Source organism: Trachurus japonicus, chromosome 18 (assembly GCF_045865225.1).
Source record: "Trachurus japonicus isolate A0001 chromosome 18, Traja_1.0".
Lineage (NCBI taxonomy): Eukaryota > Metazoa > Chordata > Actinopteri > Carangiformes > Carangidae > Trachurus > Trachurus japonicus.
In genome coordinates this window covers 27,397,341-27,519,236 of record NC_140924.1, presented here as the reverse complement: position 1 = coordinate 27,519,236, position 121,896 = coordinate 27,397,341, and the positions used below count along the sequence as shown (strand labels likewise).

At 41.2% G+C, this 121,896-nt stretch overlaps 1 protein-coding gene across 1 annotated transcript; it reads right to left on the bottom strand.

The window, feature by feature from the left end:
• Nucleotides 1–233: 233 nt before the first annotated feature.
• Nucleotides 234–85,193, bottom strand: dnah2 (dynein, axonemal, heavy chain 2). The gene is made up of 88 exons (XM_085806196.1): nt 85,129–85,193; nt 84,233–84,302; nt 83,944–84,108; nt 83,434–83,668; nt 82,681–82,791; nt 80,686–80,924; nt 80,264–80,455; nt 77,456–77,613; nt 77,011–77,098; nt 76,716–76,921; nt 76,439–76,568; nt 76,137–76,319; nt 75,616–75,830; nt 75,370–75,516; nt 74,789–74,945; nt 74,400–74,509; nt 74,099–74,228; nt 73,532–73,720; nt 71,899–72,043; nt 71,473–71,665; nt 71,030–71,230; nt 70,445–70,601; nt 69,093–69,267; nt 68,432–68,595; nt 67,902–68,063; nt 67,405–67,508; nt 65,419–65,575; nt 64,688–64,770; nt 64,157–64,337; nt 63,633–63,771; nt 62,352–62,569; nt 62,030–62,122; nt 61,776–61,901; nt 61,345–61,455; nt 60,840–61,028; nt 60,435–60,538; nt 60,089–60,278; nt 59,815–59,995; nt 37,517–37,644; nt 35,611–35,763; nt 34,984–35,109; nt 33,560–33,778; nt 32,278–32,395; nt 31,492–31,628; nt 31,033–31,170; nt 30,699–30,857; nt 30,363–30,515; nt 29,823–29,914; nt 29,496–29,691; nt 28,154–28,378; nt 27,769–27,873; nt 26,581–26,769; nt 26,295–26,380; nt 25,953–26,083; nt 25,638–25,787; nt 24,902–25,069; nt 24,549–24,709; nt 23,800–23,939; nt 22,440–22,572; nt 21,327–21,466; nt 20,756–20,966; nt 20,431–20,547; nt 20,107–20,248; nt 19,010–19,179; nt 18,666–18,782; nt 18,328–18,492; nt 18,070–18,192; nt 17,831–17,979; nt 15,001–15,067; nt 14,307–14,457; nt 14,067–14,215; nt 13,790–13,923; nt 13,363–13,507; nt 12,987–13,186; nt 12,781–12,907; nt 12,304–12,490; nt 11,743–11,891; nt 11,362–11,545; nt 11,046–11,236; nt 10,664–10,855; nt 10,011–10,195; nt 8,656–8,890; nt 6,395–6,546; nt 5,754–5,868; nt 2,556–2,732; nt 1,995–2,069; nt 1,051–1,201; nt 234–825 (listed from the first exon to the last, which is right to left on the bottom strand). The coding sequence occupies exons 2-88, from the start codon at nt 84,263–84,265 to the stop codon at nt 671–673; spliced, it is 13,323 nt and encodes a 4,440-aa protein (XP_085662322.1). The 5' UTR covers nt 84,266–84,302; nt 85,129–85,193; the 3' UTR covers nt 234–670.
• Between the last annotated feature and the right edge of the window lie 36,703 nt (nt 85,194–121,896).

Sequence of the window (121,896 nt, the reverse complement as noted above, 5' to 3'; positions counted from 1 at the left end):
TTTTAAAGATTTTTTTTTATTTTTTAATTAGGGTTACAGGCCTGTATCTGTTCATTTAAACTGATCTGGGTTTCCTTGACTGTCTGGTCAACAAGTGCACAAAGCCTGGAGGTGATATATTATGGGCTTCATTCAAATAAAGGTAATATATCTTGAAATTCATTGTATTACAAAAGTGAAGCACTAATTTCTGATGATTGTATCTGGCCGACATTTTGCAGATATTTTATTTCTTATAGCATCAGAATGTCTGCACACAGGTACTTTGGTGAAGCTGTTATGTTAATACAAGATAGACAGATTACATCAGGAATTCTATGAGCACAACACACACTTCCATGTCCAGACAGTCACTGATCCAGATGTTACAAAGGCACAAGTTTCCAGTACAGCACAACACTTCACAGTAGGAAACTATTTCCAGTCTGTGTGAGCAGGATAAACGGGGGTCAACATGGAAAGACTGATGCAGGTCTGAGGAGAGGAGTGAATAATCGGTCAGCTGACGGCAGAGAGGAAGAAGACGACAAAAAGAACTTACTAGGAATTGTAAATGAATGAATTATTATTTATGGCTACATTAGATTGAACAAGCTGCATACTATAAAAGTTTAAAACAATAAATAATACAATTTAAAGTGTCAGTGTGAGTGTTTGTATGTTAAGGCCTTCAGCTGTCCAGGCTCATGAGAAGAGCAGTCCCTCTCTTGATCCAGTGGTCTGGGGTCACAGCTCCAGATTTCACCTCTACACCGACCACAAAAGATGCCCGGCCTGCTCCACCGGAACGCACTGGGAAGTAGTAACATGGGCACAGGTACACACCTACACACACACACACACACACACACACAAGAGAGACAGAGTAACAGAGTTGAGACCGTTGAACCACAGGGTATGAGATCACAAACTACGTGCAAGAGAGAGCAAACAAGAAACCAAAAATGAATCATTCAAAATAAATGTAAAAATACTAGGAGATGAAGATGGAAAGTATGTTGGTGAAATGCAATGAGGACATTCCCCGACAAAAAGTATTCAGCCACTCACTCTTTCCCATTTTCTTGCGGTTCTCCACAGGCTTGAAGTGGATGGTGGGGACGGGACAGACCATCTGCATGGGCTCAGCTTCCACCAGACAGGAGTTACTCTTGTCCCAACCTGCCCCCTCCAGGTACAGACCTCTGATATATACCCCGTCCTGGAGGGGAGGAGAGGAGAGGAGAGGAGAGGAGAGGAGAGGGGGGAGAGGGCATAAACACAGACACAAGTTAAAGGAGGGAAGGGGCGTGAGATGTAAACACTTGGAGATGACATGCATACAGCTTTGAAAAAATGTTTATGACAAACAGCCATGCCAATTAGCTAATGTAACGGGTAGAGGGGAGAGAAGGGAGGGGTGAGAACATGGGGAAGGGGAGGGCTGAGTGGCAGAAAAAAAGAGAGGAGGATGGAAAGCAGTCTGCCATGAGAGATAGAGTGAGGAGGGACCAGAAAAAAGACATGTTAGGACAGATGGAAATATAGAGAGACATGAGGGGAAATGAACATAAATAAAATGAAAAGTTTGAAGTGTGTCCTGGTTTTGGAGCAGCACAGGGAGGTAAAATGTAGAAACAGGTGGGAGAAACACAGAGGAATTGAGAGAAGAATAAAATGAGATGAAGTGAGTGACAAATAGAGAGTTACAATGACACAGTGGGAGAAGTGAAAAACATTTTACCCCTCTGTCAAAATTGGGATTGTGAAAACTGCTCCATAGGACAAGAAAAAAATATGAGAGTGGATTTGTTGGATTGGGAGAGAGAGGCACAAAGCGGTGTGCCGCTGTGAATAAAAATACGTTTTTCAGGAAATCTGTCAAAGTTTGAGTAGAAATGAAATTGTGCTGGAAAGTGGCAACGGCTGCTGAAAGCTGAAGGCCTCACAAAAGTGCTCTGATGGCCGGCTTATGTAAATCTTCATGGAACAGAAATGTGCGTGGAGGGAGTCACCTTAGGGGGGTCAAGGAGGTTGCTGTCATCCACAGTGGATACTATGAACTCCCAGGACAGCGTGTCCACTGATATCTGCAACAACAGTTTCACACAGTGTTATCTGCTGGTGGACACCATGTTGCTGCTACTATGACTGGTCCAAAAGTCCATTTCACTGCAGCAGAGCCTTGCAACTGAGAGGTATAAATACACATTTGTTAGATGAATTGCTCAAGTCGACTAATGCACAATAGCGTGTGTGGTGGTTGTTGGCTGTGAGAGGCTGAGATTAATGTATGGACTCCAAAGAGGAAAGGGAAACGAGTGTTCAGCAACTTGTGTTTGCCAAGCCGGTGCAGGGAGCAACTGTGTCAGCATCAGCAAGCATTTCCCAGGGTGTGTTTAATTGTGTATTGTATGTGCTGCAAAGATTTAACAGGGCATACATTAAACTGACAAGTCCTACTAGATACATTCAGAAATGCATGACCTTCAGTCACAAGAAAGATAATATAAACTGTGGTTTCTGGCGCTGTGCTTCACGAATAACTGTCTTTTTCTGTCCATGTGAAATCTTACATTATGCTGGCGAGCATAAGACTGCAGCACAGCAGTGAGGAAACCGTTGGGAAAGGTGAAGCCGGAGAGCCAGAACAAGACGGGGGGCTGGGCCGTCTCTGCCCAGCGCGCAAACTGATCGACTCGCTGGCAAAGATCCCTGGTCCAGGCTGCCAGGGGCTTCAGTGAGGGGTATGCCTAGAGACAGAGAGAGAGAGGGAGAGAGACATGGCAAATCTACAGTCATTTCATGCTTCCAGCTGTTGGCAGCTACATACAGTACAATGGGAAAAAGCCCAGTGGAGTGCAGTAGCACCCAGCTCTGACCAACAATACACACTGAAGTCTGACCAACACACAGGAAGAGATGCAGAAAGGGTTTGGAGGAACTGTAAAATTTTGCAAATAAGGTGATATTAATTCTGACATGACAACTTTAACTTCCATAAGTTGATTTGATTTGCTATCACATCAAAGTCGCTGAGGGAAGATGTGTGACAGTTAGTATCATTTAATTATCTGATATAAACTAGATCCTCACAGATTATGATTTTGGGCAGGACTGTAAATTGGCTAAATTACTTTTTGCTTTTTCAAGTCATCAATAATCCCATTTACCAAAGTGAAAAGACCAAAGTTTTGTTTGGCATTTGGTCTGGTCGCTGTCAAGTGTTTAAAAGTAACTCTTTGTTTAACTTTTTATATCATTTATTTGACTAAATAAATCATAATAACACTGCTACACTTGTTGATCGGTGCAAGGTTTATCATCATCATTCGGTTAAATGTTCTTTGCTTTCATCTAATTTGAACTGTGGATAAATTTAAATATAACTTAAAGCTGCAAAATGATGCTACTAGACCATCTTCAAAAACTGTTTATGTTGCTATGGTGAATGCATCTTTGCACTAGCACCTGCTCCCATTGAACTAATTGAAGACTTTCCTCAACTTTTTACAGTCTTTATGTTTGAACCTTTGAACTCCTCTGCAGAACATGAGTCAGAGTCATGTAGGCTGAAGTGAGTGGACCTAACCTTTTTAGATTGAATTAATATTGTTGAAGGTTATCATACAATCTGTATATTTTATGCTACTAAACTGTCAGACCTGCCAGAATAAAATATACAAATACATGCATAGCGGAGTGAGTGTGTGTGGACTTTTTGCATGTTTGCCTCCCAGGAGTGAATGTTCTGTATGAATACACATCACATATGCACAACGCTCGTACAGACGGCAGAGCCTTGTGAAGAAATAAGAGACAAAATGGCCGGAGACAGAGAGGCAGGCAGGCCAAAATTAAAGCCATGAGTCTGTGAGCTCAGAACTAATGACAGGCTGCCATGCCAAGGAGGGGCGGAGAGGGATGGAGGGATGGAGGGATAAATAAGGAGGACAGAGAGTCTATGAGGGGCTGTTATTGCTGTGTCGACCAGATGAGGCATGAAGAGATAGAGGGAGAGAAGAGCACAGAATGGAGGGAACACTGGAAGGGGGGTGTACAAGGAATGAGAATGATGAGTATGAGGAGCTGAAGAACACAAAAAAACAGCAAGACGCAGTGAATGAGGAAAGACAGAAAAATGGACGAGGGCCAAAAATAGATGGAAAAGAAAAGTGAAAGACAAAGTTGTCTGGTTCACAAGTGGTCAGTAGAAGAGAGAAGCTCAGCTGGAGGCAGCAGCCCTAATAGCTGCCCAATACTCCTATAAAAGGAAATAGATACACACTCACACACAGATACACACACACACAGACACACACATACAGTACACCCAGCAGGAATAAGCCTCTGGCTGGAGCACAATGAGCTCAGGGTCTTTTTAGGAAAGTGGAGCAGGCCTTGGAAGGTTTACTTTGCTTATTACACTATGATTAGTCCACAGACGTAGGTAGGCTTTGTTCAGACACTGGGGGCCAAGACATGCTCCACCTGATCAACAGCTACACACAAACACATGCATGCGCACATACACATAAACACATATACATGCTTTTATGCACAGTCTATAATGATACCAGAATGAGACGTTTGAAGATGAACATAAAGTGCCCTACATGACTCCTGCTCAGTGGACACACACACATGCGCATGCACACACTTGAACAGTAGCCAGAATCTTTTCTAGCCCCTTGACCCAGGCTGACAGCGCCCTGTGTTCTCTACCCACTGCAAAGAGAGGTCCAGTGATAATGAAGCCAGAATGGAGAGTTCAGACAGAATTACAGCTGGAACGCTGCCAGAGCCACATCACTGTGAGTATGAGTGTGTGTGCGAGGGTCTGTGTGTGTGTGTGGTTGGACAGAGGAGAACAATAAGAGTGTGTCTGTGCAGCCAGGCAGAGTGATGGATAAATACACCTTTAATAACAGACCAGTGAGTCAGTACAGAAATGCCTGCAGCTGTGTTGGACTGGCTGAGGAGAGCAGAAGTGATTGGTGTTGATCAGATCACAAGGATCAATACTCAAGACTCCTGAGTGGAAATCTGAATGGTCAATGTTAGATGGCAGCGCACCATAGAAACCTGTCATACTTGTTGTAGGGAGAAACCCTTGGATGCACATGAAGTCAGAGTAAGTCATGGAAAAATAAGCATCGCTGTCTGTCTGTATGGAAACATCATCTGTTACCTGCACAAGGAAAATAACTTGGTCAATACTTGATTATAGAGCGCAGCGCAGCCAGGCCAATAAAAGCTGCTATTGTTTCACTGTTTACCTTGGATACTGTCATGCTTTGCTACCTTTTTCAAAGCACCTTCAAAAAATGTAATTCTCACTCAGCCTGAGTGAGAGAGTCTTTTTTGTCCTAAGTTATTTAAGTGCTCTCGTTTCTCCAAAGGGAGGACAGCCTCAATATTATTGATCAGCAAGACTCCTTCATTCCTGTCTGTGCCTTCTTTTTGACAAAGGAAGAATATAAAAATGAAGGTAACAGGTGCAGTCTCACTTCTTACATCAGGATGTCTCACCTCTCATACTGCATGTGCATGGCACATACGGTGTTTGTGTTATGCACATGCATACAGTATGTGTAAGTGTTACATTTATACATTTTAACAAGAGAGAAGTTGAGAATGCTTCAGTGGAAGGAAAGATCAGCAAAGAATAAACAGACACCTGATGAAGAACTTGTTCTGTAGAAGAATGAAATACAATAGTCTGGACTATTGTGGGTGAAATCTGTGTGTTTGTGTGTGTGTGTGTCTGGCACCTTCTCCCACAGAGGTGGTACACGGGCGTCATAAATACAGTGGAAGGTCTCCTCCAAGCTGGATGACATCACCACTAAGCCTTTGATCCCCCTCTCCAGCTCCACCAGGGACAAACTAAGACACAAACATACACAGTTACAGCAACACATCTGTTATTTTTACCCTTTGTTATCTTTACCCTTTGTTTGAGGCCTTTAGTCATCACTGCTTTCTAGTCTGGTTCTACTGGAATTACTCACTCACACATAGAAACACAAACTATCAGGCTGGGTAACTGGGCAACTGCTCTCTTGCATATTCATTTCATGAGGGATGTAACTCTAGAGCAATCAATTTGCCCAAGTTTCAAGTTTCTTTCTGTAAGAGCTTATATAAGCCAATATTTGACTAATTTTGTATTTGTGTTTACTCCCTGATGATGAAATGCAAATAATATTTGGATTTATGTTTTTGGAATGGTTAATGACCACTCTACTAAATTAGCCTACTAAGTCTCCATGTCTCATGTTATTCCTTATTTTCTCATTTCATACTCATTTATCTATGTAAATGATCCATCATTCATATAATCATTCACATTTCTACTCAATAGCATATGACACACACACCCACACACACATGTCCCTATCTCAGTTCATACATGATGGTGCCCAGCAGGGAGTTGTATCTCTGGATCTCTTGCAGCAGGACCACATTAAGAGGGGAGGGGTTGTCCTGGAGGAGTGTCCTAGTGCCCTCATAGTCAATCAACGCTGGAATCTTCTCACGAACGTCTCCCAGCAGCTCTAACACCTAGATACACCAATGACACATTGTACAAAAGCAGGTGGGAAATGTTATATTACAAAGGTAGCCCACAGATCTACTTTAAGTGAAGAAACTCTCAGTCAGATCACAGAGCTGTACAGTATACAAAAACATCCTTCCAAATCAGCCACATAAACTCCACCACACTCTGAAAACCACAGGAAAAGCTACAGAGGAACTGAATGATACTGACAGTGATTATTGACACCATTATAAAACTCCAATCACTTTCACAATAACAGACATTTATTTATTTATTTATTTATTTATTTATTTGGTTCATTTCGGGCATGTCAATTAGTCATCATCATCACACATCATCTCAATCCAATTAATACAATACACATGACCGAAAGGGAAAGCGGGAGAAGCAAAAGCTTATCTAGTCCCGCCCCCAAGGCTTGACCTCAGAGTTACAAGCTCAAAGACACATCTAAACCTGAATGCAAAACATATGAATAACAAATGGTCAGAGTGGGATCAGAATGTGGTCGTTCTGTCCGATGCAACTTGAGTATTGTGGCATATCAACAAATAGTAAATATACCGGTAAGTCTTCTTTGCCATGGATTAAGAGAACACATATCAAATCAATTTAATAAGGATAAAATCTTAGAAGCAATAAAAGATTAAGATTTCCTGATAGACTTTATATTGCAGTTTTCTCCACAAAGTTTCGGATCGGCATCTTATTACACCAGTGACCATCTGCTAGTGCTGTGTAACCATTAGATATGTGAGAAATTCTTGGAGAAATAATAAAAAAAACACATTGGCTTCATGTAGAGGGCCGTTCATTGCTCCAACTGTTAATTGTTTGGAGTAGCTATCGCTCTACGGATACATCAGGCCATTTTGTGGCCTGTGTTTGGAATAGATTTGGTTGTTTTATACATAAACACTTTTAAATGATTTTCCAGAAAATGTTCTGCATCACAATATTTATTCTGTAACATAGAATTATACCAAGATAGAGAATTTTATTCATACACCCAGCTCTAATCTGGGACTTTGGCCAGAGAAAACATTCATCTATGTGCCAGGACAAACACTCCTCTGCTATGCAGCAGCTGATACTGAACATGAGAGTACTCTTACTACACCAGTGAAACTGATGAAAATAACCACAAATGTCACTGGAACTAATATAACAGATGAAAACAAAGGCAGCGTGATACTGGAGGTAAAAACAAGCCGTCTTGTAGCAGTGGAGTAATCAGGGTGCATTAAACCTGACTAGAATTAGCATTTGGCTCAACTCAGTGAACAATAGTGAGGTCTGTCATATGACAGAAAGGTATTAAGAACTGATCGCATCATTTCCAAACATGTAAAATATGCTGTCTGAAACTAAAGGTTCTCCCTGTGGCTTGTTTTTACTGGCTCTCTGCTCCGTGGCATTCACCGTGACCATAATCACATGTTGTTACTTCTGTGTTGTGATGACTTAAGACCTGTAGCACTTTCCAAAGGCCTGACAGGATGGATTTTATTCAATTTTATTAGATTAAGTCTTTTAAATCAAATCAACCATGAAAAACTCTCTTCAAAAATGAATGTTGGAGGATTATCAGTATATATCCTTAATGTACTCGTATGCCTTCTAGGCCAGACAGACAGATGAGCTGAGATAGAGGCAGGAATATCACATATCCTTTCTGTCTAATGTCCATTCTTGTTAAAACTCTCCACACTATATGACTTGGGTTGTTTAATGCTTGTAAAATAGTGAGCTTTTTGATTCTCTCATAAAAATTTGAATTTCTGTGCAGGTGATTTAAGACTTTCTTCATGAGGGGCAACTTTTCAACATTTGTGCTCATATGCGCCCAATAACCTTCAGTTTGACTATGAGCTCAAACTGAATGGCAGAAAGAGTGAGGATGATTAGTTTTAAAGAGCAGAGAAAGTTAAAAAGACTGTACTTACATGGAGAGTTTTAAATTAATCTCTGTTACATACAGTACTTTATAATAGAGATGAACAGGCCAGGATACTGCTGAACTATGGTGCAGATATAAAATGTGTATAGCTCATCTTATGAAAGTTTAATTTACTTAACTAGTCATCTCTGCCCTTCCACCCTCTCCTTACCTTGTCTTCTCTACTTGGTCTAGCCCCTCCAGCAGTGGGGCTGGTGACCTGGGGCTGCAGGGAGAGCAGGGTGTCGAACAGCGTCCTGGTCTCAGCAATCTGACTGGCAATATCAGCATTAGGGTGCTGGCCAAACACCTCGGGGTGCTCTGTGGGCGGCAGCATATTGATATAATCCCTGTATGTGGCCTGGGGACCATCACGGGGGATGTAATAGGAGGTTAAGGGGGATAACCTGACAGAGAAAGAGGAGTGAAAGGGTATAAAGTCAGTGATATGAAATTATATCTAGAAACAGTGGTACAGGGAAAAGAAGATCATCTATGTGTATTGAACTTGCATATTTGTATGTGAATACTTAGCAACACATAAGCACTTGAACTTATTTCTGAACATACTGTTCATTCTACTTTATGAGCCTCTCTCTATCAATAGAAACAACTAGACCCAAACAGAGATATTGAATTTTACTTTCATTTGCACCATTACCATTAATACACTGTTTCAATGGCAAACAGCTTCAAGAGTTTCAGAGCACAGTGTTAGAGCTATTGTTCTCTCAACTGTATTTCCTGTCAATGCAATGACCCGTGACCTAGTTTCCCAGTACAGATTATTTTCATCTCATCTAATGTTTTTCAGCATAATAACTCCAGAAAAGCAGCACACTAACCCTAAGCATAAAATCATAAATATATATAGTGTTAGATATATACAGTATATTGTTAGTGTATTGAAAATATCTGAATGAATGTTCTACCAGAGGCAGCTGCAGGTTTTGTGTTTTCATTGCAGTGCATGACACTCACTGCCATACCTGCAAACAGTCCTTTGACTCACATTCTCTGATGCAGTTCAAGAGGACTTATTCTTCATATACACTGTATATTTCTAGTTGTATGTACAGTATTTTTCATATAGCCCATGTTACTTGGTGCATTAAATGTTTTCCAGGTGGTTGATTATAATAAAAGGGATTGACACAACATTTGTGCAAGAAATAAAACAAATAAAACAAATAAAAAGAAGGTGAGGAAAGCCCATGTCAGTGTTCATGCTTTTAGGCTGCAATAATCTGATTGACCACTTGGTAGCGCTGGCACTCTGTGACCTGCAAGGTGCTATAACAGGGCGTTGACATGGACTCTGCTGCTGTAGTGCAGCTTCTACTCAGGAAAATGATTTTAAAGTAGAATTGCAGTAACAATTTTAGAGGTGTGTTAATTAAGCCTAATAAGTCAACACTGGCACGCATTTATATTTTAAAGTACTGTACTTATACTGTCATGTGTTCCCATACAAAAATAGGTTTTAAAATGACTGTATGTGAGTTTGTGTGTGTTCCAGCGTCTCACTTGAAGAAGGTCTGGCTGACAGCAGCATCACAGAAGTAGTCATTGATGTACGTGGTTAGAAGTCGTCTGTCCCAGTCGTCTGTGACATGACCTCCATAGTTGACCCCAGCAATCAGGTACTTGAGAGCGTCCCAGGGAATCTCCTCATACTCATCCAGGTACAGACTCAGCAGACTCTCACTCACCTGGTGGAGCACCAAGAACACTGTTTAACCCAGTGACTTTGAAATGCAGAACATCACACTGAGGGCAAGTGAAATGATCTGAATGATGATTCTGTGGAGATTAGATGGAGTGGAGAGACAGACATTTTAACAAAAGGCCATAAGTACTGATCAGACTCATGCACTTGAAGTAGACTGTCATTATCCATCAGTCTGATCAGCCTCTACTCTGACAGCCTATAAAACGGCCTCTCTGCTTGACTTAAGCCTACATTTGTGGTTTAGGACAGATTACTGGCTCGAAAACATCAGCCAAGCAGAAACTCCCCTCAAGTCACCACCACTCTATGATCATCTTCACTGTACCATTCATTACCACCATCTACATCTTCCATAGACTAAAAAACAGACTAATCTCTTAGTTTCACTTTTGGCCTTTTCTTTCTGATAGCTGTCACTCTCTCCTTCAGTATCAGATGAGGTCCAGACCTCAAAGTCAGAATCATTGAAGCCGTAGACAATGTTCCAGCCCAGCTGTAGAAACTTCTTCCTTTCCAGCAGGATGCTGTGGAAGAAGCAGAGGGAGAAGAGCAGCTTCCGGTAGAAGACAGGTCTGGAGCAGCGGTTGAACTGTGTCTCAGTCACCAGCTGGTACAGACGTTTCATGTTGGCCTTCACACCCTGAGGACAGAAAGCAGTGTTAACACTAGGGAGACAGTTACAAGTAGGATGCATATTTTACTGTAAAACACATGTGGGAGATACAACTTCACAGCCTATGCATAGGTTTGTTGTAATGTACATTATGTTTGCCTACACAGTATGCCTGTCCAGTACATATATGGGAAACCATGTGTGCGAGGACATGCACCTTTGGTGGTTCGGTGGTCATCTTGATGCCGGCCTGCAGGATGGTAATAGGAAATTCAGGGTGTGGTGAAGAGCTGAGCCAGAGTCTGAAGTCTGGGTGGGGCTTCTGCACTTGTAGCTGCTCCACCAGCTTGTCCAGGTCAGGCATCCATGAGAGAGAGAGGTGGCAGTTGGCAAGGAACACCCAGTGACCTGTGATGGCAAAAGGAGGGCTTGAGAAGCTGATGAAACAGATAAAAACATGTTTTCAAATATTATGAGAAAATGAAAAATGCTAAACAAAATAAAACAGAGGCTGAACAGAGAAACTGGTGTACCACTTTTGACGCCCTCTTCTATCATGCTCTTGGCAATCGGGGCCTGTCCCTGGCCCAGAGAGAGAGCATGGAAGTTCTTGCTCATGCCAGAGGCCTCAGCCAGCTGCAGCAGGGCCCCCGTGGGGTCTACCCCAGGAGACAGAACAAAAATCAAAGGACTGTTGCTGGTAGATTCCTCCACAATCTGGGGAGAGAGCAGAGAGAAAAGAATCAGCAAAAAAGGACACATAAAGTGAGACAGTGTAAACACGTGATTTTTTCCCCCCCCAGTGAGCTACAACCAGCATACAACATAAATCAGATCAAGCACACTATGCATACATCAAAAAAAAAAAAAAACTAAATTCAGCTTCGGTGAAAAGGACAAGAGCTGACACTCACAGCCTTCATGTCGAGAACAGGCGGCTCCACAAAGCAATAGCCAAGGTTGCTAACAATGAAGGAGGTGACACAGAAGGAGACACGGTCCTGACGCAGAGAGCGCACTATCAACATCTTCTGGAGCTCATTACATTTATTCTCCCAGTCACCTAGAAAAAAAAACAGACAGGAAGGGACAAGAGAGAAAGAAGGTACTACTCAGTCAAACTTTGTCAAATCTAATTCCTCCTGATATATAAAAAAGACATCACATGCAAACCCAGACACTCTCTCCCTCTCCATCTTCTATTTTTTCAACCATTATTAATACTGAGTTGTCAGAAATAGCAGCATAGACATTTTCATGTTTATCATCACTGGTGTATAACATACTACAAACTCATACAGTATAACTTTAGCACAAAGGTGAAACCTGTCGAAGCACAGATGTATAGCATGTGTTGGTGGCTCTCTCACAAATCAACTCCAATTGAATTGTTCCAAGTGAGAGGAATTTCAATTAGTACCTAAAAAAGAAAAAAACAAAAACAAAAGAGAAACCCTCCCACAATATACACAGACCTGGTAACACAGTATCCTCTGGCTCAGCACTGGTGAACCAGCGGTTCCATTCTTGTGGGTACTGTTCAAAGGAGGATGTGATGCCGTGGAAGTTGGGCAGTTCACTCAGCTCTGTGATGTTGTCCCAGCTGGAGTCCACCAGCCAACTGGTACACGGGTTGTCCATCTGAGCTGCCTTATCAAGTACCTAAAAACACACCAACCAGCTTACCAGCAGTCAAACATCAGTATATCAATACATACACCCACACACACTACTCATACAGTATCATGCATACAGTATTAAAAATGGCACTGGTGAACAAAGACAGTTCAAACTTGGGAAACACATTGTGAATGAAGGGGCTATGAAGGGAAGCACAACCTTTACATTGTTTTACAAAATATCTATTGAAAGTAAAACATTTGTCCAGTTGGATTATTCTACAGCAGATTAGGCAGACATGAAATGTTTGTGTATATTCAGTGTTTTCTTACAATTCCTCCTCGGAGGAAGAAACTGTACTCATCCATGTTGAGTTTGCCAGCCACCTCCAGGATTTTGGCACACATGTGGAAGCTGAAGAGAAGCTTATGGACCTCAAAGAGACCTTGACATGTGTACCTGCAGAGGACAACACACTGGGTTAGCTAGAGTCACTCCACAGTGGACAGAATGCCTCTCTCGGTGCGTCCTTGCTCACCTGTACACTGCATATGTGTGGTACTCATTGAGGTTGATGATCCTTTCCTCCAGCTTGTGGCTGCGCTTGCTCTTTTCTATGCTTAGGTTGAAGAGGTTTATGTAGGCATCCAGTGAGAACTGGTACATGGGGTCGATGCGGCCCATGTCATTTAGGATGAAGAAGAGAATGGAGGCTCGCTGGGCACATGGGCGATAGGCCTGTTAAGAGCCGGCACTTAGGGTTATATACATATATTCTATGCAAATGCACATGCACTACAGATACGGCTTCTTTGAGTTTAAAGAATGACAAGATTGTATTTGCAATTTGTTTAAGAACCAGTAAAAAGCATCAATCCCGCTCTGCCCCGATCCCTTCATCCCTCCAACCTGACCTCTCTAGCAGAGTCAATCATGATCTCAGTCTGTTCACTGCTCTCCAGCTGCTCTGAGACCTCAGTGGCAGTCACTTTGGAAGTCTGAAGGGTGTTCACCAGCTGCACATCCTCCAGCAATGACCCAGTCGCCTCATTCAGCAGCCTGGTAAAGAAGATAAAGATAGACCAAGAATAACATTTGCTCTTTATCTTCACTACTGCTGCTGATTTTTTTTTTTTTTTTTTACCACAAATGCTATGACTCACTGCTAGTATCAATTCCTAATCTCCACTAATAATTCCACCATTACCATTAATAATCACGTTGGATATTTCAACTTAATTTGATACAAAATATGTATAAAATATGACAGAAATTATATGTTTCTAAATTTTCCTGGGGAAGCTTTAAGTATCTGTCAATTTATAAAAAATGTTGAACAACCTTAGGATCTCATCCTCCAGTTCCTGTAAGCTTCTCTTGCCAGAAGCAATGCTGATCACTAATGAGTCCTTCTGTTCTTCCAGATCTGGACGCTCCTTACGAACCACTATTCCCAACAGTTGGGCCTCCAGTCCCTACACACACACACACACACACACACACACACACACATGTGGATACACAGAGAAATGCATAGCAATGAACTAGAGCACATTAGAGTGCAATACACAAGAAAAAAATCCAAGATGCACACACATGCACACCCACGCCCACACACCTGCTCCTTGACGGCAAAGTTGACTATAGTGGTCTTTGTGGAGATTTCTGGTGTGTAGTGCGGGTTGGACAGTTTGGTGGTGATGTAGAAACGAAACTCTGGACTGTACTCCACCTCCTTATCACCCAGCTTCAACAGCAGCCTGCCACCTGGTGAAAGCAAATCCCCACAATACCCACAGACTCAGGCACCCACTCATATCTAGCTGGAGATATATTCATTTGTGTATGTATGTCTGACCTATCCGTGTCAAGGACTTGTTGAGAATTGGATTCAGAGATGGGTCCAACTCCTCCTGGACATTCTGCAGCAAAACAGGGTTCCCGAACTGGATGGCATTTTCTAGCACCCGCAGGTAGTCTGGCATTTGAAAGTCAATTACTTTCAGACCCTGCACATGTGCACACACATAGGAGGAGAGAAAGAGCATTGATTATCTATAATACATTCTAATAAGCAGGTGGTCAATATATCAAGATATCTTTTCCAAGAGAGACCTGAGTACAGCTGGAGATAACAGAGATAAAACACAAGAAACATCCTGTCTATAATAACTGTAATGTTCAAATGAAAAGTTCTATTCCAGTACAGCTACTGGAAGGAGGATTTCATTTCAGTTCAGTATATACTCGGTGAATATCTAAAGTGTGTTTTAATTTGAGAACAGAAGTATAACATACAACACATTTATTAATTAAAGGTGTGGAGTTTTCTCAAATGCCAAGAGCCCTCTTTAAATGTATCTTAAAGGTATGTATCAGTAACACTGTCAAACAACCTAGCATCAGTTTTTATATTGTGTTGGCATATGTGCTATATGCAGGTACTTAAATACTGTATTCATCATTGATCCAGATACTGAGCTGCCAAACCCTACAGACCCCACTGGATTAACACAAACAATCAGAATATGTTTGGCTGAGTCAAGGCTTACTCTATTCATCTCCATGTTCTTGATCCACTTCAGAGCTTGGCCCTGAGGGTCCACCATCAGTGGCCATCTTCAGAGAAGGGTAAGAAATACATTAAAGCTTCAGTTGGTAACAATTATTCAGTCATATTTGCTGGAACTGTCACTATATTCTGATGGTCAGACATTAAATGAGTAATTTAGGACAAAATCTAACTCCTCTGGCTCCACCTACAGCCTGTAATCGTATTTGCCAAAATCCACCGCGACCGACGATTCTCCACCAGTCAGGTAGAGGGAGCAGGAGGAGCAGCCAATCGCCGCTCCTACACGTCGTGCTATGGATACGGTACATCTTCTGTGGGTGCGTTTATGGCTACTTTGTGTGTGTCTGTGTGTGTGTGGGGCGCTTGGCAGAGGTTCATAAAGGGACCTGACGGAGTATTGTCTTGAAATTTCTGACCAAGTCGCGGAGTTTACTTTCACTTTCGTCAACTTACCAACTGGAGCTTTAAGTACAATTGTTTTTACAGTCAGAAACACACATTTCACGTTCACACATGTTAATGTTTCAAATAATATGTTGTGTGTCATTGTTTTATTGCAAATCTTTTAACATTCTGGGCCCTATTTTGCTGGCGCAACTCAGGGGGGCGCAGCGAAGCGAGCCCTGACGCAGCTGGCGCAGTGGCATTTTCCTCCAGTGCAACAAGGTGCGCAGCGGATTCGGTAAATTGGCAGACTGCTGTGCGCTGAGATGGGAGTGGTCGCGCAGCAGGGGGAGGTGTCGACAGATTCGCCGTGGCGCAGTGACAATTTGTTGCCAATAGACCGCGCGGAGAGTGCGCCGAAAGCTCGCCAGCTCCAACCTGGTCTAATGTCAGCGCAAGGCGAAGCGCAGCCAGCGCAGTGGTAATTTGACTGCCCAGCGCAGTGCGCCCACGTCACCAAGACCTCACAGGCAGATTTCCACACTTCCAGGCACATTTAAATGCAATTAACAATAATAATAATAATAATAATAATAATCATCATCACAATAACCCCTATTTATTGTATCTGAATCAGCACATACACCTATATCTATATAGATTGTCCCGTCACACTGATGGCAGACCAAAGGCTTGCGTAATGGAAACTCAGCCTGACTGAATTAACACAGATGAAACCAGGGAGGGACTGAGACAGCCGTGGATGTCCCAAGAGCAGGTGTTGACACTACACACTGTGCCGTTGCAGATTATCAGCTATTTATTTATTTATTTACTTATTGATTTATTAGGGGCCAGCGCCGCATCGTCACGCGACCATAACAAATAAAACTGAAATGCCTCCGTTACGCACAGTTTGTTTATGCTGTGATCTGTGCACACGTGTTTAAATATAGGTTAGATAGAAAGATAGACCTGCTCCCTCCTCCTCCCTCCTCCCTCCCAGACTACTTTTGCATCATCAGCCCGTGAGGTCTGTTCGCGCGACCGGACACTGCCAGCTTGGACCGGACCAGAACATCAGTTTCCTCCCGTCTCACTTGCTCTGACAGATTGAGAGCTGTTGCCCAGTAAAAAAAAAACAAAAAACAAAACACACACACCCCTTTTCCATTAATAAAGACACTCATATTTAGTAACCTATATTTAAACACGTGTGCACAGATCACAACATAAACACAGCTGTGCGTAACGGAAGCATCGCGGAGCGTCTCTCTTTTTCTTTTTTCTTTAGAATTTACCTGAGATGGATATGTTAATATCTGCTCACTATGATGCCAGGCTGATTGTGGTTTGCTGTGAGAGATGATAGTTTATTTGTTTTCAGTTTTATTTGTTATGGTCGCGTGACGATGCGGCTCAATAAATCAATAAGTAAATACATAAATATAGCAGATAATCCTGTAGTGTCAACACAGCAGTAATCCATCCTCATCTTTCATCTGTGCAGCCTTTGATCTGTCATCAGTGTGACGGGACAATCGATATAGATGTGCTGAATGTCTATGCTGTAATCTGTAGGTGCTGATTCAAATCTTCTCTTCCACGGTGAAATCAAACGTCCGCCTTGCGCGCGCGGCGGATTTAAAGGCGAGGAGAGGAGCTCATTTGATTGGTGAAGATCTGACTCGGCTGTGTCAAACCAACTCCACGCTTTCTCTCCTCCCTCTATGCCATTTGCGCCGGTGGGAGGGAAGTAGGCGGGATGCGCTCCGCTGCGTCTCGAAGGAAAATCACAATCTGCTCCTGACCACTCCCCGTTGGCGAAGCGAAGGCGAGGCGCAGGCCTGATCCGTTCCGCCTGCACCTAGTTCACGAAAATAGAGCCCTCTGTTTCATGTTGGTTAAATGGGTTGATTCAAAAATAATACAACAGTTTGCACATGATTGTGGAGGTTTCCTCCAAGGTTATGGTATTCCAGTGAAGTGACTTGGCTTCGGTGTGGAAGAAGCAGGTTGTCAGGAAAGCAAAAAGTATTACTGGACATCCTGACCACATCATTTCGGGACATTGTGTGTTGATGCACACACGCGTTCGAGATGGTGATATTATGCCTACCTAAGGAAGACAAACTGCTACTTTAACTCCTTTTTTGCTATTAGACTGCTGAATAGCAAATACCAAATGATTAGCTGATGTGAAGCCAATACCACTGACAGCTTTGAATGTAATGTATCCCCTTGCGGGATAAATAAATGTTAAAGTTTTCTGACTGACTGACTGATTTCATTAAGTGAACACAACCAAAAACAAAATGAACAAAAGCAAAGGCTGTAACATCAAACTGAGCAGTCTTACCAGACTACAATTGTAACAAGTCATTTAACCATTTATTAACAAATGAGGTCTTAGTGTTACTGACCGGTTTCCGCGGGTGACAACAACTCCGTTCTCAGTAGAGAATGCATCAGAGGGCAGGCCCTGAATATTCCACTCCCTCACCGCTGTAGGTTTGGACAGAAAAACTGCAAAACTGAACCCTGGTGTGCAGGCAATCTGCAGGTCCCGGACCTGAGCAGAGTGCAGGAGGGAGGAAAGAAAGAAACATGGGTTTTGTTGGACACACAGTTTTTACATGATGTGTTCAGGTGTGTGTCTCACCTCCTTCATCCAGATGGCAAGCAGCTCGTCTCTGTAGTTGGAGAGGAAGGGTCCCATGTAGGACAGGAAAGACGCAGCGAGCAAACAGTCTCCCACAAGGTATCCCATGTTCTCTTCAAGACCCTGAAGCATACACACAAACAGATTAAACAGGTCGTGTATTATCCGTTTTCAACCAACCCCTAGAAGGATGTTGACTTCAAAGTCATCAAGGTGTGTGTGTGTTTGTGTTCATCACGTTGTGTGTGCATAACCTACAGCAACTCTCTCTTCCCAGCGGACCCTCTCTCCAGCAAGTCCAGTCACCAGTTTGTCAGCTCGGTCCAGCTTCACCTCCATATCATCTGACTTCCTCTTCAAATTCTCCTTCATGGCCAGTTTCTCACCGTGCTGCTTTTTCAGCTTATCTAACTCTTCTGCCAACTGCTCTCACACACACACAAACAAAATGAATTAATTACTGGTCTTGTCATGTGGAAACTGGACTTTCCACAATTCTACTGCTGCATTTTCATATATAATATTGACTTGACACGCTCTAGAGTCTAAAGTCAAGACATCTATCAGGCGGCTGCTGGATGCACTGGGTTCCACACCTCTCGTAGTTTGTTCTGGGACTCAGCGAGTGCCGCCTGTTTTTCTGCCAGCTGGGACATGGCAGCGTTCAGCAGGGCTCTCTTTGGCTCCACCACTCTGAAGATAGTCCCGTAAACCTGAGGGAACAGTGTACATATACATATATTTAGTTTTGCTTCCTATTTGTTCATATATCCATTTTATCATTGTTTTGTAATTGCTTCTTCTCACAGCTTGCACTGTGCCAAAATTAGCACAGCGCATTTAACACCTAACTATACAAAAAATAATTCATTACGAAATTTTGTGTACCCCTTTGAGTTGAATGAATGAGATGGTGTGTGTGTCGGTGACAGGCTCTTACCTCCATGGCTCTGACCCACATGCAGAGAGACTTTGCAGCCAGTGACACTTTGCCGATGATGTCTGGCTGGAAGTCCACTTGTCTGCAGAACTGACCAATCTTCTTCAGCACACGGTCCGATATATTGTCCTTGTCAAAGTTAACCAGTGTTTTGATGAAATTGGACTCACCTACCGGAAACATCACAATGCTATGTCAATAAAGAAAACATTTACATTTAGTCATTTGGCACTTGACACCTTTATCCAAACTGACTTACAAGCCAGTGAGCTTCAGTGCAGTAGGAAAGCTTCAGATAATTAAGTACTACAGCTATTTACTAAGTGCAATCAGACTGTATTAAAGAGGTGCACCAGGAGTACATAATAAGTGATAGTTAGAGATGATGGGTTTTTAGAGAAAGAGTTTTCAAGAGTCTCTTAGAGTCTCTTGAAGATGGAGAGGAACACCTCTGCTCTGATAGTATTCAGTAGCTTGTTCCACCATTAGAGAAGCACAGACCAGAACAGTTTGGATTGACATTCCCTTGTGTGCTGGGATGGCATCACCAGATTCCTTGGAGGAACGCAGTGGCCGAGAAGGAGCATAAGGCTGAATGATTAAATTCAAGTAGATGGGTGCAGACCCAGAGGTCACTCTGAAGGCAGCCTTAGTGACGCAACTTTGATTTGGGTCACACAGTTGTTTAGCCTGGATCTTCTCATATGTACAGTAGCTCTCTGTTTTAATAATCTCCTACAAATCATCACTTTGACAGGTTCAGAGCTGCTTCCTTATTTTAGACTTTGCTGTGCTCTCCCCGCATCAGAGTACCTTTTTAGTGTTATCCTAATTATTTTATTATTTTATTGTGTAAAAATATTGTGTGTAATTTGTCGCTGTTTGGGAGTCTTTCTGTTTGACTCAGTGCACTGGTATGATGATTTGCTCCTTATAAACTGACAGCTGTACAGCACTATAAAGATAATAACAATTAAACAGTGAGTTTCTAATATAATGTATGTAATCCCTGTCTTCCCAGCTACAGCTTTCCATATAAATATCTATAACAGTTCTACCCTGAGTTTTCTAAACTCTGCACCACTGCTGTCTCTCACCCAGCTGTCTTTTGGCCTCTGCCCATGTAGGCTCTTTGCCCAGAAGAGTCATGACAGCCTGCATCACTGTCTCCACCAGTGTTGGGGGACGGCCGTATGACTTGATCTCTGTCATGTCCTTCTTATTCAGAGACTCCAGAGCCTACATGCAAAATGGGGTAGAAGAAGAAAATATTGATGTAAGAAGGCAAAGTATACCACTGGCCAGACAAAATCACTCACTCAAATGAATGAAGTCCTTACACTGGAGCAGAGGGGAAGTAGATGAAAGACAAACAAAGAGGGAGGAACTGGGTTAAAACATTTAACAGGACATGGATCTACCTTCATAGCCTCCTCCAGGGCAGGCAGGGCCTCATCCAGGTCTCTTTGTGCATTGTCAGCCATAGCTTTACACTGTAACTCTTCAGCTCCGATTTTCTCACTGTTAGCACTCACAGCCTAAAGACATGAAAAGCTTTATAAATCCCACATACAAACCACCACAAACCCTTCAACACAAATATTACATTACATTATTACATCAAAAATAATCCAATATCATGTCTGGGTTAGTTGGGTAGAAAATAAGGTTGTAAATACTTTAACCAAACTATTTCTTTGATGTGTTTTGTAATTTGTGCATGTCAACATATTTTGTGATACTCACCTTCTGCTGCTTGTCAGCCTCTCTCTTCTGCTGCACGATGACCGACAGGTACTCCTCACACTGTATCTGAAACTCAGCCACCTGCTTCTTGGCCTCCTCCAGCTCCACAGACATGGCCTCCACCTTTTCCCGTGTGTCGCTGATCTTGAAAAGGCCGTTACGCAGCTTGTTTATCTGATCCCCCACTTCACTGCGTTTCTCTGCCAACAGCCTAGATGCATATGCACACACAGACGCAGAAACACAGACACAAACAATATCAAACTAACAAGGTGACTGATCTAGACAGGTGTCTAGTGAACTCAATAGAGAGAAAGAGCCTATTATCTCCACAGAATGTGGCAAATATAGAGTGAATAACTTTACATTGTAATTAACCAGGTTATTGATGTGCTCCAGTTATCTGACTCTAATGCATACAAAACAATTATAGTGTTAGAACTACAGTATTTAGATCTCATGTGTGCATTCTCAAAATTAGAGCCTACAACAGGACAACACAGCATCCGTGTGGCCACAAAAACACAAACAAAGCATTAGGATGTGTTAGAAAAAGAGTGAGGGCGCCTACTTCTTGTATCCAGACACCAGCTCCAGGTAGTTTGTGGGGGTCACGTAATTATGTCTTCTCAGCTCCAGTTTCATCCTTTGGGAGATCTCTGCAACCGACTGGTGTGTGGTCACAAAGATACTAGCAACCTTTGTCTGGATCTGCAACAACAAGGGGTACATGTGAACACGCTGATCTGACATTCAAATAATAAGAATGCAAATGATTTAGCATTTATTCATTCATGTTGGGATTGACACACCAAGCACAGTGTAGTGTAGTTCACTGTAAGTTATAGATTCATGCTTTACATTTGTTGAAAAGCTCTACAATGACGTAGAGGTTTAGAGAAAAAACAGTCAGAGTAAAGCACCATGTCCCTTATCTCTATTTCCAGTTAAAAGGGATACTTCACCCAAAATCAATAATTCACCAATCATCTACTCACTGTCATGCCAAGGAAGGGTTCGGAGAACTTTCGGAGTTCTCAAAATGCATTTGGAGTTCCAGGCTGGCAACTGATTTTCATATAATGCCTTGTTGTAGCAGTAGCTCCTAGTGGCTGCACAAGATGCGCGAGATTTGCTGCGAAATGTACTTCCGTGTTTATATCATACATCCAGTGGTTTACAATGACGAACGAACATCTCGCAGCAAACCTCGCGCATCTCGTGCAGCCACTGGAAGCTACTACTACAACAAGGCTAAAAACAGAGATCAAATTAATTTTTTCCAAACAACTTTTTCATGTCGCAGCTTCAGGACACTTGGGTCAGTACTGACGAGCAGTATTTGGATGTTTCATAGTGTGTGTTTTGGATGATTCAAAAGTGAGCACAATCCGTTGCCATTATATGAAAATCCGTTGCCAGCCGGACACCCCCGGGACTCCAAAAGCGTTTTGATGACTCCGAAAGTTCTCCAAACCCTTCCTTAACATGACGGTGAGTAGAAAATTGGTGAATTGTTGATTTTGGGTGAAGTATCCCTTTAAATGCTGATACCACAGACACAGATGCAGATGTATGACCAGATTTGTGCTAGAACGCATCACAGCATGAATGGGAACCAGTTCAACCATGTGAAATCAAGTGCCTACATGTATGAATGTGTGTTTGTGTGTGCATGCCTCACCCCCTCCAAAGACCCCAGCTCCAGTCCATCCAAGTACCTCTCGGCCACCTCCAGCAGAGCATCTTTGGGCCACTCACAGAACCAGTCAATTGTAGTGCAGTTTACAAGTGCTGGGTACTGGAGGATGCGATTCCTGTTGGAAATGGTCATTTATGAGTTTCATTCAAATATAATTAGTTGTTATAATGATCCTCATAATAGCCCTGTGGATGCAGGGTCAGTAAAAATTTGACAGACCACCGGAGAGAATAATGGAGCTATTATGCATTAAAATAGTTTTTTGTTTTTTTTTGCCTCAAAGGTTGTCTTTTCAGAAGGGTACTCAAAAATACACATAAATATGACTGGCTAGTTTTAGCAGTATGACACAAACGCTCTTAACGGACCAATTTGAAAGAACCCTCTAAAGTAAAGTGTGGCAGAGTTCCTCCAGAGCTATAGTGTGAGTCTGTGAGTTTAGCAAGTTAATTGGTGTAGTGCTCCCTGAATTCTGGCAATGTGATATAAATCCTGCTCGCAGCGCGTGGTGAGAGGGCCAGGATGCCTCATCACACAGAGAATGGTGATTAGCTCTGGGTGAAGGTGCCTGCCAGCCCAATTAGCACCATCATGTGTGACCACTACCCTGTGCCACAAATTACAACCAGGCCATCAGCGCTTGAGGGGGAAGACATATTTTTGTGAACAAAAATGTGTGTGTGGGTGTGTGACAAGAGAAATAGGAGAATGAATTAGAGAAAATGTGTAACCACCAGACAGCTGACCCTCACTGTCACAGCATCCACACTGTAATTGCAAAGTCTCAGGTCTTTGCTACAGAATCCAAGTTAGTAAGCCTCAGTTGTCAGCAATTAACTCAGTTTTATACGAAGGCACAACTCACTATACCCAGAGTAATTGTGAGGAGCTGCTCCATGACTAAAATCTTGTAGCAGAGAGATGGTGAGAATGTTTCCATTATTAAACTAGGAAGTCGTAGGTGGTCAACAGTAAAAAAAAACACAATAAAACAAATATTAATTTTAAATAGTGGCAGAAATCTGTCTAGTTATAGAAATAGACACTACTGTTAAGTCCTCCCTGTAATCCTGTGTTGTTAGGGCAACAATGCATGCACAACCTACTAAAGAGGAGCTGCTGAAGCACAGGGGGTCTTCGTCCTATAAAAGCTGTGTGATTATTCAATGTGATACTATGTGATTTATACAATGCCAATTTACATAAACTCGTGTGTGTGGAAAACCAGAGGAAAGAGGATTCTCCAAAAAAAGTGGAGGAGAAAAAAGAGGAGGAGAACATACAGCTGAGAAAGCATTTATTATAGGACACAGTCTGCTTCAGGAAAAGTATCAGTACGTACCTGAAGGGCTCTCCCACTGGGCTCATACAGAGGACGATGTGCAGGTTGTTTCTGACTCGCTCTATCAGGTAGCTGAACAAGGAGTGAGGAGTCTCCAACACGTTGTCTTTCCTAGCAGACTCTGACAGAGCGTTGCATACCTGCAGAGACACATGATATGAGAAATGGAACAAGGGTTTAACCGACTTGAGACATGTTCCAAAATAAATCATCATGTCCTACAGTATATGATCTCACAGCATGTCAGTTACACACACTGGAGGCAGTATGTTACAGTAGTGTGCATGACAAAATCATTGTTTAAACGGAACTTTCAGTCTTTACAAAGATCTAATTTGCAAAATGCTGAATTATCAATAAAACAAAACAAGATTCCTGTATTCAGAATTCCATGCAAAAAGCTGTGTTGCCATCTTACATTTACACATACTTCATATTTAAGGCTTCAATACTGATACAGAGAAAAATTTAGAAAATCATACACCATAAAACTGCAGTGCTTTGACCATAAAACACGACAGACCCTCTTTCCAGCAAAAGTTCCCCTTATCAACAGTTTATTGGTGGTTTTGATGGAGCCAACTTATATAGCTAGTGGGTAAAACCTCCCCATAACTTCCTTTCTTCAGTACTTTATGGTTAAACCAAGGTCATTTAAACCACAGATATGTTCCTTGATTACTTAGTGAAACGTAAAATAAGTCATAAGCAAACAGACATGAAACAAACACAAAGGTATAGATACAGACCTCAACAAACTCATCCTGTTTGTATAGATTAGGCACCTCTCCAGAGCTCAGAATGTTATTGATGTCTTCTAGGAATGATTCATCTACAATCTGGGTGTCATTGAACAGGAAGACAGTGGGCTTGTTGTCAACACCAGTCTGACGGTAGAGCTTCTTGATGTCTGACAACAAAGAGAGAGGAGACACACATATTGAAGAGCAGCTGAGTTGACAGGGGACGAAGAAGAATCGGCTGTGAAGAGGCGATTCATCAAAGATCAAATTCAGGTAAAACATCACATTGAAAATAAAGATATAAGACCTTGAAGCCTCTCAAACGTCTGTCAATGGATTAGAAGTGCACTTCAGCTCACCTTCTCGAAACTCCTGTTTGCGGTACTGCTTGGTGACTTCTACCTGGAAAACCTGGAATTCACAGATGAAGGCGGCCATCTTAGAGAGGCTCTGTCTACCAGAGCCCCCAACACCAACCAGCAGCATGTTTCCCCTGAGCTGACTGATCACACGCACTACACGTGTTACTGTGGAGAAAACACAAAAATATAAGTATAAATATACCAACTTACATCTGAAACCCTTTATCAACAGTGTTTTCATTAGAACTGATGTGAGATTGTTAAAATGTCTCGTCTTCATCTCAGTATTCTAACATTGCCAAAACATTATTAAAATGCATGTAACAATATCTACAGTTATACATTTTCCCCACTACCGCAGTGTGCGAAGCGATAACACATACTACATGCATACATACAAGTGTCATCCCATTCTGTTTCTTTACTAATGCACAGTGATTGGTTCAGAGTGGTGTGTGGAACAACGGCAGCCCTGTACAGAGCTGAGTCTGGCACTGCTCCTCCAGCTGCCTCGCTCCCCTCACCTGCACCTCACACTGTTTTAAATTGGCCCTGAATCATAACACCGTGAACCCACCAGCACATGAGAGCCTATTATACTGATGGTTTTTAAGTGCTGATTTGACTGGACAGAATGCCATGTGGACACAGTGGGTCGAGTCATTAGAGGGGAAATTTATGCACAGTGTATTTTCTATTTAATCATTTGTGTGTGTTGTGTTATGGGACACACCGTGTTCTATGGCGTCTCGGAAGAGCACCAGGCTCATGGACACCACACCAGGTATCATGTTGTAGTCTTCCAGCTGGGTTTCCATGAACTTTTTGAGAGCCTTCATATCCAGTAGGTCCTCATACACACGAGGCTCACTCAGCATATCACCTGACACACACAGATAAACCAACATATACACATTCATGTCTATATCAGTTTCATGATGGGTAAAACACAGGCCCCAACCAGTCCACTTCTATTCACACAGCAATGACATGTCAGTGTGACATGTCATGTGCATGTGTGCCATGTATGTGTGTAATGTATATGTACCAAATATTGGCGACCGTTTATTAGGGCAGATGTTGTGGAATGTAAGGTCAAGGAGTGAGCCCAGTTTTTCCTCCATCAAAGCAACAAAAGCCTCCATGTCACTCTGATCTACAAGTCGGTCTGAGAAAACCCTGTAAATAGAAAAAGAGCAGAGACGACAAATGATATCACAGTTGTAACTAACAGAAAAAAACATTCAGCAACTGAACATATAGTTCTGGGTTTCAGATCAGGGATAATGATGCAGTAAATGTTGCATTATACTGTGACTATGGGAGTAGAATATAGTAAATATGCTACTTGACTGAGAGAAGGATTAAGATTTGGTGAAAAACATGTTACCTGAAGCACTCATGGATCCAAAGTCTGGTAATGTTGTTTTTGGTATCATGGAATTCTGGGTGAGCTCTTAGCAGACCTTGAAACACCTAGCAAGAGAAGAATGGAAAAAAGACTGTCCTTTAATGTTTTAATTAAATACTGTGAAGACAAGTGTAGAGAGTTGAACGAAACAGGTTCCTGTTGTATTTTCGTGACATTTCAAGTGGTGGATGTGTTTTTGTATTGATATACATACATACTGTACATCTATCAATCTAACCCATCTACAGTATTATGTTCTGTGTACCTTGGAGATATCCCTGAGGTTGAAGAGATAGTGTATCTTGGCTGGAGTGGGAAGAAAACGAGCTGAAACACCATAATACAGTTCTAACGTGGCCCGAGTCAGAACCTCTCCAATGGGCTTCAGATCCTCCTTAAACTCCTGTAGTTTCTGGTTGATCATGGTGCTGTAGATCCGTCTGATCTGGGACTCCTGCATGCAGAGAGGATGGGCTTGTTCAAATTTGGTACATCTTATAAACAGCACTGCCATGTTAATAAAAAAAATCTGAGTAGTAGTGGTTGAGAGAAAGAAAAGCAGAATGAGTATTTTCTGAAGTGTGTAACAACCACATTTAATGTTTTCTACTTCACACATTGAAGCGGTAAGGCAATTTAAATAACAAGGGCAAAAAACAAATTCATTTTGCTCTTCTGTTGAGAAAAAGCAGATTAAAACGGAGAGAGGGACAACAAATACATGTTGAAAATCAAAAGTCAACAGGACAGTGCTGTGGACAAGTGGCAGATGGAGATGGGAGCAGGAAAGGTTGAAAGAAGCACAACAAGAGAAACATGAATATATCTGAAAAACTGCCACTTAATTGAAAAAGACACTAAAGGAAAGATACAAAAGGTGATCTGGAGAGGGAGTTAACAATTAAGAGGGAGTACAAAAATGCCAAATAAAACAAAACAAGGCAACCAAACAAAAGAGGTAACAAAGAGAAAGGAGACAGATGGAGGGGGGGACGTTAGCGGGTGGAGGCAGCCTTTCAGTCAATCATATCTCCTGGGTGCTGGTATGGGAGAGTGCAATTTTGCAGTGGTTATCATTTTCATCACAACTATAATCATAATCTGGGTAATTCCAGTGTGGCGAGACAAAAAAAGCATTTGTCAAACAGTGACAGAAGATGAAAAAATATCTGTCATGTGGGAGAATACCCAAATCAACTTGGCTGAAATGTCAAAAACAGTCAGATGACAGAAAAGAGAAAGATAAAGAGAGAGTGAACAACAGATGGTGTCGAGTGTTTTCTTTTACTCAGATGAGAAAACAGTCGAAACAATTCATAAATCCTGCCTATTTTTATTTCATTGTTCAGTGATCAATGCACATGCAGCTGTTTTAATAGAAAACAGTTCATTAATATGAGTTTATGGAAAAGGAGAAATGGCAGACAGAACTAGAGAAGAGGTAGGGACTCACATTTGGAAAGGTCATATTGATGAGGTTGAATCGACTATGTAAGCGGCCAGAGATGTGAGTCCTCCCTCCACCAGGGGGCCCCATAGATGCCAGTAAAAACATGTCCTAGGAGAGCACACACACACACACACACACACACACACACACAGAAAAAGTAGTCTCACAGTATCACACAGCTACGTAACGAAATATATTTCAAATGTCCAGATGTTGTATTTAAAATCAATTCTTGACCCACACATTAAAAACAGTAAATCCTGAGATAATAATGGATGGGGCAAAAAATGATAATATCCTAATATTCTAGAATACTGTATGTAATACATAAAATAATATCGTACAAGTACAGAGCTCATTCCCACCCCGAAGCCTAACGCCATCTTACCTTAACAAACTTCAGGGTCTGTTTCTGGAGATCATACCAAAAGCCATAGTCAATCCAAAGACGCAGCAGTTCCAATGGTGGCTGAGAGCCAAAAAGGTCATGGGCGGGCATGTTGAGGTCATCCATGAAGCATACCAGGTGTTTCCCCCCTGTTGGCACATACACACCTTTGGTTCTCTTCTCTATTCGGCTCTCCATGATGGCCTGGATGTTATTAGAGGTGGTCTGGACGGTGGTAGGAACAAAGAAACCAAGAGACACAGAAAAACAAGAATGAAATAGTAGAGTTAGGGTCACTGTATCTAATGCTGTGAGCAAGTGTCAATCTGTGTTAGCCTGAGCCTGTACTTGTTTCTAAAGATCACACCCTAAAGCCTTATTCGCACGGGATTAGTATTACCTGGGGAACTCTGCGGAGGATGTCTGTGATCTTGATCCCGTGCGAATGCGCCATGTCTATAATTTGTAAAGTAAAATTTCCACTGCAAATTACCTACAATATTTCCCCACACACACGTCCCGTGATAACACTAGTCCCTTGCGAATCTGCATCTCAGTGATTGGGGGGTATTTGTTGTTTTTATTGCACGCCTTTTTCCACTTCTTTCCCGGTTGAAACATGCGGTGGAAATTATGAGTGGGAATTTTGACGTGATTGTAGGTGCAGATACAGTCCCGTCTTGGTACTGGAGACCCATTCAAAGAAACATCAAGCTCGGATCCATAAAAAGCGTTTTGGAGGATATTGAGATGGATGACATGCGTTGCAGCATGCGTAAGGAACATTTTTCTATCTTTCAAAAGGCTTCATTTCATACGAACGCCATTACGGCCCGTTATCTCGACAACAACTGCACTCTGTTCCAAAGTCACGTTGCTTTGACATTGTATTTACAGTTGCCATGACGACGACATACCAATGTATTCGTGAGACGTGCACACCTTTGATGTCATATCCAGGCCTTAATGTCAGTAAAACTGAATAAAATACAGACTTCCCTTTCGAATGCACCACAAGAAACACAGACGTGGGGGGTAATTTACAAATTACCAGACATCCCGTGCGAATAGGCCAGGGCATAAGACAGCACCTTCCATTACATTTAATTAATCAACATGGTATACCATCTTTCTCATGAATGAGACAAAGCCGATGGATAGCATTGTCTACCACAGCAAGAGAAGACGGGCAAACCCGTTCAAAAAAGAGAGACAAGCTAAAATTAAAGACCTAATTAAATAAGTTACACTGCTGATATTGTTGTTGATAATGTTGGTTTCTATGAGGTCAGAGGAACAATAACACACATGTGGTACACACAGGCCATGCAAAAGCACCAACCTGTGAAGACATGTTGATAGTGAGGGAAGCCCACTTGTTATCCAGGCCCTGCAGTACATTTTGGGCCACTGAGGTTTTACCAGTGCCCACTGGCCCAGTGAGCAGCACAGGATACCGAGCCATCACCAGAGCCTTAACCAGGAAATTGTAGCGAACTGTGTCCACTGTTGGAACCATAATCTTGTAGAATGGAGCACTGCAGAGAGAAAGATATAAATTGGTGGATGTTATGTGTAGGTTACATCATCTACTACTTACTCAGTAGTGATAAAGATAAAAAAATCCAGCATCTAATGTCCAGGTCCATGAGACTGCCTGGCTTCCTACCTGGCATTGTAGCGCCAGCCTTTTGGCAGCTTATCTTCAAAGGAAGCCCAGCATTTGTTCTTGGTGTCCACAAAGTATTCATAAACGGTGTCCTGTGAAAGTTAATATAAAAGGCTCAGTGGTGGTTGCCTGCCAGACACAGATTAATTCAGTCTGCTGATGAAAGGTGAGGTAACAGAATTACCCTGAATCAGTATGATGCCTGTGGTGGATACACCACTAATCAACTAATCCAAGGCTTGTCAGTCTCAATCTATGCACACATTCATGGTGTAATGATCACAGAAAAAACTGTGCTTGTCTTGAGAAATGATTTGGCATAAAACAGGACATTTTAAACACTTAAAATACCAAGTATGTTTAAGGTCAACTGTGTTGTGCATAATTCAAATAAGAAAAGACATCTTTCAACTATCTCTCAGTGCCATAGTAACCTGTTAGTCTGTCAAAACTATTTAAAGATAAAATTTCTTTTGAAGCCCTAGAGAGAAAGTAATTTGAATGGCTATGCGGGTAATTAATATGTGACAAACAGAAGACCTTGTTGGGGAAGGTGTCATCCATCTCTCGGAGGAAGTTGTCCATCTTCTTGCGCCCATCTTCGTCAACAGAGGCACAGATGGACCAGATAAGACTGAATATGAACCAGAGCTCCACCATTCTACCCAGGTTTTCTGTGTCTGAAGTGTTCACCTGAAGAAAAAGAGAGAAACATCATGATATTGTTTTTCCACACAGCTTAAAAAGATATGTCAGCCTTTGTTGTTTTTAGATTTGATTCCTAATGTGGGTCAGAACATTTACTTGGCTGGAAAATGATTCTCCATAGGACTGGTTACAGAGTGAAGGTTACACATTGTGTTTTATTTGTCCTACCCCGTTGCTGCGTGTAGCCAAGGAGTCATACAGGCGACAGAGTGATGTTACTCCATTAAGTTCAGTGATGGGGATCAACTCTTTACAATTACGCTTCTTGAAGTTCAGTGTGCTGTCCACAAACTTCTCAAACAAATGCTTTAAATGTTCCACTTCAGCCTGTGAATAGATGCAACAGATAGACCAATGGCAGAAAACATTTTTTTCTGGAAACCTGGCTCATAAATAAATGCAATTGCCAAAGAATTGCACAACAGTCAAAAAAATTAGCATAAACTGCTAATATGCTGTCAAAGCCTGACAAATATATGTATTGTATTGTATTGTATTGTACCTTGTGTCGCTTGTCCAGCCAGGATTGAACAAAAGGCGTCCATCCCAGATCAGTGTAATCATTGTAAACCATCCCACAGCGGGACACTGTAGCTGGAGAGGCCATTGCCAGATTCTCCACTTCAAACAACAGAGACACCTATGACAGTATGACAGAAAGTTATATACAGTATGGTAACGTGATGTAAACCTTCATTAAAAAGCCTTTTTAACAGACAACATCTCGATATGAAGCCAGGAAAAGCACATGTGTAAATAATGACTCTGACGTTGGTTCCACTGTCCTGGGACTATATGCACTCAACAGTGACACTGTCAGAACTTACTGGAACACTGGCGTCAAACTCAGCCATTGTTCATTTTAACCGACCCATGCTTTTCCTTCCATCTACGTTATTTATTAATGATGTCTTGAATGAGAAGGTCCCAGCAGCAGTCATGTTTCCAGCTCTGTCCTCACCTGTTCAGGCATGGAGATTCTCTCTCCATTGATGAGTGTGAGCACCTTGTTATCATCCATTACAGAGTTCATACTTTCTATCCACAGTGTGTCAACAGGCCCATCAAACACAATCCACTTCTCATCTGGTTTCTCATCTAAAGGATGGAGTGGAGGTGCAACATTAGATAGAAACAATGAAGTGACTGATGTACAGTAGATGTAATGAGAACATTGTTCATACCGTTACTGTACATACATGTTGCGAACAATTCTAAGAAAGCAGGATTAAGATGTCTATGTGATGTTTTACCTTTTCATTAGGGCAACATAACATCAAAAATTATAAAACAAATCATTCTCAAACGTTTGGTGTGAAAACTAATTACATGTTAATCACAAAAAGACCAGAGTTGAAGAGAATTGGTCATGATAAGCGAAATAACTCAAGTGTTTGAAATTCAGTGTACCGTAAAATGTCTAAGAAGAACACTTACAGCACAGAAACAAACAGGCACTGCTCTTCACCAGCTCTCCAGAGCAGCATAAAACATATTATTAACACAAGGAGCATTTGTTAAAATGCCAATTTTACATGTGCTATTCAAAGCAACAGGTCACAGGCTGTCTGTGCACAAGTTGCCAAATGTTAAAATCCGAAACATGCTCTGTTTAGACCAGATTTTAGAGTTACTTTTAGCATTGCTCCCTCAAGATTAACTATTAAAACCGGGACTGTGCATGAATGAATGTGAATGAATGCTCTCTGAACTTGAGATGTTAACAACAGTGTGTTAGTGTCAGCACCTGCGCAGGCTGTCCTCATGAGAGAAGACAGCACTCCATCAGTCCACTCATTGGTGGACAGGTCGTTTTCTCCATATAGTTCTCCCAGACTCATTGCCTTGGGGTTCAGAGGATACTCCTATTGTGCCACAACGACCAGAGCATGAAAGAGAAGAAAGACAACATAAAGGGGATTATAATTCTTAAAACTGATGATAGTATATGGTTTTTGCTGTATATATACACTTAGACTAACTGGTTTTGATACAACAAGGCGAAGAATTCAAAGACACACCATTCAATTTGCGCCCCAGTTTTAATATATTAAAGCCAGAAACACAATATGTGAGATGATGATACGTCAATGTCAGATTATTTTTTGAAATGTGAAATATGAGTCGTTAGCATGTGTTCTCCCACTTTTGGTAAGAAGGGATAATTTCCTTAATCATCCAATATATAAGTTACACAACTGTATTGGTATTTAATGTATAATTTCATTGGTATATTCTGCCTCCATCTCTGTGCAGTGAAAGAGGAAGGAAGTCAATCTTTGACAAGGCTTATCTTTATACTGCAGTAAGCTTTCCTTTTCAAGTAGCTTCAGCATGTTTCTCATGTTTATGGTTGTTTGTTTTTCAGTACAGTACATGCATTTGCATGAACAAGTGGACAGGATAAAATGAGCAACAGAATTCCTTGTATCTCAGTGGAGACAAACAGAGAGAGGGATAATGAGAACCAGCAGCAGTGGAGGCTGACACTAGGAGAGACACCAGAGAAAATATATGCAAAGAGCACAGAGGAATAAAAAACAGCATGAAGTTTAAAATGGAGATAAATAAATAGGAAGACAGCAAGATGAAAAAAGGAAGGACAGAGAGACAAGGAAGCAGAACAGATGACTGTATCTGCTTTAGTAGAAGAGACAAACTAGTGTCCCTATAAAAAAAAAAAACATAAGTTATGCCGGTGAACTGTACAGTCACTTAATATTGTTTGTTGGATCTGGCTATAAATAGAAGGAGGCAAACGAAATGCAAGATGGTAAGTGTACCTGCACAATAGTCCTCTGAACAAGGAATCAGTCATAATGGGGCCTTTATGTGCCTCATTTGCTTATGATTTAGCAAATAAATTAGAACTTTTAAAACAATACATTTGAATACAAATCTTGTGTTGGAGGCTGATGCTTTCAGGAATATACCCCTCACAGTGGGACCTCAGCAATATTAAGCAATACATTTAATTCAATTCAGCTTTATTTATAAATTTAAGAGAATTCTTTGCCCTCCATACTCACCTGAACGTGCAGGAAGCCAGGCGCCTTCTTGAGGTGCATGGCAGTGAGGGCATTCTGCAGAATCCGCCAGGTGACACTCTTGGCGCTGCCGGTCTTGCCAACCAGCATGGAGGAGTGCCGCGAGTTTTTGGTTTCATAAAGTTGGATCACTTTGGTCAAGATAAAAGGAGTCACCTGCAAACCGCTCCGACGCAACTCCATCTCTATGACCTCCCTCAACTGTGACAAAATGACAGAAAAGACTCTCAGGACTCACTATGAAATATACAAATTCATGATATATTGACTATGATGTAGCAGGGCCTTTGAAGGTATTTCAACAGGTAAAGGGACAGGGTGAGCTATAATCTGTCAAATATAATCCTCCTGAATGAAACCCAGTCTTTTTTGTCAAGTGGAAATGTACTTTTATGGGTTGTGTTAACAGGCTCATTCATTCATGTGGACGGAAATCAGTTTTTGGCAGACAATCTCTTTTGGGCACGACACCGGCTTTGGGGGCACAACCACACATGCCCGTATCTCTCAGAATAAAATCCCAATAGTCTAGCAAAATGACAAAATATCATAATTTTTCCTCAATTATATAAGGTTAGTGCTCGCTTGAATTTGATAAATTGTGCAGCTCTAACCACAATGGATATGACTGACTGATTCATGCTACAGCAGCACAGTAGTACCCCACTAACATATCACTACTGTATCATAAAGATAGTCGACTAAATAATAAACAACTAGCTTCAGGAACAAGAAGAAAAAGATTGGTCTGATCCTAACAAGGCTCTCACCAAACTACCCCGGGATTACATGATAAGACAGAAGAATGAAAGATGGCCTACATCCACACAAGAACTGTGGCAAGTTCTCCAAGACGCTTGGAACAACCTATCTGCCAAGTGTGGTGAGAAACTGTTTGCAAATATGGAGACATGGAACAAAGTAGAGATATAAAAAAAAATGCAACATCAAAGCTGCATCAAATATTCAGCCTCTGACAATGCATTATCCGTATATTTATATTATCTATACCTGCTTATGAGAAATATTTATTAATACACTGATATACAGACTCATGAACACTCAGACAGATGTGTCTGCAAACACGACCCTCTATCAGTTAAAGAGACAGACAGAGGCTGATAAGTGGCTGCAGTGACAGCAGTGGTGTCTGAATGTTGTCTTACTCTCCTGAGTTAAAGTTTCAATATTGGTACAACCTGTTTCTTCATGTATTATTGGTGCTATAACGAATATCGAGAGGAGGTGACAGCTCTCAGAATCACCTCTGGGGGCAAATGAACTGCAGCTGAACTCTACTTTGTTTTGCATCTAGTCACTCAGATAAGGAATAACCTTATTATTTTGCTTTATTATTTTGACAAAGAAAAAGGGAACACTGTCATGATTTCAGCTACCAAACTTACCTTGCCATAATCTATAACGGGTGTGTCCACAGCCGGGAACAAGTCCTGGGTGATCCCATTGAACAGTGGCACATCAGTGGAGGTCAACTTAGCAATGTTCATGTCCTTCATGGCCATTAACAGGATCTGAGGACAAAAGATGAGGACATACTGTAATAGTTTGACACAGTTGGTAAGCTAAAAAACTAAACAAAAGAAAAACTGGTTCCCCAATTATTTAACTTAACTAGACAGACAGCACGCAAAAACATTACAGCACAGCTTGGATTTGCATTTAAGCTCCAGCAGCCTGTCTGCTATTCCCATACAATAAATTAGTCTTTTTAGTCCTAAATTCCTATTTTGCCTGACAACAGACAGCATTCCTTGACGAGCTGCAGTGGAGGAATAATAAAAAAAGAAAAGGAAATTTAAAACAAAAAGATGGTGACTGAGGGAGGGAGATACTTACTTGATTTGACTAACTCAGAAAGCTGAAGGCTTACAACAGCCTTACATGAACTAGAATCCCATATGAAATTTCTTAACGGTTTAATAGTTACACCAAGCAAGACACACACACACACACACACGTATACAAAAGCTCTTTGCAAGTCCACAGCAACTCCTCGAACTCTTTTGACCTACTTCTTCATCAGGAACCTTGGGGCAGACCCGGCGCTTCCTTCCAGCATATCGAAGCAAGGAGGTGAGAGCACGCAGGCCAAAATCATAGTGGTCCTGTTTAGACAGCTGCTGCACGGCCAGGGAGTACAGGGTGAACACCTTCTTAGCCAGACCCTACGACAACAGACGTGTAAACAGAGGTGAAGTAACGAAGCATGAAACAAATGAGGAGAGAGTAAGAGAGAGAGAGATGTCACTTTACATCAGACTAAAATTTGCAGGATAAATCAGAAATCATCCAGAATGACACCAGTCGGTGTGACAGTAAAATCAGTTGTCTAGATCCATCACTTCCCATCCCCTGCAGTGGACTTTACAAACATGTCCGATCATCACACATCCACACAGTCAGCATGCATTGGATTTGTGGGTTTGTCCTTCAAACCTACAGGGAGTGTTGTCCCAGCCTGCTGTGTATTATTGGCAGATTTAGTGATTAGATATTTGTATACTGTACTGCACTGAAATATTTAATAAAGTAATGTTCACAGAAAAATCAATGTGATTGACTGTATTTTAAAAAATATGTCCATAGTGTTTTTGCAATTTCAGTTAATTCAAACACAGACATAATTATGAAATAAGATGAATATGTCGTTACATATCAAATTTGTAACCTCAGTGAGAATCACACACTCACAGAACTCTTATCTGTGTTGTGGTATATTTTACTACAACTAATTATAGAACTGATACAAATTCAGTTTCTAACTGCTGTTAAACTGTATACAGGATTAAAAAGTCTACTCATTTTATGTTTGGCATATCGCCATCTATGAAATAGATGCAGTACAGCTTGGAACCAAATTTCAGTGATAAGACTCTTTCTGCTTGATGCATTTGCTTTCTTGCTCTCTTTTTTTATTTTGCTATCCATTCTTAAGGCATTTGAATTACAGACCACAGTATCAGCTACAGTATTATCATCAGGTGTTGTTTCTGTCTGAATCTGTTGATGTCTACACTGCTGCTTGGTTAACACTATCTGGCACTTAACTGTGGATCCTGAGGGGATCCAGCATGGCAAGAAAGCCAATTAAGCCATTCAGCCTTGTGTGAGTGTGTGTGTAAAGAGCAAAACAGGTGTCCATAGTGTTCAGTCTACATTAATTTAGATCTTCTTAAACATACTCAACACCAGCACCTCTTCTCATCTGATGCACACAAATCCTGTCATCCCACTAGCAATAAACACTTATAAACTATATATAGTGTAGTGGAATTAAGCTGCAAGAGCTCCCAGAGAATCATGTGATTGCAGTGCTCATCACACTTAAACACACACTATATACACATTCATGCTCTGACACCTTAAAGCAGAAGTAAGCTGAATGTTTGTGTTAATATAAGCCTCAAATAGTTCTATCTTCCGACAACCATCACTTATATAGAGTGTTTGGTCCGAAACACGGGTCTGTTCCGTTTTCTGCTCTGCTGTAAGCCGAGGAGAAAACTTTCTTTGTATCCTACAACCTTTATCCAATGAGGAGAGAGAACGGCATAAAGGGGCGGTCCTCTCTGTGTGTGCAGCCAAGGGGGCAGTTGCATAGACTCAGGACGATGCGCGTGCATGTGGTGATGTAAGGACGAGGGTGGGGACTGCTAACTCCATCCGCTGACAAGAAGTTAGCCAAAATGACCGGATCGCTTACTTCTGCTTTAACCCTGCCTAAACTTCACATAGAAGAAGTGCTGGGTGATTTATTTAGACTGTGATAGTTCAACAGGAAATTCTTTAGACCAATTCAGCTACTATGCTGACACATCGGCCTTGTTACTGAGAAGTAAGGTTTTCTTTTAGTTACAAAAGGGTTAGATCATGATACAGTAACAGAGAAACAGAGAACCTCTGTTTAACTGGTATTACCTTACAGTTGTTGAAGCCCTCTCCAAACAGTGTGATTTCAGCGATCAGAGTAGAGTCTGGCACCACCATTGAGATTGGTCTGAACATGGACTTGAGGTTGTCTGGAAGCTCAGTGCGTCCAGCGTAACCTAGGTGGGAAGTTATTTGAGAAACAGGCAGCAATATGTGAAGATGGGAGACTGCTCGTCAGAATGTCTGGATATTGCATGTGGTGTCCCCCAGGGGTCAGTGTTGGGACCAAAACTCTTTGGCCTATATATTAATGACATCTGTAATGTGTCTAGTCTAGTTAAATGTATTTTATTTGCAGATGACACAAACATTTTTTGTTCTGGAGAAAATTTGCAGCAACTTTTGGATGTCATCACTTCAGAGTTAAGTAAAATTAAAAAATGGTTTGACAAGAATAAATTATCACTAAATCTGAACAAAACAAAAATCATGTTATTAAGAAACTGTAAAATACACAATCAAATACAGGTACAAATAGATGGTGTAAATATTGAAAGAGTAAATGAAAATAAATTCCTGGGAGTGATAATAGATGACAAAATTTGGTGGAAACCTCACATTAAACATATCAAATCTAAACTGCAAAGCATGTCCTAGATCATAAATCACTCTATATTCTGTACAATTCACTGATTCTTCCTTATTTAGAGTACTGTACAGAGACATGGGGAAACACACACAAAACTGCACTTCAGCCACTTTTCATACTGCAAAAAAGAGCAATGAGAATTATTCACAGGGTTGATTATGGGGCACACACCAATGACTTATTTTGGAAATCTAAAACTCTACAATTGTTTGATTTGGTGGAGCATAAAACAGCCCAAGTATTATATAAAGCAAGGAACTATCTGCTACCAAGAAATATTCAGAGAATGTTTCATGAAAGAGAGCAAGGTTATGATTTAAGAGAGAAATCAAATCTAAAGGTTGGCAGAGCTCGCACAACAAAGAAAAGTTTGCTTACTTATTATTTGGATTAAAATGTGTAATGTGTAAAATGTTTAATTAGTGTGACTGCTGAAGCAGTCACACTATTGTTCTTCTGTTTGGCCATTTTCTTCCGCCTTTTTACGGTCTTCTTCTAGTCCTTCATACTTTGTGCTATTTCAACAATTCATATATCAAAACGTGCAGCTTTTTTTTAACTTTATCGGCATTACTTTTCTCTTTTTAACTCTTTATACTTTTTAAAATATTTAACTTTTTCTGATTTTTTTCAGCTTTATAATGGGTGTGTATTGCGTCTAACGAGCAGACCTAGAGTGGTGTCAGAGTGGAGAGAGGCAAAAAAACATTCTAGAGTTTTTCTGGCTAAACTGTCAGCATGGCCACAAATTAAACTCTAGACAAATTATTTTCTCCAGTTTTGTAGCCACACTTGTCTTCTGGCTAAAATTCTGGTCAAAAATGCAAAGAGACTTAGATAATAATTTAAAATATTTTTTAAATGCAGCCAGGGAGCTCTCTGCTCTCATACAGCTCAATGCATTTTTTTCACAGCAGCAGGAGAAGGAGCTCAACTTTGTAACTTGCTGTTAAGTGCTTTTTAAATCATTTTAATTCACCAAAAAATAGTCACAGGTCACAAAAAAGTCCTCTCCTTGCTTGGTGTGGCTAATATATACTCATTTCTCCTTATTTTAAGCATCATTGAAAAATCTCACATTCATGAAAGTCTCAACCTCTCTTATTCACAACTCTGTTTGTAGTCCAGTTGGTAAGGTGTCCGCTTGCCAACCCCAAGGTCACTAGTTCGAATCCAGGCTGAGCAATCTTGTTATGTTATGTTGAATTCTGCTCCCCTCCATCACCCTCAATTGGTTACAGGTGGTCGTTAAGAGACGCATTAATTGCTAGTGCCACCATTTGCAGCACATCATCAAATTACAATGGCAACATGCTTAAGTCTGTGCTCTCTGTGGCGAAGTGGCAGAGTTAAGGTTTCCTGATCATGAGGTCATGGGTTCGATTCCTGCCTCATTCATGTTGTACTTTCTGCTAGAGACTTCATTCAAATTCTGATTTGTAGACAAACTTCTAATGGCTCTTTTATGATGCTTTTATAAAGACCCACTCCCGTGAAAATCGTGTTTTTTGAGCTTTTCACATGTTCCTGTGGCATTTTTCTTGTGTTCGAGCACATATCAGCAGAAAAGGAAGTGCAAAATTGCATTTCTGAGTTTTTCTGCCTTCAAACTGCTGTGAACCAATGGCAGACTCAAACTGGCAGTTTCAGGGAGACTGGAGCTGATGTGTCACAGCTCCAGGGGAGGGCACTAGTGCTACAAGCTGCCGCCCCGTTCTTCATCTGGCTCAGAGGTGAAAGGCTTGGCAGCTCAGTGTAGCTGTCAAGGTATAATAGGTATAGCTCACCTGATAGAGCAGCTATCACAGTGAGCAAGGACTATGCTCTAGTCTGTGATCGAATCCCAGTGTAGAGTTTTACACTAAATGCGCTGAATCTGTAATTATACAATGTCCAGCTGTCAGCAACCGGGGGGCAAAGTCAAAGTCTTCTGACCATGAGATTGTGGGTTCAATTCCTACCTTGGTCAACCATTTGTATGGTCATCACTGCTTGCACTATTTTTACAAAAGTGTCCTCTACTTACTTGTGGTTAATTTCTGCACTTTCCTTACTTTTTTTTTTAAGCAGAAGCCAGTGATCCTCTTATAAAAGGTTTTCTTTGCCCCTCATATACTGTCCCTGTCTGTAGCCTAGTGGTTAGCTTGCTGGTCTGAAAACCTGAGGGTTGCTGGTTCAAATCTTGCCTCAACAACAATTATAGTGAATTGTTTTCCCAGTCGTCCTCTGTTGACTTCTGATAACTTGCTTCATGTTGAAACTGCTGCTCTCAGCCTGAAATTCACAGAAATTTTCATTCTAAGTCATTCAAGCTTGACTCTCAAGCTTTCTTGATGTTGACAGTGCAGATCATTAACAGACAACAGTCTCTGCAACTGTGTGCAGTGTGGCCTAGAGGCAGAGTGGAAGTCTACTGACCATGAGATTGTGGGTTCGATTCCGACCTTGGTCAAACATTTGTATGGTGGTCACTGCTTGCACTATTTGCTAATTCTGCAACAGAAAACAAAAATCTCATATTCATCAAACCTCTACTTCACTATTAGTGTTGGAATAGCCCAGTGGATAAGGTTCCTGCCATCTAACCACAAGGTCACTGGTTCAAATCCCACCTGAGCAGTCTTGTTAGTGTGTCAGCAACTTTGAACTTTAAAGACCCGCTCCCATGAAAATCATGTTTTTCGTGCTTTTCACAAGTTCCTGTGGCATTTTTCTTGTGTTAGAGCACATATCAGCAGAAAAGGAAGTGCAAAATTGCATTTCTGAGTTTTTCTGCCTTCAAATTGCTGTGAACCAATGGCAGACGCAAACTGGCAGTTTCAGGGAGACTGGAGCTGACGTGTCACAGCTCCAGGGGAGGGCACTAATGCTACAAGCTCCTAGCCTCGTAAACCAGCCTCTCGCAGAAATGCATTTCATTTCATTTCATTTCATTTGGGGTGGGCGGCAGCAGGGCGGGAGTAGTAGCAAAGACGGTTTAATATCTTTGGTAGTAGCGTTGACAGACAACCCCATTCAGCCAATCAACAAGTTGGTGTAGCGACGGGGCTTTGCACCAGTCGGTCCCTGATTGGCCAACGTGCTGTGTCAATCACAGCGGCGACGCTGATTGGCTCGGCCTTCTGAGGGTTTCAGTCGAAACGCTTAGAATGGGGATGAGGCCAGACTCTCCCTCGGAATGAAATGAAATGCACTTCCGCGAGAGGCTGGTTTACGAGGCTAACAAGCTCCCACCCCGTTCTTCATCTGGCTCAGAGGTGAAAGCCTTGGCAGCTCGGTGTAGCTGTCAAGGTATAACAGGTATAGCTCACCTGGCACCCTGATGGGGTACGAGGAGGTGGCTGGGCGGGTGCAAAACAGCGCAGTCTCCGCCCACCCCCCAGAGGTGAATTGCTAATGTGCATGGCTAATGAGCTGGTTTTAAAATGGCCGAAAAGGGTTGCGGTAAAGGTTTATTGATCATGAGGTCATGGGTTCGATTCCTTACTTTTTTTTTTAAGCAGAAGCCAGTGATCCTCTTATCAAAGGTTTTCTTTACCCCTCACATACTGTCTCTGTCTGTAGCCTAGTGGTTAGCTTGCTGGTCTGGAGACCTGAAGGTTGCTGGTTCAAATCTTGCCTCAACAACAATTATAGTGAATTATTTTCCCAGTTGTCCTCTGTTGACTTCTGATAACTTGCTTCATGTTGAAACTGCTGCTCTCAGCCTGAAATTCACAGAAATTTTCATTCTAAGTCATTCAAGCTTGACTCTCAAGCTTTCTTGATGTTGACAGTGTGCAGATCATTAACAGACAACAGTCTCTGCAACTGTGTGTGAACTGTGGCCTAGAGGCAGAGTGGAAGTCTAATGACCATGAGGTTGTGGGTTCGATTCCGACCATGGTCAAACATTTGTATGGTGATCACTGCTTGCACTATTTGCTAATTCTGCAACAGCGTTCAGTTGCTGTCAGCAGTCACACCATTTCCATTCTTGGAAATGCTTTTTCTAGTTAGAACATATAGTTAAAATTATAGGGGTAGGATTAGATAAGTTTATACTTCTTCCTACTCCTTTTCGCTCATGTAAACTGCGTTGCTTATGAGATGTTACTTTTTTTGTGTATACATTTTTGCTGTTCACTTATTTCCTTATTATATTATTAGGGCCACGGGCAATCGCACCGGGCACTGGTCCCAACAGCTATGAAATAGCTGCAGGGACCATGTTATTGTGTGGATTTTTTCTTATTAGTGTGACTGCTGAAGCAGTCACACTATTGTTCTTCTGTTTGGCCATTTTCTTCCGCCTTTTTACGGTCTTCTTCTAGTCCTTCATACTTTGTGCTATTTCAACAATTTATATATCAAAACGTGCAGCTTTTTTTGAACTTTATCGGCATTACTTTTCTCTTTTTAACTATTTATACTTTTTCAAATATTTAACTTTTTCACAAAAAATCTCACATTCATCAAAGTCTCAACCTCTCTTCTTCACGACCCCACTGTAGTGTAGGGGTTAGGGTGGATGCTTGCCAACCCTAAGGTCACTGGTTCGAATCCAAGGGAAGAACTCTTGTTATGTTATGTTGAATTCTGCTCTCCTCCCCCGCCTTCAATTGGTTACAGGTGTTTGTTATCTCCTTGATTACTCATACCAGTTTGCAGCACATCATCACATTACAATGAATGACAACAGTTTTGAAAGCAGTGTGCTCTCTGTAGCCGAGTGGCAGAGTAAAGGTTTAGTGATCATATGGTCATGGATTCGATTCCTGCCTCAGTCTCTTCACTTCATTGCTTGACTTTTGATTCCAATTATTCAGCTGTCATTGGACAGTCTTTGATTCCTCATAGTATAAAGCTCATTGTAACTCAGGTTCTCTGTGGCCATATGGTTAGTGCTCAGCCTGAAATTCACAGACATTTTCATTCTAAGTCATTCAAGCTTGACTCTCAAGCTTTCTTGATGTTGACAGTGTGAAGATCATTAACAGACAACAGTCTCTGCAACTGTGTGTGCACTGTGGCCTAGAGGCAGAGTGGAAGTCTAATGACCATGAGGATGTGGGTTTGATTCTGACCTTGGTCAAACATTTGTATGGTGATCACAGCTTGCACTATTTGCTAATTCTGCAACAGCGTTCAGTTGCTGTCAGCAGTCACACCATTTCCATTCTTGGAAATGCTTTTTCTAGTTAGTGTGAATGCTGGAAGCATTCACACTATTGTTATTCGGTTCGGCCATTTTCTGCCTTTCTTTGTCATGTAACTAGTCCTTCATACTTTGTGCTATTTCAACAATTCAAATATCAAAATGTTCAGCCTTTTCGGGACAGGTGTGCTATGTCTTTTCTCTTTTCAACTATTCATACTTTTTGCAATATTCAACTATTTCTGATTTTTTTTTCCCCATAGAGAATGCATTGGAACAGTCTTGAAACTCTTCAAATCTTCTTACTTCTTTCAGCCTTTAAAGCGTCCACATACTTTCAGCTAGAGACTTCATTCAAATTCTGAGCTGTAGACAAACTTCTAATGTATTCATCCTGTATTTACAACTTTTTCATAGCTTGCACCGTTTTTGAGATAAATCCTTTAAAAGCACATGAGGATTTCTGACAAATTTCACACTTTTCAATGAGTGTGTATGGGGTTGGATCAGAGTGAGTGACATCATCGTTAGAGTGAGAGGGATCGAAAAAACATTCAGGATTTTTTCTGGATAAATTGCCAGCACGGCCACAAATTAAACTCTAGACACATGATTTCCTCACCGGTTTGTAGCCACACTTGTCGTGTCTCATTTAATGTGCTCAAAACAGCAGACAGACTTACAGAATTGTCTCAGTGAGCCTAATTGTCCAGCTAGACCCGCTCCAGTGGCTCATCCACTTCAATATAAAAGTAGGAGCTGATTTTTTTAGAAAAGCAGAAATGCCCCCCTTTTCTACCTTGCGACGGCAAGAAAAGTTTTTGCCCTACAAACATTTAATGCACATGAATGTGCTCAGGAAGGTCTCCTTGCCCAGATGGTCAGGACCACATTCTGATAAGAGTTACGGTTCTCTTTTTTGGGAAGCTGCTCAGAGCTCAAATCTCTCTGCTCTGCTCTGCTCTGTGTGCAGTTGGTCCAGCTGTAGTGGCCAGCTCGTTATCAAAGTCTATAAATAGAACAGGTCAGGTGCAGCCTGGCTGCTCGTTAAGATGTTTTTAAACACAGCCCCACACACACACATGATAAACCAGACTGACAGAGGATGTCCACGCACAAACACAGGCATCACACTCACACACAGACACACACAGACACTCACACACAGTCACACATGCACACATACACAAACAGACAATTCCATTCCATTCTTCATTCTTCCATTCTTAGATAATAATTTAAAATATTTTTTAAATGCAGCCAGGGAGCTCTCTGCTCTCATGGGCTGAATGAGAGCAGGAGAAGGAGCTCAACTTTGTAACTTGCTGTTAAAGGGATAGTTCACCCTAGAATGATATTTCGCTCATTACTGTATCTACTCACCCTCATGTGGACTAAGGGCTGGAAGAAGTTTCAGAGTCCTCCGTCCCTTCTCTGAGTTACAGGGGGTCTCAGCGTAGCAGTGCATGTCCATATAACGGTTGTAAAGGGACACCAGAGCTCTTCGTAAAAAAACACACACAAAAAAACATCCAAATACCTCCATGATGCTCGTATGTAATGTCCGTCTTGTGCTGAAGCCCCAAATTGCGTAATTGTCCCGAAAAAAATTAAATAAGTCTATATTTTAAGCTTGTTTGTAGCGGAAGCTTCTCAAAGCTCCTCTTCCTGGTCCGTCCAAATCTCGCGTGATTCGCAGTAACCGCACTGACGCCGGCGCAAATCACGCGAGATTTGGACGGACCAGGAAGAGGAGCTTTGAGAAGCTTCCGCTACAAACAAGCTTAAAATATAGATTTATTTAATTTTTTTCGGGACAATTACGCAATTTGGGGCTTCAGCACAAGACGGACATTACATACGAGCAGCATGGAGGTATTTGGATGTTTTTTTGTGTGTGTTTTTTTACGAAGAGCTCTGGTGTCCCTTTACAACCGTTATATGGACATGCACTGCTACACTAAGACCCCCTGTAACTCAGAGAAGGGACGGAGGACTCTGAAACTTCTTCCAGCCCTTAGTCCACATGAGGGTGAGTAGATAATGAGCGAAATATCATTCTAGGGTGAACTATCCCTTTAAGTGCTTTTTAATTCATTTTAATTCACCAAAAAATAGTCACAGGTCACAAAAAAGTCCTCTTCTTGCTTGGTGTGGCTAATTTCTGCACTTTCCTTACTTTTTTTTTAAGCATCATTGAAAAATCTCACATTCATGAAAGTCTCAACCTCTTTTGCACAATTCCACGGTAGTGTAGGGGTTAGGGTGGCTGCTTGTCAACCCCAAGGTCACTGGTTCGAATCCAAGGGAAGAACTCTTGTTATGTTATGTTGAATTCTGCTCTCCTCCACCGCCTTCAATTGGTTACAGGTGTTTGTTATCTCCTTGATTACTCATACCAGTTTGCAGCACATCATCACATTACAATGAATGACAACAGTCTTGAAAGCAGTGTGCTCTCTGTAGCTGAGTGGCAGAGTGAAGGCTTTATGATCATAAGGTCATAGGTTCGATTCCTGCCTCAGTCATTTCACATCATTGCTTGACTTTTGATTCCAATTATTCAGCTGTCATTGGACAGTCTTTGATTCCTCATAGTATAAAGCTCATTGTAACTCAGGTTCTCTGTGGCCGTATGGTTAGTGTGTTAGGTTACCACTCATGGAGTTGTGGGTTCAATTCCTTCCATGGACATGTTTCTTGTATGCCATTCCGCATGTCTTTGTCAATTTATTCTGCTAATTCAGCATGGTTCAGCATTGGGTTTCAGCATTCACACGCATGTTCCGTTAGGAAATGCTGTTTCTAGTTAGTGTGAATGCTGGAAGCATTCACACTATTGTTATTCAAATCTTTATACTTATTATTCTTACTTCTTCCGCTCTTTTTCTGCATCTAACTAGTGCTTCATACTTTGTGCTATTTCAACAATTCATATATCAAAACGTGCAGCTTTTTCAGGACATTTATGCTATGACTTTTCTCTTTCATACTATTTATACTTTTTAAAATATTTAACTTTTTCTGCAAATTTTTTTCCCATAGGAATACATTGAAACAGTCTTCAAACTCTTCAAATCTTCTGCTTCATTCAGCCTCTAATAGCTTCAGCATACTTTCAGCTACAGACTTCATTCAACTTTTAAACTGTTCACAAACCTTTCAACTATTCAGCTATATCTCAGCTTATTGATATCTTCAACAGTTTCAGATATATGTATAGTTTTAAAATCATTAAAATTTCTGACAAAATTCAGATTTAACATGAAAGTCAATGGGACGGAATGTTCGGACGTTGGCAGTTGGCAGAGTGACAGAGGGTCTAAAAATCCTCTCACATTTTTCTCTCTATCCTGTCAGCACGGCCACAGATTACACTCTACACACATAATTTCGGCCACGTTTGTAGACAAGCTCATCCTTGATCTCTTCATGTGCTCAAAAAACCAGAGAGACTTACACAATTTAAACTGGGAGCCTCCGAGTGCAGCCATTTCCCTCTCTCCTCTCATTGACTCCCATTCAAAAGTAGGCGCTGATTTTCTAAACGTCCCAAAGTTTCCAACCTGCGACACAATCAACAATTTTTACTCTAGAAATACCAAAGTGACATGGACGCGTTCAGCAAGGTCTTATGGTTCGGAAAATGTAAACCTTTTGCTCGTACTAAGTACAGATTTGTCGTACATTAGATCTGTTTGAGGGTGTCACAGAGCAGTTAAAGCCTATGGTTAAAGCTGCCACCATGCCTTAAAGCCACCAGCCAACAGTTACATGGTAACCTCAACATGGCAACCTCAACATGGCAACCTCACCATGGCAACCTCAACATGGCAACTCACACACATTCTCTGTATTTGACTGTCTGTCGGTCACACACACAAATGGACACACACTGACCATACACACATATCCAACACACACACACACACACATGGACACACACTGACCATACACACATATCCAACACACACACACACACAAATGGACACACACTGACCATACACACATATCCAACACACACACACATGGACACACACTGACCATACACACATATCCAACACACACACACACACACACACACACACACACACACACACACACACACACACACACACACACACACACACACACACACACAAATGGACACACACTGACCATACACACATATCCAACACACACACACATACACATGGACACACAGTGACCATACACACATATCCAACACACACACACACATGGACACACACTGACCATACACACATCCAACACACACACACACACACACATGGACACACACTGACCATACACACATTTCCAACACACACACACACACACACACACACACATGGACACACACTGACCATACACACATATCCAACACACACACACACACACACACACATGGACACACACTGACCATACACACATATCCAACACACACACACAAATGGACACACACTGACCATACACACATATCCAACACACACACACACACACACACACACACACACACACACACATGGGGACACACTGACCATACACACATATCCAACACACACACACACACACACACACAAATGGACACACACTGACCATACACACATATCCAACACACACACACACACACACACACACACACACACACACACACGGACACACACTGACCATACAGACATATCCAACACACACACACACACACACACACACACTTTTCCTACAGTTGTCTGACTGTTTTGTATGTACCTCTCTATCTTCCTGTTGTAGTTAATGGACTCGTTGCTGTTAATTTTGTTCTTTAGCTATTTAAACTGAAAATACACATTTCTCCATTTTGGTCATGTTGAACACATTGTTTTACACGTATCCTAAACTACTGAGGCTCTTCTCAACCATTTCACACCATTAAACCCGCTGTTTACATGTTCTACTCCTCAGCTAATGCTCGATCTATATTCTTCAACAATGTTCTTCTGCTGTCAGTTTACAATGTATTTCAGTAGACATTAACTTTTTTCCTAATTCAGGAATTTTTCAAACTCTTCTTTGACAATTCAAGTAATTTCCAGCCATTTCATACAAAGTCTCACATCTTCTACTTTTAAATATATTCTCAGCCATTGCTTCAGCTATGTTAGTGCTGGTTCATCAGTTGTCCTTCCTGTCAGGTTAGCTACAGATTTCAACTATTTAACCATTACATTTAAACATGCAGAATTTCAATGTTTTCTTCTCCCTTTAGCATTTCTACTGCTTTTTGCCTTTAAAAAGGCATTCATCTCACACTACAAGTTATATGTTTCAGCTTTTTCCCTCCTAGGGATGAATAAACTATTCATCTACTCTCTACTCTACTCTAGCATTAGTCTTTTTAACATTGCTTTAGCAGTTTCGTCAACTAATTTAGCATTGATTCAACAATTTCTTCAGCTCATTCAGCATTGCTTCAGCAACAGCGTTCAGCTGCTTTCAGCATTCACACGCATTTTCTGCAGGAAATGCTATCTTTTTCTAGTTAGTGTGACTGCTGAAGCAGTCACACTATTGTTCTTCTGTTTGGCCATTTTCTTCCGCCTTTTTACGGTCTTCTTCTAGTCCTTCATACTTTGTGCTATTTCAACAATTCATATATCAAAACGTGCAGCTTTTTTTGAACTTTATCGGCATTACTTTTCTCTTTTTAACTATTTATACTTTTTAAAATATTTAACTTTTTCACAAAAAATCTCACATTCATCAAAGTCTCAACCTCTCTTCTTCACAACTCCACTGTAGTGTAGGGGTTAGGGTAACTGCCTGCCAACCCTAAGGTCACTGGTTCGAATCCAAGGGAAGAACTCTTGTTATGTTATGTTGAATTCTGCTCTCCTCCCCCGCCTTCAATTGGTTACAGGTGTTTGTTATCTCCTTGATTACTCATACCAGTTTGCAGCACATCATCACATTACAATGAATGACAACAGTTTTGAAAGCAGTGTGCTCTCTGTAGCCGAGTGGCAGAGTAAAGGTTTAGTGATCATATGGTCATGGGTTCGATTCCTGCCTCAGTCTTTTCACTTCATTGCTTGACTTTTGATTCCAATTATTCAGCTGTCATTGGACAGTCTTTGATTCCTCATAGTATAAAGCTCATTGTAACTCAGGTTCTCTGTGGCCATATGGTTAGTGCTCAGCCTGAAATTCACAGACATTTTCATTCTAAGTCATTCAAGCTTGACTCTCAAGCTTTCTTGATGTTGACAGTGTGCAGATCATTAACAGACAACAGTCTCTGCAACTGTGTGTGCACTGTGGCCTAGAGGCAGAGTGGAAGTCTAATGACCATGAGGATGTGGGTTCGATTCTGACCTTGGTCAAACATTTGTATGGTGATCACAGCTTGCACTATTTGCTAATTCTGCAACAGCGTTCAGTTGCTGTCAGCAGTCACACCATTTCCATTCTTGGAAATGCTTTTTCTAGTTAGTGTGACTGCTGAAGCAGTCACACTATTGTTCTTCTGTTTGGCCATTTTCTTCCGCCTTTTTACGGTCTTCTTCTAGTCCTTCATACTTTGTGCTATTTCAACAATTCATATATCAAAACGTGCAGCTTTTTTTGAACTTTATCGGCATTACTTTTCTCTTTTTAACTCTTTATACTTTTTAAAATATTTAACTTTTTCTGATTTTTTTCAGCTTTATAATGTGTGTGTATTGCGTCTAACGAGCAGAGCCAGAGTGGTGCCAGAGTGGAGAGAGGCAAAAAAACATTCTAGAGTTTTTCTGGCTAAACTGTCAGCACGGCCACAAATTAAACTCTAGACAAATTATTTTCTCCAGTTTTGTAGCCACACTTGTCTTCTGGCTAAAATTCTGGTCAAAAATGCAAAGAGACTTAGATAATAATTTTAAATATTTTTTAAATGCAGCCAGGGAGCTCTCTGCTCTCATTCAGCTCAATGTATTTTTTTCACAGCAGCAGGGGAAGGAGCTCAACTTTGTAACTTGCTGTTAGGTGCTTTTTAATTCATTTTAATTCACCAAAAAATAGTCACAGGTCACAAAAAAGTCCTCTTCTTACTTGGTGTGGCTAATTTATACTAATTTCTCTTTATTTTAAGAATCATTGAAAAATCTCACATTCATCAAAGTCTCAACCTCTCTTCACCACAACTTCACTGTAGTATAGGGGTTAGGGTGGCCGTTTGCCAACCCTAAGGTCACTGGTTCGAATCCAAGGGAAGAACTCTTGTTATGTTATGTTGAATTCTGCTCTCCTCCACCGCCTTCAATTGGTTACAGGTGTTTGTTATCTCCTTGATTACTCATACCAGTTTGCAGCACATCATCACATTACAATGAATGACAACAGTCTTGAAAGCAGTGTGCTCTCTGTAGCTGAGTGGCAGAGTAAAGGCTTAATGATCATAAGGTCATGGGTTCGATTCCTACCTCAGTCATTTCACATCATTGCTTGACTTTTGATTCCGATTATTCAGCTGTCATTGGACAGTCTTTGATTCCTGATAGTATAAAGCTCATTGTAACTCAGGTTCTCTGCACATTTACAAGCCTAATGTAACTTGAGTTCAGTGAGCTGGAGCCCAGCCCGAACTCACAAGACGGGCAGGCTTGCAGGCCTAGATGTGGTGTTGCACAGATGTGACAGTGACAGTTTCCTCATCATTAATCCTCATTATTATAGTAAATGAGGTTGCTCTTCAATATATTTCCAAATTTAAATAAAGGTTATAATAATAATTAAACCTGGGCTATCATCCTATCCTTCCTCGTTCATGTTGTGAGGACAGGACAAAGTCTCTTGGACATGAGAGGTGGGCAGGTGCTTCTCTTGCACTCCTTCACTCACCCACTCTTGATTGGCATATAAATGAATGTTAAATGAAAATAAAAACTAGTTTGGAAATAATACATACCGTACATGCAAAAATGCGAAATTTAAATAATATAGGTTAATATAAAGTATTTTCTATTCTATAGTGACTACAGCTGGCCAAAATTGGCCCCCAGCTTATCATGCCACACCTGTCATGTCTTAGATGTTATGAGTATTTCATGATACAATGTAGCCTAATAGTCTATATTGTTGTGTCTAGGGGTGTCCTCAACTCAGAATTGTGTTTATGCTGAATAGAAACTTCAAGTATTCATTGTGTGACCATGATATGATTACTTGTTTTGCAAAACATCAACAAGACATTATAACATCTGAACTGTTTATGATAGAGACGAGCTGTAAACATCATCTGAATTGTGAGATTATCTACTTTCCCAGGCTCCTTGAGTGGTGCCTCTATGACAAGGGACCGGGTGCGTGTAATCATGTGGTGCAGGAACAGATGCAGAAATTTTTCTGGTCTTCCATTTTTTTTAACAGATTGGCTATTTTACAATATACAGTCGGTCACAAAAGTTCTTCATATGGCTCAGAGTTGAAAGGCTTGGCAGCTCGGTGTAGCTGTCAAGGTATAATAGGTATAGCTCACCTGGTAGAGCAGCTTGCACTGTGAGCAAGGACTATGCTCCAGTCTGGGATCAAATCCCAGTGGAGAGTTTTACACTAAATGCGCTGAATCTGTAATTATACAATGTCCAGCTGTCAGCAACCGGGGGGTGGGGTGCGAGGAGGTGGCTGGGCGGGTGCAAAACAGTGCAGTCTCCGCCCACCCCCCCAGAGGTGAATTGCTAATGTGCATGGCTAATGAGCTGGTTTTAAAATGGCCGAAAAGGGTCGGGGGAGTGAGACTTTAAGCATCATTGAAAAATCTCACATTCATCAAAGTCTCAACCTCTACTTCATTGGAAGTGTTGGAATGGCCTAGTGGATAAGGTTCCTGCCATCCAATCACAAGGTCACAGGTTCAAATCCCACCTGAGCAGTCTTGTTAGTGTCAGCCACTTTGACCTTTAACCAATACCACTTGGTCTGGTCACAAGATCAAACTTGATAATGCATATGCGCCCCCACCTATTCTCTTTACCTCTTTCAATCTTGGTTTATGTTAACATGTTTCTTGTTTATACCACTGCACTAAGATTGATTTGCACTGGAACTACAGCTTTGGGCTAGTTAACTTCAGAGTGAGACAGAGTGCAGTTCATCAACAGACAACAGTCTCTGCAACTGTGTATACACTGGCCTAGAGGCAGAGTGAAAGTCTGCTGATCATGAAGTTGTGGGTTCGATACCTACCTTGGGCAACCATTTGTATGGTGATCACTGCTTGCACTATTTGCTAATTCTGCAACAGCGTTCAGCTGCTTTCAGCAGTCACACGCATTTCCATCAGGAAATGATACTTTATTGTTCTTCTGTTTGGCCATTTTCTTCCGCCTTTTTACGGTCTTCTTCTAGTCCTTCATACTTTGTGCTATTTCAACAATTCATATATCAAAACGTGCAGCTTTTTTTGAACTTTATCGGCATTACTTTTCTCTTTTTAACTATTTATACTTTTTCAAATATTTAACTTTTTCACAAAAAATCTCACATTCATCAAAGTCTCAACCTCTCTTCTTCACAACTCCACTGTAGTGTAGGGGTTAGGGTGTATGCTTGCCAACCCTAAGGTCACTGGTTCGAATCCAAGGGAAGAACTCTTGTTATGTTATGTTGAATTCTGCTCTCCTCCCCCGCCTTCAATTGGTTACAGGTGTTTGTTATCTCCTTGATTACTCATACCAGTTTGCAGCACATCATCACATTACGATGAATGACAACAGTCTTGAAAGCAGTGTGCTCTCTGTAGCCGAGTGGCAGAGTAAAGGTTTAGTGATCATATGGTCATGGGTTCGATTCCTGCCTCAGTCTTTTCACTTCATTGCTTGACTTTTGATTCCAATTATTCAGCTGTCATTGGACAGTCTTTGATTCCTCATAGTATAAAGCTCATTGTAACTCAGGTTCTCTGTGGCCATATGGTTAGTGCTCAGCCTGAAATTCACAGACATTTTCATTCTAAGTCATTCAAGCTTGACTCTCAAGCTTTCTTGATGTTGACAGTGTGCAGATCATTAACAGACAACAGTCTCTGCAACTGTGTGTGCACTGTGGCCTAGAGGCAGAGTGGAAGTCTAATGACCATGAGGATGTGGGTTCGATTCTGACCTTGGTCAAACATTTGTATGGTGATCACAGCTTGCACTATTTGCTAATTCTGCAACAGCGTTCAGTTGCTGTCAGCAGTCACACCATTTCCATTCTTGGAAATGCTTTTTCTAGTTATTTTTCCACTTCCGGCCAACTTTCGGTTCGCTACAAAATTATATATCAAAATGTGCGTCCTGATCGGGATCGGTGTGCTATTACTTTTCTCAACAGTGTACGAATTATTCGCGACGTAAGTCGCGATTTACTGCGCAAAATTTTTGCATGTAAGTCAATGGGACGGGCGGGAAAAAAAGAGCGAAAAAGACCAATCATTGGAGTTTAACAAAAGTCTACTGCTCAGGCATACTTTCATCTAGAGACTCCATTTAAACTTTAAACAGTAGACACAAGTCTTGTGTATTGTCGTATTACTCCACGTTTTGATAGGTCATATAGTTTTTGATCAATCCATGATCAATGACCATGATCATTTTTGGAGAAATTATGAGATTATAATGGGTGTGTATTGGACAGAATGTTCGTGTCAGAGTGCGTGACATCATCGGTTAGAGTGGGAGAGAGTGAAGAAACATTCTGTATTTTATCTGGATAAACTGTCAGCACGGCCACAATTTACACTCTACAGACATAATTTTTTCAGAATTTGTAAGACAAACTTGTTATCTCTCATGTCATGTGCTCAAAATATCAGAGAGACTTACAGAATTGACAGAATCAGCCTCTGAGTGCGGCCACGTCTGTCTCTGCTCCTCATTGAGTCCAATACAAATATTTTCTGAGAGAAGCAGAACGGCCTGATGTTTTAAAACTGCCAGCGTCGCCAAAATATTTACTGTAGAAACACCAAATCGTACCGAAATTTTCAGTAAGTCCTTAGAGCAACGTTGATCTGTGTTTTGTTCTGATAGGAGTTACCGTTTTGTCATGCTAGGCCTAATTGTGAGACCGGTGCAGAGGCAGAAAATGGCTCTTTTTCTCCACGTTTCTGTCTGTCTCAGCCTGCGGGGGCCCCTATCGCCGTGGTAACCTCTTTGATCCTCATAGTACAGCGGCTAAGCATGAAAATTGTGCACTTTTTGAAAGAAACATGAAACTTCTACCATAGTTAGTTTATGCCATGAGGTTTATTTTAAGATCGGGAGGGAAGTCAGATTTGACCTCTGAGGCCCGGGAGAGGTCAAATCCAAGATGGCCGCCAATAATATTCAAAAATGCCTATCGCTGGAACCAAACACAGTAGAAAAACACTTAAGGTGTCATTTCCCACTAATTTTTGGGTGCCCATTCTGTTGGTGATACCTTTGAGACCAATAGAATTCAAAAAAATGCATTTAGATCAATGTGGAGGTCAAATTATGCATACATAGGGAGGTGAACAGTGCAAAAAGGTAGTTTATTTCCAAAATAATAGCCTAACAGTGATGATGATGTTAATAATGATGATAATAGTGCCAATAATAATAATCATTATCATAATAAGTTCTTTTTTTTAACTGATTTATTATTAACTCATTGGCTGCCAGCCATTTTCAGAGCAGAGAGCTGCATACTGCCAGCCGTTTTAGAGCATTTTTTACAGACCCTTTCAAGACCCACAGAATATTGTGTTCATGTAAACATGTAAACACCAAAACTACCAAGAGTAAGAGTAGACTCTCTTCTTTCATTAGGAAAAAAAAGTTTGTTTCTACCTTTTTCCATTCTTTAGTAAACGGCAGTAGAACATTGGCTGGTTTTGCCAAAAACACCTGTTTTTGACCAGAACACATTCAAGAAAATGCATTTATGTAAAGGTGCAAATCTGCAATTTAATAATACTGTCGCCCTCCTCTTTCCGCGGAGAGAGGGGTGGTGTCCGACGCTGTGTGGAAGCATTGCGAAGGCCCATGGAGGGGAGTTGACACAATGTGCTTTCGCCCAGTACTCTGAATTAGAGTTCTCAATTTCAACCCAAACCCGTGTAAGGCCGATGGGTCGGGTTGGTTTGGCACGAGATGCTGTGTGTATCTCCAAAAAACCACAATCTTTTTGTGGCCGAAATTGAATCAGTTTCACCCACTGATGAGGTGCTGCTGCGTCACTGGCACCATCTGCTCTCGCTGCAAAGAAAGCATGTCACTTTTTTAGTTTAGTTTTCTTTTTTTTTGTTGGGCTGGGCTGGGTTTGGCCAGACAACTAATGCTGGTGTATCGAGCTCTGTCGGGTCCGGGCTTAAAACCCACGGGCCGGGTCAGGTCGGGTTGTAATTTTCAGGCCCGTTGAGAACTCTACTTTGAATGTCAAAGTGAAGAAATTTTATGAAGTGCAGGTAAACGGAGTAACTATTGGCACTTTTCCACAACACAGTCACGGCACGGCTCAGTAAAGGTGCTTTTCCATTACAGCTGAGTTCTCTAGTTCCTCCTCAGCAGGGGTGGGGGGATCGCAAGGCCACACTGTTTCTCTCTCTATTTTCGATCTTCTCGTCAGCTCCAAACTCACTTGTCTGTTCCTCGATTACGGACCACAGCGTGGTTTTCCACACAGCATCATTTAACTCGGGTGAAGGAATAACAACGGTCTCGGTACAGATGAATTCTCATGTCGGACATCGCGCTCACGACTCTTCCAGTGACAACGCTCTGCCCAATCAGTGGAAGGCAGTCGGCTGACGTCACATATTAGGTATGGCCGTTCCAGGATTGAGGACTACGGCCCTCTCCAGGAGCCGAGCTGGTCCTCAAAGGGATGAGGGACGGCCGCAAGGGTGGCTGGTGCCCTGAGGGGACCTCTACACGACGCTGGCTGGCCCTCTATAACGGGAACCCCGCCTGGCTGCATCCCACCGGCTGGCGGTCAGCTGGGGGCAGTTTGGGCTCGTAATGATTATAGAAGGTGGCGGACCAGCTGCTGATGCAGAAATGGGTCCGTATGGGCTGTATCATGTCGTAGTACTCACGATGGCGCCTGACGTGCAGGTAAACACGGAAAGCCGTATGACCCAGTAGCCAAATGCCTCGTCATCTAATTAGTGACACACATGAATGGATGAACGAGATTCCCACTGTCCCTACCTACTATCTAGCGAAACCCCCTGACAACCGGGTTTTGATTACAGCGAGTAGAGCCGTTGGTGACAGGGTTGGCGTGTGGCCGGATGGTGGTCCGCCGGTCCTCTCCAATCTCGCACCGCATGTTTGTGGAGAACCTGGTGCTAAATCACTTGCAGACGACCTGATTCTGGGTCAGGGTTTTGTACGTAGCAGAGCAGCTCCCTCGCTGCGATCTCTTGAAAGTCAGCCCATGATCCAAGCTTTTGTCGGTCTGAGGGCGTGGGCCCCCAGTTGGCAGTCCCCCTCATCCCTCACCGGTGGACTAGGGGCACGGTGGCAGCCCTCAGTCAGGCAAGGATAGAGGAGGAGGAGCACCAATTGGACCGGAGCCTGAGAGCCAGGGAGAGAGTAACAAGCGGCTGTGGTGTACTAGTGCCACGAACAGAACCGAGAGACAGTGTCTCTTTAACTCATTGGCTGCCATTGATGTCTATAGACATGTTGTTTCTGTTGTATATTAACTTCAAAGTCACTGTTCTGCTTGACATGTTTCTTTCCACAAAAAGCTTGTTTTCTCAGTGTTCTGAAAAACAGGTGTTTTTGGCGAAACCAGCCAATGTTCTACTGCCGTTTACTAAAGAATGGAAAAAGGTAGAAACAAACTTTTTTTTCCTAATGAAAGAAGAGAGTCTATTCTTTCTCTTGGTAGTTTTGGTGTTTACATGTTTACATGAACACAATATTCTGTGGGTCTTGAAAGATCTGTAAAAAATGCTCTAAAACGGCAGGCAGTATGCAGCTCTCTGCTCTGAAAATAGATGGCAGCCAGGGGCGGAGTGGCCATCGGGAGGACCGGGAGATTTCCCGGTCAGCCGGCAGCCAATAAACTCAAGTGAGCCGGCCCGCAAGCTGCCCTGCGTGGCCGTGTGTTGCTCACGAGTTAAAAGTAACATTTACTGCAAGCCCCGACGATAATCTCCAAGCTCTACCTCGACATTCATTTAGTAAGTCCAACCATTATTTGTACCCCTTCATGTCTCTCTACATTTCACTCATGGTTTGCGATAGTGAATCAGACTCTCATCAATCCAGCCTACTAAATGATTTTTGTTTAGCCTCCTGTCTTTATCTAATTATTTTTCTTCAATGTTACAGAACTTTCATGACCACAAAATATAAAATAACCAGCAATTTAATTTGTTTGTTTGTTCTTAAACTAATGTAGAATGGTGCAAAGCCTCATGGGAAATGCGTCAGCCTGTCACTGTGAAAGTTATCATTAAACTAGCGGCTACGGCTAAAAACAGATCGACTCACGGAAGCCAACCAGCAAACCTTATCAGTCCTGCCCGTGTGTTACGTTATCTACAAGTTATATTAATTTAACAAGACAACACAGTCCGTGCTTTACTGTGAGTGGGCCAGTGCGCGTCGGTACGCGGACCGCGGTACCGTTACGAGCCAGAACCTCTCACATCACAGCAGCAGCTACTCTGTCTTCTCCTTGGGCACCGAAGCATGTTGGTGAGTAGGACAAGACCCGAAACCGTGGCGTTTACAGCGCGCTGTCAGTAAAATCAATTTGCAGAGTAGAGTAGCCTAGTTGAGAGTGGGAAATAAAGGAGTAAACATGACTGGATGTAATGTTATGGTCAGCAGTGTTAAGTAGGCAAAATCTGCTTGGGAGGCACTAATTGCAGCTCTTTCACATTCTATATTTCTGTAATTTCTTTCTTTCTTTTTTTTTTAGCTAGATAAAAGTAATGTGTTAAAATGCACCAGAATATGGGAAATGGTGTAGCCTTTATAAAAAAAATTCGGGGGGAGGACCCCCAGACCCCCAATTAAGTTGTTTCACCCACATTTCCTTTTTGCTTCTGGCACTCATATATTTTGCCATATGGAATGACACATAGCGGGGGGGGGGGGTTGGTCCGATGGTGGGCCGGTGCGCCCCTGCTGGCAGCCAATGAGTTAATAATAAATCAGTTAAAAAAAAGAACTTATTATGATAATGATTATTATTATTGGCACTATTATCATCATTATTAACATCATCATCACTGTTAGGCTATTATTTTGGAAATAAACTACCTTTTTGCACCGTTCACCTCCCTATGTCTGCATTATTTGACCTCCACATTGATCTAAATGCATTTTCTTGAATTCTATTGGTCTCAAAGGTATCACCAACAGAATGGGCACCCAAAAATTAGTGGGAAATGACACCTTAAGTGTTTTTCTACTGTGTTTGGTTCCAGCGATAGGCATTTTTGAATATTATTGGCGGCCATCTTGGATTTGACCTCTCCCGGGCCTCAGAGGTCAAATCTGACTTCCCTCCCGATCTTAAAGTAAACCTCATGGTATAAACTAACTATGGTAGAAGTTTCATGTTTCTTTCAAAAAGTGCACAATTCCCCTTGATTTGAGGGCTTAACCGCTGTACTATCAGGCCAGAGCTCGTTAACTTCATAAACAATCCACCTGGCGCTCGTTTAAATGTTTATAAACACAGACACAGCTAAATCAGACTGACACAGGATGCAGCTACTAACTAACTATGTGTCAAGTCAGTCACACACACACACACACACAGACTCTAGAGCCAGCTTCATGTGATTACAGTCACACACACACACACACACACACACACAGACTCTAGAGCCAGCTTCATGTGATTACAGTCACACACACACAAACACACACACACCTTCATGTGATTAAAACACAGTTAACGTGCAACAGAATTTAAACTTAAACCATGATTTAATCTGGTTTTAAAGTTAAACCTTGTTGGTGTCACACACACACACACACACACACAAACACACATGCACACACACACACACACACACACACACACACACACACACACACACACACACACACACAGTTAACCTAATGTGGTTACAGCTCCTCCATATCAGTGCTTATAGAAAGATGATCATGTGTCTGTCTGATCAGCTCTGTCTTGACCTTAAGATCGTGGGTTTGATTCCCATGTTGACAGAGATGGCACAACCCGCAGTAGCTCCCGTGGCCCATTCAAAATTTCCCGAGAGGAAATTTTCTAGTTATTTTATCTTATTTATTTTATTTTTTTACATTGTCGTTTACATGATCGAAATAAAGATATCAATCAATCAATCAATCAATCAATCAATCAATCAATCAATCAATCAATCAATCAATCAATCAATCAATCAATCAATCAATCAATCAATCAATCAATCAATCAATCAATCAAACCTATAAAATGTTTTTTTTTTAAAAATCTATTTAAAACCTGTGAAACAAGGAGCACAATCCATTTTTCTCTATTGGTTTACATGCATTCCAGTGCAAATTTTTCCACTAAGATATAGCAACATAAAATGCAGTGTACACATTTGCACTTTTGTTATTGACTTACCAGGATTCATAGTGATAAAGATGCCACAGGACCACACCAGACGTATGTGATGTCCCTCAAAATGGAACTTAGACAGTCCAGATGAGAGGGCAGACAGGATGGAGAGGATCTGCTGGGCCACCACCGACAGCACCTCGATGTTGATTCGGTTGAACTCATCAAAGCAGCCCCATGCTCCTGTCTGTTCAGGGGGCACACAATTAAATTCATACAAAATTAAGAGATGCAGAGGATAAAATTACATCATTGTCACCAAACTGCCCTTCCCTCCTACCTGTGCCAGGCCAGAGTACATGCGTCCCATGGATTTGTAGTCAAGTCCTTCACAGCAGTTGACTACAATGACATACATGCCAAGAGCTTTCCCTAAGTCTTTTACTGTCTCTGTCTTCCCAGTACCAGCTGGTCCTTTAGGAGAGCCCCCTCGGTGCAGATGGAGTGCTGTGGTCAGGGTCATGTAACACCTGTATCATGTAACACATAACACAAACAGTCATACCTAATGTAAGAATTAAACATACATTTAAAATTTTTGGATACAAAAAATATAAATACATAGATTTATCACAAATGTTGAAATGTGTTAAGTGCTGCACTAATGATTAATGATTGATCGTGACCTGTCAGTTAGTGGAGTAATCACCAGCCGTCCAGAGTTGCCCAGGTATTCATAGCCATACTTGAAACGTGTGTTGGTTTGTCGTATTATGCAATCATTCAAATCCTGTTCGTAGAATAAAAAAACAACACCACAGGGATGTTAAGTGGGAATTTTTATTGGCCTCCAGCAAAACTGATAAACTGGTGGAGTGATGGAGAAAGAAACGCAGCTAATATGAAAAATGCTGTGAAACAGTAGGTTACTACAGAAATATATGACTGTCCTGTAAGTGCCATGGAAACAGCTAAATGTGCAAAATCATCACATCTAAAAAGTGATGGATGAATAAGGCAAGTGATATCACTTTCTTTATTTTCATAATATAACTGTCTTTTGCTTTTACTTGTTTACACTCGGAGCATACCTTGTCCCAGTACAGTCGCAGCTGGCAGAGCCACTCAAAGGCGTTGACATCATTGCAGCCAGCCTTAGCCAGCTTGTCAATGACATCACGATTATGAACCTCCACTGTGACCAGTGCTACGATCTTCAGACGGAGGACTTTGGACAGGTTGCCACGGATTGCCTCTGAATAGCACTTCAGCATGGACACCTGACAAACAACAGTTACAGTTACAGAAGAGGTTCAAAGTTTTTGTCAAAGTTGTTTAACAGTGAAAATCTTTATCTTGTCTATCCATGGTATTCACTAACCATTGGATTCACATAAATTCTACACTGTGACACACACAAAGGAAATATTTACATGCATAAAATCATCAGACCAGATACAGGACTGTAAGCCTGCTGTATGGAGACCTACTGGTAAGTAAATAAATGATCACAGAGTTCACATAAAAAATACAATGTCCTATTTTCACATGGGTTCCATAAAAGATTAGTTTGAAAGAAGAAAAAGTCAATCAAACCTGCTTCTTCTTCAGAGACTTTAGAGAGGACTTGCCAGCTTTCTCCTTGTTGGTAATAAGAGATTTTGTGACATCAGTGGTCCACTGAATCTGACTGGCTGTGATTATCATCTAAAACAGGAAGAATAAACATTTAAGAGAAATGAGTAATTGAGTTTGCAGAGACTATTTTAACTGTAAAATATTACTTAATTATACCATATTCTAAATGTAATGTTGTTGTTGAGGACATACACTTTGTGTACCTTTAAGAAATGTATTCCCTCAAAAGACCAATGACATGGATTTAGTACAACGAGAACATTGAATTCCCATATCTTAATTTTTTTGTGTGAATCGTTTGTCTATCTAAATTAAATGAAATAAAATGAATCATCGGAGACAGTAAGCCAAGAGCATGTCACTGCAAGGAAAAGCAAAGATAAATGCACCTGTCCTGGCCAGTCTTTGAGCCATTTGTCTCTCTGTTGTGTCATCCTCTTCAGAGCAATAAGGCACTCCCTCAGACTGTCCTTCAGTGTGATACGCATGGCCTTCTCAACATCACACAGCCATAACTGCATGCACACAAAACAAAGCGCTATTGTATTTATCATCACCAGTGTTATTATGGAATGACTCTGATTCATTGTCAATAACACCTTTATCACCACAATTACAGTCATACTCATCATCACTGCTGTACCTCCACAGGTTTGTTCAGGCGCACTTGCTGGTAGAACGGAATATACTCGCCATCAGCAGAGAACATCCCATGGGCGTCATGTGAGAAGCCCATCTACAGGAGACATACATACATACATTACATACATTACATATTGGCAGCGTTCTGAATGTACTGAACCATTCCAATCTACATCCATATAATCTAAAAACTATAAAATAAAACTGCATATTGTAAGTCATGATAAACATCATTAAGTCATCTCACTATAACTAAAACTGCCTAATGTTACTTTCACTGGCTACTGAATAAATGTGTGCCTTTGATTAACCAGTTTCCCTGCCTTTTCAATGGTCAAGCTCTTGATGTTGTCGAAACACTTCTTCAGATGAGGCTGCATGGCTTGTGGGTTCTGTGACTGCCCCAGGATCTCAAGCACATCATCATTGGACAGGAAGTAGAATCTTGGGAAGATCTGCCTCTTGGTCTCAAGGTACATGTCCAAGGCCTTCTGGATCTCCTCCAGCTTGGCACTCATCTCTGACAGCTTCTCGGGCAAACCTGGACGACAGGGAGGGAGAGGCTGACTGTAAGCTTCACTCAATTCTAAATATTGTTTTTATTCATATAATTACAATGAAAAAATATTTTTTGTTATTTTATTATGAGGACAAACTTCCTCATTGCAGTTTGTTTCTTAATGCACAACATTTTTCAAAACTATTCTTCAACCACATAGGATTTTCTTAACTCCAAAGTCCAACAAACATTAAATCTAAAGACATGTTTCTGAACAGTTGTATACCTGTCAGATATGGCTAAAGCTCAACAAAAGAATTAAAAACTTATATTAGACATGGGTGATGTGTACAATAAATGATTCTTATGTAATAGAGAATCATTATCATGTGAGTATTATTAGTCACATTCATTTATCCTCGAAGGGTGCATCTGTATTGGCTGTGGGGAGCAGTTTAGATTTAGCAGGTTTAGTTAAATTTAAGTTTCTAGTTTCTAGACCAGAGCCAGTGTGGGAATGTGCCTCTATCTTTAAAATACCAAGTATCCTGTTGAGTGGGTTTGTTTATGTTGGTGCATTACAAGAGTCCATTAATTCTCTAGCTTGATAATTAGTATGGTGTTCAATATTTACAACAATACATCAGTGCAACCACAGGTACATGAATCAGCCTTTTGATGTTTAAAGTTATTTTTTGAAGCAAATGTGCCAGTGGCATCCTGAAAAATTCAGAGTGGAGACAGCCATGTTGTCACCACAAGGTGGCTCCTTTTTCTGGAAGCAGACATGCTTTTGTTAAAAGGATTGCTATTTCTGTGCAGTGAGCTCCTGTGAGAGTAAAGCCTTTAACTGCAGTGATTCTTTATCATCTATGACATTCCTACCCGAGCTATCACTGTACAAACCTTGCCAGTATTATTTGTAGTATCACAGCTACATTGAACTGTACTTGGCCAACACCCTCCGGATAAACTACCTGTCTGCACCTATTTTACACTAACACAGGCCTTGAATTCCTTCAACAAATGCTTAAATCTGACTGTCTGACTCTACGAGCAGTTAAGTTTTTAAGCTCTTAAAAGAAGTATTAGTATTTTGAAATACCAGGGTGGTGTGTTCCCTTTAATGCGTTGTTATCCTCATTAAGTCGGCTCATGATGATTTTCCAACTAACACTGACATCTTCAAACTCTTTACACTCCTCAGGCAGCTGCTCTCTGATGTCCTTTCCCTGAAATATGTTCTGGGGAGATGAAGAAAAGAAAAAAGAGTGACACAGAATGACAGAGGTGAGGTAGCAGGAAGAAGTTGATATTCATAAAACAAAGGTGAGCTCATCAGTAGGACTCATTGACATGATACTTAAAAGACTGAATTTTCAGTCGGATGGCCTTCCTTCAAGTGCAGAAATGTTTTATACAAAGAAAAGCAACAGTTCAAAAATACTTTGCTAAATTTGCATTGAAAATCCAACAATTAATCATCACCAAAAATGAGCCACAACAGGTTATCAATGAGTGATCCATCAAATGATGAATATTCGCAAAACCATACAAAAATGAAAAGCGCACCCTAAAATAATAAACTTCCACATACAACTAATAATCTTATGATGTAGTATTGAGTACCTCCAGATAAATCCACTGACGTTGCACAGTGAGGATCATCTCAATGACTTCCATCACTTGGGACAGCCGGCGCTCCCAGGAGTCCACCTCCCGCTCAAATGCTCTGACAAACCGAGATGCCTTCATTGTAGACAGAATAACCTGGTTGTCCTCCAGGGCCTGGAACACCTCCTCTGTGCTCCTGTGGGACACAGGTAGGGAGAATTGGACATGATGTTAAGGATCACAACAGTGACACATATTCACAGAGGTAAAAGCAAAAAGGTTTTATTTCACATTGGTGGCAGCTTTTGAAGGAGCAGTTATTGTTGCATTTTGTGTAAATTTAAAGGAAGCCTCTGTTTTTATGCATAATCATTAGATTTGATACAATAATGTAACATTAAGTCAAACAATATGAAAAAGAAGGTTGCACAGAGGCTTTGAGCTTAAGTATGACCATAAATTAAAGAGTTTGAGGCTGGATTTTGTGCAAGTTATAACTTCTTGAAGCTCCCGCCCAATCCTACATTTGAAGGCTTCCGTCCTCACCTCAGTCGGTAGTGGCCTTCATCTTTGTGAGGTCCTATGTCCAAGAATGTTTCCTCCCATGTCTTGGTAATACTCTCCAAATTCTTGAGCACCAAAAAACAAAGACTTGTGTTATCAGAGTCAGTACTGATGGCTGGCAAAATGAATGGGCAACATTTTATTCCTACCTTCATGATATATTGTTTTTATTACTAGATAATCAATAGAGGTAAACCATCAATCATAGCCTCGAGTTCTGTGGCAATATTTGTATTTCAAAAGGGATAATTTCATCAGTAATAGAAATAAGACAAATTAATAATTATTCAGAACTAGCAGACTTCAAATAAACCTCATCACATAACTGCACCATTCAGGTTCTCCTAGTGTGCCAAGAATGCAGTCCCAGTTTCTAATTGTACAATTACCTGCTTTTAGTGAATCTGCTGCTAATTACAGGCAGACTGTGAGTACAAATTGAACTGCACAAATTGAAAGGCACAGCAGATATCTGCACTGTGGTTCCACATGCATGATTATGACCATAAAACGGAAATCGCTGTTCCATGTCCTAGTTGTGCAGCAAGAGTGAAGGCAGAGTGGAATAAAGCTAGATCACTACACTTCCCATTCTGTTGATTTTGTTTCCTCTGGTTAGAATGTTTGACAAAAGAAATGAAAAAAAAAAACAAAAAAAAAAACAGCTCTCTAGGCATGACTTTATATTTATGGAAGAAGACTGTTCTATAGACCTGTTCTATGGAGAGTTCCTTGCAGGCGGCTCCAGTGATCTCATAGATCTGATCAGCGTACTTGTCAAGCTCCAGAGATATGATCTTCTCCAGGGTGAATTCAGCACTGGCTGGATCAAAGGAGCTCTGCAGCACCTCACAGATCTGAGTCCAGTGCCTGAAAGACATTTGGTATTGAAAGTATAGTAAATCTTATTCTCCCACCTACACATTACATTGCAAGTCACCCATCTGTGTCAAAGGGTCTTACAGTTTGTACAACATGGTACCATTTACATTTAGTTCAAAAAATGTAAGAAACAGCACTCCAAGTTTAAACATTTATTAGCCACCCAGACGTTTTGGGTCTAGCCCTTCCTCACTGTGATCTGGCAAACAATACAAAGCACCCACAGGTGCCCTTAATTATAAACCAATCAAGACTGACGCAGCTTGTCCATCACCACAGTAAAAGTCATGAGTGTCAGAGGCACATGAAACACAATGGAAAAATCATGGAAAGTGGACAAGCTGTGTCAGTCTTGATTGGTTTATAATTAAGGGCACCTGTGAGTGCTTTGTATTGTTTGCCAGATCACAGTGAGGAAGGGCTAGACCCAAAATGTCTGGGTGGCTAAAAAATCTTTAAACTTGGAGTGCTGTTTCTTTCATTTTTGAACTTTATATCTCATTAGGAATTCAGCACCCAGTTTTTGTTTTTGTTGATGTGAGTTGAGCCCGTTGTCTGCCATTTATAATAAACCATTTATCTTTAGACCATTCATCTTTAGCAAACATATGCTTGATACATGTTAATACTGGTGTCAATACTGTATATGCAGTCGGAGTAAGAATTACATTTTACTACCTGAACATTTTAATTAAATGCTAAACTTGATGAAGAACTGAAGGACATACTAAACACTGCCACTGGTGATGAGCGGCGTCCCTAGCAATGGTCTGGGCATTATACAGAAATAACAGACTGTAGAACGTAGTGATTGATTAGAGCAGCATTCAAGAGCCGTGTAATAACCAGAGTTAATGTTAGCGAGCTAAAATGGATGTGACAAAGTTGGTGTTGTTTATTAGCATGCTGTCAGCTGTATTTGGTTATCATACGCAGTTGCTTATCTACAGAAGCGCCTGGACAAGCAGCGAAGGAGACTTCACGGTTGCGTGTGTATGGAGTATTTTTATTACACTGCTCGTGTAGACGCGGAATTTTATTTAACAAAACTTTGTTTTCAAAAATACCCGTGTTCGTGTGGACAAGGCCTAAGACGCTTGTAGAATTCCCAATGAATAGAGAGATATCTTGGGATGATGACAGATGTACCACTGTACCCTGAACTCAGTACAGAATCATAGTGACTGGCATAACTGAAAACTGGTACTCAAAGGGAGGGAGAACAAAACAGAGAGGGACGAGACAGCAGAATCAGTGCCAGCTAACACTACTGTGCCTTCTTCTCCATTTAATTACAGTAACAGTGTTCTCACTCAGGTAAAATGTACCCATTATACCCTTTGATGTTTCACTACCTTCAAACTATTGTAACAACCAGTGTGAAGTGGTCGTAGGTGTTTGCTTCTCTCTTTCTGTTCACCCTTGCTTGTTGAATGCAGCAGCGAGTCTGAGTGTGTATATTTATTACCCATGCACCAGGACTGCTGCCTCCAAAAGCTAAATCAGTAATGACATACATGACCCATTAATGTCACCCACTCATCCTTGCTCAGCTTAGGTTTCCTCCAGTTTCAGGTTGTGCCTGATCCTGTCAATTGACATTCTGTTGGAACAATTTAGACAAAATGCACAGGACAAGGCAAGACAGGATGCTGGTTTGCAAAAAAAAAAAAAAAGTTTTGGTTTTTCCTTAGTGATGGTACTACCTCATATTGAGAACAGAAGTCTCCTCTGGGAATTAAGTCAGCAGAAAACAAAAACCCTGTAACATGCTTAATAACAATCTTAATAACAATCTCTAAATGATTTGGCAGTACCTGTCTCTCATGGCTGGGTTCCTCATGTCAGAAATGAGAGGGATGATCAGCTTGAACTGGTCAATCTTGCTCTTAGAGAATTCTACTATGTCCCAATCCTTATCCTGCAATCAAAGGACACATCGTCAGGACTGTGTAATGTAGATATGAGAGTGGCTGACAGGTTCATCTCAGGGGGAAAGTGATATAAGGAATGAAATTAACTGTAGTGTGTAGCAGATAGCTCTGTAGGTCTGAGGCTGGAAATAGAATCCCCTATGAGACTGTTAACTTCACATCCATGGAAAAAAAAAAAAAAATCTTTCTCTATTCTTCTTCTTGAGACCATGGCTTAAGTAGTTTCTAGAACATGAAGTACTGATTAAATGTACTGTTTAGCTAAACATGTATAATGTATCTGTGTGAAACAAAATGTATAGACACAGGTTAATATATGATAGCTAAACCATGACAGCCACCCTGATGCAGAAAGCCAAACTGACTGTGGCAGAACTGACCTTTAGTTCTCTCTTGAGTTTGTGGAGTTTTTTGAACATTTCCTGTGATGTGCTCTCCAGGTCGTCCGTCTGCAGTCTGGTAAACTGACTGACCTTCCAGATGTTCCAACTGGCATTCCATTCCTGTGTGATCTCCCAGACCTCCTGCAGGTGGTCTATGTCCTATATAACACATTAAGACACAAGCAAATGTGTCCTTAATTATTACATGCTCCTTGCATTGTTGTAAGAGGGAAAAAAACATTTAAATGTTCTGCAACAAAAACTACTTCTTTTATGTACATCCAAACATCCTGGCTTTCAGTTCAGCCTGGGATCTTTGGTGTATGTTAACTCTTATCACATGTTCTGTCACTTTTCTTCAACTGTAATTGATCAAATATCAAATTTTCCCACAATTGCACCCAATATATTCAAACTGCATCCACACATGATGAGCCAGTTGCAACCTCAGAATTATTGTCACATTATGTTGTGGTCAGTATACAGTATACAGATGGCAAGACAAATGATAGGACTATGAGTCAAACCTTCTCCAGCATGCGGATGCTTTTGTTGGAGGGCTGTTCTATTTTGAAAAAGCCCAGTCCATGAAGGATGGCACTCTCTTCCTGTTTCAGAGTCTCCAGTTGGCTGCGATGTTCTGCTATTTCCTTTAAGGCCAACTCAGTGGTCAGTGTACTGTGGAATGGACCTGGATAGGAAAAATATAGGGATATAAAGAAACATGGAGAAAAAAAAAACACAAAGATCTTTTAGTTTAATATGTAATACCTAGAGACAAATTTTAATTACACAGGATTGAAGATTTTTGCATGCAAACTTAGCAAACTCACAAATGAACTACTATCTTTTTAACTGTTTACAATAAATGTCACAATATAAAGTAACTTGCTATTTTGTGTAAAATTACATGGTATATTATGAAAGATCAGAAAACAAATAGAGTTGGTGGAGATGAGTGAAAACATGCTGATGTGGTGGGAAAATAGTCAAGATGTGTCTTGATATTGAAATGAGCAGCCACACAGTCAGAATATGGTTGGGTAAGAAAGGATTACATACAGGCTGCAGGTTCTACAGAGGGTTTGTATAGACTGGTAATGGCTGCTTTGGGACAGACAGAGACGGAGCAACAGATAATGATAATGTATGAGTGAGTGACAGAGAGTAGGAGAGAAAGTGTGTGACCTGTGTTGTTGAATTCCTGCTCAGCTGTCTGGATCTTCTTCTTGAATTCTTCAGAGGACAGGAGGAGGCTGTTCTTAAATTTCTCCTTGTGCTTCTGTAGCATGATGTTACTGTCAATAAGCACTTGCTGGAACCACACCCACTCCTCATGAAGCACTTCACGCATTTCTTGCACCTGTGGATCGATGAAATGGTCTGTCTATTTTGAGCGAGCAAGCGTAAAATATCTCTGTTTACATACCTGCATTGTATTGTATCATTGTATCCAGAAACACAAAAATATGTAGATGTACTTTAACACATAAATATTGAGAGCAATAGTGAGCACAATTTTTAAATGAATATCTGGAGAGAAAACTTGAGATGAATCAGATTTGGACAAATTCACAAACACAGGCACACTGTCATGGTATTTTCCTTCCTATCATGTGCAGCATTTGTGTATATATTAGGGGTGCAACAAATAACTGATTTGAATCGGAAAATCTGTTTTGATTTAAAAGATGCGAGTGCATCGGTACACGGACTAATGAATTGGTCTCAATGTAGCTTACAGTATGTGTCAGTTATGCATTGTAGTCCCTGTGAAGGAAGATCAGAGGACAAACGTACACAGACATAGATGTGCATCATCTGAATCAACGGCCCTGCTAAGAAGAAAAAAAACACTGCGGTCTCAAGCCGGTTCACCTGCAGCTCCACAGAGGAGCTGTCAGAGGAGCTCTGCTGTTCCTGTTCCTCTCTCCTCATTCTGGTGTTTGGGTGCACTTTGTGTAAAAACAGTTCAATATTTGAATATCAAGCTGCTAACGCTGCTCAGCTGTAGCACTGTGTGTGTGTTTTATAAAGGCCAAAAAACAAACAACAACAACAACAAAAAACTGAAGATGATGAACATCTGCGCAAAAAGAAAAAGAGTGCAGCAATGGAGCAGCTGTTTGTTTGCTCTTTTCTTTCTCTTGTGCCAACAAAACTTGAATTTTTTCAGCCAGAAGGGCTTCGGACGGAGGGCTCTTACATGTTGTTACATGTTACACTAATAAACATGACAAAAGTTACGAATACACTTCTCTAGTCTTTGATAAATCTTTTTGAAGGAAATGCCACATTTACAGTACTGACATGTCAATTCATATTGTAAAATGATTGTCTACTTTCAACAAGGAACTACCATTGCATTATACCCCCTCAAATTGAGCTGTGCCATATCGTTCCGAATCAAATCGTTCCATTTTAAAATGTATCTTTCCTGAATCGTATCTTACCCCATGTAACGAGATACGTATCGGATCGTCTTGTATTGGAGAGATGCACACCCCTAGTATATATACATTAATGAGCGAGGTACTTACATCCTGTTCTACCGAAACCTCATATTTGTCCAGGATTGCAAACTGGTCATTGATGAGAGGAATCTGGGCTTCTGTTTTGGCCAAATCTCCTTGGAGAGTCTCCAAGACCTTAAGGCTCTCACCAAGCTCGACCAGTGTCAGGGGGGGTTGTTTCAGCCTAAACACACACACAACCAGAGTTACACTACTGTACCTTTAGAACAATACATCTCAAATATTTACAGGAAAAACACCATGTTTTCCTATCTTTCCTTTCCCAACACTCCACCTTCATATTTCTCTCTGACTGAGTAGATTCAGGATAAGTAACATCAATCATCTATGTTTTTCATCTGAATACACTTTATCTGTTTAGAATCAAGTAGGTTTCCTTGTCTCCATTCTCTGAACACATACAACCTACCACTTTAGCATATTCAAGAAGAAGATCTAAATAAAGTGTTAAATAAGTAAAGGCCCTGAAATAGAACATACAGACAGTACTAGGCTCAGGGCCAACCAGGGCTGTGTTTTATGATTTCTCATTTTCTGTCACCTCTACTGTCCTTAACAAATAAAATAGAATCCTTGGACTTGACTCCCCACCTGTCGGCACTGTTATGCAGAAAAGCATGAAGTTCTTTGAGGCGGGTGCTGGCAATGCGGCTGAGCAGCTGAGTTAACTTTGTTTGCCACTCACTGCAGTGCTGCACCAAGGAGGACTTCAGTGGCGAACAGTCCAGCGTGATAAACCCAATGCTCAAAACCGTCTCCTCCTGCTGAACACTGTTGGCCTTTTCTGTATATCTGAGGGTGAAGGTGACACAGAAAATGACACAGTACAAAGACTGCATGCTTCACTATGGTAAATGGTAATGTATGTCTTATGACAAAAGAAATTCACTTGGGAAATATAAATGAATAGAAAACCCCAGTTAGAATATACTGTAGATCTATGTGAATATGTATTTTTAACAGAACCAGAAGAAATTCCCTAAACAGGTCAAGTGAATAAGGATTTTTGCACATTTGTCTGTATTGCACATTACCTGTGTATATCTGCATCAAAAGAGGTGACTGGTGGGTTTAGCCTCTGATAGCGTTGTATAAAGGAGTCCTTGTTAATCTCCCAGATGTCTCTGTATTTGTCCCAAGTCTTCAGATAGGCCTGCAGGTGGCTGGCATTGGCTGTCATCCCCATGGCAACTGCAGCCTGAATCTTCCTTATCTTCTCATCTTGCTCTGGGGGACCAACAAGGACCAGGGTGTCAGTGGTGTACAAGCACAGACAGATAAACATGGTCAAATATACATTAATATACAAAGGCTTCATTATCACAGTCTCTATTTGCATGTGTGGATTTAGACCAGCCCAAGGTAAAAACAGGTTACAGTAGGTGTACACACTGGTATCCATTTTTGGAAAATGTAGTAAAACTACAATTAATGAACATATTTGTTTAAATAGTTGTAACCTATGGTGATGTGTAGGGGATTCCCCTCTGGCTGCTTGCAGGAGAGAAGTTCCGGCAGTCGTTTGAATTCTGAGATGGTGTTGATGAGCTGAGGCATGATGTTCACTATCTGAGCAAGCTGTCCGGGAGATGGGGAGAACTCAACCTGTGAACACAGACACAGAGACTGCTGTCAAGACAATTTACATACCATAGTCATACCATAACCACACAGCTTCTCTACTGTTATAAACCATGCCCCTGAAACTAAAAGAATTTCACTAGAGCTGTTAAAAAGAACCATGGTTGAGAATATTTCATGGCGTGCATGTGTGTTTGTAAGTGGGATGTCTTGGTCACAGGTTGTAATTTGTCCTATTCATTGGCTGCTGAAAAGAATGACTGATGGATGCTGACCCTCATCCATCCTTTCTCTGGTGTCAGCAACTAAAGCCTCTCCTTTACATCTTGTGCCCTGTAAGCAATGTGTAGAGCAGTAAGATAATTACTTGTCCTGTCCATTATAATATAGCCTGGTGGTCCTAACCAGTCTCTTGTACTTCATTTCATTTGTGCAGAGAAACTGTCCACTTTCAAATGAGAAACATTTACTTCCTGGTAGGTGGATTCTCTGTTGAAGTTTAAAACTATTGGATCGGCCTTTACCAAAATGGCTAACGTTTGGTCGTGACGTAATAAAGCTGCTGCATACTGTGAACTATGACCATCCCCCATCGCAATGAGCAAAGCAAAGTGTGTGCAAGATGTCCATCAATGACAGCTGCAGGTTTTGCTCAACAAAGTTAAAGCAGAAGTAAGCGGAATGTTTGTGTTAAGTCTTAAATAGTTATATCTCCCGACAGAAATCACTTATATAGAGTGTTTGGTCCGAAACACGGGTCTGTCAGTCACTCTGCTCTGCTGTAAGCCGAGGAGAAAACTTTCCTTGTATCCTACAACCTTTATCCAATGAGGAGAGAGAACGGTATAAAGGGGCGGTCCTCTCTGTGTGTGCGCGCCAAGGGGGCAGTTGCATAGACTGAGGGCGATGCGCGTGCATGTGGTGACGTAGGGACGCGGGCGGGGACTGCTAACTCCATCCGCTGACAGGAAGTTAGCCAAAACGACCGGATCGCTTACTTCTGCTTTTAGTTACCACAACAGAATGAATGGCTTCGCAAACATTCATCTCCACCGCCGTTAATACTGGCTCTGTTGGCTGATTGGCCTGTAGATTCTCTATAGGAGAAAAGCCCTGAAAGCATTTCAATCCCAGGCAGGGTACTGAGGGTAAATAAAAAATTAAACAGAAGTGCGTAGGTGGGTGGAGCCAGGCTAATAATAATATACCATTTCTCCAGATACACCAATAACACTATAATATGCATTTGACAGAGAAACAGGGCATGAGAGAGGAGATTAAACCTTTGTGTTGACTGCAATCTACAGTACTTCACGTCTTCAGCAGAACCCTGCATAAACTAGCAGTACATTGACAGGATGGATAGACCATGTGTCTGAGTAAAAACAAGACTAGCTTTATCTTTCCTACATCAACTAGTTCATGTGATATGATGGTGCTTTGAAAATCAGGGTGTATCATGACATATCCAGACACACTTCATTGTATATTGATGGACTGCCACTACAGTACCTTTGGTGTTGTTTGGGAGTTTGTTTGGCGTAGTGCTACCAGGATTTTGAACAAGGGATTGGGTGATGTCTTGCTGTCTCCGTTGATGGCCCTGGATAGTTTCTTCATGGAGTCTTTGATGTTCCTTCGAAGTGCTACCTCCACCATGTGGTCCACTTTCTCTGTGTAGGTCACCCAGTGCTCCTGGACCTTAAAAACCATGGTAAAAATGTACATACATGACATTAATGAGAGGAAAGATGCAAAAGGCTGAGTAAATCTGGTTCTTAATAAGACCAAAGAGATGCTACCAAACATATAAAGATGCAGATTTAAAAATGTATGAAAGCTGATGGTCCTTGATTCAGTTCTTTTTTTCTACATACATGTTTTTTTTTTCTGCTACCTTCTTTAATGCCCCAGATTAACATTAAATTCTCCAAATTTCTTGTTTTATATGTTAATTGGAAAATTAGTGTTTAAAAAATAATAACTCTCCAAATTTCTTAATGTCTAAAATGATAATCTTCAGGAAATATCTGCAAAAATGCAACTAATATTGAATGAAGAAAACAGAAAAACACAGACCTCAGGCCCATCGTTAGAGAAGATGTCATGGATGCTCTTCATTATATCAACAATTTTACAATGTGCTGATTGTAGTATTTGGAGATGGCTCTGCTGGTGAGCTGTTTGGTCATTCGCAAACTCCAGATTTCTAAGAATAACAGGGATAATAACGGATGAGCACATTAATAGGAAGAGTACAGAGAAGTTATGTTCTCTTAGAAATCAAATGAAAAATCACTTTACTGTTGTTTGATCTGCAGACTTACATAAAATTTTTGTATTTACACAAAAAAACACAAGAAATTACAACAGCTTTTACCTGTACACAGTCTTTCCATCAAGTCTAACCAGCAATGTGTCACTGATTTCGTGACAAAGGTTGGAGATGGAGAGATTAGATGCTTTGTAATCATCAACTATCAGCTGGACCTGGATGAGAGAGAAGAGAGAAGAGAGAAGAGAGAAGAGAGGAGAGGAGAGGAGAGGAGAGGAGAGGAGAGGAGAGGAGAGGAGAGGAGCTGCTTAGGGATTGCAGACCAATTTGTTTTCTTACTGCTTCTACTGTAGATCAGGTAAGGCTGTGTGTAATGGTCCTGTTCTCTGGAACATACTGCCTGAACAAAATCTGTGCTCCATGCAAAAACTTGTGCTCCTGTAACATATGCACCCACTTTTCTATTCTATACTGTTACAATAACATAAAACAACCTTGTCGACATGCTGGAGACTGTCACGGACAAACATGTTACAGATTCCCTTAGATGACCACAGGAGCTTGCTCAGCCCCGGCTGAATCTTCCTGTCCATTGAAAGAATTTGCTCCCGAAACAGACCCAACTCATCCGGAGACAGCATTCCAATGATCCTAAAACAGACACACACACCAAGAGTACAAACATGAAAAGAACATGAAGCCAGAAAAGCATTAAATAAATATTACTGTGATTTGTTTACTAATTACGTGAAGTTTCAGTGTACACGTTCAAAACACACATTAATGTTTGTAACATGCTTTTCATTAGGTTACACAGCTACAAAGGGCTTTGTAGGCAAGTCTGTACAGTACATTGTCCTAAATGAGTGTATGACTCTTTATATCCAGATTATACAGAACAGCCCAAAATATTGTACTTGAATATGTTCACTGTGCAGGACAAAAAACACAATCACAACATGACAATAGCAGTCAGTGGACTCCCTACTCACACTCTACAACAAAATCACAACAGCAAAGTGTGCAAATGATATACCCCACTAACCATGATCACTAAAACAGAGGGATATCAAACCTGTTATAGTTCCTGACCAGCAGCAGTACTCTCTCACGCAAGACTCTGAAGTCCTCCTTGCTCTGGTAAACATCGGTGACACTCTGCGGGATCTCAAACTTCATTCGATCCCAGTAGTAGATCTCAGAAAACAGGCTGAACAAGTTCCTGCAGAAAAAAACACAGGCTGCTTAGTTTCTGCTTGAATATATTGTGTAGGAGCATATCTACTGTATGTATCCAGCTGATGGTGAAAGTGTAACCCACTTGTCAAAGTTAATGTCCAGAATGCCAGAACTGTCTTTGCAGCGCACCATGAGTGGCTGCTCCAGTCTCTTGATGTTCTGTCCATCCAGACTCTGGTTCCACTCGCTGAAGTTCTTCCTCACAAACTCATCCATGATCTGGACCATCTGGGTGTAGTTTGTAAACACATGCCTGCGGGTGTCTGACTTAGGCATGAAATGGACTTTCTCAAGCACCTGGAGGGCAACAAAAGAGAACAAAGGAGTAAATAAGTTCATCTTTATTGTCGTGAAACAGGTAAATAGTGTTGCAGCATAGTGCTTGACATTTAAAGGACACAACAGACACTAAGACAACAAACCCAGCAGCACTACTGTACAATGATGACAGGCAGAACAACAAAGCCACATCAAAATGTATTATCTTCTATAATCTGTAAGAAGCTAAACAAGTCAAGTAGACTTAATTTTGCACACTACTAATAGTAACTGCTCTGTGCCAAGTCTAAAAGAAATAATTACTGTGATATCGAATGGATTTACCTCCATGGATCTGTCTAAACGCTGTTTGAGGATCATGATGCAGTGAGTCTGGCCAGCCATCTTGGGCATAAGGTCAGGAACTGAACTTGCCACCTTGTTCAGTTCCTTGTTTACCATTTTGAGCTCCCTGTCCAAGATGAGGCACACTTTGTCTGCCATCTCTTCTATCGTGGCCTTGATGCCCTGGGATTGAGAGGATTGGATGGAAGTAAATAAAAAGATAATTTGTATTAAGGGAAAGAAGGGAGAAGAGAGAGGAGAGCTTGTTTGTGTTTGTGTGTGTGTGTATTTGTGATAGACACCTCTCGTGAAGATATTGGCCTAAGGATGCACAGAAGCCGTGCTCCTTCCTTCACCCTCTTCGCCGTCCTAAACACTGAATTGATCTGGTTCTGCATCATCATTTCCAGATCCTTTATCAATGCATGAAACCTGTGCACAAACACAAGAACGTATCCAAACATTAACACACATGATCACACCAAAAGCACATTAAAACATGATAGCAAATGCAGCTGCACACCACAAAACCTTTAAACTATGCCCAATACGTCAAAATCATCTAGAGCAATAGCCTACTTGTTGTATTCATTGCACCACGCAGCATCTTCAACATCAAGCATGCCGTCGGAAACAGTGCGCAGGTTCTGCAGTCCACGATGGAGGTTGCCCTCTATCTCTAGGAGGGACCGGGTCAGTTCTGGTTCCTGACAACCTCTGATGATTGGCAGGGCCCTCTGCTGACCATCCTCCCAACGGGCAAACTGTTGCTGGCAGTCACATATCTGAGAAAAGACAAGGGGAAAAAAAATATCTCCGATAGAAAACAATACATACTGTATCAATACATAGAAAACGATGTGGGAAAATTCACCTCTAGCAAGTCTCTGAACCTCTGAATGTAAGCATCTACCACCACAAAAAATGTGCTGTGGTCCAGGATCCAGTTTGTTTTGGAAATCCTGAAAATAGGAGGACAGAGTCAGAAACACAAATGAGATGATTATTACACTGACAGTGAAGTACTTAGACAAGGCATCTCTGATCTGCCTCTGTGAAACACTAATTAGTTATATACAATTTCCCAACCTTATTAACCAAAGCTATTGTTTATCCCTGCTCAACTGATTATCACAATTAAAATGAATTTTTCCAAACTTTATAATTGTGCCTCGACTAAATAAATTCACACAAAGCAGTGAATTACAATATTTAAAATCAAATATATTTGCTTTTAATAACTTAACTCAATTCAATCACTTTAAACTCCCCTGACAACACAGTGCATTGGGTCTGTAAATAAGTGGGAATTCCCTTACTTGCGGTGAGTCCTTGATTCTTTCAGGTATATTTCCTTCCAGTTCAGGCAGCACTGGATACAATCACTGAGGGTCTGTTTGCTAGATGACACATAGCCCTCGAAGATCATGTCTTGAGAGATGCTTTGGCAGCACAGACGGACAATCTCATTACTCATCTGCAACAACAGGAAACAAGGAAACAAAATAAGGATTGAAAGACCAAATGACAGGAAGAAAACATCTACATCTACTCTATATTTCTGTGACAAAAAGTCATTTCATCAACACAAAACCCCATAATAACATTCTAAATTTTGACGTTGAGCCTGCTGGGTTGATTTGCTTCCTCATATTGGGCCTCATTCGCCAATATCTTATTTTCTTAAATTCTTTCTCAAGAAAAATAAATAAATTTGTTAAGAAAACTCTATGTCAGATTCATGAAGGTGTTCTTAGACCACAGAAATGCCTGCAGCTGTGTTCTTAAATTGATGAATCCCATCACCTCGTAAGTTGAGAGCAGGTGCAAGGTGATCCTAATTAACATAGGATTAGCATAGGTAAACGTTCCATCAAAGCCCCTAAAAGGGCATGAGACTGCAGGTACGAGTGCACCCAGAAACCACAGACAGAGCAGAGAAGGTGTGCTGAGAAAAAAAGGTAAAATGCCCAAATGAAAATCTGCAACCTAAAAAGAACTTTAGTAATGCTGAACTGGAGGTAATGGTGCAGGAAGTGAAACAAAACACCAGCTGTTATATTTAGTAGCATCAGCAGCGGTGGATGCAAAGTAACAGAAAAAAAGATGCTCTCAGTCGTTCACTGAATGCTGTATCTGGAGAAGAGCGCTCTACTGATGAAGGAAAGAAGAAATAGTTTGATCTCAGTTTGAGGTATAAAAAGTATTGCCAAACAAAGAAGAGAGATGCACTGGAGGGGACAGGCTGGTCCAGACTGATCTGGGTCATTATCAGAGAGACTGCACTCTCAGGTGTGTCATCGTCAATGCCTTTGTATCAGTGCGTAGATTTGGAGGACAAGGGGATTTAAAGTAACAGCATACATGTACATGTACACTGAAACTTCACACAATTAGTAAACAAAACAGTAATATTTATTTAATGCTTTTTTGGCTTTATGTTCTATTCGTGTTTGTACTCTTTGTGTGTGTGTGTGTGTGTGTGTGTGTGTGTGTGTGTGTGTGTGTCTCTTGGAGGACAACGACATGCTAACAGACGAAGGGGAACAAGCTAGCAAAACGAGCCGGAAAACTGAGGGAATTTAGCAGCTTAAGGGAAACCAAGAGGATATAAGAGAGTAGAAGAGGCTGAGGAAAGGATCATGGGCGCTCAAACTGGAATACAAGCTAATGAGGAAGCAGTAACGGATTGGATGGATTCCAAGCTGAAGGACCTGGAGGGATGGCCCAGAAGAGAAAATATTAGAATACACTGTGTCAAAGAGGGATCAGGAGATGACGCACAATCAATGGTTGCTTTTGTGCAACCATTGTTCAGCTTCATCAGGCAACTGAAGTTAAACTGAACTACAAGTCAAGAGAGCGCATCGTGCTCTGGTGCCAAAGCCACCACCAAACGTGGCACCACGATCCATCGTTGCCAAAATGGCCATTTACAGAACATAGGAAGAAATATTAAAACTAACCTGGCAGAAACGTGGGTTTGTGTATATGGGGACATTTCAATCAAGATGACTTTATATCACTTAACAGAGTTATATCTACAAGATTTGACCTCAACCAGTGTTTTTTACCGATTGAAAAATTAGTTAAGGGCTATTACAATCCATAATCCCATTTTTTTTCCTTGCCAAAAATGTATTCCATCTCCTGGTATTGCACAGAGAGGGATTTTCTGCCCAAAATGACTTTACATCACTCAGCAGAGTTATATTAACAAGATTTGACCTTAACCAGTGCTTTTTACCACTTGAAAAATAAGTAAAGGGCCACAATGCATAAATTGTAGTATTACACCTAATTATTTACTTTTAGACCTACAAAAAGGACATTCATACTGATACTCTATGACTAATAATTGAAATGGGTGCACAATGTACTAAAGAAAAAAAAAGAATGGTTTGTGAATGAGGGCAATTCTTTTCGCTGTCAGGAAATATGTTTTCACCAGGCCAACTGATAACATCCATGACCTTAAAACCCCAGAGTGAAACATCTAATGTTATGATGTCCTATGGTCTTGGTAAAACAATTAGACAGGGTTTAAGTGAACGAGGCCAAGACTATCAACAGTTATCACCCACTAAGCTAGACTGCAGTGTTAATATCAAAAGGCATTGGCATGCAAGTGCGTAAGAGAGAGGGAAGAGGAAATTATAAGAATGTAGGCAGAGAGAAAGAAAACCAAAAGTATTACTACGTACATTGCTTTAGAAAATGGTAGTCCGGGAGATTAAAGCTTAAATACTTTTCTCTGGTCCTGTGGAACAGTGAAGCTGATTCAAACAGCTAGTGATCAAAAAGATGAAAAAAGTTGGGATAGGTTTCAATGGTCATGATACCTTATCAGAACAATACAAAAACCTCACCCAGATGGAGAGTTGAGCTACAATTCAAGGGTTGTTCTCAGAGTGAAAGACTACCTGTTTATGTTAGTCCACAGACTTCTCTGTGAAGAGAACTTGAAGCAGCATATCTATTGATTTTCTTCAAATATGTATTAGGAATATTGTACTGTATGTACTTATGTCCCGTAAATTCAAATAGTGCATGTCATGACTGTAGAAGTAAGAGAGAGAGCAGCAGACAGTAGGTCAATAAAAGAGCGCTTGTGTGAGTGCAGGTACCTTGCGGAAGAGGCCACTAATCCTCTCACTTGAGTTGTAGAATTTGGAGTTGACCCAGATGAAGCGTATGAGCCTGATGATGTGACGCAATTTAGGAGCAGCTTGGCTTGGTTTGAGTTTAGAAAACTCTTCACATGGCTCCCTCAGTAAAGACAGGAAGGAGAGGTTTGACTGAGCCTGCAGAGAGCATTCCTGTGGAATACATACAAACAAAATATAATTAATTATTATTTATCATTATTATTAGTAGTAGTAGTAGGAGGAGAAGGTAAAAAAAAAAAAGCTGGCGGGTCACACAGACACAGTACTCCTGAAATGAGTAGCACTACAGTCCAGTTGTTGCCTGAAAGGACAACATCTGTGCAACGATACACTTTCATTAAGAGATGATTTTAGACTTGAGATTTGCAGACTTCCTGTACCTGGATTTGCTCAGACAGTTTGCAGAAGCGTGGCACATACAGTGACTTGCAGAACTCCAGGATGCTGTAGATGTGTCTGACTGCTGGCTTTTGCAGCTGCTGGCTGACGTCCAACAGCTTTTGAGAGCGACTCTTCCAGAAGGCTATCTCCTGCAGCGGACCACAGTTGTCCCCGGCCTTCGACACGTCTTGGGCATTCAGTAGCTCCTTGATTTGTTCTGTCCAGTGGATGAGGACCGCTACAAGAGTAAGAAAAAAGTGAGTGGACACATGGATATATAAGGGGAGATATTTTGTGTTTTTGATGAATACTGTACAGCACTAGTCCAAAGGGGAAGTTTCAGAAGGTTGCAGTATAAAGAATGACAAAGGGTCAGAACGAGATAAACACAGAGGAAATGTGGGAACAAAGAGCAGCGGACAGTACAAAAGAGAAAAACTGCAAAATGTCAGTAAACAAATACTTAGAAAGGTAAATAATCGATAACATAATATGTAGGCTACAAGTCTATATTTATGAAAAAAGGCTGTACAGGAGATATAATGTGCTGATGGAGTATGTTTATGCTTACTGCACATTATTACACAGGGTGAGTGGGGTGTGCAGTGTTTGTTGTACTGTCTGACAGCAGCAGGAAGGAAAGACCTACAATATACTGTGTTCTGAGAGAGGCCTGTGTTTGGGTGGGAGACGATTTCCAACAGGGATCATAGCGTAGCCAGTGTAACCACCATCAGGTGAACACCCCAGTGCTTGTAAGTCCATGATCTCAATGTCTGTTCCTGGGATATTCACTGGCCCCGGGTCATTTCTCTCTACTCTCTGAACTTTTGCAGGTGGCAGCTGGTGGAGTTCTAGGAGAAGTCTGCTATGAATACAAACAGAGCCAGGTTGGTGTGGTGGTCCACAATCCATGTGGTGAGGCAGTGGTCCACTCCAGTGCACTTCAAATTGTCCCACAGAAGGATGGGTTTGATGGCGCTGAAACTCTCAAAGTTTTCATAACCTTTCTGTGTGAGGGAGGGATGGATGTAGGAGACAGATGACCGTGTCACCTACCCCAGATCCTCGCTGATTGGTGAACTCAGCAGGACCCGAAAACAGACAAGCACCAGGGTCTTCTTTCAGAGGGATGTCAGTGCCATGTTGGGATCCTTGGTACACAGGATGTTTTCCACAGCTGCGGCGTTCTGCCCTGCCTCAGGCTGGAGCAGAGTGACTGTGTGCTGAGGGTTGTGGATGAGGTAAAGGGCAGTAGACGGGGCAGGTAGTAGATATAGTGCTGCAGCAAAGAGGACAGTGCAGAAGGATGACTAATCAAATCTAAGTAGAAGTGATCGAAGTCATTTGCTCACTTCCTATCCCAAGACTGGGACCTGGGTTCCTTGTAGCCTGATGGTTTTTCTGATGTCTTTCCTTCTGTGGACATTGTTCAGCTGCAGCTGGATCATCTTTTACTTGACCTTTCTTCTCAGCTCCCTTTGCAATACATTCAGCCTTGTTTGTTGATCTCAAGTCTGTCATTTCCTGCTTGAGGAGGGGCTTTGATATTCAGAGTAATCTAGGATTATTTTTTCAGTACAATCCTGGTGGGTATGGCAGTTTCCAAACAGTCAGTGTCTTCCCTGTGGTCTTCATAAAGCACTCACTGAACAGTTCAATCAAACTAGTCACATCAAAACAGATGAGGGGTTACAAGACTACTGCCTCATTCAACAAAACCTCTCGTGCCCAAGACAAAAAGCTGATATTGCAGTTTTAGTGTTGTTACTGTTTTTAACTGACACGGGCCACAAAGTTCTTTAAGGCACAGATCTCATAGAGACAGATGCCAAAAAAAAACAAAACACCTACACACACACACACACACACACACACACACACACACACACACACACACACACACACACACACACACACACACACACACACACACACACACACACACACACACACACACACACACACACACACTCAGAGCTTCTCAGGCTTACTCTCCATTCTCTGTATCAGCTTCCTGTCCTTGATGACCTGTTCAGGGCTGCACTGCAGGGCTTCCATTGGGATGTAGAGGACTGTTTTGCCCAACTTCTTAAACACATCATCTGTTCAAAAATAAAAATCATATAAACATTACACTGGGGTTAGGGTTAGGGTTAGCATGCTCTGTGAATTTCTAACGGCCAGTCCTGGGCACATTGCACCAACTGAAGCCAAATATAAAGTATCTCTTGTGCTTTTCACAACTTAATCCCAGTCATCTTGGCAAACGGTGTAACTACAAGAACCTAAAAGTAGCTCTAACACAACTTGAATTATCTTATAAAACTGAAATATCTAATCAATAACCTTAACTTCCGTGTTATGTTCTGAGCCTGGTTAATTGTGTCATAAAAATTAGGATATCTGTAAGGAATATCTTAGTTTGAGTCTTATTGACCTAGGAAAACACGTGTGAACCTGTGAACAGAAACCAGGTAACCAGTTACCCATTCATTCCCCAAGGAAAGCTGAATGTGCTGCATTTTTAAAGTTGTCAGTAGCAGCTGTCACTTCAGCAAAACAAACAGAATATAATAATTCTACTGGTCTATTCAAGGTACATAGTCTAGTATCAGCTGTGAGTGATATATGAAGAGGTATCTGTCATTGGGGGACTTGCTGTCTTTATTTATTAATTTGTTCATTTCAGTTTTTTGAGTGCTAGTGACAGTCAACTGTCTCTGTTTTCCTCTGAGGTACTTTACCTGTGAGGTCGAGGAGGTAGCAGTGCATACTGTTGGTATAGTTGTCCTTGATTCTCCTCTCTTTGGAAGTGCTGAGGGCAACTGCTGGGGCGTGCAAGCAGGTCATTTCATGAAGCAGTGTCAGGGTGGGGTCACCCCGCATAGTGCCATACTGTACGACCGAATCAAATGTCTCTGGTGTGATTATGGATCCTGGCAAACGGTTAAAATAGCACAGCTGCTCAACCATCTGTCCCTGCATTAGATTTTTTGTTGTGGTGGTGGAGAAAAACAGAGGAAGAATACAAAAGGGAGTTAGACAAACCAACAACAACAACAACAACAACAACAAAAACAACAGAAACACAAGGATTCACAGACTGGTGGACTAAATTTCCTATGGGCAACAAACATTGAAAACAACACAACACATTTTATATTCTGTGTCACATGCAAGTATAATAAACCAATTATCAAAAGTACAATTTAAATTGATAAAGAATTGAATGTGGAGAGGTATGCGTGACGTACCGGTAAGGGCATGGAGAACTCCACCTGGAGACTCCCACTGGTATCCTTGTAGACCACCACACATGTGACAGTGGTGTCCACAATAAACTGATCCAAAGTCCTCTGATTCTCCTCTGTCCATGACTCTTCTGTTACAGTAGAAATAGCCACACAGCGAATAAAAATCTTCCAGGGGATGGAGAGATGGAAAAGGAGAATAAGTGGGAGGTGGTTATTTAGTGAAATACTGTGTTTACAACATGCTGATGAAAGTAAAAATGACAATTTTTAACTGATGAACTGGGTTTACCAGGCGAATGGGTTTCAAATATTCCTCTTCCATTTTTCTCAAAACGTCTTCTCAAGGATTCATTCTTTCTCTGTGAAACAAATACAGACACAAACACACTCCTCCTGTTTTACAAGAACTAGAATTCAATTCAATATAGCAGTCACAGTCTTGTGTATATTTTGGTAACAGTCATATTGCTTTGGTTTAGTTAGTTAGCCTAGTAGCTTACTGCTCAACTGGTTCCATAAACAATTTAACAAGTTTTTTTAGGACAACGCCATACACTGTCACTTTTTGCATTTTTCTGTTTCACAAACAGGACAGAGGTTTCAGAAATCAGAGACTCTGTAGGATAATGTAATAATAAGTCTGTGTGTAGTGGTTTTGGATCAGGACCTGGTCCAATATAACGTTAGTCTCTGTACCGAAAAATGCAGTGACATGTCTCTTATTTGTGTTTTCGCAGATTTGATAGAGGTTTCACAAATCATGGAATGTGTGGTTTAAGTCTTTATCCCTTTATCTCTGGGAACGCGCTAAACTTTTACCTTTACCTTAACGATACTGTTTAACACACGTGCATAAACGGTGGACTGGTCTCGGGTAAGTTTCCCTCAACTTCAGCGCTGTAAAACACCAAAGCTTCGCAGCTGAAGCTGAAGTAGCGACATTAAAAGTGTTCATTCTGTTCAGACTCACTAAACCTGAATTAGAGACCAAGAAATTAGCTCACTCAGCGGAGCTCACTCTCTCTCTCTCTCTCTGAATTAGTAGATTCATCGTATTTGGACCTCAGCTCTGCACTGAGTAACATTTATAACATTATAGTGTCATGTGCTGAGTGTTAGAAACTAGTTTCAAACACGTAAAGTTGGAGAACTAACAAAGTTTTCGGAGCTAACGTTTAACTTTACCTCTCAAGCAACGAGCGCAGCCATCCTCCTGGTGTAGTCAAACGTTTGTTACTTGTGCACTGTCTCCATGGAAACGTTTGGTTGCCCGTGGTAACCCCGGAGCCTACGTACGGCTACGCAATATTTTTTTTCGTAGGATGAGTCCGGGAAAGTCCCGCCTTCCCCGCCTCTGATTGGCTGGATGAATTCTCCTTCAATTGACGTCATCTCACAACAGTACTGTAGTAAACTAAAATACACACAACTGAAAAAGAAAATGTGATTAGATGCTATGGCGTAGCGGTTTGCGTTTTCACCTGCGGTGTGGTGAATCCGAGTTCGATCCCCGCTGGTTTCACATTTAAAAAAAATTAGTTTTTAAATTTATATTCCAAGTTTACATTTTGAGTTTGAGAGAAGTGTAATTGTGCCATTGGTTAGGTTTAGGCAATGAGGAAAGGAGTTGGTTAAGTTTAGTAAAAAGACCAGGTAGAGGCTACAGGCCAGATAAGTAGAGAGAGTCCAAATTTACATTTTGAGTTTGAGTGAGAAGTGTAATTGTGCCATTGGTTGGGTTTAGGCAATGAAGAAAGGAGTTGGTTAAGTTTAGTAAAAAGACCAGGTAGAGTGTAGACAGGCCAGATAAGTAGAGAGAGTCCAAGTAGATCTAGGCACTTATCACGCTTTGCCGACAGCCTGCGTTTCACAGCCGTTTCACAGCCGTTTCACAACCAAAACAAACAACCAATCAGGCGAGAGCCCTTCTAGCCAATCAGAGTCGAAAATGGAGCCCATCTAGCCAATCAGAGGCGGGAACGGCGGGAAAGGCGGGACTTTCCCGGACTCATCCTACGAAAAAAAATATCGCGTACGCTACGGCAACGTAAGAGGCGTGAGCTGTTATCGGAATGGTAGATGGAGAGAGAAAGAACGCGACAGAGGTTTGTGTCCATCCCATAGACTGTAAAAGGTCCATCCCTCTTTTTTATACAGTCTATAGTCCATCCTCAACAGGTCTACAGTTCATATCGACGTGCTCTTGTTCTGGCGTGTCGTGTATCTCAGATGCAGGAGTCCGATGGTTCGTGGTGCTTTTCAAACTATCTTTAAATAACTCCCTGGGTTTGGTAAAACATGAGGGTTATGCTGCTGATTCAACCATGTGATTACATATCAGAGCTGATCAACTGATGCGTTTAAACTGGTAGGTAGGCGTATTAAAAATGTGTTGATAGATATGGAGGTTACCTCCACCTTGCAGGACAAGAGGACAGCTCTTGTCCTGTAAACAGCAGCTGTCCTGAGGCGCCACCCAGTGGCTCAATGACTGAAATACCAGAGAAACACAAGTGGGAGAAAATTGAAGTGAGGTGAACTGGTCACTGCGCGTCCATATGCCGATTTTGTGTATTTCAGAAAACCCTCTAAAATCCCTCTCCCAAAAAACATGAAACCCCCATTCAATATCCATAACGCGTTTAGGGGCAATTGGGGAACACGGGGAGAGCTGAGATCACAGCCCAGGCTGACAAAGTGTGGATGTGTTCGCCCATAGGCAAAGACATGATGGATAGACTCATCCCTGGTCCTGCATCTCTGCACAGTCATTTCGCCTTTCTGGACGACGACTGTACAGCTCTTGTCCCTCTCTTGCAGTAGGCATCTAATAAAACAAAAAAAAGTAACCTACAGTTGTCCATAATAAAACTGATCCACTGGATCTGAAATATTAGTAGTCATTGATGCTGACACATTGATGAATGGTCCACAGTCCAGATCACAGCCCATAGTCCTGATCTGTTTCCCTTTCTTCTGGCCTGAGCTCTGCTCATGAAGGGTTCCTCTGTCCTACTGTACCTCCATACTCACTGACAAGTTTATAATGGCATCTGGAATTCCATAAAACTACTATTCAATGGAGAACAACTGGACCAGATGTTTTCCATTTTAAAAGGTGCTAACCAAGAGCCATGAGTCACTTAAAGAATTAAAAGAAATAGTTCTCTGCAGCTGTCTGTTAGTCTTGTCAGGTCACCGTCATTTCCACAGAAACTGAAAACTGGAGCAGGGGCATGCTGGTTAAATTGGGTTGGAGCAAAAATCAAAGCACAAGGCAAACCCATCAAGTAGCTCAGAAACAGATTCATTTGGAGCCCAGGGGTGTCTGAGTCTGCAGTGACTGTGTCAACAGGTCTGCAGAAAAAGTTTTCAGAGGTCTGTTACATAAAAAAAAGTTTGTAGCTCCTAGAATCTGACATTTACAAATGCTCACACATTCTTTTAAAAATACGGAATTTTAAGATCAAACAGTTTTGCAGTTCCTGAGTTAGTAAGCAGATGGAGGGCGTTGGCTTCCATAGACCTCAGGAATGAATGAATATTTCCATGCACTGGGAAAGTGAGGAACAAAATGACACTTCCATGAGCTGAACACCGCCTTCGACTAAATGATAAAAAGCCAATTTGCACACTATCATAATGGCACTTTTATAAAATATTAGCTACAAGAAAACATACAGTATTCTTGGACTGAGATACGCCATTTTTTTTTACCGCTTGTTAGAAATGTAGGTTAATTACAACCCCATTATAACACTTTTAAAATGTTTCCATAGTGCATTTATATTCAACTTCATTTTATACAAAAATCACCAAGTCTAATATGGTTGTTGCAACCAGAAAAGGAAAGGCCTAGCTATTTGAATTTAATAATAACAATATTATGAATATGAATTCAGCATTTTGCAGTGAGCACCCACTCTATTTCACACTCGGCTACAGGCCACCAGTGTACCATCCTCTCTCTCATTACTAGACCATTCTTCCCCCCAGCTCACTTTCTCCAGGGTCGTTCTCTTGTTTTTCTCTCCCTCCCTTTCAGGAGTTTGGGCTGAGTCCTTTTCCAATGGGGAAGTCCGGGCCTTCTCCCTCACAACGCTGACCGACTCCAAACGTCTTGTCTGTGAAGCTTCATTAGAATTCATTTGTTTGAATAGGTTCATTTCTCCTTCAGTCGCTCCCTCCCTCATTCCTCTTTTTCAGCTCGGGGAAATGCGTATTAGCATAAAAATATCTTTTACCTCACCTTGATTAGCTGCATTGTAAGTGTTCTTACTGTGTGAAATGTTGTTGTAACAAGGTTCCAAATAATTTTCAGCAGATGAAAATATTCCTCAGTGGCTCAGATGAAATTACTAGAAACAGAATTGCTCCTGTTGACATCAAATGATGGCAGTGAATTGCCGGTTCAGCGAGCAAACTGCTCCTCTGGTCAGTGAAGTCTGCCACACTGAAAAATGACTGTTTGAGAGGGGAATAGAAGTACACAGCCTGGACAGTGGTTCTGAGGATCCATCAATATATGATATGCATATGCACGCATACATGAATGAGAGGGATGAAAGCACCTGTCTATACAACACAGTCTTATCCTTCAGTGGCTGTGCAATTTAGCCACGAAGCACAAATAAAAACAGCAGAGTCTCGTGAAGAGGCGAGATACAAAATGGACGGAGATGGAGAGGCAGGCAGGCCAAAATTAAAGCCATGAGTCTGTGAGCTCAGAACTAATGACAGGCTGCCATGCCAAGGAGGGGCGGAGGGGAGAGAGGGATGAAAGGATGGAGAGATAAATAAGGAGGACAGAGAGTCTATGAGGGGCTGTTGTTGCTGCTTGGACCAGATGAGGCCAAAGATATACAGCATCACTTAGTAAAATGAGAAAACACAGAGAGATGGATGAGAGCTACCAATATAAGAGAAAGAAAGTTTACACATGCACATTTACAGTAGACACATGGATGCAGCACACACACATACAGTACACCTAGCAGGAATAAGCCTCTGGCTGCAGCACAATGAGCTCAGGGTCTTTTTAGGAAAGTGGAGCAGGCCTTGGAAGGTTTACTTTGCTTATTACACTATGATTAGTCCACAGACGTAGGTAGGCTTTGTTCAGACACTGGGGGCCAAGACATGCTCCACCTGATCAACAGCTACACACAAACACATGCATGCACACAAAAACACACTCACAAATTCAAACACACATAGGCTTACACAAGAATGCATATGCATACATGCGTTCATGCACAGCCCCTAACGAGCACACTTGAATCTGACCCTTGGGGATTAACACATGAAATGAACTTGACGACCCCTGCTCGGTGGACACAGACTCACAATGTGATACAAACGCACACATACAGACCACACTCACACAGAGACACACACTTGTAGCCAGAATCTTTTCTAGCCCCTTGACCCAGGCTGACAGCGCCCTGTGTTCTCTACCCACTGCAAAGAGAGGTCCAGTGATAATGAAGCCAGAATGGAGAGTTCAGACAGAATTACAGCTGGAACGCTGCCAGAGCCACATCACTGTGTATGTGTGGGGGTGCGTGTGTGCGTGCCGTGCGTGTCTCCGTGATTAGATAGAGGAGAACAATAAGTGTGTGCCTGTGCAGCCAGGCAGAGTGATGTTTAAATACACCTTTAATAACAGACCAGTGGGTCAGCACAGAGACAGGCCTGCAGCTGCTGAGTGGCTGAGGAGAGCAGAACAGATTGGCGCTGTATCAGGTAGTGTGTTTGTTTTGCTCTCTTTAAAACCGCTGTGTGTTTAATACTGCCATTCCTCCATTTAGTATGAGCCTCCTCTTTCATTTTATTCAAGACTTCTCATTTGCTTATCAGCACCTGTCTCAATGTTATTGACCCACACAGCTCTGCTTTATTTTGGTCTGTCTACCGGTTTTATGAAGTGAGATGAATGAAAGTTGAGTATTTAACCATATAAAGAGCATGAGAAGAAGAGCAGGGTAGAACTGCATGCCACGATATGGAAAAGAGTGAATTGAGACAAAAAAGTAGTAGTAGCCTTGAAATTTTGCTGGAATTGTGAAATGTTTCATTTATGTTTCTTGAGTGAGTTAAAGCAGAAATAGAACCTGCCACTCTGGTAACTGTTGGCAGCTCTCATTCACATATTCAACATCATCTTATACAGTATTTCCCTTTAATGTGTAGCACACACACACACCATCATCACCTAATTATACAAATAGTATTTTTGCAAGTTCTAATTTGATACTGACCTCACACAAACAAAAAACCCCAGGCTTTACCACACTGCAGTGACAGACTGTAAACACATATGTTGTCCATATGCTGGCAAATTCAGCCATTTGCTGAAATTCAAACTGAATACTATGAACCTGTGCATGTGTAAGGGTCTGCTATGACTAAATAACATTGGTGTGCAAGAGGGTGCATCCAGTTGTCGACCTCCTCCTGAGCAAATAGAGCAATTTAGCTGAAGAAATAACCTGGCTGTCACATAGGAAGAGTTAGTGGATGACATGAATGTACTGAAATTTCATTTCACTTAGACGACTAGTGTTTTAGAGCTCAATTATTCATATGGCTTCACAATCGAAGCATGTTATTATAGCTGGATCAAGTGACAACAAAAACTCCAAAGGATCTCAAGTCATCTTGCTTTTCTAAATAAGAACGTGTGTTGTAGCCTATCTGCTCTGACACCGGCGGGGCCTGGCCTTTAATCTGTTCAGAGTGGCTGGTTAGAAGCAAAGTGAATGGACATGAGTGCGTGTGTGGATTCCTGTAAGTGATTAGATGCAAAAAAAAAAAAAAAAAAGCAAGGACTAAGTGTTCCTGTCAGTGTTCATCAGGTTGCCACTGTGTCTGTATTTCCCAGGCTGAAATAATAGGATCGTCCATGTGGTGGTGCTAGGACTCCGCAGCCATGACGAGCTTCAGTGGGGAGGTGAAGTGGCCTCTGTCAGCTGAGTGCAGCCGCAGTGCGCTTTCTCACAAGAAAACTGCATTTTCATGTCATTGGACTGAATGCACTGGGACATACAGTACATACACAGGTTCATTAATTTAAAGTAAAGCCGTGTTCGTTTTATATATGGTACCTGTGGAGATTATTTGTGTTGTATTATAGTTTAAGTCCTGAAGAGGGACTGACTGTAGCATCACATGAATCTAAAAATGTCATTATGCCCACATACATGTGCTATAAGCTGTGTCAGAATAATGTGAGTTTGTGTGTGTTCCAGCGTCTCACTTGAAGAAGGTCTGGCTGACAGCAGCATCACAGAAGTAGTCATTGATGTACGTGGTTAGAAGTCGTCTGTCCCAGTCGTCTGTGACATGACCTCCATAGTTGACCCCAGCAATCAGGTACTTGAGAGCGTCCCAGGGAATCTCCTCATACTCATCCAGGTACAGACTCAGCAGACTCTCACTCACCTGGTGGAGCACCAAGAACACTGTTTAACCCAGTGACTTTGAAATGCAGAACATCACACTGAGGGCAAGTGAAATGATCTGAATGATGATTCTGTGGAGATTAGATGGAGTGGAGAGACAGACATTTGAACAAAAGGCCATAAGTACTGATCAGACTCATGCACTTGAAGTAGACTGTCATTATCCATCAGTCTGATCAGCCTCTACTCTGACAGCCTATAAAACGGCCTCTCTGCTTGACTTAAGCCTACATTTGTGGTTTAGGACAGATTACTGACTCGAAAACATCAGCCAAGCAGAAACTCCCCTCAGTCACCACCACTCTATGATCATCCTCACTGTACCATTCACTATTTTTAACTACCCCAAAAGTCCACCTGATGGCAGATGGCTGACACTGTTAATCTCAATACCTTCAGTGTCACACCTCAAAGTCAAAATCGTTGAAGCCAGAGACGATGTCCCAGTCCAGCTGTAGGAACAGGTCCATGTCCAACAGGATGCTGTGAAAAGACAGAAGGAGGACATGCTCATTCACGTTCACCTTCACACCCTGAGTGCAATAGGGGGCAGTGTTCCCACCATGACAGAAGCAATGTTTGAGATTCTGCCATTGTCCTTCATAGATGTAGATGTACATACTTCAATTGATATTTTCATATGTTCACATACTGTAGGTTCTCATTCTGGGCTTCAACACAAGCACTTGCAACTAAAATGGTTTGTGGACACTTGACGTCTACAGGTGAAGAGCTGAGGTTTGAGGGTCAAGTGTGACTGAAGCTTTTACACCTTTACAGTGGCTGGTCCACCACTAGAGACAGAGAGAGAGATGGGACTGGAATCAGTGTAAACGCCTCCCAGTAACAGATGAAAAATACAGGCAGGAGACCAGGGGGACAACAGAGGGGGACAATGTGCAACAAAGGTCCACAACAAGGGTCAAAGCCCAAGCACTGTGTTGCTGTGATACAGTGTGAGCTCAGCTGGGAGGCCTGTCTATTCTCCTGCTTGTTTTTGAGCGACAGGGAGTGCTTTATCTTCAGCAGGCGTCGACTTTGACTTTATCTAAGCTTAATGAGAGACGTAATGAATCAATCAGGTGTATAATGTGCAGTATATTACAGAGTGCAGAGGCCCTAGCAGGGTTACTGCACAGGGCAGGACTTGATTTATAAATCGAGCCATTGTCTTTCAAGCAAGGTAAGAATTCTAAAACAATGAAGGACTGGTCCCTGACTGGATCAGCTCTTGCCTGAGGAGTGAAACATTTGTATGCTGATTTTCAGCAGCATCTTGTTTCATTAAATCAGAATAAAACAAGTTGCTGCATTAAAATACAGTATGGTAAGAGGGGAGGATGATTGGATCTTTATATAGTTTGAAGTTGCAGATGGTTGTGTAGCCGGGGCATTATAACTGGTATGCATCTAGATGAGGGAGGACATGGAAGGGTGAAAATGAATCAAAGGAAAGACGATAAAAATCGACTTTCCCAAACAAACAAATTGCTTGATGTATAACAGTGACATTTCGGTGGTTATAGAGAGGCGTGTCTGAAAGGCAACAAACCGTACTGACAGTCAGGCCTCCACGGCTACAATAAACAGCTGCAAATCACGCTGATGAGCCCGAGAGAGCTGGGAGGGAGTGGGTCGATATGGGGAGCGAAAGATTAATCTGAATAAACCAAATCAATCAAATATTCATCAAGTACTTTGTGCACTTTGTCAACCACAAATGACACTTAAGCCTAAAAGAAACACTTGTGGGTGGAGTAAAAAAAAAACTAAACACCAATAACACACAGAACAAATCAGTGACAGAAGAGAAAGAAAGATGGAGCAATCGGTGTTGTACAATATTTGACGGCCTCTTTGATCATGCTCTTGGCAGCATGGGGCTGTCCCCGGTCCAGAGAGGACGCGGTGGTGGTGCTGGCTCATGGCAGAGGCCCCAGCCGGCTGCAGCAGGGCCCTGGAGGGGAGGGGAGGGGAGGGGAGGGGTCCTGCTGGTGGAGCCCTGCACTACCTGGGGAGTGGGCAGAGAGAAAGGAGTCAGCAAAGAAGGAAAAAGAAAGTGAGACTGGATGAGCCAACACGGTGTAACTCACTTGACACGTCATAGTAACCGTGTGATGGGATTCTGAGAGATTCAGAGTTTTCAAGTGAGGTTACAATCAAATAGAATTACACAAATGAGATGTATGAAACATTTGTTTAATTTAAAATTGATACACTTTTGAACTTAAACTGGAGCGCTGAGCTTCACAGCTGCATCGTGGCATCGCCTCAGTCTCTGGAGGCCATTTTAGCCATCAGAGTCAATCAGACGGGGGCTTACGGTGGAGTGTGAGTGGGTGGGAGGGCTCAGTCAGAAAAGCCAGACACAGAGAGGAAGAGAAAGGGAGACAGCCGCATGCAGGGGACGAACACCAGAGAAAAGAAGCAACGGGGATTGATGGGATAACAGCTGACACTCACAGCTTGTCGAGCGGCAGAGCGAGCGAGCTGCTCGGCAACGCGGGAGCCGAGGTTTTTTAACAATGAAGGAGGTGACGCAGACGGAGATGTGTTTCTGACGCAGGGAGTACATTATCCACAGCTTCTGCAGCTCATTACAGCTGTTCTTCAAATCAGCCTGAAAGAGGAGCAACAGGCAGGAAAGGCTACAGAAGCACACAGGAAACATGAGAGGGAGGGTTGGACTGATAGGCCGATGTAAACCAAGATGGTTGAAAACACAAGGATGAAACAACAGCGAGGGAATAAGACAGAAAGAGTTTATTGTATGTTTCCACTACAAATGCGTAACAGTGAAACTTTCGCCAACTTGCCGAATTAACACAAGTCGTGAATCACAGCCGTACATCATTAACTGAGCTAGATAAACACTAGACTCCACACTAAGCTGAGGGGAGAGAAAAATGTTGGCAGCGGCAAAAATCCTCCTGTGATCACATTAATATTGAGCTCAACTTTGTCAAATCTAATTCCCACTGACGGAATAAAGCAACAGAAGTGAGTGACAGATATCCACAAACCCACACACTCCCTTGCTCTCTGCTCTTCTCAGTGAGTCAGCCATGAATAGATCCTCAGTAGTCAGAAGAAAGCAGGAGAGAGGACATGTATTCATCGTCACCAGGGTATAATAATATACGCACACTGCAGGGGGACTGTTTTCTCAATCAAATACACAAAGCATACAGTTGTACTCCATTGTCACTGTCACACTTAAGTGAAACCTTGAAATATTTCTGCAGGCATTAGGAGAATCGCGACAAAGACGCAAACACCGTCATTCTGCCTTACTTAAACACACATACACCTTCGCTCACAACCGACTACACTTCCCCTTTATTGTTGCCAGTGTGCAGAATATTCCTGCTGCAGCAATAACACAATAAAAACCTAGTGGGCAAAGCGAAGGCTGCTGTCTCAGAGGTGCCGTCTGAACAAGTGGATGGAAATGCAGAAGCCGTGCAGCTTATCCAGCTCCATGATGTCGTCCCAGCTAACCGGTCTGACACCGACTTACTCTGAAAAGCAGAGTGTGAATGAAGGGGCTGTGTTTCAACTTCTTCAGAACTTTCTGCACAGTTTTACACTGAAATTCACAGTGGACCGTGTTTTGGGACATGACGTGTGTTCCAAGCCTTTGAAAGTAAAAAAAAGATTTGTCCTGCTGGATTATATCAAATCAAAGAGGATGCAAACCCAGTGTTTGTGTGTGTTCTGTTTTTCTTTTGAGTCCTCCTTGGAGGAAGAAGCTGGACTCATCCGCGTTGACTTGGCACACATCTGGAAGCTGAGCAGCAGCTTTTGGAACTCGCACACATCACAGCGAGTGTACCTGCAGAAGTTAAACACACACACTGTGTTACCTTAAGTTACTCCTAAGAATCACAGCAAGTCTCCAAAACCACTGGTTCCAAACCTGGGGGGCTGGGTCAGCTGAATCTAAAGGGGCACAAAATATTCAACACAACAGGAAACTAGGTCTATTGGTGTTCTCCTCTCAGCTTTGCTTTTTTCTCATGAGTTACTGGATCCTTTAGCCTCTAAACATTATTCAAATGACTCTCTAGTTAAGCTGCTCGCAACTCATCTATATACATGTAGTAATTGGGGGTTGCAAGAGGAATTTGTCTTCATTTTTAGGAGTCACAAGCCAAAAACGCTGGAAACAACTGTGTTAGAATGACATCCACACCTTCAAGGCATGTTTCACTGGGTAGACAACTATACAATTCTAATGGAAACACAAAGCTACTACTTGTTTCAGTCCAATGTTCATTGTGAAGCAAAGCAAAACCAAACCACATCCAATTACCCCAACTAGTCACTAATTCACAAAAATTCTATGTGACTTAAAGGGATAGTTCAACATTTTTGACAAATTGGCCCATTGCCCTAATCCCTATAGTTTTAGGAGTAGGTTTGTTACCTTTAATTGTCGGTGCAAGATATTTGTAGAATGGCGGAGCAGAGCCACAAGCTGCTCAGAGCTACGCTACAGAGGTTAATGGAATTTCTTGGTTTCCCTCATCAAACTCATCAAATACACAATCCAACAACTCCAAAACGCTCCGGTGGACAAGTTGTGACCTGCACATTCACCACGCTATGAGATAATAATAACAGAACGTTACGAGACAGAGTTGTTTTTGAGGAAAATGCAGAGACTGCTTGCCGAAAAACTGCCCCCAACAGGAACGCGCATCAGCAATTTTGCATAAACAACTCACAACTTGTCCTCGAAAGCATTTTGGAGTTGATTGTGTATTTGATGAGTTTGATGAGGGAAACCAAGAAATCCCATGAGCCTCTGTAGCGTAGCTCTGAGCAGCACGCGGCTCTGCTCCGCCGTTCTACAAATATCTTGCACCGACAATTAAAGGTAAGGAACCTACTCCTAAAACTATAGGGATTATGGCAATGGGCCAATTTGTCAAAAATGTTGAACTATCCCTTTAAGTCACATAGAATTTTTGTGAATTAGTGTCAGACTAGTTGGGGTAATTGGATGTGGTTTGGTTTTGCTTTGCTTCACAATGAACATTGGACTGAAACAAGTAGTGGCTTTGGGATTATGGCAATGGGCCAGTTTGCCAAAATGTTGAACTATCCCTATAACCAAAACATTACAAATCCTCCCCTGAAACTGTCACACAGTACACAAAACTGTACCACAACATTTCTAGCCTGATAGTGTCACTGCCTTCAGACAATGGGCAGGTGTAGATGTGTGTGTGCATACATTCAATGTGTGTGTGCACTGTGGTTTCATCATACTGTCCAGGGTTTAATAGTGTGAATGCAGGCTCATGCTCGAAGTGCCAACACTTTTGCTGTAATTCTGAGAACAAGCTGACTAAGAACAAAGTCGGAGCTATTCTAAAAGTTTGATCCCAGCAGAGAGCTTAGAAGAGGTTGAGTGAGGGGAGAGAAAAGAAAGGTACAGAGGAAAAGGAAAGGAACAAAGGGGAAGCAGCTAATAGTTTGGAGGATCTAGGAATAAAATATTTATAAGGTAAAATAAGGTTCCTTTAGTCCATCCGTCAGCATTGCTGCAGTGGAAATTAGTCTCTGCTCTAGTCTACTCTCCACCTCCACAGTGCCCTTCTACAATACCCAGCTGTGTTAAATAGGCTCTTTTCTCACTCTTTGGTCTGTATTCTTGGGCTGTTTCCATATAAAAAAATACTACAATGTACCACTCCATATGTCATGTTATGTGAGTAGTCTTCATTTGTCTCAAGAGCTACATTTAAGTCTTCCAGATGTATTATCAAATGTTTACTAATCCTCCCACAGCTCTCCCCTTTGCCTTTGAGTCTGTCTTTAAACCATGTTTCGACTGACCTCAGCACTGCTTTGCATCTTCAATCAGTCCCTACTTCCTCACATTTTCTCCTCTCCACTCACACGACATCCACATCATCCATCCTTATCATCCCTGGCCCTCTGTCCACCACTGATTATTTGCCTTCTTCCTCCCTGCTCCCTCATTAACAGTAAAATCCTCAACATTGCTGTCAATTACCCGTCAACTGCAACATGCGTCTGGCTGAGGGGCGCTGGGTAATGATTCCCTGTAGGTTTATCACTGCAAGAGACCTCTTTCACAGAACACACAGTCATCTGACCCACAGAGAATAGAAAAATACTGACTCAGACAGCTTTAAGGAATAACTATTATTCATAATTTTGGCTTTGTAGTGTTAAATCGAATGTCACGGCTTCACAGAGTTAACACTATATATAAAATCAGTCAATTCTAACATTGCAGATTGTAAATTTATATTTTACAAGCATTTAATGACCCAAATGACTCATCTATGACAATTTTTTACCAGAAGAGATCATATCCTGCCCAGTCGCTTTCATTTTATCTCACCTTTCCCTTAGGTTGTCCCTTTACTTATTTCAAAATACATTTTTTATTTTTTATTCTTGCTGCTCTCCCTATCTTTAGTCTGTCTTTTCAACCCTGAGATCTCTCTTCTTCTCTGTCCTCCTCAATCTTGGTGCAGTCCTCCCTCATCATTACCTGACCTCTGTGGTAGCAGCTTCATCTTGACCATAGTGCCTTTGTGATTTTCCACTACTCTGTACGTTTCAAAATGGCAAACTACAATCTTTGATTTGCACAAATGTCAACTGATTTAAATATGTGGACGGCGGCGAAAAGTAATAATTGTATGAAAATTGAAAAAGTTGAGTTAACTGGATTTGATATTGAGATAAAATGAAAGATAGTCCAATTTGTTCAGTGAACAATACACTACATAGTACAGTTTGTGTTATTATTTCAATATTTGGTAAACATGCTCTTAAAATGATTTCTGTTGTATTACATGAGAGCTGTAGTATTGGTTGTACTACTATTCTTTCACTATTCATAATGGATGGACAAAGAAACAGAGAGGGTCATTGATTATTGGCGAGTCAGAAGGAACAGATGACCAGGCTATTAGACAAATACGTCACTCTGAAACACTGCAGTTGCAATCTATAACTGCCACAACTCAATTGTCCCCAAATGTCACGCTGGGGCTACATTGTGAACTGGCAGCTGAACCAAGTGAGAGAGAGAGAGAGAGCGGATGAAAGGTCAGAGAGACCAAAGAGGAAGAAAGTGAATGGCACACACTGGGAAGAAATTGGCCAGAGAAAAGAAAGCAGAGAGAGCAGAGCTCCTGTGGAGACGAGACATTTTGAAAAGACGGAGGAGGATGAGAACGATTGGATCCTAAAGATTGGGATGGACAAGTGGTGAGGTGACTTACTCACTCCTTCACCTTTACTCAACCCCTGCTCTCCCTGTTTGATAGTACACACATCTCTGCAGACCACACGTTAAGGACTTAGGGGAAAACACAGAACTTCAGAGACACTTTGCTGAGAAACACAGACACAGAGACCAGCTGACCAATTTCACTTCTTTGTTGAAATGATTGTGTCTTTATCCTCAAAAAATAATTGTATTACCGGTAATCCACAATAACACAAGTCATGTGTTATCTTGCAGATGGAAAACCTGAACAACAGAAAAATAAAAATAAACTTTGGTATAAAGTATAAAGAGGCCTGTAAATCAGTTTAAAAAACATTCAGCCTCAATTTGTGTATGTAGGAGCACACTGTCCTGTTTTTGTGCTCCCTGCACTGTAAACATCAGGCCAAAACAACAACACTGTAGAGCACTTGCCATGTTGTTTTATTGCTTTGGTGTCAACAGTTTTATCAGTTGTGGAGTAGAATCTTAAATTTGTCATTTCATAATTCATAATTTCAAAGTGAGCTAATTTGATTCAAAACAGCATTTTTTTTTTTACTTTGACTGTGCTCTTGCTAAAACAAACGAGGCTTCAGACCAGAGAAGACAGAAACATGCCACACAGAACATACACACACATGAAAAGAGTTAAGTTCAGAAAGTGTTTAGAGAGGAAAGAAAAAACACAACGTCACAGTAGTTTTGAAAAACAGGAAGGATATGTTCGCTGCTGTAAACTTTCTTTGTAGCTCTGTCTGGCTTCCAAATGCTCATGTCTTATCTGATATCCAGTCAAAGTAAATCCCTTCACATTTCAAGAGCCTTCCTCAAATACGACCGGAACGCACTGCACTGAAATGCCTCCATCGATGGCAGTTCAAGACAATCTGGTTTCTATTACAGTATAAAGACCTGAGTACAGGCTTGTGTGCTTGTGTCAAGGCAACATGTTTCCAATGCACTGATTACTTTCCTCAACCTGTTAATGGTTGAGGCTAAATGACTGAATTACACTCAAGTGGCTTGTGGATGTAGAGTAGTAAAAACTGTGAAACTCTCCAACGGCTCCAAGTTTTCTGTTTGTTAAACCTGACTCACTCCCACTGGGGAAAACAAAGTGCTGCAGGCTGCAACAAATGCTTGGAGGGTCAATGGAAACAAGCAGTAGTAGGCAAACTAAGTGTTACATGTCATCAAAACAAAACAGGCAGGAAAGCAGCACTCTGGTCTGACAGTAATGTAACAGAGCAGATGATCCTGACACATGAGAGAATGGATTCCCCCAAAAGTTTTAATCAAGTACTCACAACAATAAAGGCTTCTCATTCTTTGTGTGTGAGAGTCAGTGTGTAATCATCTCCACAATCAATCAGGAGACACCAATAGAAACAACAGGAAAACAAATGTCACCATGCATTATGTTTTAATGGAAGCTAATGGGAGGGGCGGATAGAGACACATTTTATCAGCTGATTCAAAGTCTGTTCAGTCTCAGCTAAGTTCAAGTTCAAACTTCAAGGTGTCACTGTGTGGGCTCTGTGTAAAACTAACTGGTGAAACATGCCACTGTACAAACAGGCTGACCTGTTTGTACAGGCACACTGTTTTCTATATCACCAAATAAAACACTATAATAAAAACAACATATGTGGCCTTGCCCCAGAAAACAAGATACGAGACAGTGAAATCAGAAGAATAGAGATGTCTACCGTGCTCTAATGAGTCCTCTGGCTCTTTTCATCTGTGTACTTCTGATCCACTTCAGAGCTCCACTTTGAGGATCCACCATCAGCTGCCATCTTGAAAAAAGGAGAAGGCTATCTTTAACTTCAGACAACAAATGTTGTATAACAGTTAATGTACACAACAGCAAGAAATGAATACAACACAAAAGGAAGCAACCATTCAAAAAGCACCATGCAGAAAGAAAAGTAAACCTATACTGTAGATATCAGACAATAGTGTCATGGTTGGTCTCTTGTTCCTGTCCTGTTGTATTTTGAAGTTCCATGCCTTGTCTTCCTGTGTTTTCCTCCTTTGTCTCACCCTGTTTCCTCAGTGATTTGTTGGATTATATGTGATCAGATGTGTTCATCCCATGTTGGTGCCCTGTGTTAATCCTCAGTGAGTTCCTTTCTTTGCTTTCTAGTTAACAAATCTTTTCTCCATCACTCTGTACCTGGTTCTGAGCCTGTGTCTGAATTTTGGGTCCTTCTGCAAACCCTCAGCCTGACAAATAGAAGATGATCCAAACCTAGAAGTTCAGAGACACGGTCAGCTCCCTGGCTAGAACTCTTACAGAGATGTTTAAATCAAACTAGCTTGAAGCTATTTGCTGTAACTAGTTAGAATTAAATGAGTCTGATGCCTGAGCTTGTGAGGTTACAATACCTCAGCTAATAGATTAGTACAGTTGCACATCACACTGGTCTCACTCTGAGTGCAACAGTGTAAACTCTGATTTTTTAATTCCAAAGTGTCTGTTCCTAAGTGTACTCACTGGACTACAACTAATCTCAGTCAATAAACCCTCAGTAACAGCTTGTGTGTAAATGCACTGGCCGCTGCCTCAGTGGAGGATGTGTGTGTGTGTGCCGGTCAGGTGTGAGTGTGTTGACCTCGTCTCTCACCGCTCTGGGGTTGGACAGGAAACTGTAGAAGAAATGTGTAACTCTTGTTCCTACAGAGGACAGGGGCCCGACAAACACTCCCATCACCTGTAACACAAGAGACAACATTTTTTCACAAGGTTAATTTGTAAAAAAAAAAAACCCCAAGGGCACAGAGAGCAGATATTTTCCTTTGTTGCTTTCCATCATCTTGATTAATCTCCTCCTCCGTGCTGCACTCACAATGACAGACATGTTTTCTTGTTTTGTGACCGTCTTTGTGATCTCGCCAATTCAACCAACTGCTTTGTGTTTGATGTGTTTTTATCTCTCTTTTTTCTGCAGTCTCTCTCTGATTGTGATCGAGATGAATATTTAGCTCAGTCAAACAGTTCACGTGTACATCAACAAACTTCATCAGATTTTTCAGAACTTGAGAGAATGATTCCCCATGAATCACCTCCCTTTGTAAGCAGCTGCTGATTTAAAAAGGAAAACTTGTAATGTGATGACATTGTGAATGTGAGACTTTAAATCTTGACTTATTTACAGCGAATTTTCACCTGCTCTAATCCTCTTTGAAAAGTCAAAAATAAAGAAAAACAAAACAATCAATCAGTAATAAGAGTAAATGAGGTTCCAATGAACAAGCCAGAGGAAGGAAGGGGGAATTTGAATGAGTCACCACACAGGAGAAACAAGTCAGATGTGTAGAGGGAAAGTTATAGGTTCAAGGGTAAGTGCACTCATAGAAAATGCATTGGCAGCCAAATGCTTTTTTAGTCTGTTTTCAGGTTTTGATTATTTACAGAAGCTCCAGTATTCAAACTCCACTCACATTCTGCAGTTCTTGAACCTTTTTATTTATTGACAAATTGCTTTTCATCCCTGTTGCTTGGGTTAAGAGGAATTCAGACCTGATTTTAATTCACTATTCAGCTGATATTTTTGTTTCTAGCCTGACAGAGATAATGGTATCACTTCAACAACTTGGGCGTGATATGTAAATGAAGATGAAAAAAAGAGAAAAGAATAAACTGCAGGTTGAAAATGCTACAAATGATCCTTCAGGTAGTGAGATAAAGAAAACAGGGGAGGTCTTCCTGTGCTCCCTGGTTCTCTCTATGCACGGTGTGACTGTACACAATCTCGACTTGTCAGGTTTTACTCTGCTCATTTTTAGGGCACTTTAGTTCTTCCATTTTCTCTGTGTTTCTTTGCCACACTCCCAATCTCCTCTCTGTCAAGCCCAAATGGCTCTGTCTCCCTGCATCTCTCCTTTCAATTTCCTTCCCTTATTCAGCCCTTCATCCTGCGCTGCTGCTGTCTCCCCCCCAGCTGGCTCTTGGCCTCGGCCCAGGTGGGCTCTTTGCCCTGGAGGATCATGACAGCCTGCATCACTTGCTCCACCAGTGCTGGGGGACGGCCATGGAACTTGATCTTTGCCGTGTCCTCTTTAGTCTGAAACTTCATAGCAAATGAGAAAGGACAGAAAATGAAAGTGAATAGATGAGAGCATGGTAGATTGTTAGTATACTTGCTGATCCACATTTTAATTAATTAACTTTTTTTCTGGTGAATGGAAAGCCAGACTTTTAGATATGAACTAATTCTGCCAGCAGCTTCTTACATTTAGTCCAATGAATGCAACATCCAGCAGGAACTGTAAGGAAATCTCTCCGCCATTGATGATTGTATCTGTAAAACTTAACTTCCGAATGGTGAAGAGATTTTCCTTAAAGATGTCACAGAGATTTCCAGATCTGGGCCAGTCCTTGCGAACACAGTTCTTGTCTCAGATAAACATTTCATTAACTTTTCATTCAGAGTTGGCCACAGTGGCAGCATCAGATCTTGACGATCTCAGTGACTGTACCTCAGTATCTAAGCCCTTTATGTCGTTAACTGATGACAGCATGAATGAAGAATATAAAATGCTGTTCTATGTTGTATACCAGTCACAGGTTGGACTACAACCACCACCAACCACAGGCACTACACATATTTATACTGTATAAGCAGACTAAGAGATCAGAGCCAGACCACTGGCTCTGTCAATCTGACATTACAGCATAGCAATACTTTGAACTAAATGCATATTTAGCCTAGTGTGTTAGCATGCCAATATTTGCTAATTAGTACTAAACACAAAATTAAGCCACGGCTGATGGAAAAAAAACATCAGGGAACCAAAGTCATTAGGATTCAACCTCTGGGGATCATGGATCTCACAGCGTACTATTTAATTGCAATCCGTCCAACTGGGGTTGAGAATGAATTCAGGTATCAGGGATTACTATACAAGCCCAGAACTAGTGGTTGACTAACACAGCCAGGCTGAATGGCTGAAACCCATGTATATTAATGTGCACACAGACATACAGTACTTGCAAAGCTCTTGTCAGAGATTCCTCTTCATGAGCAGCACATGATTGGTTGGTTGTGGTCACCTCTGCAACGCTGTGAAAGATACGGAAGAAAGGAAATTACCCACAACAAGGTAATTTGTCTTAAAGTATGAGCACATCTTCATCTGAATGACAATTATGAGCAAACACAATCTCTCTTGGTTATGGTTGATTATAATTGTTTATGAACTGTGAGTGCATTGAATTTATCTAGATTTTGATTTCAATGAGGATCAGATCACATTAATCAATGCAAAGAACCAGGTCATTCTAAAGGGTTCATTTACTTTTTGTCACACATTGTTTTGCCATATTGTGTAAAAGCTACGGTCTTGTTTCTATCAGCACTTCTTTACAACAAAGGTTATGGCCTGAACTCAATGTCCAGCAGTATGTTGGATTAGAAAAAACAGAGGGCAGCTAAATGTGATGGGAAAAAAATGTTTAGTTGCAACAAGCTAATATAGTGAAGTGCTATACAAAATGTCCCCTCTGCTGCTCGTCTCCCTCTGTCTCTCTGTGTGCGGTGATGGACAGGAACCTGTCACAACGTGTCTGGAAGTCTGCCACCTGCCTCCCGGCCTCGACATCCGCAGACACGGCCTCCACCTCCTCCCATGTGTCACTGATCTTAAAGAGGCCACAGCACAGCTTGCTCACCTGCTCCCCTGCTCTCACACACAAACACACCCACACAGCCAAGATCCTTCTCCCACTCCTGCTATTCAGACCCCACAAATACCGTCAACCCCACACACACACACACACACACACACACACAGATGAGTGGCAGGGATTTTAACAGACACAGGTGTTTAGTGAATTGAAAGTCAGTCAGAGCCATTTCTCCACAGAGGGCGATTAATGGAAGTCAGGAAGTTGGCAACTGTAAAGTGAGTGAGGAGAGAACTCAAACTGCAAAGAGCCAGAGAGCAGGTGCGTTAAGAGGAGTTTTTCTTTTCTCAGTTCTTCCTCCAGAGTTTGATAACAGCTCTTCTCATTATCTATGAATGATGAGTAACATTCACATGAAAGTTGAGCAGGTAAGCTATGCACTTTTGTCAATACCGTTTAAGTTCCACTCTTAAACATCTCACACCTCACGTACATCACAGAACAAACGATGGTTGAAGATGAAGAAGTCAGAACACCTGGGGTTCTTTTCTTTCAAAAAGCCTGTAAGGCAAAAATGATCCTTAAACAATGTCTCTATCTTCTGACAGCTGCACTGTGTTTCTGAAAATCAATGAAAGCAGCCTGTACTCAGAGCAAATCATAGTTTCTTAATTGCCTCTGAGCCAGTTCTGGTTGGATAGGATCATCTTAAAGGACACAGCTGGAAAAATTAACAGAGAAATTAAATACATTGTCTTTCCAGCACCATGGACACGGCTCTGCTGCGTTAGATGCTTGATAATTCAGGAAAATCAGTTGAGTAACAACAAAAACATGAGGATAACTGACTGTAAAGACAACACAATATACAACCTTCATCAAAGAACATGTTTTGCAAAGGTCGTATTACATTATGATAAACCATACTGAGGAAAAATAAGAAGTATGAAAGCTATTGCTCTCTGACATTACAAGACAGTCAAAGCTAAATCAAGCATTGTGGGAAAAAAAGGCTGCAAAACCCTAATTTGAAATGAGGTCTGGTCGAGAGGCTTGCAAATGTAATTAAAGTCAGGTCATGTTTAATGGGCACGAAAATGAAAGCCTCCTGATGTGGAAAGCAGAAAAAAGCTCTCTGTTGCTCTTCAGCCATGTTCAGATTAGCGCCTTCACTCCAGACAGCGATTCTCTCTCTCTCCCTCCATCTCTCTCTCTCTCGCTCCTTTTCAAAGGCTGCTGGACTCACAAGTTGGCCGGCATCAGAACCCTCGGACATCAGCTGAGCATCTTGGCTCTCGGAGGCGGTCGGTGATAATGCAGTTGATGAGCACTGGCTGCAGAATGAGGCAGCTACACTGGGCGGGAGAAAACACACATAGATGGATTAAAGGGTGTTTAGAAAAAAGAAAAAAAAAAGATATAACAATCCTCGTTATAGCCCTGTGAACGCAGACTCGAGTACAACAGGTAGGAACGAGGCGTGTGCTTCACTCAAGTATCCTTTCAAAAGTACCACACTCGGCCCTGCTGCTGCTCAGATGTCGCAGACCAGCGAAAACACCGAGCCGCCTTAAACGGCACGACCCGCTTCAAACGCACAAGCAACAAAGAAGGTAAAGCAAAGTGTGTGTGAGAGCCACAGTGTGAGTCGGTGAGTTTAGCTGGTTAATTGGTGTAGAGGGGCTCCCTGAGCTCTAACAGTGATATGGATCCTGCTAGCAGCTAGTGGTCAGAGGGCCAGGACGCCTTGTCACCCAGAGAATGGTGATTAGCTCTGGCTAATGGTGCCTGCCAGCCCAATTAGTGGCATAATGTGTGACCACTACCCTGTGCCACTAATTACAACCAGGACGTGAGAGTGTGTGTGTGTGAGCGAATCACGGAGACAGAGGGGAAAGAAGGTGTTTTGTGCAAAAGAATGTGTGTGTGTGTGTGTGTGTGATGCAAGTAAGAGGGAGAATGAAGAAAGAAAAGTGCGTGTGTGCGTGTGTGTGGGGCGACTGTGTGCATGCGGACAGCTGACTCTCCCTGCCACAGCATCCACCCTGTCATTTCCAATTACAGCGAGCCTGGGGTCTTTGCTACAGCAGCACCCAGCTTACCAGACCTCATTTGTTCGACACCAAGCGTCAATCAGCTATTAACACACTGATTAATGGTGAGACCTGACCCACTGTCCTCAATGTAATATTAAGAAGCTACCCAGAGAATCCCATATTGGGATTTAGGACCACTAGTGTATTTCACTCTAATCGTGTTTTTGTGTTGATGTAGGTGACATCATCACAGTGAGACCAAAGAACAAAGTGCACAGAAGAGTAAAATCACAGACATGAAGGAACTAAGCTTCTCTGCTGTTGTGTGTGTGTGTGTGTGTGTGTGTGAGGATGAAGTACAGCAGAGTGCTGATGAGCCTCTGTCTTGGGCTGCACCGAACACAATCATGAGCCAGTGTTGTTGAAGTTGATGAAATTCCACAGTAAACACAGCTTTCCACAGCAGCTTATTCTCCTCCATTTAACATGTTCGTCTGAAAAAGAAAAAAAAAATTATATAAACAAAAAAATTGGCCATGACTAACACGATAAATCAATGTGACCTATTCCTGACAAAATGAATGGTGAGTCAGAGTCTACTGCACACACAGTGACAGAGTTATAGCAGGGTACAAATCTCTCACTTTAAACGACCTTTTTAAGAGTCTTTGCTCTCACACTGAAACGGAGTATTTTGATTATCTAAATAACCACAAAATCTGATTTCCACTGTCCATCTACATTTTCCTCCTGGTGAGCAGACCGGCTTCACCTCCACATGGCCGGTGTGATGTGAGGTGGCAGACATCACTCAGCCTAACAGCGTGACACAGAGAAAACTGCATGTGCTTTTGTGTGATGTGTGTTTTTACTCGGCAGACCCTCATGTTCTGTGCCGGGGCTGAAGCAGACCCTGTTTGCTTGAGAGTAGAATGCTGACGATATTCTAAAAGTGCCCAGGGACGTATCAGGAATATACAATACCTGCATGTGATCCCTTGTTGTTAAGGCAACAAATTCACACGCGGCTGGAGAGAAGCTGAAGAGTGCCATTAAGTGCTGGGGCTCTTCAGCCTCGAAGCGCTGCAACGTGATTCACACCACGCTCTTTTTCATCAACCCGTGTGTCGACGGCTTGGAAGTTGGTGTATGTGCACAGTGAGTACCAAGCCAAACACATTAGCAGCTGAAATTTTCTGCTCTAATTATGGTTGTACAAGCAGGGCTATTCATCTGTGTTAATGTACTTATTGAGGACTACAGGTCAGAACAGTGTGAAACAAGAGGGAACAGGATTGTCAAAGAGAGGAGAAGATAAGAGAGCAGAGGAGGAAAAATGGGGGCCGGGAAAATATCGTGCACCGGCTGATATAGGACACAGTGTGCTGCAAGAAACAATGTCAGAATCCACCTGAAGGGCTCTCCCACTGGGCTCATACCGAGCGCTGTGTGAAGGTTGTTCTTGACTCGCTCCATCAGGTAGCTGAACAAGTCGAAGTCTCCACCACATCGCCTCTCCTGGCAGGCTCTGACAGAGCGCTTCATACCTACAGGTGGACAGATAAGAGTTATATGTTATGAATTCAAAACACCATAGTTGTTTCAGTCAGCCTGTAAGTTAAACTGATCCCAGCTCTCAGACACTGACGACACCGTAGGTACTAATAGGAGAGAGACGCATGGTCTGCTGTGTATAAAACTAGGCAGTAAAACATTCTCAACAGTGAGAAGTAGCTCACCACATCAGGATGAGTCACACCTGTCTCACACTGTTAATTTTTATCACTCCGCATGGTTTACTGATTTCTGAGAAAACTGTTACAGTAAAAAAAAAAAGCAATATGATATGACTGAAAGTTTTGAAGCACTAACTTTAAGTTACGCTCTGCACACTCAGAGGACAAAATGTCTGAAAAGAACAGTAACAAATGCTTTATGTTGCTCGGCCTTTATCATTCAGTCCATTCAAATATAAAACCAAACACAATGGTAATATTGCTACAGCCCAGTGCCAACCTCAGGATTCAGACTTTTACATAGGAATGAACAATGTCCACGTTTACTCAATAAGAACTTGTAGAATCACACTGAGCTGAGTCATTCTAAATCAATAAAAAATAATAATTCAGGTACAGCTATCATAGAATTAGTACTGTGGTGTGAGTGAATATGTAAGATAAAATATTAGTCCCAGTCACATTTATCTCAAAAATCTCAAACGTGCTGCACCTTTGTGTTCAATCTCAGTCCTTTTACAGAAGTTGACCTCTGTGTAACCTGTAGATTCCATAGGAAACACATTTAAAAGCCCGAACCGTCTCTTGACTCCCAAAGACAAGGTCAGAAAACTCATCTTCTATAATGTAGCTGACTGAAGAGGATGAAGGAACTAACAGGACAAAGGCAGAGGTGATTCATCAAAATGGTAATTAAAGTCATTAAGTCAGAAGCTAAACTTCTTTATACTGTTTTTCCCCCAAATCACTGAAAAAGTCATTAACTACAAATTGTGTCCTGTGTCCACTGAACAGGTCTTTCATGGGCCTTTCTCATTGGAGAAGAATTTCTCTGTGTGGGCTTTGGATTAGACGTCTGCACCTTGAACCAGCTGTGAGAATCTGAATAAGATTCTCTCTTGCTGCTTATACATTACTGTGGTTTCTTTGAGCAAGGTACTTAGTCTCCAGCTGCTCTGGTGGAGTTTTGTATGTAAGGGCTATTTCTCTGCTGTGAACACGAACAAGTGTCTGAAGTGTAGCCAGGTGTAAAGTGCAGAGCAGGTCTGTGCTCACTCGACCCATCCCGGGTAGATAAAAGTCGTGGGAGAACAGAAAGCTTGATTATCTCAGAGAGATTCATAAATAAGAAGTACGTCTGCCTCGCATCCAAAATTTGTTGACACTGGAGTCCGACACAGAGACACAGACATGAGCGAGCTACTTTTAGCAAGGCACCAAATACGAGATGACAGCAAATAAGTGTGACAAATGGCGTCTGTGTAAAGTGTCCCATTTAGTGGAGATCAGCAACATAAGGGCGGCAGGCTGAGACAATTAATATTTAACGTCCAGACAGTCACAGCAATATCATTCACAGCAATTATGTGCAAAACGAACTTCTCTTATAAAATCTGAGGCACAACAGTCTCTGTCCCTCTGAGAGTCTGATAGATCATCGTGTAGTGGAGGAGCAGCGGTGTGGAGCCGCAGTCTGGAACACAAGACGGATGGAAGTTATATGAGCTCATGGTTCGATCTTATCTGCTTTCATTCCTGTCTTTGCTTCCAATTTTCCTTGTTTTTAATTTCTTAGAGGTTAGAGGGGTTTCCTTAGAGGAGGAGGGCATCAGATATGGCCATGTTCTTTCTCCAGCAACACTGAAGATGCATCTCTAATGTCTGTCTGTGTGTGTGTGTATGTGTGATCTCACCTTGTCTGAAGTCCTGCTCGCCATACTGCTTGGTGATTACCCCTGGCGGCCATCATTGACAGGCTCTCAGTCTGCCCAATGGAGGGGAAAACACACACAACCACAGACACAGACACAGACACAGACACACACACACATACACACCAATAGGGGGAACAGGGGACCTGTCGGGCCAAGCTGCCAAGAGGGGTCTTATGTTTACACTTATTTCGAAAAAACAAACATGGAATATAAAATTTACTTTTAAGGTGTTTTACCATAATATTACTGAAAATGTGACTTTTAATTATTTTTAGAGAAATTGCCAAGAGGGGACTTGGATCTCTGAGCGACATTTACCTATCAAAGAGTGGACCTCCACATACTGCAGTGGAGCTGTCTGCACCCATTCATTCACCTAACGACCCATTCATTCACCTAATGAGTCCTTGTTCACAACAATGACTTTCTCAGTTTCTTTCAAAAATGGATAATATAACTTTAGAGTTATCATTACTTATTTTAAAGTCTCTGTAGTACAAATTGTATATAAATATATAATCATGGCCACATTTGAGAGTGAATATTTTTTATTGAATTGCATGCAGTTCAGAAGTAACATGACTGCATGCACTAATATCAAGTTCTGCAGTATAAGCAACAACATTTACTTTAAACCGGCTTTAATATAGATTAATTCTTTTTTCTTAACAAAGATAATTTGCTCGTCCGTCTTTACTCATCCATAAATGCGTTGCCTCTGTCATTCTTAGCAGTCCAAGAGGGGATCTACTATCATCTCAATTTTAAATAGTCAAAATGCTCTAGACATTTGGTTTCAACCAATTAATAGGAAATAGGAATGCATTTTATTTATTGTTTTGCATTGCAGAAAAAAGGTCCACATTTGGTTCATATGGAATGACAGGGGTCCACTGTTGGCTGGTGCATAATGACACAGGTTCCCACTTAGTTAGCATGGAGTGACATACACACTCCATCATGTATGAATATGAAAGAAATAAGCAAAAGTGATCATTCTTAAGATATTTTTTTTCATCAAAACTTAACACAAACATTTCTAATAAAGTAGCACCAATAATGTTTTCATTATTTTTAAATGTAGGTTGTACTACTGCAACACACATATCTACAGTCTATTAATTTTTCCCCTACAAGAGTTTTATACTCCTTGACTGCATTTTTGTTATAGGAAAAAATATTTGAATTAAAACTAAGGGTTTTAGGTCATTTTAATGTACTTGCATCATGAATCTGTATTTATGAGGATGTATTTTATTTACTGTTTTACATTACAGAAAAAGGTCCACACTTGGTTTATATGGAATGACAGAGGTCCACTGTTGGTTGGTACGGAGTGACACACACACTCCAGCATGGGTGGATAAGCAGAAATGAGATAAATTGCTAAGTTTTAAGATACATTTTTAATCTAAATTTAATACAAACATTTGTAACTATTAATACACACAACACACACACACAAACACATGCAAACACACATATTTAAACTAAAGTAGCACTGGTGAAGTTGTCATTGTAGTTTTTTTAAAACATGGAATGTACTGTGAAAACTCAATGGCAACCTATCAAGATACTTAAGGGAATATTTCAGTTATTGACATTTATGGCTCAACAATAAAACATGTATGGGAAAATAAAGGAGGCGCTGGGGGGTCATCAGTTTGTCTGAGATACAAGGGATAATTCTTCTAGAGGATGGATTAACCTCACTAAGTAATATGATATACCACTGCAACACACCTTTCTACAGTCTGTCAAGTTTTTGACTTACTGAAGTTTCATACTCCTTGACTGCATTGTTGTCATGGGAAAACTACTTTAAATAACTAAACTCAGGATTCAACATGGTCTGATGGCCCAGAGCCACAAAGTGTTATTCTGTAGTCACCTAATGTCCCATATAGATGAAGCTCTGTGGTGGCCACCTATTGTCACTCTTCTACTTTTTAACAGCACATGGTTTCAATCAATTTTAATGTACTTGCATTCTAAATATATATTAATAGGGATGCATTTTACTTATTGTTTTGCATTGCAGAAAAAAAAGGTCCACACTTGGTTTATATGGAATGACAGGGGTCCACTGTTGGTTGGTGCATAATGACACAGGTTCCCACTTAGTTAGCATGGAGTGACATACACACTCCATCATGTATGAATATGAAAGAAATAAGCAAAAGTGATCATTCTTAAGATATTTTTTTTTCATCAAAACTTAACACAAACATTTCTAATAAAGTAGCACCAATAATGTTTTCATTATTTTTAAATGTAGGTTGTACTACTGCAACACACATATCTACAGTCTATTAATTTTTCCCCTACAAGAGTTTTATACTCCTTGACTGCATTTTTGTTATAGGAAAAAATATTTGAATTAAAACTAAGGGTTTTAGGTCATTTTAATGTACTTGCATCATGAATCTGTATTTATGAGGATGTATTTTATTTACTGTTTTACATTACAGAAAAAGGTCCACACTTGGTTTATGGAATGACAGAGGTCCACTGTTGGTTGGTATGGAGTGACACACACACTCCAGCATGGGTGGATAAGCAGAAATGAGATAAATTGCTAAGTTTTAAGATACATTTTTTATCTAAATTTAATACAAACATTTGTAACTATTAATACACACAACACACACACACAAACACATGCAAACACACATATTTAAACTAAAGTAGCACAGGTGAAGTTGTCATTGTAGTTTTTTTAAAACATGGAATGTACTGTGAAAACTCAATGGCAACCTATCAAGATACTTAAGGGAATATTTCAGTTATTGACATTTATGGCTCAACAATAAAACATGTATGGGAAAATAAAGGAGGCGCTGGGGGGTCATCAGTTTGTCTGAGATACAAGGGATAATTCTTCTAGAGGATGGATTAACCTCACTAAGTAATATGATATACCACTGCAACACACCTTTCTACAGTCTGTCAAGTTTTTGACTTACTGAAGTTTCATACTCCTTGACTGCATTGTTGTCATGGGAAAACTACTTTAAATAACTAAACTCAGGATTCAACATGGTCTGATGGCCCAGAGCCACAAAGTGTTATTCTGTAGTCACCTAATGTCCCATATAGATGAAGCTCTGTGGTGGCCACCTATTGTCACTCTTCTACTTTTTAACAGCACATGGTTTCAATCAATTTTAATGTACTTGCATTCTAAATATATATTAATAGGGATGCATTTTACTTATTGTTTTGCATTGCAAGAAAAAAAGGTCCACACTTGGTTTATATGGAATGACAGGGGTCCACTGTTGGTTGGTGCATAATGATACAAGTGCCCACTTAGTTAGCATGGAGTGAAATACACACTCCATCATGTATGAATAAGAAAGAAATAAGCAAAAGTGATCATCCGTAAGAGAAATCTTTCATCACAGCTCCACGTTACACGTGTTCCAGGCTCTGCCCGTCGTTTTTCTCTAGAAATAGAAACTTTTTCCAACTTTTTTATCTCCGTAGCGATCGCACTCGTCTTCTCCTTCTTCTTCACTTCTTGCTCTGATCTACAGTCTCATTCGTTCTACACATCCCAGAAGCCCCAAAATTACTCACAGTGTGGGCGACAGCGTCCCCATTTATCAGCCGCAGAAAACTGCGTTTGACATATATGTATGTCAATGGCACTCAATGAGTTAAGTGGGAGGTACACAATAAATCTAATTCTAATCAAATTTATTTTGAAAACAAATAGTAGACTGGCAATCTGATTCAGTGATTAATTTGTTACACATTTGGGTTGCTTCCTAATGATTTTTTGATGTTTTAGTACCCAGCCAAACACAAGTGTGTATATTCCTTACTATCTACAGTATGTATGTGCCTTGTATGCACTTTACTTGCAAGTGTGTGTATGCAGTGTTTTATAAATCTGAATATTTTTTGTCACATCACATCTACCCCGACACTTAAGAGCGCTTCTGTCTCGACGCCGTGTTTGCCTTCGTTCTGACCTGAACACAGCATGTGTTGTTTGGGTTAGAAACATGCACATTTGCAAAGGAAAAAAAGCTAAATTGATTAGCGGAATCATTAAGCATGCACGCACACAATCCCAAGGAAATGATCACGTGGGAACCAGTTCTGAAGAGGAACCGGTTCTCAGTTCCCACCCATAGACTTCAGTCTATGATGTGGACACAAAAGCATTCCTCTACATTGAAGTAGTGAAGTCATCAACACTCATGTATTTCACAGATCCAAAATCCTGGTACACACATAGAGAGTTTTGATCGTATTGTGTGTGGTGTGCTGTGATATTCCAAACACAGCTCACCACACACATTAAGATTTTTCAGAATCTTGACCCTCCGGTCAGAAAACTCAGAAAGAGATCAGTATTGTTGTAGCTACTCTTTCGGGTCTATTTCCGGAATGGACAATGAGAGCGATGTAATTTTTTTTTAATGAAAGCGGGACACTTCAGCCTTTACAACGATCCCGTCTGTGTGTGTCTGTGTGTCTGTGGCTTCGGACGCCGAGCAGTCAAGCGGCTATGAGCGGCGGTCACATGATCGTTTAAACATGGCTGCTCTATTGCTGGCTGTTGCCGGCTATGATCGCTACCGTCTTTGATATCGGCTATCAGGAAACCTCCCGTGTGTGCGTGGATGTCTGTGTGAACCTCATGTAATGCCAGGGCTGCACCGTGGCTCTCTGTGGGATTGCCGGTGTTGTGTCGAGAAGTGGCTTGCCGCGAGCAGCATGCAGAGCTTGGCAAGCAGGCACTTCTCAGCACAACACCAGCTTTCCACACACAAGATGACTTTTGATTTGTAAATATTGAACATGTTTAATATTTACGATTATCGGCGTCAAACATTTTCCGAGGCGATTGTTGTGAGAATTTTGACTCTTAACACACCACACACTACAAGAGAATCTCATAAAATAATCTTAAAACCTTAGGATAATCGGCCGATTTTTGTCTTTGGTCGGAAGGGGGAAAATCGGGGCAAAATCAGCCCGATTATCTTTATGTGTGTGGTAGGCTTAACTCTACCTCCACTCTCCACTCTAAATGTGGAACTGGCTTCTGAGAAGTGAGTGAAGTGAGTGAGGGCTTTAAATCTGTGCCAGACGACTTGTGTCAGTCCTTGACTGTCGGCAGTGTGGGGGATGGTTTCTTGTAGCTGACGATGGTCGTTAGCAACTCTGAAGGGCAACCTGGAAAAGACTAACATCCTTCAGCCAAGATCTTATATCCAAATCAGACTAACAGACAATGGAATTGGCCATGTGCTACACACCTATGGACTTCTGTGGCAACTGTAAAGAGTGGGTGTCCCAGCAATAATCCACCCTGTCAAGTCTTTGATGAGTTTTGTAAAGGTGTGTGATGCCTTGTCATCAGTATAATATTTTGTCAGCCTTTATATGATCTACCATTGTGTGCCAGTAGAAATGTTGTCTGAAATTAGGATTAATCAGATTGCCAGAGATACAGGGGATAAATCAGCTATAGTGGATGGAATAACTCCAAAATACCCACTGTTGAACTACTGCAACACACATTTTTACTTACCAAACTATTAGCTCTACTGGAGTTCATGTATACCTGTCTGAATATTTTTGGTCCACAACAAAAATGAAAACTAAAGCTAAATTTGTGTTTTTTTCTGTATATTACACACTGTATCACATAGTCATACACATCTATAGATGAAATTGGTGTATGAATTGAAACCTAATTTAAAGTTGTCAAAAGGTACAGGATTGGCACAGGATCTGAGAGTTTACATTAAGTGGGAAGTACACAATAAAAGCTGTATTCAGTTCACACTGGTGCTCAGCAGAAATGGGTCTGATTGCTTTCAGGATGTGTGGATTGTACATTCAACAATCCCATATTACCTTATTCATAGCATCTGAAGTGGATTATAAACAAATTCAATTAATTGTGTTCAGAAGATGGTTATCTAATTAATGTATATTTTTAAGTAATTCATTTCTTATCTATTTTGGTTGTTTCCTAATGATTTTCTTTCGTTTCAGTACCCAGCTAAACACAAGTGTGTATATTCCTTATTATCTAGGTATAACCTTGTGCATGTTGTAGTAAGCAATGTGACTTCATTACATTTACACACAGTTTTCTAAGTCGAGTTGAACATTTTTAATGGGGTTTCAGTCTATGATGTGGGCACAAAACATTCCTCTACATTGAAGTAGTTAAGTCGCCAGCACTCATGTATTTCACAGATCCTAACTTTAAGGTAGAGTTGTTGAACTGGGATCTGAGAAGTGAGTGAATGGAGTGAGAGCGGAGTGAGAGCCAGATGACCTGTGTCAGTCCTTGAGTGTGGGCAGTGTGGGGGATGGTTTGTCGTCGCTGACGATGGTCGTTAAGCTTTTTCAGGTTGGGCTTCAGAGTTTCTACCTTCTTTCAGCCAATATCTTTATCCAAATCAGACCGACTGAGACACAGGTATTCCCAGGTCTTAGGTTGGCCATGTGCTACCTACGCACCTATGGCCTTTGGTGACTCAACTTCTGTGGCAACTGTAAAGAGTGGGTGTACCAGCAATATTCCATTTTGTCTAAAGAATTGTCAGTTCTTTAATGAGTTTTGTGAAGGTGTGTTATAATATTCTGTGACAGTGCCTTTATATGAGCCACCAGGGTTCAAACTTAACTTTTTTGCTCACTGGCCAACTGGCTAGTGAGCTTTAAAAATCTACTGGCCAGAAAGATTTTTTACTGGCCAAAAATTATGTATACGGTAGCTGTTTTGTATATTTTTCATTGTGTTGAACTGTTATAATACACTCATAAGCATTTTTAACACATATCATAGCTATTAGCATATTTTTGTGTGGAATAAAGGAGTCAAGTTTGCCTTTTTTCCCTAAAAGGTTTATTTTAGAGATGCACATGGTTAACTGTTTAACCATTAACCTATAACAAGAACTTGACCGAATAATACTAGTTATTTATATATATATATTTATTTATTAGCTCCTCATGTCGTCAACTCATGGGGGCGTGTCGACATGTGCAGACTTCCACTGCCTTCAGTCATATTATTTAGTAGCTAAAAGTTTCACAGGAGGACTGACACTGTGCACCATGAAGGAAGATCAGACAATAAATGTAGCTACACGGACATAGATGTGCATCACCTGTAATAACGGCGCTGCAATAAAAAAAGACGTGGCAGCTCTCCTGCAGGTCCACAGAGGAGCTGTCAGAGGAGCTCTGCTGCTCCTCTCTCTTCAGTCTGGTGTTTGGCTGCACTTTCAATAAGAAAAGTTCCATATGAGCGCGATCAGCAGAGACAGAGCACAATGGATGTGGCATTGATCAGATATCGCAGCGGCAGCGCACATGTTTATTTAACGGCAAAAAAATAAATAAATAAATTGGAGCGATGTTTTTTTTGCCGTTAAATAAACATGTGCGCTGCGATATCTGATCAATGCCACATCCATTGTGCTCTGTCTCTGCTGATCGCGCTCATATGGAACTTTTCTTATTGAAAGTGCAGCCAAACACCAGACTGAAGAGAGAGGAATACACACGTGCGCCGCGAGCGTTGTAATCGGTCACAAATCATTGCTATACGGCATGTTGTGAGCTTTAAGATCTGAACGACACCGGCTCACAACCCAAGCGTCACAGCCGGGTCGGGAGGAACAGTAACAACAACGAAGTAGTTTTTTTTTTTCACTCGCCAGAGTGGCCAGTCAGCCGGCTTCCTTTACTCGCCAAAGTATCAAAGTTAGTCGCCACTGGCGACTGGCGACCGCTAATTTTGAACCCTGTGAGCCACCATTGTCTGCTAGTAGTAATGCTGTCTGAGAACAATTAACATGGAATAAGAAATTAGGATTCATCAGATTGTCATGGATACAGGGAATATGTCAGTGTGTGGACGGAATAACCCCAAAAAGCCCCCTGTTAAACTACTCATTAAAAGGTATGTAGAAAATCAAGGGAAACAAAGGAACGCATAAATATAAAAACACATGCAAAGCCTTACAAAGCCTTGTAAAGGACAATTAGGACACAGCAAGAACTATATTCCTCAGACACGGTCCACACCACTGTCAACTTTTTTTATTTGTGTTGCAGCAGTTCAACATTGAGCTATTTGGGGTTATTCCATCCACACAATGCCTTATCCCTTGTATCTCTGACAATCTGATGAATCCTAATTTCTTGTGCCATGTTAAGTAAGCTGTTGTTCCCAGACAACATTTCTGGCAGAGAATGGTAGCTCATAAAAATGCTCTGTGACTCTATATTGCATTTACCCATGTCTCAGTCAGTCTGATTTGAATGTAAGTAAGTGGAGTGAAATGCACACTCCATCATGTATGAATAAGAAAGAAATAAGCAAAAGTGATCATCCTTAAGAGAAATTTTTCATCAAAACTTAACACAAACATTTCTAATAAAGTAGCTCAGATAAATACAGTGGGGCCAGGCCGTTAAGTGCTTTAAAAAGTTATATGTTAAGAACAGGAGTAATGTGCTCACGTCTATTAGTGTTAGTTAAAAGACGGGCAGCAGCGTTTGGGACAAGTTGGAGGCGACTGAGTGAAGACTGGGAGACGCCAACATAAAGTGCATTGCAATAGTCCAATCTAGAACTGATTACTGCAACGCATGGATGGCTTTCTCGAGGTCGTGGCAGTTTAAAAACATTTTGACTGTGTGAATGTGTGTGGCAATAGTTTAACATAGGGATCCTCTCAATGAATTATCCCTTGTATCTCTGACAAACTGATGATCCCCCATTCCCTCTGTATTTTCCCATATCAAATTGTCGTATATCAGTAGGCTACCTCTTTGATGGTTTACTTGTACATAATATCATCGTAGGTTGCCATTGAGTTTTCACAGTACCCCCCCACATAAAAAAACACAACATTACCGTTGCTACTTCATTATAAATGTTTGTATTAAGTTTTGATGAAAGTTTTGAGCTTTTGAGGTTAATCCATCCTCTAGAAGAATTATCCCTTGTATCTCAGACAAACTGATGACCCTCCAGCTCCTCTTTTATTTTCCCATACATGTTTTATTGTTGATCCAAGCACCGAACCTGGGGGGACAGAGCCTTCTCCATTGCTGCCCCCTCCCTCTGGAACTCACTCCCCAAACCCATCCGCACCTGCACTCACCTCCCAACATTCAAGATCATGTTAAAAACACACCTTTTTAAATCAGCTTTTAATACATAATTTCTGTGTGTGTTTATATTGTTTTCTATGTTTTATACCGTCTGTGCTGCTTTTAATTGAATGTCTTGTGTTTTAACTGCATTTATTGTATGTAAAGTGTCTTTGAGCTTTTGGAAAAGCGCTTATAAATAAAATTTATTATTATTATTATCCATAAATGTCAATAACTGAAATATTCCCTTAAGTATCATGATAGGTTGCCATTGAGTTTTCACAGTAACTAACCCTAACCCCATGTTTAAAAACAAAACTACAATTACAACTTTACCAGTGCTACTTAAGTTGAAATATGTGTGTTTGCATGTGTTTGTGTGTGTGTGTGTTATGTGTATTAATAGTTACAAATGTTTGTATTAAATTTAGATTTAAAATGTATCTTAAAACTTAGCAATTTCTCTCATTTCTGCTTATTCACCCATGCTGGAGTGTGTGTGTCACTCCGCACCAACCAACAGTGGACCCATGTCATTCCATATAAACCAAGTGTGGACCTTTTTTCTGTAATGTAAAACAGTAAATAAAATACATCCTTATAAATACAGATTCATGATGCAAGTACATTAAAATGACTTAAAACCCTGAGTTTTAATTCAAATATTTTTCCTATAACAAAAATGCAGTCAAGGAGTATAAAACTCTTGTAGGGGAAAAATTAATAGACTGTAGATATGTGTGTTGCAGTAGTACACCCTACATTTAAAAATAATGAAAACATTATTGGTGCTACTTTATTAGAAATGTTTGTGTTAAGTTTTGATGAAAAATTTCTCTTACGGATGATCACTTTTGCTTATTTCTTTCTTATTCATACATGATGGAGTGTGTATTTCACTCCATGCTAACTAAGTGGGAACTTGTATCATTATGCACCAACCAACAGTGGACCCCTGTCATTCCATATAAACCAAGTGTGGACCTTTTTCTACAACGTAAATCAACGAATAATTCCTATACAGATTTATGACGCAAATACATTAAAATTAATTGAAATCACATGCATTTAAAAAGTAAAAGTCTGACCATAGGTGGCCCCAACAGGGCTTCATTTATATGAGATGTACGTGGCCAAAAAGTAACTTTTTGTGGCTCTGAGCCATCAGGCCATGTCAAACTGTGAGTAGTTTAAGTATTTTCCCGTGACAACAATGCAGTTAAGTAGTATAAAACACCAGTACAGTGAAAAATTAATAGACTGTAGAAATGTGTCTGGCAATAGTTTAACATAGGGACTTTGTGAGATTAATCCTCTCAATGAATTATCCCTTGTATCTCTGACAAACTGATGATCTCCCAAACCCTCTGTATTTTCCCCAAAGATAACAAATTGCCGTGCCAATACTTTAATATCAGTTACTCTTTGATGGTTTACTTGTACATAATATATCATCGTAGGTTGCCATTGAGTTTTCTGTAATATAAAACAGTAAATAAAATACATCCTTATGAATACAGATTTATGATGCAAGTACATTAAGATTACCCTAAATCCTAAAACCCTCTATTAAAAAATGAATAGACTGTAGAAATGTGTGTTGCAGTAGTACACCCTACATTTAAAAAATAATTACAACATTATTGGTGCTACTTTATTAGAAATGTTTGTTTTAAGTTTTGATGAAAGTTTTCTCTTAAAAACTATCACTTTTGCTTATTTCTTTCTTATTCATACATGATGGAGTGTGTATGTCACTCCATGCTAACTAAGTGGGATCGTGTGTCATTATGCACCAACCAACAGTGGACCCCTGTCATTCCATATAAACCAAGTGTGGACCTTTTTCTGCAATGTAAGTCAACTAATAATTCCTATACAGATTGAGAACACATGTATATTGTATAATTGAAACCCTGTGCTTAAAAAAACTGGACAAGCAACAATAGCAAGGTCAATTATTTTTAATGTTTAATCAGAATTCAACAGAAATTATCTAAATGACCATTTTATCTCAAATTTTGTCATGGGTGATCAATTTTTTCAATATTTTAAAATTTCTATTATACCTAATACAGTGTTGAGTTTAAACTTAAGACATCCATGAAACTGGGACCTTCATATTTTGTTACGAAGAATAACAAATTATGTTTCAAGGTACTGGTTTGTTCACTAAGGAGCCTGTTTGATAGCCTCTCTACAGTCTGAAAGGCTGCTGGGGCTGCAAGTCGTTCACACTATGGAGGAGTGTAAGAAACGACGTGTGTGAATGAGTCGTTAAAACCCCTGCTCCAGCCTGCCGGGGCACTGCTGAATATGGTATTTTACACACACACACACACTCAGGTCCCCTCTTGGCTAAAGTTGAAAAAATTAACCAGAAGGTTTTTCACATGATTTTAAGTTGATTTAAAGCATGTCCAACAGGGGACCTAAAAAAAGTCCCCTGTTGGCTGCTTGGTCCCCTGTTGGTGAATGTGTAACGACGCCGATGTCCCCTCTTAGATAGGAACAACAGTGCACACACACACACACACACACACACACACACACACACACACACACACACACACGGATACAGTATAAGCAGGAAAAACACAGTGTATTTTTCAAGACAGGCACATCAGCGAGTTCTTTTCTGCCTCTCACACTGTGACTGGAGACTGAACACTAGAAGAGAGAACTAAAAGTAAACTACTGGAACTTCTTCACAGCTCATAAACACTGGCACACAAAGACACAGGGACATTCATTACATCTCATCTCAGTAAGGCTTAATGGACTGTACTACATTAGTGGTTACAAAGCACTTCACAGTTTTGCCTGTCATTCACCTGTTCTCACAGGCTCTGGCCTGCACATCAGGAGTAGCTCAGGGCTCAGCTTCTTGCCCAAACACACTTTGGCAGGACACGAGGAGGAGATCAAACTGCCCATCCACACGTTACATACAGAAGCAC

Coding starts and splice junctions, on each gene's coding strand:
- dnah2 (XM_085806196.1), bottom strand. CDS start 84,265: ATGGAAGAGGAATATTTGAAACCCATTCGCCTG. Junction 80,456..80,685: donor AACTGTCTGAGCAAATCCAG/GTACAGGAAGTC, acceptor TGTATTCCACAG/GAATGCTCTCTGCAGGCTCA. Junction 70,602..71,029: donor CTGCATAACAGTGCCGACAG/GTGGGGAGTCAA, acceptor GTGTGTGTTTAG/GCTGAAACAACCCCCCCTGA.